Source organism: Thalassophryne amazonica, chromosome 5, assembly GCF_902500255.1.
Source record: "Thalassophryne amazonica chromosome 5, fThaAma1.1, whole genome shotgun sequence".
Taxonomy (NCBI): domain Eukaryota; kingdom Metazoa; phylum Chordata; class Actinopteri; order Batrachoidiformes; family Batrachoididae; genus Thalassophryne; species Thalassophryne amazonica.
The window spans coordinates 60105441-60249619 of record NC_047107.1 but is presented as its reverse complement, the minus strand read 5'-3'; the positions used below and the strand labels follow the sequence as shown (position 1 = coordinate 60249619).

Sequence of the window (144179 nt, the reverse complement as noted above, 5' to 3'; positions counted from 1 at the left end):
GTTTGTTTCTACATTTACAAACACGCAAAAGTGGGATGTGTCAGGCAGCAAGGGTGACGTGGCACAAAAAGGAGGTGGCCACAAATGCAGACTCACAAAAATAGGTGTTGGATTGTTCAAAAGGTTTTATTCAGGAAACACGGTCAGTGGTACGGTACACAGGTAGGCAGTCAGCAAGGCAGAGGTACAGAGGATCAGCAGGCAGAGACGAGGTCATACAATTCAATTCAATTTATTTCATTTATATAGTGCCAAATTGCAACAAAGATGCTTCAAGGCACCACACACAAGTAAGATCTAACTTTACCAACCCCCAGAGCAAACACACAGGCGACAGTGGTAAGAAAAAACTCCCTCTGAGGAAGAAACCTCAAGCAGACCAGACTCAAAGGGGTGACCCTCTGCTTGGGCCATGCTACTGACACAAATTACAAAACAATTTCAATTCAATTTAATCATCTTATAATGCGCCAAATCACAACAAAAGCTGTCTCAAGGTGCCGCACACAGTAAATAAATAATTAAAAATGAATAAAAAATTCGAATACATATTTAAAAACAGAAGTAAAAGAATAAAACAGATAAAAAAAACTATTCATAACAAAGAGAATAAAAATGGGTTTTAAGTCTTGACTTGAAAATGTCCACGGACTCCGATTGCCTCACGCCCACAGTACGACTGTTCCACAGGGTGGGTGCACAATGATAAAAAGCTCTTTGACCCACTGACAATTCTTGTTCACCCTGGGAACCTGACAAGAAGATAAACCTAAAACTCAGTGATCAAAATAAAATAGCAAAACCAAAGACAAACAAAACCCAAGGCCTAAGAAATAAGACATAAAATAAAGAAGACCCAACATGAAAGAACAAAGAATTAACCAGAAAACAAATGTAAGAACTGAAAAGGGATCAACAAGAAAATAAATGCTAACACTAAACAAGAATTGAACTCACATGTGGCAGAAGTATGATAAACATAATTCAACATATGACGAAAGTAAAATAAACAGATGATCAAAGATAAACAAGGGACAAAACCATGACATAAACCAGGCACGGGGCAGAGCATGACAGGATGTTTGAGGGCAACCCAAACATATTTAACTGTTAAAAGCAGATAATAGTAGATTTGGCACCATGTTACCCCTTTGCATTCAAACTGTATAAAGTCACACACATGACAGAGATAACTAGAATTGCAGTCAGAGAGCGTAGACCTCTCTCTGCAAAGGTCCAACTATCTTATGGTCACAGCTGACATTTTCTTTTATGTCTCTTTTTTGCCATTGTGACAGGATTATGACCTTGAACTGTAATACTGTTTGACCCTGACTGCCCCCAATTTATTTCTGAACTGATGCTCATCTGTGATCCTGATCTCTGTCCTTGAAAACTATATTTTGATCGCTGATATTTGATGACAATCTTTGATCTCTATCACTGAATTTGATCCTGGTTACCAAACTTTGATACTGAATGCTGACCTTTGTTCCTGAACTTTGATTGCAGGTATCCTGAACATGAAGCTTTTATAGTGATTGCTGACCAGTGGCAGTTCGTACTGTATACTGAATAACTCCCAGGGTGAGACCACCTTCAAGCACCACTCTCCCAACCAAAAAAATATTTGCACAAAGAGCCATTTTTTAATTGTTAGTATAACAATAAGGTGCACAATCTAGAGTGCCTTAATTGAGAGTGGCGTCAACTCAGAATATGGCACCATTTTGGTTCCAACTGTACTGAACTACTGAATGAACCATTTATGTTTTCAGCATTTTTTTAAAATCATTTAACCACATACAGCAACACATCCAGGTACAGGTACTATCAAAACAAATATAAAAACAGTTAAATTATCAAATTTACATAAATTTACAATTTATGATGATTTATTTAATTAATTCAAAGCTTGATTTATGCTTCTGCAGCTCTGTAACTCCGTGTCATGCAATGACATGCGTGACAGTTTTAAAGATCTCATCATCACCTCCAAAATCAAAGGTAAGCTGTACAATTCCATCTTTTTCAGACTAGTAAAAGCAGCAAAGTGTCCAATCACAGCCTTTTGCTGTGTCTGATTTAACAGGTGCACGTCAGGCTGCAGGTCTGAGTCTGTGCATGGTATGAAAAAATAAACGGTCTGGCTTTTTATCATGGAAATGACTCCGGTCCCACATGCGAGGTGTTTTTAATGGAAATCCATTGCAATCAGATGGGACATTTTATCCAATTTGAGCAAAAAATCCATTGTACAAAATCCGTTATATAAGGTGATTATTACATGGAAAACAATACAAAAACATTGGGACTTTTTTGTCCGGTGACTGCGAATATCTGGTTTATATGATGACGGTTTAGGTGAGTTTTACTGTACATGGAACTGAACAATAAATTTACCCCTCAAAGCTTTGACGATGATGTTGCTTCCATCCCACACAGCTGACTTTATTTTCCCAAGTGTTTCTTCTGTTCGGATCTGAAGGGAATCTGTACATCTTGAAGCCCTTGTTGTGTGTATTTGTGCATCCAAATGCACAGCAACCTGTCATTTTCAGCAAATAAATAAATAAAATAGCTGAATTTCCAGGGAGACAGATTAACAGCAAACGCTATTTTGAACCCAAGATGGCACCATGAGTCACGTGACTAGTTTTTTTCAACTCGTCATGTCACCACTCTGTCAATTAAAGCACACTCTAGCACAATCTCCTCCCACCTCCAAAACTGCCAAAAGACAATGAGACAATTTTGCATAAAACAATATACGAGTAAGTTAAAGATATGTATTCTCAATAAAAATTATGTTGAGGCAGGTTTAACACACACACAGAGAGAGAGAGAGAGACAGAAATGAAATAGTAAAAAAACAAAACAAAAGGAAAACTGTTCAGTGTTAACCTCCATGAGTTCAAAAATGATGTGAAAAAGGAACAAAAAAAGTTTTGTGTCTTCCGTAGTGCCATCAAGCAAAGGGTGTTTTCTGCAGCGGACTTTAACACAGGTTGAGCAGTACATGCTGTGGTCATTGACACATTATTCAGATGTGAAAAAAGATATGTATTTTCAATAAAAAATTATGTTGAGGCATAATGCCTTTTGGCATGTGTGTCTGTTTAACGCTCAAAAACTGTAAGAATTAGCACATTACTTTAAAAGATATGTGCGATATTATATTTTCACTTTGTAAAAATGAAAGAGTTGCCATTAATATGGATAAACTGTCCGGAATTAGTTGATTTTTAACAAAACCATGAATGAAAAATGCTTTGCACTTCATGTCTTCTGCCCACTGTCTGAGTGGAAGCATGTTGAAAGTAAATGATGCTTTTGTTTTGTTTTTCTTGTTTTTTGTTTTGTTTTTTTGTAGCAGTGGGCCAGGTGCATCAAGACAGAAGCCTTATTTGTTCTTGGTTTGTGATTGTCTTGAATTTACCCAGCAACACTTGTGGTGCTTAAACTCGAAACTGGTTTAGCCGACTGCATACTGAGTCAATATTAAAAGTTAGCTGGTAATGTCTGCTAAATTTTGCAATGGTTTAGTTTTATAAAAGTTAACTTTTCAATTAGCAGATTAACGGTTATTGGAGCTAACTTTTTGGTGAGCTGTGCCCACCACTGTGCCCAGCGTTTTTTGTTTTGTATGTTTTTTGTTTTGTATGTATTGGGTTGTTGGTCAATTCTTTAAGGATTATTATTTTGTGTATGTGTTCATTCAGTCTTATTTTCTACGTAGGTTCTGTGTGTCATGGTGGGTTGGTCCCTCATGTTCCACCCCTGCACCCTCACCTGAGAAGTGTTGTTTCTCCATGTCTAAGTACAACCTGGTCTCACGGCAAGTCGGGATTCAGCAGCACGAAATATCTATTGCTTTGTGATATTGTGACGAAAAGCACCTCATTTTTGTCACGGCAGCATGAATTCATTCTAATTCCTTCAGTGATGGATGCTCAAAATTAAGGGGGGGGTGGTTATGGTTAGGGTGGGGGGAAGGAGTAGGATTAGTAATAGTGAGTTTAAAAAAAAACACCACGAAAATTAGACTCATTTCGTGACGGGAGCCCGAAAAAAAAAAAAAAACACTTGAGATTGGGCTGCTAAGTACCTGCTCCCTGTGTTAACCCCTCAGAGTCCTCAGTACTTTTGGCTCTACTTTTTTTTTTTTTCATTTTCTCTGCAGCCTTCTTGCTCTGTGAGCTTCACTTTGTTTTTTGGGATTGTGTTTGCTGTTGCCCTGTGGATTTTTTGGTGTAACTTGGTCATGTTCATATTAGAGACTGTTTTGGAGTGTTGTGTGGATTTTTGGGCGAACTTGGCCATTTTCACATTAGAGACTGGTTTGGAATTTTGTGGGGATTTTGGAGGAACTAAAAAAAAATCACCTTGTTTTTGGACCCTACTATCTTGTGTTTTTTCTGCCTTCAAGCGGGGTTTCAACTGGAACTCTGCTAACAAACCATAACTGATTGCTTGTAAAGGGATATTGGTTTGTTTGAAAAATTGAGCAGTAAATAAGAAGTGAGAAGATTGATGATCGTGAATACATGTAATTATCCTGCTATATTTTTTTTTTCAAGATGGCGCTGCCAATGCAGCTGCCTGTTATTTCAGCTCTGCCCCCTCTTTTCCAACTTTCACTATTTTTAACACTTTTTAATAGTGCTTTATTGTTTTTATTTGCAGTGGGTAGTACCCTGTGCATGTGTGCACATGGGAAACCCACTTTTTCAATCAATCAATCAATTTTATTTATATAGCGCCAAATCACAACAAACAGTTGCCCCAAGGCGCTTTATATTGTAAGGCAAGGCCATACAATAATTACGTAAAAACCCCAATGGTCAAAACGACCCCCTGTGAGCAAGCACTTGGCGACAGTGGGAAGTCTTCCCACTGTCGGTTTTCCAATCTTGTGATTAGTTTTCTGCTTCTTTTGGCACTTTTTGAGACTGCGCGTGGAAATCCCTTTGTTTCCAGCTCCGGAAGTCCCATTGTTTACAGCCGGGATCAGCTGCTTGGACTAAGAGACTCTGTACAGTGCGCCGGGTCCCCACTATGCTGAGCACCTGAACATACCTGCAGACATACGAAGGAGATTTTGGAGAGGCTGCAGGGGTGGCCGGATGAAGCGGAGAAGGACTTATATTCCGTCTGTAGTCATGGGGAATGTAAGGTCTCTCCGCAACAAGACTGAGGAGCTCTCAGCGCTAACCCGTTTCCAGAGGCTGTATAAAGGCTGCATTCTCATGTGCTTCACGGAGACGTGGTTGGATGAACTTGTACCGGACTCTGTTATTAACATGGATGGCTTCACACTTATCCATGCGGACAGGACGCTGGCGGAGAGCGGGAAGAAAAGAGGAGGGGGGCTCGCTGTTTATGTGAGTGAGAGATGGTGCAGCGTAGCTCATGTTCACGTGAAAGATCAGATCTGCTCCTCGGACGTGGAGCTACTTGCGGTGAGCATGACGCCGTACTATCTCCCACGGGAGTTTGGAAGTGTAATTACGCTCTGCGTGTATATTCCTCCCTCTGCAGAAGCCACCGCTGCCTGATCCACAGTACAGTCACGCGGCTGCAGACACGACACCCCCGCGCCCTCCTCCTCATCACCGGGGACTTTAACCACGCCTCCCTCTCCGCCACCCTCCTCACGTTCACCCAGTACGTCACATGTAAAACCAGGGACAATAGAATACTGGACCTCTTTTATACCAATGTGGAGGATGCTTACACCTCCGCCCCCTCCCCCCACTCGGATCACAATCTCGTCTACCTGCTCCCCCAATACACACCCAGGGTGAGAAGAGAGCCAGTGCAGAGAAGGTCAGTGAAACTCTGGACTGAAGAGGCCACTGAGAGGCTGAGAGACTGTTTCAGAACCACAGACTGGAGCATGTTTCAAAACTCTCACAGTGAAGACATCAACGGCCTGACCCAGTGTGTCACTGACTACATGAACTTCTGTGTGGAGAGCACTGTGCCCACCCAGAGGGTACGGTGGCTTTCCCACCATCCACCCCTGGGTGACCCCCGAGCTGAAGGTCCTGATGACCCAGAAGAAGAGGGCTTTCAACTCGGGAGACAGAGTGGAGCAGCGTAGAGTCCAACAGGAGCTCCAGTGGAGGATCCGGGCAGCCAAGGAGTATGGAAGGAAGATAGAGGAGCAGCTGGCCCGGAACAACGTCAGGGAAGTGTGGAGAGGCCTCAAGGCCGCCTCCAGATTTGGGCAGGGTGCCAACAGGACTGCAGATGGAGATTCTCGGTTTGCAGAGGAGCTAAACAGCTACTTTAACCGTTTTGGCTCCTCCATACCTACCCCCCCCCGCCCCCCCCCCCCAAGGAGCCAAGGAACTGGGCCACTACAGACTAGTTGCCCTGACCGCCCACCTCATGAAGACCACAGAGCGGCTCGTCCTGTGTCACCTCCACACCGTGGAGAGCGACATCCTGGACACACTGCAGTTTGCCTACAGGCCCAACATCGGGGTAGATGATGCTGTCATCTACCTGCTGCAGCGCGCGCTCACCCACCTGGAGACCGGCGGGACCGCTGTGAGAGTCATGTTCTTTGATTTCTCCAGCGCTTTCAACACCATCAGACCGGTGCTGCTGTGGGGGAACCTGGAGGACGCAGGTGTGGATGGACATCTCGCCACCTGGAGCACTGACTACCTCACTGACCGCCCGCAGTACATGCGGCTGCGCAGCTGTCAGTCTGAGGTGGTAAGGTGCAGCACTGGCCCCCCCAGGGCACCGTCCTCTCGCCTTTCTTCTTCACCCTCTACACCTCGGACTTCACCTACAACACAGACAGCTGCCACCTCCAGAAGTTCTCTGATGACTCCGCTATTGTGGGTCATGTGTCTGAGGGGAATGAGCTGGAGTACTGCTCGGTCATCACAGACTTCGTGGACTGGTGTGAGCGCAACCACTTGTGTCTCAGCACCAGTAAGATGAAGGAGATGGTGATCGACTTCAGGAGGAAACCACCACCTCACCCACTGGTGAACATCCAGGGGGAGGACATAGAGACTGTGGACAGTTTCAAATACCTGGGTGTTCACCTCAACAACAAACTGGACTGGACTTACAACACTGACGCCCTGTACAAAAAAGGCCAGAGTCGCCTCCACCTCCTGAGGAGACTGAGATCCTTTGGAGTGAGCAGGCCTCTGCTTAAGACTTTCTATGTCTCTGTTGTAGCCTCTGCTCTCCTCTATGCTGTCTTCTGTTGGGCCCCAGGCAGCACAGAGCGGGAGAGAAAGAGACTGAATAAGCTGGTCAGGAAGTCCAGCTCTGTCCTGGGCTGTCCTCTGGACTCTCTGGAGGAGGTGGCTGAGAGGAGGGTGTTAGCCAAGTTCAAATCCATCATGGATAACTCCTCTCATCCTCTGCACCGGACTGTAGTGGAGCTGAACCGCTTCTTCAGCGACAGACTGAGGCACCCTCAGTGCAAGAAGGAACGATACCGCAGGTCGTTCCTCCCTGCTGTTGTCAGACTGTACAATAACACTGTGAAATAACCACATGCAATAATATGTCCACAAATCATGTGCAATAACAACTTGTTTACAATTCTCATAGTGTCACCTTATCACATCTTAACTCCACTTCACATATTGTAAATAAGATGCTCCTATTTTTAAATTCCAATCATGTTTATATATATATATATATATATATATATATATATATATATATATATATATATATGTGTGTGTGTGTGTGTGTGTGTGTGTGTGTGTGTGTGTGTGTGTGTGTGTGTGTGTGTGTGTGTTCTCCACTCAGATTGCAACAGCCAATCACAGATTAGCCTTTCTGTCCATCATTTACCTGTATTTTGGCATGCTTGGTGCCAGAAAGTTATGTTGGCTCCAAAAGGATCCAAAAGGCTAGGACCAAAAGTTATATTGGATCGGTTCCCACTGACCAGTAGCGTTAGAGCTTACTGTCAACAGCTAGCCAATCAAAGCGCGGCATACGAAGTTCAGGAACTAGCTGACAGACGCTGGTTGAAAAAATGCCAACAAACATGTCAACAACAGCAGAAAATCGTCTGCCAGCGAGGTTTGCTGAGTTCACAGAGGAGGAACTGGTGGAAATATTGAACTCCAAGGATGCCAAAAACACTAAGAAGGTAGACAAGCACGCTACTGACGTTTTAGAAGCATTCATCGCATCAGAATCAATCATATGCTGTTCACAACAAAATAAATTGATCTAATTTACTTGACTCTTTGTTGTTTGCTTAATTTGGGAAGGGGTGGAGAACATAGCATATAACTTTTCTTCATCCAATATTTCTCTATGTTGGACTCCTTAAAATCCATTATTTGTATAATATATATATATATTCTATTTCTGCCTCATTTTCTTATTTAATTATATTGTTACAAGTATTATTATTATTATTGTTTATCCTTGTACACACTGTGTGATGCAAAACTTCCTCCGCTCCCACTCATCTTGTGTTTCTTTTTAAGAGCTGACATAACATGTGAATTTCTCCACTGTGAGATCAATAAAGTCTTATCTTGTCTTATCCATGATAGTAGCGATAATAATTTGGTTTATATCATGATGCCTGGAGACAATTTGAACATACTACATGTAACAAAGTAGGGCTTGGAACTTAAAATGATTTAATTGCTTTGATTAACTGGATAAGAGGGGCTTTAAAAAAGTTTTCAGAGAGGCAATAAACTCATACATATGAACATAACACATGAACACACACACACACACACACAGGCTCTTGGTTGATGCATACAGTAAATTAACCTTTTCAATATATACTTTTTTTAATCAGTTAACCACAACAAGAAACATCCATGTACAGGTACCATCACACACACACACACACACACACACACACACACACACACACACACACACACACACACACACACACACACACACACACACACACACACACACACCACACACACACACACACACACACACTCTCTTACATGAAAATAATGAAAAAAACTGTTGCTGACCTGATCTTTAATCCTCACCAAAGCAGTCATGTTTTTTTGCTGTTCTTCTGCCTGCCTGTCAAGGCCAGATTCTCACCCTTTACCCTGATAACTAATTAAAAATACTGATTGCAGGATCACAGGAATTGGGATCATGGAACAGAGATCAAAAGTACGGTCCACCCCTGAACCAAATCCATGCCAAAGTCCCTTTGACTCAAAACGTACCTGTCCACCAAATTTAACTGAAATCCATTCATGTACTTTTTGAGATTATAATTACAAACAAATAAAGAAGCAAACAGATAATGGCAACAAAAACTAACCTCCTCAACAGGTAATAAGACATAAGAGATGTTCTGTCTTTCTCCTTTTTATCTTCTGTATCTTATTTCCTTCTCATAATTGTACTTATTTCCCGATTAGGCATTTTTAATATCCGTCCCTATGAGGGAACATAATCACAGATGGAGTCTTGGATGAGGTTCTGTAAAAGAAACTGGAGCCACAACAAGAGGCCTCAGATTATCTCCACAGAACAATGTAGCAGGATATACAGAAAGACAGACAGTAAGGGGAAATGTAATGATAATAGTCTAATTCAGTCAAATATAGCATGGCTGGGACAAACCTTTGCATTGCAATTATAAAATATTTTATCAAAAGCTAAATGAAATTACTATAAGTGTTTGCTGCATAAACAAGTTAGAATTTAAATTTTAACAAATATAAATTTTCTGAACGTCTTTACCTTGTAATTGGACTTGTTTCCAAATGCAATTTCTGTCTATTTATTTATTGGTGCAGAACATACAATTACAATTAGAGCATGGTGCCGACGGGCAGGTGTACATGAACCTGGTGCGAGAGTTTGTGCACGCACCGATGTCTTTCGGGCAGGAACACACAATGCCAGGTGCAGCACATCATGCTGCTAATGTGGAGGAAATATAAAAAAAACAGCCAGTACCTGTGTGACCATATCGCGCCACTTATGTGGTATATAAAAAAATATATAAAACCAGCCGGTACCTGTAGGACCGCATAGCGCCGCAGCGCCGCTTACGTGGGAAAAAAAAATACGACCCACTGAACGCAAACTCGCGCCATCCAAAAGCTGTGATTACCAGTCAGAGAGTTTACCACTGAGCTACGGAGCTGTTCTTTGAAAGTTGCGGGAATCTGCCTTATATCAGGAAGGACATGGAGATTGCATGGACATGGACATTACAAAAAAAATTTAAATCACACCATATAAAAACACCGTATTTATCAAGCGAGCAATACAAATATGATCCGTCTATTCCTCTGTAAATGACCCATGGTCACAGACATACAGTCATGAAATGGCATGAATGAGAAGCAGTTCACTCGTCTCATTCATGTCCACATCCGCTGGTGCGTCTCCAACCGGCTGCACGCGTGTCTTGCGGACGACCTGCCGCAGGACACCGCGTCATGTGGAACAGTGCTCATGTGGGTGACGTGACAGTGAGATCGCCTGCTGTGTGTTCTGATCTGGGAGCAGCCTGTCCATGTGCGTGCCGTGCGCACGCTCACTCACTGCAGCACATTGCTACAGTGATATATGTTTTTATTGTCCACTTGATAACAGCAAACAGACACACATGCATCACAGTGGGCAGTTGTTTGTCCATGTCCATCCAAACACAGTACGTGGTGTCCACCTGGACTGTCCAGATCCACAGATTTCCACAGCCTCTTCAGTGGAAGGACACACCTCCTGTCATCTCAGCGCACACACCAAAGCCACACTCGTGTGGGACATAGAGAAATTTCTCTGTGAGGATGAAGGTGATTGTCTGCGAGGATGAAGGTGATTGTCTGCAGTCTGTTATCGTGCCAAGAGTGCGACTGAGCACACACATTTTCTAAGTGCCATGTGAGCAGTGTTAGATGTTCGTGTGTGTCACCTGGAATTTGGCCGGCACCTGCCGCAAGATGGTGCGATGGGTTTGCACAGCGCACACTTTGTCTTTTAGGCACTTGTGTGTGCAAATCATTGTAGCAACAGGTGTACGAGGCGTTGGAGGCAGGGACGACATTACATGGTTTGCACATGATTCCTGCATCATGCGCACTAAGTGTGCACTTTGTCCAAACTTCGCACTATGTGTGAAGAGGCCCTTACTGACTAACAAAGTTTGATCCAGATCTGATCGAGTTTATAGATTTTGTGACCATTTAAATTTAACATTGACCCCATTTCATGTATATTTGACATTATTATCACTTACTGGGCCGGTAGCATACATTTACATTTACGCTACCTGTCGATACCTGCCCGCAGTAATGGGCGGGTATCCCAATACCCGCCTGCTGTGCATAAAGTGATGACGTCATAGCATGCGTAACCCAAGAACTGTCTGCAGACAATAACATGAAAAGGCGAGAAGTGTGTGTTGGTCCCAATATAGATATTCCGGATGATTTTATCATGGATAGTCCGACAATGGACAGCAGCCAAAGCAGCCAACTAAAGTGAGCCAACTTTTTATGTATGTGTTTGCTGGGTGTCATGTGTTTTGAAATGACATTAGATATTGTTAATGTGATTCCACGTGTTGTATATCTCAGTAAGTGATAATAATGCAAATAACATGCAGTTGTCTTGCGGTATGCATTTTCAGAGGCCCGACGTCCATGCCCAGTCCCCCGCAATGACCAATATTCGCCGGAGTTAAAATATCGGTCATTTTGGATGACTGGGAATGGACGTCAGGCCTCTGAAAATGCATATCGCCCTCCAAAAGCATGTTATTGTATTAGTATATCTTAATCGAACATGCCCCAATTACTCTCATATTTGAAAGTGAGGTGCAGACTGGCACTCACTATCGCCTGACAAAGTTTGATCTGGATCTGATCCAGATTGTGGATTTTGTGGACATTTGAAGTTAATATTGAAATTTGGTGTAATTTTGTATTATATTGGAGGAACCACCAAAATTGGAGATTTCAATTTTATGCCTGTTTGTCTATCTTCCAGTGTCAAAAAGCAATGACAAATTATGCAAAGCAGAGATAACCAATTTTCTGTGAAAATGATCTGAAAAATAATTCAGAAACAGAAAAAGTTGAAAAAAGTTGGGCCACAGAGGGCAACCAGTCATGCAGACAACAGGTTCATCCCTACTTGTTGGAAATAACCATCTATTTACCACAGGCAGGTGAAATGCGGGCATCCCCTTGGCCTTTTCAATCCACTGGTGTCCTTGACACAAAGGCACCTGCATGCTGGATCATACAAAAAAGGCACCACATGTCCAAAATGTTGCAGCTCCCTCACAATGCAAGTGATACTTCTCATCTGAGTTTCTCTAAGTAACTGCTCATTTGACACAAAGTCATTCCAGTGGCACCTAAGGATCCTCCAAAGAGACCTAGTACCAAAGACATCCAGTTGTCACTTTAGGACAATGGTTAGTGTCCACGTCTCACAACTATACAGCAAGGCAGGAAGCACCAGAACAGTATTAGCATGAACCTTTGTTCTTCTGACATCACCAAACACCTCTGTCCAGTGTCTTTTGAAAGCTCATCCCAAGCGTCGTCTACTGAATGGTAAGATATGAATATCGCTGTCAAGATAAGAGAATGTCTACAAGTTCAATACGTTTGCTGCATAGAGATACACCTCTGATGGCCAAGTCCAGGGAGTCACTGAAAGCCTAGATCTTGGCCTTCATCCAGAACTACTGCAAACCCAGACACTCCAACTCCTCATTCAGCCTCTGAAGTACTGAGTTGATGAGAGCCCATGAGAAAATGCTTATACAGGTGCTGGTCATGTAATTAGAATATCATGAAAAAGTTGATTTATTTCAGTAATTCCATTCAAAAAGTGAAACTTGTATAATGTATACACTCATTCCACACAGACTGATATATTTCAAGTGTTTATTTCCTTTAATTTTGATGATTATAACCAGGGTTGGGTAGGATTACTTTGAAATGTAATCCAAAGTAATCAGATTACAAGTAATCCAAATGTATTTACATACATACATGTAATCCACATGTATTCTTTCAACATAATCCTACCCAATCTTGATTATAACTGACAACTATTGAAAATCCCAAATTCAGTATCTCAGAAAATTTGAATATTGTGAAAAGGTTCAATACTGAAGACACCTGGTGTCACACTCTAATCAGCTAATTAACTCAAAACACCTGCAGAGGCCTTTAACTGGTCTCTCAGTCTAGTTCTGAAGGCTACACAATCATGGGGAAGACTGCTGACTTGATGTCTTGCCTGGGCTAAAGACAAAAAGGACTGGACTGCTGCTGAGTGGTCCAAAGTTATGTTCTCGGATGAAAGTAAATTTTGCATTTCCTTTGGAAATCAAGGTCCCAGAGTCTGGAGGAAGAGAGGAGAGGCACAGAATCCACGTTGTTTGTCAGTGATGGTTTGGGGTGCCATGTCATCTGCTGGTGTTGGTCCACTGTGTTTTCTGAGGTCCAAGGTCAACACAGCCGTCTACCATGCTTCCTGCTGCTGACCAACATTTCTAAAAAATCCTTTTTTTGTATTGGTCTTAAGTAATATTCTAATTTTCTGAGATACTGAATTTGGGATTTTCATTAGTTGTCAGTTACAATCATCAAAATTAAAAGAAATAAACATTTGAAATATATCAGTCTGTCTGTAATGAATGAATATAGTTTCACTTTTTGAATGGAATTACTGAAATAAATCAACTTTTGCATGATATTACAATTATATGACCAGCACCTGTATTGTGAATCCTACTCATGAAGATGTGTGTTAGCATAAGCAAACCTAAATATCTGAATTTTCAAAAATAATTTTAAACTTCCTACATATGTGTATTTTAATCATGTGCTATCCTAAATGTAATGAAATCGACTGCAGTTTAGATCAAAACCTTTCACCAAGTTTCTATATTCCAAACCCTAGCTTGCAATTGTTTTTCAAAAGGATTGACACTTCTTGGCTACACCCATTTTTTCACATTGCAGCCCAAGGTCTCAGTTAGGTTTTCATTGATGAGCAGACCATAGCTCAGTGGGTTGAGCAGCTTGCACATTAAGCCAAATGCATCAATTCTCTAGTTTGTCCTGTCTGTGTCAAAAAGGTCCTTGAGCAAGAAACTCAACTCAACACTGCACCATTCTGGATACGACGTACAGTCTAACACAGACCCAGTGTCTTGGGCGTGCCTTAGGGTGCCTTGCCTGCCCTCTGAGTCAGTTGGGACCACCCTGGACGGGCGAACCTGTCAGTCACCCTAATTAACACTGCAGTGAGTGCACATCAAAATTGCGTTAAATCACCCCAGAGTGTTAAATAAAGTTTACCAACACTAACAGAGATCATTTACATTATGAAAGAGTTGATTTAAAAAATACAACACGATTTGATGTAGACTATAACCATCACTACTAAAGTTACTCTGTAATAAACGATTTGGAAAACTATTCAGGATGTGAGGAAATTTGTTATTTTGGCAGTGCATATATCCTGCAAAATGACTGTGGCACAACGTAAATGTTTTCTGACCCTTTTTGATTAGCATTAAATTAACACTTTTAAATGAACACTTTTTTAAATCATATTCTTCAATGCTGAGCTCAGTTCTGCAAACCTTTTACACAATATTCAGATAACACTTCTAACCTTTGGGGTTAATTAGCATAAACACAGGCTTATGCACAAAGGGGTATTTCAAAATACAAATGAAAGATACACTCAACAAAAATATAAACGCAACAGTTTTGGTTTTGCTCCCATGTTGTATGAGATGAACTCAAAGATCTAAAACTTTTTCCACATACACAATATCACCATTTTCCTCAAATATTGTTCACAAACCAGTCTAAATCTGTGATAGTGAGCACTTCTCCTTTGCTGAGATAATCCATCCCACCTCACAGGTGTGCCATATCAAGATGCTGATTAGACACCATGATTAGTGCACAGGTGTGCCTTAGACTGCCCACAATAAAAGGCCACTCTGAAAGGTGCAGTTTTATCACACAGCACAATGCCACAGATGTTGCAAGATTTGAGGGAGCGTGCAATTGGCATGCTGACAGCAGGAATGTCAACCAGAGCTGTTGCTCGTGTATTGAATGTTCATTTCTCTACCATAAGCTGTCTCCAAAGGCGTTTCAGAGAATTTGGCAGTACATCCAACCAGCCTCACAACCGCAGACCACGTGTAACCACACCAGCCCAGGACCTCCACATCCAGCATATTCACCTCCAAGATCGTCTGAGACCAGCCACTCGGACAGCTGCTGAAACAATCGGTTTGCATAACCAAAGAATTTCTGCACAAACTGTCAGAAACCGTCTCAGGGAAGCTCATCTGCATGCTCGTCATCCTCATCGGGGTCTCAACCTGACTCCAGTTCGTCGTCGTAACCGACTTGAGTGGGCAAATGCTCACATTCGCTGGCGTTTGGCACGTTGGAGAGGTGTTCTCTTCACGGATGAATCCCGGTTCACACTGTTCAGGCCAGATGGCAGACAGCGTGTGTGGCGTCGTGTGGGTGAGCGGTTTTCTGATGTCAATGTTGTGGATCGAGTGGCCCATGGTGGCGGTGGGGTTATGGCATGGGCAGGCGTCTGTTATGGACGAAGAACACAGGTGCATTTTATTGATGGCATTTTGAATGCACAGAGATACCGTGACGAGATCCTGAGGCCCATTGTTGTGCCATACATCCAAGAACATCACCTCATGTTGCAGCAGGATAATGCACGGCTCCATGTTGCAAAGATCTGTACACAATTCTTGGAAGCTGAAAATGTCCCAGTTCTTGCATGGCCGGCATACTCACCTGACATGTCACCCATTGAGCATGTTTGGGATGCTCTGGACTGGCGTATACGACAGCGTGTACCAGTTCCTGCCAATATCCAGCAACTTCGCACAGCCATTGAAGAGGAGTGGACCAACATTCCACAGGCCACAATTGACAACCTGATCAACTCTATGCAAAGGAGATGTGTTGCACTGCATGAGGCAAATGGTGGTCACACCAGATACTGACTGGTATCCCCCCCCAATAAAACAAAACTGCACCTTTCAGAGTGGCCTTTTATTGTGGACAGTCTAAGGCACACCTGTGCACTAATCATGGTGTCTAATCAGCATCTTGATATGGCACACCTGTGAGGTGGGATGGATTATCTCAGCAAAGGAGAAGTGCTCACTATCACAGATTTAGACTGGTTTGTGAACAATATTTGAGGGAAATGGTGATATTGTGTGTGGAAAAAGTTTTAGATCTTTGAGTTCATCTCGTATAAAATGGGAGCAAAACCAAAAGTGTTGCGTTTATATTTTTGTTGAGTGTATTATGAATTTAAATAATGTGCTATACACATAAGAAGGCAATTTACATAATTTTCTCCTTGAACATAGAGCTGTCTGCGAAGAAAAAGAATCTGCTTATCTGTTAGTTCATTATTAGATTATTTATATGCATGTAAACATCATCCTCTCTCTGATAAAGGGCAAAGAACTTTCATATCTACGATGCAAACAAAGCAGTGTTTTCAAAAGAAGCATTGATATTAATTGTTGCTTATTTTGTGGCAATTACTTGCAGTACTGCACACAGAGGTGCCAACATGCTGCATATCACTATATTGTTTTAGTATAACAGTTTTAAGAGCTATTAGAGCTATTTCCAATAAATTAAAACTTAAAAAGGCAACAAGAAAGCACACAGGACTAGAAATACTTAAGTAACGGGTTTCACTTTAACATGACACAGTGGGACAAACATTATCTGGCATTTGAAGACTTTATAGCATTTCCAGCAGGGCTTGTGACTGCAGTCATTTCACAGGACGCAGTTTGGATCTCTCTCTCGCTCTCTCTCTCTCTTGCTCAAAGCAGCATTTGATTCTTTGATGTTGGTAAAGGTTTGAAAATGTTAAAGATAGTTATACCGCCATAATTCTGTACTTGTCTTTGAAGATGTGCCACTATCAACACATTCATAAATGTCATTGATATTCAAGTCGCAACTAAGTTGCCCTGAAGGAGTCAGTCGTCTAAAATGACACAACCCACTGAAACCTGTTTGGATTCAAAGCTTAAATAAATTTGTGTAAGGATTGCTCATGTGCTGTCAGGCCCATTGGCTGAGGTCATACTTCAATTTAAACATCACAGCAGTAACAGTAATGGTATGATAGTGCTTTTATAGTTTTTCTCAGTCGCTTTGGTGCATTTCTCACCACACAATTTACATTTGCACCACTGCTAAGGTGTTTCTCAAATAATTAGTGCAAGCTGCAAAACATAGTAGACAACCTGCAAAAGTGAGTCACTTGATCAAAATAGGTTGTCTATGCCTCAAAAGTAAGTCACTTGCTCAAAATAGGTAGTTCATTCTTCAAAAGCAAGTATTTATTTCAATAAAAGGGTCAGTGATGTCAAAATGTCAAGTCCTGACACCAGCATCTTTAAACAATCAAGTCAAATGGCTTGAACATGTTTTCATTGTGACAGTTCACTCTGGAAGTGTTTCCTAATGCAAAATAAAAAGTTACATTTTGGTATTTTTACTTGAAAATGCTCAAGGCTGCATTATATACCATTTATGGCATTTTGAAAACTAAAGTAAAATTATACAAGACACTGAATATGCATTTTTCACATTTTACTTTACAGTATACGAGGGCTGTCAATAAAGTATAGGTCCTTTTTATTTTTTCAAAAACTATATGGATTTCATTCATATGTTTTTACGTCAGACATGCTTGAACCCTCGTGCGCATGCGTGAGTTTTTCCACGCCTGTCGGTGACGTCATTCGCCTGTGAGCACTCCTTGTGGGAGGAGTCGTCCAGCCCCTCGTCGGAATTCCTTTGTCTGAGAAGTTGCTGAGAGACTGGCGCTTTGTTTGATCAAAATTTTTTCTAAACCTGTGAGACACATCGAAGTGGACACGGTTCGAAAAATTAAGCTGGTTTTCAGTGAAAATTTTAACGGCTGATGAGAGATTTTGAGGTGATACTGTCGCTTTAAGGACTTCCCACGGTGCGAGACGTCGCGCAGCGGTCCCAGGCGCCGTCGTCAGCCTGTTTCAAGCTGAAAACCTCCACATTTCAGGCTCTATTGATCCAGGACGTCATGAGAGAACAGAGAAGTTTCAGAAGAAGTCGGTTTCAGCATTTTATCAGGATATTCCACTGTTAAAGGAGCGTCCACGCGTCTGGAAAAACACCTCCGTGTTGATAACCATTTGTAAAATCCAGCGGCTTTTGATGGCTTTCAGTGGCGTGAGTATATGAGAAATTGTTTAACAGCTGGACATGTTCCAACTTGTCCTTAAGGCTTCCAACAGAGGTGTTTTTCCTGTGGCGGAGCATCGCGGCGGCTGCGAGCCGACGCTGCAATCCGTCCGCACGTCTTTCATTAAAAAAAAATCTCCTTTAACAGTGGAATATCCGGATAAAATGCTGAAACCGACTTCTTCTGAAACTTCTCTGTTCTCTCACGACGTCCTGGATCAATAGAGCCTGAAATGTGGAGGTTTTCAGCTTGAAACAGGCTGACGACAGCGCCTGAGAGCGCTGCGCGACGTCTCGCACCGTGGGAAGTCCTTAAAGCGACAGTATCACCTCAAAATCTCTCATCAGCCATTAAAATTTTCACCGAAAACCAGCTTAATTTTTCGAACCATGTCCACTTCGATGTGTCTCACAGGTTTAGAAAAAAATTTGATCAAACAAAGCGCCAGTCTCTCAGCAACTTCTCAGACAAAGGAATTCCGACAAGGGGCTGGACGACTCCTCCCACAAGGAGTGCTCACAGGTGAATGACGTCACCGACAGGCGTGGAAAAACTCACGCATGCGCACGAGGGTTCAAGCATGTCTGACGTAAAAACATATGAATGAAATCCATATAGTTTTTGAAAAAAATAAAAAGGACCTATACTTTATTGACAGACCTCGTATGCCCTTTGCAATTGTACTGTAATGTGTTCACAGCATTGTGCAAAAGAAAAAGAAAAAATAAAATAATAAAACATTTACAACAAACATAAATTCCCTTCGGGAATTTACTTAGCTGACCTAATTAACCTTACGTACCGGCCCGGGTTTTGCGTTCTCAGGGCGCAGGACTATTTTGTGTCCTTAGGGTGAACAAGAAGTCTGCGGGTCATAGAGCGTGCCCCTGTTCTGTGGAATGGTCTCCCTGCGTCAATAAAACAGTCAGATTTTGTGGAGGCTTTGAAGTCCAGACTTAAGATCCACTTATTTTCCCTTTCGTATGGCTAGCATACTGGCATAGCATAGTTCTACGCTTTTTACTCTTTTAATTCATTTTATTAGGAAACGGAGCATGCCACGGTCTCAACTTTACCTAAATTCTTAGTCTTTTAGTGAAGCTTAGGGCTAATGGCCGGTGATCATCTTACTAATTCCTGTTTTTCTTGTTGTTTAATGCTGACAAATTATATTGTATTTCTTGTCTTTATGATGCCTGATTCTGTTTTTTTTTTCTCTCTCTCTCTGTTTAAGGTGCAACTCCATCCAGAGATGGGTGTGGTATTTGTGCTGGAGACCCTCCTGTCCTGTGCACGAGAGCATTTCCTGTATATTCGCTTTATGAATTGTTGTGTAGGGCCCATGCCACCGAAAGACTACAAATAATGTAAATCTGTCAGCATTAAGCAACAGGAAAAACAGAAGAAATACTAAAGTGAAACAGAGATGTAATTGCTCATTTATGAAAAGCCAAAGAAAAAGAAATAGGTTTTTAAAGAGGGCTTAAAAGTCTCTAGGGACAGGGATGATCTAATATTAAAGGGGAGACTATTCCAGAGCCTGGGGGCAGCTGCTGCAAAGGCTCTGTCACCTCTCGTCTTTAATCAGGTTTTAGGCACCTCCAGCAACAGTTGGTCAGAAGACCTTAAGGCTCTGGTTGGGGTGTAAGGAAAAGAAGCTCCGAAAGATACATTGGGGCCAGGCCATTGAGGGCTTTAAACACAATTAAAAGAAGTTTAAAGTCAACCCAGTAATGGACCAGAAGCCAGTGAAGAGTAGCCAAGACCGGTGTAATGTGGTCAAACTTTTTCTTTCCTGAAAGAAGATGAGCAGCATAGTTCTGAATAAGCTGGAGGTGGTTTAGAGCAGACTGATCCAAGCCAATGTACAGAGAGTTACAATAATCTATAAGCAGGCTGTGGACGTGCTCCCCCCAAACAGGATAACCTGTTGTGTGGGCCGCTGAAGAGGAGGTACTGCTGGCCCACCACCACCAGAGGGCGCCCTGCCTGGAGTGCGGGCTCCAGGCACCAGAGGGCGCTGCCGCCTTATGGGAGCAGCCTGGGTGACAGCTGTCACCCATCACTGGACACAGCTGTTCCACTCAGCACAGAGGTATATCAGGAGGACGGCGTCTCCACCTCAGTGCCGAGATATCGCCTTTAGACTGAGGTAACGTTCTCTGCATTTATATTCTGACTAACTAGCTAAAAGACTTGTCAAACCTTTTCAGGACAGCTGATTACTGAAAGCTAAATTGCTTGGATAAGTATTCACCTGCCTGCCATATTGTGACTAGAGGTGGAGGCGGCTTCTCCCCTCTCCGTTACTGGGTGCTGTCGCATCCACGCCTGTGTTGTTGCTCTCTCCCGCCAGCAGTACCGGATCTGACGAGCGGAGGCAGTGGCCACCTGGGAATTCGGGACTTGGCGGTTCCAGTATTTCCAGGGTTCGGTGGCAGAGGAGATCTGGGTGGTTTCGGTTCGACTGAGACGGACGTCTCCTACCTTCGAGCCTGCCCACACGACACCAGCGGATTCGACCCCAAATTGTGATTGTTGTATTCATTGTGCTCGTTTCACAATAGTAAACCTTGTTATTCACCTTCCTCCATTGTCCGTTCATTGCGCCCCCTGTTGTGGGTCCGTGTTCCTACACTTTCACAACAGGATATCTCGGCCAGCGTCATGGATCCCGAGGGGCGTCAACCGGCTGTTGAACGGCCAATGGAAGACCAAGGCGCGTCGGCGGCTTCGGGAGGGGTAATCGGTGAGTTGCAGCGGATCCTCACCGCTTTCACCTCTCGGATCGATTTAATGACCGAGCAGCACGTTCTCCTAAACCGCAGGGTGGAGGCTCTCGCCGCACAAGTGGAGGCGCGCCCTTCGGGCGCCGCTGCGGCTCTCCCTCCCGAGGACCCTGCGCGTGAAAGTGACGTTCCACTGGTCGTTCAACGGTCCCTTCCTCCGTCCCCAGAAGCATACATAAGCCCTCCAGAACCGTACGGAGGCTGTGTGGAGACGTGCGCGGATTTTCTGATGCAGTGTTCGCTCGTCTTCGCACAGCGTCCCGTGATGTACGCGACTGATGCTAGCAAAGTAGCTTATGTCATAAATCTGCTTCGCGGGGAGGCACGCGCTTGGGCTACAGCGCTCTGGGAGCAGAACTCACGGCTCCTTCATACACACGTTGGGTTTGTACGGGAGTTCAGAACGGTGTTCGACCATCCCAACAGAGGAGAGTCCGCTTCAACCACGCTACTGTCAATGAGACAGGGGCGTCGGAGCGCAGCTGCCTATGCAGTCGCATTCCGCATCGCGGCGGCGAGATCCGGCTGGAATAGCACTGCCCTCCGCGCCGCCTTTGTAAACGGACTGTCATTGGTCCTAAAAGAGCACCTGGTGGCGAAGGACGAACCGCGGGACTTAGACGGGCTCATCGATCTGGTCATACGACTCGACAACCGGTTAGAAGAATGCCGTCGGGAACGAGGCGAAGGGCGTGGCCAGGCACGCGTCGTCCCTCTCCCTTCCGGTTCCGATCGAGCGCCGCCTTCCCCACGCTCCACAGCCCCTGCGCTCCGTGGGGTCACAGCTCCCCCTACTGACGAAGCTAGGGACACGAGTAGGGCAACATTTAGGGCACCAGATGCACAGAGGAGATGGACCCACGGAGCATGTCTTGTTTGTGGTTCAATAGAGCACCATGTGAGAGACTGCCCCGAGCGGTCAAACGCCAAACGCCCGCCCCTAGAGACTGGGCCAGGGGTGGGCCAAAACATTCACGTGGGACACACCCACATTGCTACACGACTCCCAGTCACGATCCTGTTTGAGGATTCAACCCTGAAGGCCCCTGCACTGGTGGACACGGGCTCTGAGGGGAATCTGCTTGACAGTAGATGGGCCAGGGAGATAGGGCTCCCTCTGGTGGCTCTTACCTCGCCTGTGCAGGTTCGGGCGCTAGATGGCTCCCTACTCCCACCAATCACGCATAAGACACCTCCAGTAACTCTGGTGGTGTCAGGTAACCACCGGGAGGTGATCGAGTTCTTTGTGACTCAGGCCACCTCCCGTGTGGTTTTGGGTTTTCCCTGGATGCTAAAACAAAATCCCCGGATCGATTGGCCGTCCAGGGTAGTGGTTCAGTGGAGCGAAACCTGCCATCGGGAGTGTCTAGGTTCCTCGGTTCCTCCCGGCTCCCAAGCTAAGGAGGAGGTCCAAGTCCCGCCCAATCTGAAGGCGGTGCCGGCGGAGTACCATGACCTCGCTGACGTGTTCAGCAAGGATCTGGCTCTCACGCTTCCTCCCCACCGTCCTTATGATTGTGCCATTGATTTGGTTCCAGGCTGTGAGTACCCGTCCAGTAGGCTGTACAACCTCTCACGGCCGGAGCGTGAATCAATGGAGACCTACATCCGGGACTCATTAGCTGCCGGGTTGATCTGGAATTCCACCTCTCCGATGGGTGCTGGTTTCTTTTTTGTGGGTAAAAAAGATGGCGGGCTTCGTCCATGCATTGATTACAGGGGGTTGAACGAAATCACGGTTCGCAACCGATACCCGTTGCCCTTGTTGGATTCAGTGTTCACCCCCTTGCATGGAGCCAAAATTTTCACCAAGCTGGATCTTAGGAATGCGTATCATTTGGTTCGGATCCGGAAGGGAGACGAATGGAAGACGGCATTCAACACCCCCTTAGGTCATTTTGAGTACCTGGTCATGCCGTTCGGTCTCACTAATGCTCCCGCGACTTTCCAAGCGTTGGTAAACGATGTCTTGCGGGACTTCCTGCACCGGTTCGTCTTCGTATATCTAGACGATATACTCATCTTTTCCCCGGATCCTGAGACACATGTCCGGCATGTCCGTCAGGTCCTGCAGCGGTTGTTGGAGAACCGCCTGTTTGTGAAGGGCGAGAAGTGTGAATTCCACCGCACTTCTTTGTCCTTCCTGGGGTTCATCATCTCCTCCAACTCCGTCGCCCCTGATCCGGCCAAGGTTGCGGCGGTGAGAGACTGGCCCCAACCAACAAGCCGTAGGAAGCTGCAACAGTTCCTCGGCTTTGCTAATTTCTACAGGAGGTTTATTAAGGGCTACAGTCAGGTAGTTAGCCCCCTGACAGCCCTGACCTCCCCAAAAGTCCCCTTCACCTGGTCGGATCGGTGCGAAGCCGCGTTCAAGGAGTTGAAACGGCGCTTCTCGTCTGCACCAGTTCTGGTGCAGCCTGATCCTAGCCGCCAGTTAGTGGTTGAAGTGGATGCCTCGGACTCAGGGATAGGAGCGGTGCTCTCCCAGAGCGGGAAGACCGATAAGGTCCTTCACCCGTGTGCCTATTTTTCCCGCAGGTTGACCCCCGCTGAACGGAACTATGACGTCGGCAATCGGGAACTCCTTGCTGTGAAAGAGGCCCTCGAAGAGTGGAGACATCTGTTGGAGGGAACAGCCGTGCCATTCACGGTTTTCACTGACCATCGGAACCTGGAGTACATCAGGACCGCCAAGCGGCTGAACCCCAGGCAAGCCCGCTGGTCACTGTTCTTGGCCGTTTTGACTTCCGGATCACCTACCGTCCCGGGACCAAGAATCAAAGATCGGATGCATTGTCCCGGGTGCACGAAGACGAAGTCAAAGCGGAACCGTCGGATCCCCCGGATCCCATTATCCCGGAGTCCGCTATCGTGGCCGCCCTCACCTGGGACGTGGAGAAGACCGTCCGGGAGGCCCTGACCCGTGACCCGGACCCCGGAAACGGACCAAAGGACAGACTATACGTCCCACCAGAGGCTAGGGCTGCAGTCCTGGACTTCTGTCACGGTTCTAAACTCTCCTGTCACCCTGGGGTGCGAAGGACCGTGACAGTCGTCCGGCAACGCTTCTGGTGGGCATCCCTGGAGGCCGACGTCCGGGACTACGTCCAGGCCTGTACCACCTGCGCCAGGGGCAAGGCCGACCACAGAAAGACCTCAGGGCAGCTACAGCCACTGCCCGTGCCTCATCGCCCCTGGTCCCACATCGGCCTGGACTTCGTCACGGGTCTCCCGCCGTCCCAGGGACACACCGTCGTCTTCACGATAGTGGACCGTTTCTCCAAGGCGGCCCACTTCGTGGCCCTCCCGAAGCTCCCAACGGCCCAGGAGACAGCGGACCTCCTGGTCCACCACGTCGTCCGTCTGCATGGCATACCATCAGACATCGTCTCCGATCGCGGTCCCCAGTTCACCTCGCACGTCTGGAGGAGCTTCTGCCGGGAACTGGGGGCCACGGTCAGCCTCTCGTCTGGGTACCACCCCCAGACCAACGGGCAGGCAGAGCGGGCGAATCAGGAACTGGAACAGACACTTCGCTGTGTGACAGCCGCGCACCCGACGGCCTGGAGTACCCACCTGGCCTGGATCGAGTACGCCCACAACAGCCAAGTGTCATCAGCCACCGGCCTCTCCCCGTTTGAGGTGTGCTTGGGGTATCAGCCCCCTTGTTTCCGGTGGTTGAGGGAGAGGTCGGTGTGCCCTCGGTCCAGGCCCACCTACGGAAGTGCCGTCGGGTGTGGCGTGCCGCCCGCTCTGCTTTGTTGAAGGCCCGGACGAGGGCGAAGAAACATGCAGACCGGCGGCGGGCCCCGGCCCCCAAGTATCGTCCTGGGCAGGAGGTCTGGTTGTCCACCAAGGACATTCCTCTGCAGGTAGACTCGCCGAAACTTCAAGAACGGTACATCGGACCTTACAAGATCCTCAAGGTCATCAACCCCGCCGCAGTGAGGCTCCAGCTTCCGGCCTCACTGCGGATCCATCCAGTTTTTCATGTTTCCCGGATCAAGCCCCTTCACACCTCACCCCTCTGCACCCCGGGTCCGGCGCCGCCTCCTGCCCGGATCATCGACGGGGAACCGGCTTGGACTGTACGCCGGCTCCTTGATGTCCATCGGATGGGCCGGGGTTTTCAATATCTGGTGGACTGGGAGGGGTACGGTCCCGAGGAGCGCTCCTGGGTGAAGAAGGGCTTCATCCTGGACCCAGCCCTCCTGGCCGACTTCTACCGTCGCCATCCGGACAAGCCCGGCCGTGCGCCAGGAGGCGCCCGTTGAGGGGGGGGTCCTGTTGTGTGGGCCGCTGAAGAGGAGGTACTGCTGGCCCACCACCACCAGAGGGCGCCCTGCCTGGAGTGCGGGCTCCAGGCACCAGAGGGCGCTGCCGCCTTATGGGAGCAGCCTGGGTGACAGCTGTCACCCATCACTGGACACAGCTGTTCCACTCAGCACAGAGGTATATCAGGAGGACGGCGTCTCCACCTCAGTGCCGAGATATCGCCTTTAGACTGAGGTAACGTTCTCTGCATTTATATTCTGACTAACTAGCTAAAAGACTTGTTAAACCTTTTCAGGACAGCTGATTACTGAAAGCTAAATTGCTTGGATAAGTACTCACCTGCCTGCCATATTGTGACTAGAGGTGGAGGCGGCTTCTCCCCTCTCCGTTACTGGGTGCTGTCGCATCCACGCCTGTGTTGTTGCTCTCTCCCGCCAGCAGTACCGGATCCGACGAGCGGAGGCAGTGGCCACCTGGGAATTCGGGACTTGGCGGTTCCAGTATTTCCAGGGTTCGGTGGCAGAGGAGATCTGGGTGGTTTCGGTTCGACTGAGACGGACGTCTCCTACCTTCGAGCCTGCCCACACGACACCAGCGGATTCGACCCCAAATTGTGATTGTTGTATTCATTGTGCTCGTTTCACAATAGTAAACCTTGTTATTCACCTTCCTCCATTGTCCGTTCATTGCGCCCCCTGTTGTGGGTCCGTGTTCCTACACTTTCACAACATAACCTCCCCCAAACAGGATAACCTCCGTCTTGGATTCATTAAGGTTTACTAGGTTAGCACTCACCCAATATCTGACCTCACTCAAACAATCCAATAATGGCTGCATGTGGGTGGGCAATGTTATTTTGCCAGGCTCCACAAGCTACCCACCCACCCAATGGCGTAAATGGGCTTTATTTATTTATTTATTTTTTGTGAGGGGTATTCCACTTTTCATCCAATGATGGATATTTATAGACATTTCTGTATAAAGTGAGGACAGAAAATATCTAACTGGAAATGGTGAGTGATTTTATTTTTACATTTATTTACATTGATATAACTCTTAATTGGAGTAAGTGGGTGTAGAAAATGGCTGGAAAGATAAATGGATAAACAATTTTCTTCATATATTACACTAGTATTGTGACCCCAAGACTTGGTGAAACCATTTCTAGCACCAAAACAGTTAGTCCACATGAATAAAAGTGCATTTGCTAAAATTATTTGAAAGATTTTATAAAATGCATTTAATTTTTCAGATTAAAAGCCAAATATTCCTACATACAAATATATGACATTATGAAAGCTAAGATCATTGTGAAAAATTTGATATGAAGCACATAGACATTATACCAAAAAAAAAGTTTCAATTTGAATTTATTTTCATTTATATAGCGCCAAATCACAACAGAGTTGCCTCAAGGTTCTTCAAACAAGTAAGGTCTAACCTTACCACCCCCAGAGCAGCAGTGGTAAGGAAAATTCCCTCTGAGGAAGAAACCTCAAGCAGACCAGATTCAATGGGGTGACCCTCTGCTTGAGCCATGCTACAGACATAAATTACACAACAATTCATAAAGCGAATATACAGGAAATGCTCTTGTGCACAGGACAGGAGGGTCTCCAGCACAAATACCACACCCATCTCTGGATGGAGCTGCACCTTAAACAGAGAGAAAAACAGAATCAGGCATCATAAAGACAAGAAATACAATATAATTTGTCAGCATTAAACAACAAGAAAAACAGGAAATAGTAAGATGATCACCGGCCATTAGCCCTAAGCTTCACTAAAAAACTAAGAATTTAGGTAAAGTTGAGACCGTGGCATGCTCCGTTTCCTAATAAAATTAATTAAAAGAGTAAAAAGTGTAGAACTATACTATGCCAGTATGCTAGCCATACGAAAGGGAAAATAAGTGGATCTTAAGTCTGGACTTCAAAGCCTCCACACAATCTGACTGTTTTACTGACGCAGGGAGATCATTCCACAGAACAGGGGCACGCTAAGAGAAAGCGCTATGACCCGCAGACTTCTTGTTCACCCTAGGGACACAAAATAGTCCTGCACCCTGAGAACACAAAACCCGGGCCGGTACGTAAGGTTTAATTAGGGAGGGTAGGGAGGTGTCAGTCTGTGAACAACTTTATAGACTAGTAGCAGAACCTTAAAATCTGATCTCACTGGGAGAGAAAGCCAATGAAGAGTTGCCAAAATGGGTGTAATGTGGTCGAACTTTTTGCTTCGTGTCAAAAGTCTGGCTGCAGCATTTTGAACCAATTGGAGACCCCTAATGCTGGACTGCGGTAAACCACAAAATACAACATTGCAGTAGTCCAATCTAGAAGAGATAAATGCATGAATCAGGGTCTCAGCATCAGCCATAGACAGGATGGGACGAAACAAACAAAACAAAAAAATACTTTAAAGTGGGAACCAAAATCTAGAAAATACCTCTGGAATCCAGAGAGTTAAGGATCAAATTAATACTGGGCCGATTAAAATATTTACAGTCCAAATTGACAAGTTGAACCTAGAGCAATCTAGAAAAAGGTTCAAAAAAGTCAGAACTCCCCTTTAAGAGACCAAAAATTGATACAGACAGTGAAGGCCAACAAAATCTCAGGAATACTGACATAAACACAGTACAAAGTAGGTGGGGGAGGACAAAGGACAAAGACAGCAGATTACTAGGAATATCGATCAGGACAACAAGGAATGTCAACTCTCACACTGAGGTACAGAAGCATAGCTTCAAACATCGCACAAGACAGGTGTGTGAATTACAAGAAACAAACAAGAACCACGTGCACATATACAAACATGAGACAGTACGCACAAAAGCGAAACTGGGAGTGAGGAAAGAAAAGTGAAGAAAGACAGGAAGAAAAGGTGCGGTCTGGTTGTCCCTTCAGAAAATCACCAACAAAAGACACAAAACACAAAGTGACACAAACAGAGGATGAGATGTGACACAAACTTCAATATCTGACCTATATTACTTCAATGTAAGGTGTGAAAATAAAAACCATCAAACTGTATTAGCATCGCTTTGAGAAGAATGGAGTTCGCAAAATGCAGAGGCAGAAGGGGGAAAGAAAGAGGAAAATAATTAAAAATTGTGACCTGCTTTCTTCAACATGAAAGAACATCAGGATGAAGAGGAAGGAAATAGTCAAAGAAATGAGGTGGTAGAATAACTTGGCATCATATTGTGTTTTACTTCCTTTTCAAATGTTCTTTTCAGTAGGTTTCTAAAGCTGCACAACACAGTGTGTGGTTAGTAAGAAGAAAAACAAACCTGTGGCATGAAAAAGGACAGCAATCGGACAGAGAAAACAAAGACAGAGACTTACTTTAGCCAGCAGTGATGATGCCAGACGTTCTGTGGTTGATTTGAATGCAGCTGTTTGCTGCTTTTTATAATGTTCCTCTGTCTTCTTTTCTGTCTGAAGGGAAAAAAATACAACACGTACATCAGCAAGGAGATGAAAATTTCCTGCAGGGCTCCAAGTAATAACACAGCTATATATGCCAGTTTATATAATTCCAAGACACAGTAATATGTGCAGTATTCAGATAAAATGAATTTAATAGACAGAAAGCAAAGATCTTCTGCCTCATACTGTCCTGGACATGGAGCCTGTATTGATTCCTTGTGTGGAAGATGAATGTGCGATGAGCAGAGGAGCCGAAGCCTCCCTTCAAGGTTCTTTCTAAAATGCCTTCTTAAAACTGTCATGGGCTAAGCCATGGTCAAACACGTTATAGGAGCCCGGACCTAGCCAGGGACAGACAGATGATGTTTACTTCCAGAGCTCTCCAAACAGGCTACAGACGTACAGTGTGGACTCAGGCATTAACCACATGCTGTGAAAATGTAACTCTGGCTCACTCCCTTTAACTATGCCTGCTTTCATATGATTGTTTAGCTATCCCTGTCAGTGTGTACTGCACTTATTTCCATAGCTGTGTCGTCAACAATGTGGCTTCATATCTTCATTTATATTTTTAAGAGACTCACAGGAATTTCATACAGGAAAACAAATCAAACCTGGGTTTGAGAGTCTCTTGTGCCTTCTGGCAAGCTGGAGCTGAAGTTGAAGTTTTCTAGGAATGCAGGCTTGTACACCAATCGGTACGCATTATTCCCATCACAGCTATGTACTGTGGCATTTATTATCGGACTGGGGTCTTCGTTACTTCTTTTTGGTCTCTGCAATCTGCGGATGTGATCCTTATTATCATGTCCCGTGCTCATGGCTTTTAATAATAATCCCAATTCAAAAAAGAAAAGTAGCATAACAAGGACTGTCCGTGGGGTCCAGAAACCCTCGTTCTTTTTATTTTTTTCTTTCGCCATTTCTGCACACTACAGCACACCTATGTTCAGAACAGTGGCTTCTTAATGTCTTCTGCTAGCTTTCGTGTCTAACCTGGATCTTAACACCAAGCTCACACACTATTACTAGTCTTGTCCTACTGTTCTTACTGTTTGTCTGTGTCTGCAGAAATGACTTTCTTACAGTGAGTTAAATGAATCCATGTACTTCTTTCCCCAATTTTCAAAGCTGTGGGTGTTGCGAGTAGTACTTGATAGGGCCCTTCCCATTTAGGTGAATGCCAGTGTTTTCTCTTGATGCTTCTTATCAACACCCAGTCTCCAGGTACCACTTTAGGGTCCTCCTGTGGAGAAATGGGATCATCAGTGTTTGGAACTCTCCCTCGTTGTCCTTCTAACATTTTTCTCATGTAATCCGCCAAATTGGCTTCCTCAGGTACATCCCAAATTTGTCCATAATATGGCAATCGATATTTTCTGCCAAACAATGTTTCATACGGTGTCAACCCCATGGTACTAGTTATGTTTATATACATTTTTACCAAATCTACACAATGCGTCCATGGTCTGCCTGTTTCCTCCATTGTCTTTCTAAGTCTGTTTTTTACTGTTCCATTCATCCTTTCCACTAATCCGGCGCTTTGTGGATGATAAGCACAATGATTTTGAGATTAACCTGTAGTGCTTCTCCTACGTATTGCACTATTGTATTAACAAAATGCGCTCCATTATCTGAATAGACTGTTTCTGGTATTCCAATCGTGGGATGATGTCTTTGCATAATGCTTTAGCCACTGTAAGTGAATCTGCATGTTTTGTAGGGAACAATTCTACCCATTTTGAGAAGGCATCAATTATGACTAAACAAAATTCCTTCCCTTCATGTTTACTCAGCTGTATATAATCCATATGAATCACTGAAAGGGATATTGTGGTGTTGGAAATTTACCTCTTTGGGGTCTCAAATTGCCTTGTGAGTTGTGTTTTTGCACATATCATGCATGCTCTACAATGCTGTTTTGCATATGCATCGAACCCATAAAGACAAAAAATAGATTGCAATTGCGATATCATACCCCCTGATGAGACATGCGTCACGCCATGGCTCATAATAGCTGCCCATTTAAACATTTTTTTTGGCAATATGGGTTTCTTTTGTGGTCATACGTACAAGTCATTTGCATACGTAGCTCCTTTAGCTATCCACATTTGTTTTTCTCTGTCAGTTGCCTGCTGTTGCATGTCAGCAAGCAGTGTATGACCTAAATGCAAATCTGGAGTAGTTTCCTGTACAACAAAAATAGAAGAAGCTGCTGCTGCCTCTTTTGCTGCTCTGTCAGCAAAATAATTTCCTTTTGAAACACTGTCAGAGCCATTGGTGTGAGCCGCACATTTGCATATAGCAATTTGTTGAGGCAACTTCACAGCTTGCAGTAGGGCAGTTAGGAGAGTGGCATGAGTCACTGGCTTTCCAGATGATGTCACCATTCCACGCTCCTCCCACAGTTTTGCAAACACATGCACTGTGCTGAAAGCGTACTGGCGTCTGTATAACTTGATACGGCCGTACCTTGAAACAGATAGCAAGCTGCAGTTAAAGCAACTAATTCAGCTGCTTGTGCTGAAAATGACGAAGGCAATGAAGCAGAATCTAATACTTCTGAATTTGTGACGACAGCATATCCAGATTGCGTTTGTCCATAAGCATTTTTAGTGGAAGAACCATCCACATACACGATTGTACTGTTTGGGATGGGTGTGTCCCGGAGGTCTGGGCGTGCTTTCGTACAGACTGTTGCTACATCAAGACAATTGTGCGGCTCACCATCCTTAGGTAAAGGTATCAATGTGGAGGGATTCAATGTTGTACATCGCTCTATCGTAAGGTGTGGCTGTGATAATAGCAAGGACATGCACGAAAGATGTCTTGCTGGGGACAAAAGGCCTCATGTTTGTCTGCAACAGAAGTGCAGAGACTGCATGTGGAACTTTCAATGTCAGCTGATGGAATAGAACAACATTACTGCTACTTTGAACAGCCATAGAGGCTGCAACAACAGCCTGTACGCATGGTGGTAAAGCACTGCTACTGCATCCAATTTAGATGAGTAGTAGGCAACTGGCCTCAATTTTGAGCCATACACTTGAACCAAAACACTAGTCATGAACTTATTCTTACAATCAACTGTTTGAATGAATGGTTTACTATAATCTGGTAGTGCCAAAACTGTGGATGACACTAATGTTTGTTTTACTTTTACAAAGGCTTCCTCAGCATCTTTGTTCCATTCCAACACGGTTGACATTGAAATATCATCTTTGTACATCAAATCAGAAAGTGGACTAGTCAACTCTGCATAGCAAGGAATCCATGCCCTGCAGTAATTTGTCAATCCAAGAAATGACATCATCTGCTTTTTGGTTTGTGGTTTTGGAGCGTGCAAAATTGCTTCCTTCCTGTCAGACAGGATCGTGCGCCCTGTGGCTAACTCATGTCCTAAATATTTTACTTTATCCCTACACAACTGAACTTTGTTTCTACTCACTCTGTGGCCATTGTCAAATAAGAAATATAATAATGCTACTGTGTCAGTTATGCAGTTTTCTCGTGTGTCAGAGGCAATCAAAATGTCATCAACATACACTAATAGTTGGCTATCTGCCGGTGGAACGAAATTGGCTAAACATGCTGACATGACTTGAGAATAAATAGTTGGGCTCTTTGCGTAACCCTGCGGTAATCTGGTGAATGTATATCGTTGTCCTTTAAAGGTAAAAGCAAACCAGAATTGACTATCTGGATGTACTGGCACAGAGAAAAATGCATTACTTATGTCAATTACTAAGAAACTATTAGAATTTGGTCTCAGCGAATTTAACAAGGTGTGTGGATCTGGGACGCATGGTGCTCTTTAATCACAGCAGCATTTACTGCCTGCAGATCTTGAATCATTCTCCACCCCACTGAGGGCGGAGCCTTTTTTACAGGAAATATGGGTGTGTTACATGGTGAATCTGGACATGGCACTATTACTCCTGCTGTTAATAAATCCTCTATTACTGGCCTGATTCCGTCAATTGCATCAGGTTTCAATGGATACTGTCTTACACATGGTCTGTATTCTGTTTTTGGCCTTATAACTACAGGTTGTGCATTTTTAATCAGTCCTACGTCTGAAGGACCTGTTGTCCACAATCCTGACGGTACTGAAGAGAGAAGAGCATCTTCTTCAGGACTCAACTGAAACACTCAGGATTGTGAAGTGGACACATCAATGTGTGTTCCAGCTGTCAGCACCAATGAGACATTAACTGGCACTTTATACAACTTGGTTGATGGACTGAACTCCGTTCGTGGTCCAACTCTGCTCCAATCAGAGGCTGACAAAGCTGTTATGACTGTCAGTCCCAATTCTTGCCATTCTGTCAAATATGGCTTACAAAGTGACATATGTAATGGCATACCTGTGAATCTCAATTTTGATACATCTTCAGTGGCGCCTGTTACTGTTATGACAGCTGTTGAGTTGCCATCATGAATCAAATCGGTCATTGTCAGCTTCACAGGTGAAACATTTTTCAATTTAGTTTCATAGTCACCATCCGGACCTGGAGGATCTTTATGCCACATTGTGACATGCAGGTCAGGTGGTGACATCTGTTGTTCAGGATTTTTTAGTAGGGCTGTCGCTTGCAAGACGACATCTTTACCCCATCCTGCAGCATCTTCTTCTGAAATGTCAAATGTATAGTAATAGTGGAATGTGGGGTCATCGCTTTCTTCTCTTACCATGTTAACGCCTCCTGTGCGTTCAACAACTAATTTCCCTTGTTCCACAATTATGGACAAGCCCAATGCAGTCAATCCGTCTCGTCCTAGGAGGTTAACTGGACATTGTGGCATGCTCAACACTGACATAGTACACGTCAGGCCAAATGGATCTGTCAACGTTATGGGTTTGGTGATAGGGACGTCTGATGTTTGTCCATTTGCAGAGCGAACCCTAAAGATTTCATTGCTTAATTGATGGACAGGTATGTTGTCATTACATGTGGTTCTACATGCTCCTGTATCACAAAGGAATGTCACTAGTCGTCCATTTACCAACAAAGTCACTTCTGGTTTTGGTACCGGATTTCCCAGCAAGGCACACAGATCCATATCACAATCAGACTGCCTATCTGATGTGGAATCAGGATTATGGATTCTAGTCATTGTGGATACTGTGGCTGCGGAGGACTTATTCGTTGTGGAATTCTCCCTGCTGCTCCCTCAGTAGGTGGATTCGGACAATTTCTATACATATGTCCCTCTCTTCCACAGTTTCCAACAAATCAGGGGACCACGTGGTGGCCCTCCCTGTCTGTGCTGTGTTGTGGTTGCCAGGGTCCTTGATGTTGTGGCTGTCCACCTTGTCTATTTTGCCATGGCTTTTGGGGCGTTTGCACTGCTTCTGCTGTCTTAAGTTACCCTGCTGGTAATATATTTCATCATCTCCATGTGCTACATACACTCCTTTGTCGCTGTTTCTGTCTTTTCTGCTTTAAGACTTCTTCTGCATGACAGCAGTGTGTATGTGTTTCTTCCAATGTGCCTGTAGGCAATCCAATCAATGTTTCTGTATCCAAGCTTTTATATCCTTATTGGAATGTTGGATCAGAGCGTTTTTTCCATTGTTGTTCATACACAGGTGTTCCTGGCAATATGCCACTATGGACCCTAAACACATTCTCAAATCTGCATCTAAACTCCGTCCATGGCTCTCCTTCTTTCTGAGTTGTCCTGGTAATTTCAGTATAGTTTATCTTTGGTCCTAACACTCCTTTTGCATGTGTAATCATAGCTTCCACTCTTGTTTCTAAGACTAGATCATCATGTGTCAGTGGTACGCCTTGTTGATCTGCAGGATTCCAGTCTCCGCGTACCTGACTCCATTTAGGGCCACATGCTTTCATCCACACCTGTTGGACTTCAGGTCCATTAAGGTGGTAAGATGTTCTAATGTTTTCTATATCCTGCAGAAAGCCCTCGATATCGACATGTGGCGATGGTATCATGTCAACTGCTGCTTTGATATCATCAGCATTCCATGTCCGATAAACGAGCATGGTTGATAGCTGTCCTGCTGTGCCTGCACGAGGATTTGGTACTTCTATCATAGGATAGGCACCTCCCTGATCACTATGTTCCACCATGGGAGGGGCTGTAGGCACTTTCGCTTGACTGCGTGTTTGTGGTTTTTCTGGTTTTTCTCTTTTTACCTTAGGTTTTACTGCCAAATCATACTGTGGTGGCGGTACATCGTCATCCTCTGGTAGAGGAGATAAAGGTCTCTTTGTCACCGACGATCCAGCCAGCGGTGATTGTTGAGGCTGTTCTGGCTCTCTGTGCTGAATTATCACATCTTCTTCTGCCTTACCTACAGCTTTCTTTTTCCTTGCTTTCTCTAATCGTCGCTTCTCTGCTCCTTTCTGTCTGTTCTCTGCTTCTTCCTCCCAAAATGCCACTAAATCTGCCCCTACTTTCTGCATCTTTTTCTCATCACCTTTATGTTCCCGTTCTAACTCCTTCTTCAGCTTTTGTATGCTGATCAGGTTCAGTCGTCCGTCAAAGTCATGTTTATTTATCCAGGTCTCCAATTTCTTTGTTGCTTTTGGATTTTTTGCCTCCATAAATTTCCAGTCGTCAGTTGATAAATTTTCCTTATTTTTAGATGTCTTACCCCCCATTTTATTATATTTTTTATCCCTTGTTATAATTTGGACTTCAGACGGGGGCACACCTAGGGTGTTCTAAATCTGAAGTTTTCACACTTTCTTTGGACGTGACAATTAATTTGCCGTCGTGTGGTTGATTCCTTTCACCTCCCCGTAGGAAGCGGAATCACTTGCCTGCTGCTTCCACACGCACGGTTGTCACTAACGTTGTCCAAAGTATTACACTTTCACACAGTTATTTACACTTACACAATACACTATGTACACATAGAAACACTTTTAATAATCGTACGCGTATTCTTATGCCAGGGGAGCTCGCCCTCCCGTGAAATTTAACTAATGTCCTGCATTAGGGGACTCCGCCGTCCCTGCCAAATTTAACTGCTTTTTTACAGTGCACGTATTTCTACCCGGGATTTCCTTTACGTATTAAAACAGAGGAGTCCGTATCCTCCTTCCGGAATTTAACTATGTGCGTCCCTCGCAACCGTAGAGGAGTCCGCCCTCCTTACAGAGTTTAACTGTGTTTCATTAACAGACGATTCTGTATCATCGCTTACGGAGTTTAACTGTTTTATGTGATCACTTTTATCCCTACCGGTACGCGTATATAAACAGAGGAGTCCGCACCCTCCTTACAGAGTTTAACTGCTTTGCATTAACAGACGATTCTGTATCATCGCTTGCGGAATTTAACTGTTTTATGCGATCTGATCACCACTCACTCAGTACTGTTTACAAAGAAACTTTACTCACTGACTCGACTTCCTGTCTGTCTTCTTCGGGAAAATCTCGTCAACCAGACGATGCCAACGGTGGTCGACAATTGCAGACACGATCAATCGATCGATCGGACCTTGGCCAAGGATTTACGTCTGGACTTGACGACCTCCGCCGGACACCTCCGGTGTTGTTGAGATCCCGGACGAGCCCCCAGTCAATGTTGGGTATTTTCTCCTCCAAACATTTTTAAAACCTTTAACAAGACAAACAGAGTCAAGAAACACCAGTGAGACAGAAAGTCAAATTTTACGCGCGGAGTGCAGTCAGGCTGTACACCAAGGCTACACTAAAGTCTGGCCTGCTTTTCCGCTCTTTTTATTAAGAGACGCCCTCATCACATAAACAAAAAACTTGTCCTAAGGGTGGGGGTGATGACGCAAGGACAAGTTTCTTCCCGTAACATAAACGCATACGTCAATAAGTGCAGCTGTAAGGAAGAACACTTTCTTTTACACAGGTCAGCACATCTCATTCGTCTGTTGCAGTTATCAGCTGTTCTGCATCTGCCTGAAGTGTCCTGTCCTTCACACTCCTTCACACTAAGCACCACATCACAACAGTCAAAACGTTCTCTTACTCCCAGTCGTTAGAGGCTGCGAAAACAAAGTTATATTATAATAATAAGTACATCCAGCCCTTCATTCCCAGCTCAGATTGACCCCAGAGTGCTAAAACAAAATTGAATTCTCAGGCTTGGTTAAGACAGGTGCAAAACAGCACAACACCGTTCTCATGAGAAAGAAGACAAAGCTAAAACAAGGTTGAATAACACGTACATTCTCAGGGTGAAGTGCAAAACAGCACAACACCGTTCTCATGAGAAAGAAGACAAATGTACAAATGTTTAACAGTGATAACATATATACAAAATCTTTAACATTCTTTTAGAAAATCTTTCTCTAAGCTACTCAAACATGAAGCTGTGAAATTAGTGATGCAACAGTCAAATATTTCACTGTGCATAGTTTCTCCAATTACAGCAACAGAAACCTACAACTCCTTAGCGCATGTGGGTGTCTTGGTGGCTTCCCTCACAATTCTACTTCTTGCACACCACTCTGTGAGAACGGCCTACTCCAGATAGATTTAGCATATAGAAACATACTGCTTGTACTTCTTAATGGTTGATGTAAATTTATTAGAATACATCATCACTGACTTGGAAATGTTCATGTGTCCATCCCCTGAGGTCTGAAAAAAAATGCAGACTATAACTGTGGTTGTTTGCATTAATAATTTAATTTTACCTTTATTTAACCACACGGGAAATTTTGCTGAGTAAAATTCACTCTGTTGGGATAACATTTCATCCCAGTCTAAATAGAGTTAAATATGCTCTACCACAGGGCTAAATCAATTCAACAGAGTGTAAAATCAACTCTTATTGGAGTAAAACCATTTGCATTGACTACACGGTGTAACAGACTGAACGGTCCCCCCTAAAAATCGGTCCGCCCTGCCTTCACTGCGTATGCATCATTAGTCGTGGTTAACGGATTATCCACCTCGTTTCTGCTTCAAACTGCACTCCAGTCATCATCTATCTCAGCGACAGATATCAGAAGCTTTTGTACAACAATCATTTCCACATAAATTCAGCATTATTTCATCAGAAAAGGCAGAGGAAGTGATCAGAGCGGCGCAACTACAGGGACTGCTAGCTGTTGCGTTCACTGACTGTCCATCACGGATTAACGCCTTGTACCTGCTTAAAATGGCCTCGTTTCTGCTTAAAACTGATTTTAGAATGTTTTAAGAGGTTTTACCTTGTCATCTGATGGTTAATAATCCCATTAATCCATTTGATCGCTTTGGGTGAAGACAGTCTGTCCACCGAGCATGCGCAGTGGAGGCAGGGCATGGGGGGGGGGGGGGGGGGGTACTTGGTCAGCAACACCGGTGGTGCTGATTTCACTCTACAATCAAGTGTTTTTTACACTATTTAGACTGGGATCAAATGTTATCCCAGCACAGTAATTTTGCACTCAGCAAAATTTATACCCCTGTCACACATAGCCGGAATCACGCACAGTGGCGTCAGATTTATGAATTAGTTGCACAGTGCACTGGTGTGCTTCAGCCATCTGCAGACGTCCCACACACTTGGTCAAAATCGTTCCAGCGGCCACGAGTGTAATGCACATGTTCATAATTCCTCGCACACGGTGAGATGGGAACACTGTCGACACTGGTCCATGTGTTATCTGAGGACCATCTACCGCACTTTACATATTCCAATGGCGGCCAAACTGGGATCCGAAATGATTTGAGCACAATGAGGAACCTCGAGTGGATCTGGCACGGTATGCCTGGTGGTATGATCTGCAGTGCCACATTAATAATGTCGTCCAATCCACCCCCCCCGCCCGCCGGAGCGCAAACGAACTGTTGATCGTTGATATGTGGCTCGCAACCATCCATGTGTAGGCAATGTGAAACACAGCTCGAACAAATTCGGGCAGTCTGCAGTGGCTTTTATGGGCATCTGACAGCAATCTGTGTCATCGACATATGTTTTGGATGCAATCTGACAGGTGTGGACGAAACAGTCTGTCTGCCTTCTGACACGGCTGACCACACCCCTTGTTTTCCCGACTACATCAGGTTATGCCAATATTTGCCGTGTCAGGCATGACTCTGGGAAACTCTTGCTATGTGTGATGGGGGCTTTACTGTGCAGGATCATCCCTTTGAGATGGAGACCTCTTTTGCAAGGGAGACCTGGACAATTCCAGTTCACCTAACCTGCATGTCTTTAAATGTAGGCGGAAACCAGAGCACCCGGAGGAAACCCACGCAAACACAGAGAGAACATGCAAACTCCACACAGAAAGGCCACAGGTGGGAATCAAACCCATGACCGTCTTGCTGTGAGGCAACAGTTCTCACCACTAAGACACCGTGCTGCCCAATAATAATCTTTATATTTAGTTTTAATTTAGTTTTAATTACTTATTGGCTTTGAAAATTGAGCGACTATGTATACAAAGAACTGTAATTTATAAATGTGATATTTTTGCTAAACCCCTTGAATGAAAGCTGAACATCTCCACTGCAATCACATCTTGATTGTTTCATTGAAGCCCCTGTAGTGCATGGCCTCGATTTGCCCTAATTAAATAAATACATTAATGCTGTCTCAATAAAAACCTGAGTTTTGAAATGCAGACGGAGATGGTGTCTTCACTCCCAGTTGAGAAATTCCTGTGCCATCTGCCATCTGGAGATAAGATGGAGACATCCCCCATGGGCCAACACTGTGCTTCACAGCAAAACAGAATTGTAACTCAAAGTTCTTCAAAGGAGCCCTTGCCTGGTTTAACAGTTGACTTTTCGGTCACTATGAATTACATGTCATTATAATGGCTTCACGTCATATGGCCTCACACCAATGCCAGACCCTCTCAAGACTGTAAGACAATATCCCTTCCACGATAAGAGTGGCCATAAACTCTGAGTCTTGACAATCAGCTTTTATCGTTTGGTCTAAGCAAAGGAAAAGACCTTCTGTTTAAAATAAAAAATTGCATCAGTATTATTTTATTCATATATAAAAACGTCTAATGTTGTTTGTATTGATTAATCAAACAAATGCTTTGCATATAATCATTCCATTTTATTGACATGTGTTCCTTGTAACTGATGTGTGTTTAAGTGTGATCTTTCTGCATTATCAATATGTTGATGGTGAAGTATTCTGTTTATCCAAAGGATCTGTTTAAGTGACCATCAATGATGTGTATCCATTTGAGTGTCTTAGAACAATAGTCTATCAAAATAGTTAATGTGTTTAAATAACTGAATAATTTTTGGTCTGCTCTCTGAGCAGAAGTTTTCTGTGAAGTTACACATTTTAACCTGATGCTTTACGGTGCGTCAAGTCAAAGTTTTAAGAGAACTTCCGATCTGAACTTTTCAAAATAATAGCGAATTTACAGAAAAGCAACTTTCCTTTTCTGTTGGCTAACTTTCCAACGCTCTTAAAGTTTTATCTTTTGTTCTAAATTCACGAAGACTTTTAATTTGGCTTCAACAAATTTTTAAAAGCTACCAGAAACCATTTCCAACAAACGCCTTCCACCTCTGGGGTCCAGCAAGCTGACGACCTGACTGCAAGCAGCCATTCTGTCGGTAAACTCAGCCGACACAAGCCTTTGGGATCACCAGGGGAGACCAATGAGTTAACCCCTGACCCAAGTGAGCACGCTGCAAAGAGCCTCCATCAACGACGGACGGACGGATCGTCTGAACCACCTTTTCAACGGACCAGCTACATGACCCAATTAAAGGTTCCAGAAAAATGTTTTTCTGTCAATGGATACAAAGTGGCTTCTTCTTCTTCTTCTTATTATTATTATTATTATTATTATTGGTTTTAAACCTATTCATAGGTTTGTTTAATAATTTTCTTAAAATTAATTGGCTTCAAATTTCATCACTAAATTCTAATCAGATTTATTTACTTAAAGTCTTTAAGCTTCATCTCTCTTTCTTTCACATCTCATGAGTTAAGGATATTGTGTCCATAAATGAACTTATTTAATCACTGTCCACAAAAATGCCAGTAAACTATTCATTTATTGTATAATTGTAAATAAATTGTAAATATTTCTGCTGTGGTTCATTTTGTGTTCAGAGGGAAACCTTTGGTCAAACGTATCGTAGAATTCAGACTTTCAGACCCGAGACTGATTAATTCAATTGAGACTGATTGATTAATATGAGAGTGATAAATTAATGAATGTTTAAATTAAAGTACCTATGCTTCAAATAGTGGTTCACCGAGTAAATTAAATATTAAATAATAATTATTAAACCCTAAAATTGTTAATTATTTTGGTGACCCATTACATGAGGTCCAGACCAATCTAATTCAATTTGGGAGTTTAACAATACCTAATTACATTTTATTTTGGTTGCTCCCATGCGAGCCAATCTAGAATTGACCAATTTGTTACATCTTTATGGACCCCGTTGCGAGGCATGTAAATTTCACTACGTTTATGGTGCCTCCGTGTGAGGCATGTAATATTCGCTATACCCCAGATGCAAAATTGTGTACAGATGCAAAATTATTAGAAAAAGAAATGGTCTTTGTCAAATGGTCTAATGTATCTGAATATACACTATATACAGAATATAAAGTTAAAGTTATAATAACTGTTTCAACATGGTAAGTCAACAGGAAGTTGCTAAATCTCCATTACAAAATGTCTGTGTTAAAAGAATTTCAAATGTCAATTTTAAAATTATTATTTAAACAATGTAAACTACAAAAGTGGACATTTTTTTTTTTTTTACTTATTTTCCTTTCTTGTCAGTGTATGTAAAATATGATGAAAAATGTATAAAATAATGCAGTATATAAAAGCATGCTCAGCAGGTGGGGAGAGACAGAGTTCTCTGCTGAGAATCAAACAAGGGCTGCTGCAGTATGCGCTTGTGTCCTCAATCTCATCTCTACCTGGACATTCCATTTTTAAAGTTTTTTTTTTTTTTTTTTTTTTTTTTCAAAATCACTTTCTACAGAAATTTGAAAATGTCCAAGGACAGTGCAGCTGTGCTTTGCCACTGAAGCTGAAAAGTTCAAGTCCCTGACAGTGTCATTTTAATCTTCAGTAATTCATAGCTGAGTGTGGGTGTCAGAAACTCATATGAGAATGATCAGAAAACAAATCAACATTTTTCCATACAAAAATGCTAAAAACAAAACACAAATAAAACTGCTGTACCTGTAAAATATACATTTGTATGTGAAAGTGCAATACAACACAGCCGACCTGGTGTGGAGCAGATACGGTCATTAGGAGAGAAGCGCACTGCAGTGACACCAAATGGGCTTTTCTTCACCTCTGGAGTCTTCTTCAGCAGCTCCATAGCACAGCGTGGGTCACTGTATGAACCAACAGGGGGCGACACTTCTTTCACCTCACTAAACCTCTAATGGAGGAAGATGAAAAAGAAAAGCATAGATGCACACAGGTTAGAGTGAGAAGAGGAAACGAGAGGGGAAAGACAGAGGAGACAGAAAAGCAGAACAGAAGAGTAAATAATAATTAAAAAAAAGGCTGGAATACTGAAATTATAACAACACATTTCTTTTTGGGTTCTGTCACCACAGCAGATCTGATATGGATCTACAGTACAGGTTTATTTGGCAGGTTTTTTGCCATATATAACAATAAATGCATGAATATTCAGAAACAAAACACCAAACAACAAAAAGCAGAGGTTTGTGGAGCCACTGAATCTATGTCAATTTTTCATTGCATTAATGACGAGCAGATATTGTAAATAATCTGTCTCTCTCTATTTGTGATATTGGGGTTGTTATACAGTCCAACTTGAAATTTTCAAACCACTGTAGCTCTGTTGTTAGAAAGCACATTTTGTGATCAGAAATATTTTCAACACTTTCAAGGGACATGATTACAAGTTTTATGTGTCTTTGTACAAAAGTTATGTTCATCCTATATTGGAATCCTCTAATTGTGTATGATCACCTAGATTGAAGACCAGTGTAGATAATATTGAATCTGTCCAATGGTATTTCACCAGAAAATTGAATGTGTGTAAAGGGTTGTCATACTCTGATAGACTTTCACTTCTTAACCTTGAAGCATTAAATGTAGACACATTAAAGCTGACTTATTGTTATACTATAAGGTGCTAAACGGTCTTATTACATTAACTACTAGGAATTGTATAAAACCTTACACAAATAGCTGAGGCCACAATCACAATTTCTATCATTTTTATTGTAGAACGGATACACGTAAACATTTCTGGTCAAATAGAACTGTAAATATTTGGAACAAACTAGATACAACCATTGTTAATTCTAGGAGTCTCACTTTATTCAAGAATGCTGTAAAAAAAAGTTAAAAAAATTTTTAAGTTATAGTTTTAAGGTGGGGGGTTAAATTTTTATACACCCCTCGTTTTTATGTTCTGTTTTATGCTTTTGAAGAATAAAATATTATCTATCTCTCTCTCTCTCTGTGTCTCTCTCTCTCTCTCTCAAAAAAAAAAAAACATCATTCATGGTTTCTGACCAGCGCCAATTTTGGGAGAGGCACCATCTTGACGTAAGGTGCATGGTCTAAAGCGCCTAGCATATTTAGAGTGTGCAAAGTGCAAAGGGGCTGTATTTCATCTTTGAATTATTCATGGGCAGTTTTGGGGCATGAGATAAAGGTTGTCATCAATCATCATGTTTTAGAGCTGGAGTGTGTCAGAATCTGGTGCTTTGTTATTCAGTCTGCAAACTCAAGTGAGTGTTTTTTGGGGGGGAGTTAACAGATTTGTGTGCAGTTTGTAACAGTGCAACATCAACTATTAATTCATGTAATTGAGTTTTGTTGTGTGTACATGCAGAGTGTATGGACGTCAGGAGCCCACCTAAATATAAAGACCAGAAATACACTGCGCTCACCTGTAGACCAGATTTTTGTTAGTCTATAATGCTAAGGAAAGGAAAGGGTAATTACATGGCTTGTAACAACTTTATAGCGGTATTACGCTGCTCTCTGTATTAGGGAAGGCTTATTAAGGATTATTCTTAATAGGATTCCATTCCAGCTACTCGCTGATTATTAACCAGAACCGTCTGTCTTCACACCCAAGAAGTCAAGAATCAACTCCATTGTAGCTGTGCAAAGTACTGTAGAATGCAACCATGAATATCTGCAGTGCTTCTTTGAAGCCTTTGCTGATTTTCTCAAAAGCATTTGGTTCAGTTGATTGAACTGCTCTCTGGGACATTCTGAGAAATTGTGAAGTGATGGACATCATGGGCAGTCTGCTTCCACTCCATACAGCACTCATTGTATCTGTATGGAGTGGAAGCAGTTTCCCAGTGAAAAGTGGCATTTGTCAGGGGGCGTTCTGGCTCATACACTGTTCAGTGCCTGCATGGACTGGGTGTTGGGTAGGATTGTGGAAACCAGTGACTTGGGTGTTTTGTTGGCAAGTAAAGTTTTACTGACCTTGACTTCGGGATGATGCTTTGATCTTTGCAAAATCCAATGGATACTCTGATTTCAGCACTTTAGAACCTGAGGAGGAATCAAAACTTTCTGGGTTTGCAAATTGTCCTGGATCACGACTAAGAGCCAGGCCTTAAATGACTTCCTGGACTCAACCATCAGAAGTGTATCTGTGTGTGAAAGTGTACTTGAAAAGACATTCACTTGTCTCAGCAGTGAAATTCATGTCTTTGGGTCCTCGGCCTTTGAGATTCAAGAGACACCTGGAATGAGCTTAAAGAGTCATGAGGTTGCTCAACACAGATGTTTGATGGAGGCAGATACTCTTTGCACGGAGAATAAAGTCCATGTTTTTAGGGTCCTGGTGCTACCTGTTCATTGTATAGTTGTGCCACTTGGATACTGACCAGTGACATAAGGCGAGATGTCTTCTGAGGATCACTGGGAGCTGCTGGAATGACTTTGTATCAAGTGAGTGGTTACTTAGGAAGACTAAGTCTGTGGCGTATCACTCACATTGTGAGGGAGTGTTAGCTTCAACATTTGTCCATGTGGAACATGTCTCTATGCATGATCCAGCACATAGGTGCCTGAATGTTAATGACCATGAATGTAAGTTACAATTTGTAAAAAACAAACACACACAAAATACAAAATAAAATACAAAGAGCTTGCTGGACTCCCAACCGCAAGACAGGAGTCACTGACATATTGGATGCATAGCACCTATTATCTCATCACCTGTCAGAAATCTGTGCATCGTGTACATGCTTTTCATTATGAATTAAAGTCTTGACTGCCTTATTAGATTTGCTGACCAATCGTAAAACACACATTGGGTTCTCTTAGTGAAGCTTAGGCTAGTGGCGGCGATCATCTTAGTCTTTCTCCTTTTCTGTTTTGATTGTCTGTAATGCTGACAAATTGTACTGTATTTGTTGTCTTTCTGATGCCTGATTCTGCTTTTTCTCTCTGAGGTGCAGCTCCATCCAGAGATGGGAGTGGTGTCTACTTCTGTAACCCTCCCGTCCTGCTGCACCGGCAAAATTTCCTGTATATTCGTTTTGTAAATTGTAATTTGTGTCGGTAACATGGCCCAAGCAGAGGGTCGCCCCTTTGAGTCTGGTCTGCTTGAGGTTTCTTCCTCAAATCATCAGAGGGAGTTTTTTTTTTCTTACCATTGTTGCCTGTGTGCTTGCTCTGGGGGGTTGGTAAGGTTATACCTTATTTGAGCACCTTTGAGGCAACTTTGTTGTGATTTGGTGCTATATAAATGAAATGAATTGAACTGAAATTATCTTTAGAACACACTGGAAAAAAAATGCTACTTTGGATCAACTTTAAAAATTGATGTAATTTGTTACAGCTATTTTTTTTAGTGTCTCACAATGTATATTTATGATTTTGTAAAGTCATTCCAGCATATTTAAACTGGAAACCACAATTTTTCCATTAGACCAATGTAAATAAGTATTTTGAATGAAGTGCACTGTTTCACTTTTTTCAGTGCACACATTATTTTATTACATTTTGTTCCTTCATTATACACTGATTAGCCATAACATTGTGACCACTGACAGGTGAAGTTAATAATACTGATTATGCTGTTATAATGGTGCATGTCAATATATCAGTGGAATATATGGGCAGCAAGTTAACATTCTGTCTACGAAGTTGATGTGTTGGAAGCAGGAAAAATGTGAGTGCATCAATATTTGAGTGACAAGGGTGAAGCAGCTCTTGTGGGATGATCCAAGCCTGTAGTGGTTAGTACCCACCAAAAGTGGTTCACAGGAAGAAAAACCAACAATCAGAACCAACCACCAGTGTCATGTGGTCACCAGTGTTATGGCTAACTGGTACACAGTCATATTCATATAAATGAAAACAGCATGCAAAGTTGATGTCCAAAGTGTGTCTAAATTTCTCTGTAGATAGAGATGGGTAGATAGGCAGATAGATGAAGAATAAAAGGCCATATCCTTTCAGTTTGCTTATGTGAACCTAAATCATAAAATTCAACTCCACAAAGAAACTTGAAAAAGCTGCTGTGTTATATTAAACAAGCTGAGTCAAAATTTTGAGAGACAGAACACAGTGGTGGGATGAAACACAGTGAAAATGAGATGAGGTGAACAGCATCTCCAGCTCCAAGATAATGATGCACACAATCATTTATGTAATCTCCTTTGACTGTTTTGCTGATATCAGAGCTGATTCAGCAGCGTGGGTGCTTGGCAGCGGCATGTTTATCTAATATCCCATGAGGACAACATGAGCAATCAAAGGACCACAGTAGTTTTCAGTCAAAATTTGTGACGACAAACGGTTTCTGTGAATGCAATTCCACATCTTTCTCAGCCTCACAAACCTCATGCATGCGGCTGTTCGGCACATCACGTCCGAACTACAAGAAGGCTCTTTAATATACCTCTTTTCCTGGAAACACACAACCATTGATTTGTACTTTCCATTTAAACAAGATGCAGCCGATGGAAAATTAGCTGATGGACTCATGAAAATTGTGTTAGTAATGCCCAGCCTGAATTATTGAGCTTTTAGACAAAGGACAGAAAATGAGATGAAAATGTGAGTGAAGAGGGCAAGGGAGGACTGAGAGAGGGGAAATGTTTGGATTAGGATGGAATGAAGTGGAGTCGTGTCATGCTGTGTCACAGTCAAACAAAACATGTTCATCAAGCCAGCGGCAAATGTGCAGTTGTGACCCCTCTGTCAGTCCGGCGCTGACGTGCTGACTGTATAAAGTCTAATCACAGGCACATTTTTGAAGTTTGACTGAGCGCCTGTGGGTGCTCATGCTATTGTGAAGGTGATTTTGTTGTTTGCTTCCTGTCATCACTCATGGGTAATTGTTAAAAATCATGCTCAGTATTCCATGCAATGTAAGCCCATCAGTGGCAGAATATCTGCTGATGTGGAATGATGCTATGACAAATAAATTGAAATGTTACCATGGTAAAAATCTGCACTACTTGCATAATAGTTGTTGTAGGGTTTGCTGCTGGCACCAAATGAAAGCATCAGCTTTCCACATTAGGTCAGGTTTTTGTCAGGTTTATTTAAATACAACACAACTAAATCTAAAATACCTCACTGTGTGATGATGTATCAGTGAAACTGTGTAGAAACAATGTGACCTTTGACTTCTTAGAATAGGTCAAGGTTAGCCATCTTTGATCTGTCCAAGGTCTGTGTCCCAAGAATGTTCCCTGTGAATTTGAGACCCTGGCAGTAATAAGAATTGACTCCGACCACAGACAGACGAACAGACAGACAGACACAAAGTCTTCACAATACCCGATGGTCATATTTTGGCCTCTGTTGTGTGGGTCCGCCCGAGAGGAGGTACTGTTAGCCAACACCAGAGGGCGCCCTGCCTGTTGTCGGGTTTCAGGCACCAAGGGGCGCAGTCGCCACAGGAGTCACCAGGCGCCAGGAGCTGACAGCTGACAGCTGTCAGTAAATCATCATCATTCATCACCACCATCCATAAGAGCCTGGGAGAGACATCAGAACTCTGCGAGTTATCAGCTTACCACGCAGGTAACCTACTCAGCCGTTTTGTGCCGTTCGCACAATTATTGCTACTGATTTTTGCTGTCATAACCTTTGGTATACTCGCAGCTTGGAGCTGGGTTTGTGGAAGTTGGAAAGGAGTTGGCGTTCCCACTCCTCACTTTTCCTTATCGCTAAGTATACTGTTGGTACGGCACGTTCTCAGTGTTTCTGTTTTCTGGGAGTGGTGGATTTTTTTCCCTCAGGAAGGAACTGTATTTTTGGCTGACTGTTTGCTGGGTGTTCACACACCCACCTTTAAACGTCTGTTTTCCCTGCCAGCAGTACCGGATCTGACAGCTGGAAGCAGAGGCCACCTGGGGACTCAGGACTTGGAGGCTTCGACTACTGCAGGTCTCCGTTGGCGGTGAAACCTTGTGGGTCCCGACTCTTCTCTGGATAGGCGTCTCCTACCCTTGGGCCTGCCCACACGTCACCTTTGTGTAACTGTGATTGACTGACTAGAATCAGTATTTGACCTGTTTGGCACATTTGCTGCAATAAATTGTATTTATTGGCGTATCTATTGACCGTTCATTTACGCCCCATGTGTGGGTCGTGCATTACACTTTCCCCAACAGCCTCGGGTAAAAAAAAACAAACAGCATTTCTGTTGCATTATTACATCTGTAACAATTCAATTTGCTCATGATATGATGATACTCTATACAGGGCTCACAATATGTACAGAATGTACATATGAGGTCTGTTAGAAAAGTATCCAACCTTTTTTTTTGTCAAAAACCTGATGGATTTGAATCACATGCGCTTGCATGGAGCCAACTTTGAACCTTCGTGCGCATGCTAGATTTTTTCAGGCCTGACGATTGCGTCATTTGCCAGAAACTTGGCGACAGCCAGGTGGAAAACATTCGGAAGATTCAGAAGCTTTCGGTGACGATGCTATGGCATCACACAGATTAAGGAGCGGTACAACCGTTTTAAAGACGGCCGCACAATGGTGGAGAGCGAGCCACGCTCCGGTCAACCATCAACACGCAGAAATGACCATATCATTGCCAAAGTGAAGGCTGTGGTGATGCGGGGACCGTCGTGTGACTATCTGAGAAATTGCAGAAGAGGTGGACATCAGCACTTTTTCAGCACATTCCACTGTGACAGAAGATTTGGCCATGAAAAGAGTGGCGGTGAAAATCATGTTGAAGCTGCTAACGGCGGAGCAAAAGCACCTCTGTGTTGAAGTCTCACAGGACATGCTGGACTCTGAAAAATGACGCCCACCTCTTCCGCAATTTCTCGGATAGTCACACGACTGAAAAGCCACCGAAAGCACCCTAAGGAGGATCCCTAGTTACAAACAGAACAATGTAGTGTATTCTATCAGATGTCAGGAAAACTGTAACACTACATAGGTGAGACTAAGCAGCCGTTACACAAAAGGCTATACCAGCACCGCAGAGAAGGCGCCGGTGGACCTCAGTCTGCAGTTCATCTTCACCTTAAAGACACTAACCACATGTTTGAGGACAAGGAAGTTAAAATCTTAGCCAGAGAAAGGAAATGGTTTGAGAGAGAAGTGAAGGAGGCATTTTATGTTAAACAGTTGAAACCCAGCCTTAACTGGGGAGGGGGTCTGAGACACGCTTTGTCCCCTGTTTACAATGAGGTACTCAGGGTCAAAGCAGTTTCAGTCTTTTGTTCATGGTAATGAGTCATTTACATCATCAGGAGAGTCGTCAGGGGAGCCGTCAGGAGAGGCGTCTGTCCCATCATTAGGAGGGACAGCTGCCCTGTCATTAGGAGGGTGCTAACTACAGCACAATAGGGGCTAATTAGAGCTTGTTTAGTCACTAGCCTGTAGCAGTCTGCCTCTCGGTAGGAGGGGTCTGGTTAGGTTTAAAACTCCAGCTTTTGTGGCTTCTGTTATTCTTCTCTACAAGAGTCAAGACAGAAGTCAGACTACCAGAGCAAGAATTTTAGCTGAGGAAGCTTCTGTGATTTGAAGCGAAATGTCCTCGCGTCAAGCAACCCAGTCCAGTCGAAGATTCAACCTTCTCTACTATCCTTGTGAGGGTAAAGAGCTGGCCAACCATTCCATGACCAGGACATAACTTGCATTGCTCCTCCTGAATCTGAGGTTCAACTAACAGTCTCCTCAGTCGAAGATTCAAGCTTCTCTACTATCCTTGCGAGGGTAAAGAGCCGGCCAACCATTCCATAACCAGGACATAACCTGCATTGCTCCTCCTGAATCTGAGTCTGTCAGTCTGCTCCTCTGTACTACCTTGGCATAGCTTTCCCAGGGAGGCTGAAAAGTGTGATTCCTCTGTAATTGAAACACACTTCCAGATCTTTTTTTAAGAGGGGGGGAACACCACCCTAGTTTGCTAGTCCTAAGGTACTATCCCTGACTTCCGGCAACACCGTACAAGCACATACACACGTACACGTACACACACCAAGACAGCCTAACAACATCCAGAGACTTTCAGCATCTCAGGATGATCTTCTCTATCACTAACGAATTCCCACCAAGGAGTTTTTTGATGACTTCAGTGGCTTCTGCTAGGGTGATGGTACCAGGGCAAAGACCGCATTTATTGGTTTGGAAATATTCATGTACGAGGTCTGTCAATAAAGTAACGGTCCTTTTTATTTTTTTCAAAAACTATATGGATTTCATTCATATGTTTTTACGTCAGACATGCTTGAACCCTCGTGCGCATGCGTGAGTTTTTCCACGCCTGTCGGTGACGTCATTCGCCTGTGAGCACTCCTTGTGGGAGGATCGTCCAGCCCCTCGTCGGAATTCCTTTGTCTGAGAAGTTGCTGAGAGACTGGCGCGTTGTTTGATCAAAATTTTTTCTAAACCTGTGAGACACATCGAAGTGGACACGGTTCGAAAAATTAAGCTGATTTCAGTGAAAATTTTAATGGCTGATGAGAGATTTTGAGGTGATTCTGTCGCTTTAAGGACTTCCCAACGGTGCGAGACGTCGCTCAGCGCTCTCAGCCGCCGTCGTCAGCCTGTTCAAGCTGAAAACCTCCACATTTCAGGTTCTATTGATCCAGGACGTCGTGAGAGAACAGAGAAGTTTCAGAAGAAGTCGGTTTCAGCATTTTATCCGGATATTCCACTGTTAAAGGAGATTTTTTAATGAAAGACGTGCGGACGGGTCCGCGCGTCGGGACGCAGCCGCCGTGGACGCTCCGCCACAGGAAAAAACACCTCTGTTGAAAGCCTTAAGGACAAGTTGGAACATGTCCTGCCTGTTAAACAATTTCTCATATACTCACTCCACTGAAAGCCATCAAAAGCCGCCTGGATTTTACAAATGGTTATCAACACGGAGGTGTTTTCCTGTGCCGCCGCACCAGCGTCGGCTGCGTCCCGACGCGCGGACCCGTCCGCACGTCTTTCATTAAAAAAATCTCCTTTAACAGTGGAATATTCCGGATAAAATGCTGAAACCGACTTCTTCTGAAACTTCTCTGTTCTCTCACGACGTCCTGGATCAATAGAGCCTGAAATGTGGAGGTTTTTCAGCTTGAACATGCTGACGACGGCAGCTGAGAGCGCTGAGCGACGTCTCGCACCGTGGGAAGTCCTTAAAGCGACAGAATCACCTCAAAAATCGCTCATCAGCTGTTAAAATTTTCACTGAAAACCAGCTTAATTTTCGAACCGTGTCCACTTCGATGTGTCTCACAGGTTTAGAAAAAAATTTTGAGTCAAACAACGCGCCAGTCCTCTCAGCAACTTCTCAGAAAAGAAAGGAATTCCGACGAGGGGCTGGGACGACTCCTCCCACAAGGAGTGCTCACAGGCGAATGACGTCCACCGACAGGCGTGGAAAAACTCACGCATGCCACGAGGGTTCAGCATGTCTGACGTAAAAACTATGAATGAAATCCATATAGTTTTTGAAAAAAATAAAGGACCTTACTTTATTGACATCCCTCGTATCCATCTCCTGCTTGTTTGAAGAAAACTACCTGTAAAAGTGATGGTTTGTATTTTAAAAATTCCTTGTATTTAGTTTGTCCACTTACTCATGAGCTGTGAAATGGATGCACTACCTATAGCAAATAGCCATCAATCTGAAAACTTTTGTAAACCCCTTGAATTACAGATGACAGTCGAAACTACAATGACATCCTGATTGTTTCATTTCAAACTCATTATGTCACTGTCAGTGGTGGGCACAGTTCCGCTAATCGCTAATTATCAAAGCTAATGTTTTCAGTAGCAGATTACTTGTTCAGATACCTTTAGAAAACCATCATCAAACTAATTATCTTCCGATAAATTGTGGTCTGACCAATTTTAGATCCTTAACATGTTTTTGTCGGTGAAGTGAATAAATCTTATCAGTTTAAAAACATTTGTTAAGTCTGATACTAAAGATTTTGCACTTACCTGTTTAAACATTTTGTAGCAGATAAACAGCCCATTCTCTGTAAACGAAAGAGAACTGGTTTCAGGAGAAACTGCTCTATCTTCAAACGGTCAGAAAGAGCTGGTCACAAATAATTTCGGCTGACACCATACTAACTCACCAGCAAATCACCCAAGTCATCCAAGAGGCATACAGTTTTTCTAACTTATGGTTAAAATTTTAACAAAACTATTTCGGACAAGTTTATTTAAATTAACGTCACTTCTGAAGTTTTATGAAGTGAAAACATCAGCTATATGTTTTAGTTTTAAAGTATTGCACTAATTTTGAAGGTTTTAGTGTGGACATGCTGTGTCCCAGTGCATTATAGGTAATCGCAGTACAGTCATGACAAGAGAAATGCATTTGAGACGCTCTGATCAGGCTCCACACGGACAACAGCATTAAACTCTTTGTATATTGTGCCTAAAACTCTCATGAATATGTTCTCTGGGTTTATAGACATTGTTATGTGTTTGTTTTATGTAAAATGCCAGAAGAAGCTCATGTTGCTTCTCTGCGCAGATTACACGTAGCACATGGATATATTGGAATATTTGTTCTGGCAAGTTTTCACGATCTCCACTGCCATCTACTGGCCAGTAGTGTTCAGGCAGTATTCACCCTAAGTATTGAGATATCCCATAATCCTTTGCGTGACTGAGAGATGTGCAGCCTCTTGCCAGCAGCTAAAGAAATAAAACTGCACATTTTGGTTGTATAATGTTCATTTGCAATTGTCGTGGATTCTGTTGTTTAACAAGCAGCAACTCTCTGGCACACACACAAAAAAACTGGTATGCAAATGATTATGGGTAGGGTCTGAGCATCTGGGCATGTATGGAGTAGATGGCATGCATTTTGTCCCCGGGTTATATCAGACAGTTGAAAAAATCACAACTCTGCTTGCAATGGCTTTTTTTTTTTTACATATTGATTAAAAAGGCATATTTACAAAAGCACATTTATATGTAAATGTAACTCATGATTACCAATTAACACAATTATTGAACCCAAACTGAGTAGAGATAAAATATTTTGGAGCTGCTTGAAACCAAGATTGTTGGATACTTAAAGATTTTCCTGACTACTCAGTCAAAAGGGGTGACATAAATACCACACACGTGTCACATTAACATGTTGGTTTTACATAGAATGAATGAGTCAACCAATCAGTATTAGTGGAGGCTCATTTACCCATAATCCCTTTGGCATCTGTCTGTGTTTGTTACAAAACTTCAGAATTAGTGCATTATTTAAAATTAAAAGATAGGTGTTATATTTTAACTTTGTACAAATTGACAGAATTGACATTCATGGAGTTATTTTTTGTTTTAATCAAACCATAAGTCAAAACTGCTTTATTTTCCAAGACCTCTGCCTCACGGTGACACATCCGTATCCTGTTACGGAATTATGGCTTGTTTTGTGTGTGTAGAGTTGAGGTTACCACCTCTCAACTGCTTCACTGCTGCAAAACATGTAGTAAACATGAGCTTCCAGCAGTGGGCAGGATGCACGAAGACAAAAGTTGTTGCAAAGCGTACTGGAGACAATACTGAAAGTCATTGGTTAGCTGTAGCGTCCAATAAATTTTTGGGTGGTTTATTGGTTTAGCTTTATAAAAGATAACTTTTCACTTAGCTGATTAGCTGTTATTGAAGCTAACGTTTTAGTTAGCTGTGCCCACCACTGGTCACTGTCCAATTACTCATGGAGCTGACTGTAGGCTTTGCAAATAAATTAAAATGACAACCTCTTTCAAGCTAAACAGAACTTCAAAACCTCCAAATTTTGTGTTCAGAGGGTGTGATAACAGCCTACCACTTTGATTTAGTACATTTCAGTACTGACCTGTCTCTGACTGATGAGCACAACTGCAACTAATCCTTCATCAATCCAACATCCATCCATCAGGTGGCAGATATGAGATACAACACAGGTTCAACAAAGTTATTTAGTTATTCATATTTTTTAATCTGGTGTATCAATGTTTCACCGGATGTGAAGAGTTTGTCATCATGTGTTATTTACTATGGTCACTGACAAGATTATGCCATTTATTGTTTTTGAGCTGTTTTTGAGTTGTCTATTTTTTGAGATATGTACATGGAACCGATTATGTTCAATCTCAATTATCTGGCAATGCCAGATAACTGATATTTCCTAATGTGATTTGTCATGCAGTATTACCATGTTTTGGGTACTGTATTGAAATTGTGTGTATGCTACATGTTCCTGCCATGTGTGGAGTGAAGAGGGCACTCTATGTGTCCATAACATTGCACAGGCATGCAACCTGAAAACTGCCATGAATGAACAGATATGTAGATTTAATCCTCCAGGTTAAATCAAAACAATACTATCATCTTGTAACTTGTCAAATTAAAAGGACATATAATGAGGGAAAATTTAATCAAATCTGGGGCAATTTGATGCAGCAGATCAAGTCAAAAAGCACCTTTTGTTTTGCTTATGTAATATCCCTTTGATGCAACCTGCCACCTTCGTATGGGTAATGGCAGTGGTGGAGCACTAACCAAAATAAGTTATGCTTCGATAACTACTAATCCACTAACTGAAAAAGTTAACTTTAGAAACACTAAACCGATAAAACCACAAAAAAAAATTAGCTGACACTACAGCTAACAGGGTAGATGGCAGTGGTTCTATGCATTTGACCCATCTACTTGATGGCAGTGTGAATAGTGGCCCACCCAAATATCACAGCAATCATTGCGCCGAAGAATCATACTTTAAAACAGAATTTTCAGCTTTGCAGATGCCAATGCTTTTTTTTACAAATGAAAAAACATGACATGTTTTACAAATACACATTTATTTGTAAAAACCAATACACACATTACAGTAACTTGTTGTGTTGGATTTTACATATAATAATTCAAAACTAATCTGTGATGAGCAGAGGCCCATTTTCCCATAATGCCTTCTGGCATCCTGTGTGTGTTAATGTTCAAACCTTCAGAATTAGTGCACTTATTTTAAAATTAAAAGATATGTGTTATATTTTCAGTTTGTAAAAATGACAGAGTTGACATTAATCTAGATAAACTATCCGGATAAATTTGTTTATAAATCAAAACCCAAGTCAGACCTGCTTTCCTTCTCATAACTTCTGCCTCATGTCTGGACCATTGTATGTTGACTGTAATTTGCTTTTGTTTTGTTTTATTTATTTTTTTTTTTCTAGCCGCCTGGCAGCTAGGTCTCTTCTGCTGGAGTACAGTTGAGCTCAGCTCCTCAGAACTGCCTGACTGCTGCAAAATACGTAGCAGACAGGAGCCAACATGTATGATTTTAGGGTTTACAAATGTTTTTGACCATTACAACTATGCCAGAAAAAAACATTAGCAGACTAAGATAGCAGAATAAGATAAGATAGCGAATTGGTCCACTGATGGTTTTCTGAAGTCAGCTGAAAGCTAATCTGCTAACAAAAAGTTAGCTTTGCTAATTATCAATTAGCGGAACTGTACCCACCACTGGTTAATGGATGAAGAATTAATTTTGAGCAAGTGTGGCCTGTCAGTGAGATAGACTGTTTCTGCACAGAAATGTACTAAATCAGAGAGGTAAACTGCCTTTTTCTGATTGTTTAAAGACAAATGTATTTTAAAACACCAACAACTACACACAATCCTGATCAAAAAAAGATCAAAAACAAATGCTCATACAGACATTATTTCCCGTCTTACAATATTGCTTCAATCTCTTCTTAAAAACAAATGCTTCTTTCAAATATATTCCACTGTTTACACAATTTCCCATCTTAGCAGTGTAGTGTCACTTGAGTACAAGTTCTTAGAAAGTCGGACATGTTGTTTTCGCTCCCAGATTAATTTGTTAGAATGATCTTGCATTTCATACAAGGTCAAGAGTCAGAAGAAATGTGGAGCAGCTTTTGCATGTCAGCAACTCTTCTTTTATTGCCACATAATTTCAGGATGGAATATTACAGGAGGATATGAGCTTTCAGTAGAATTGGGAAGAGTCTTAAACAGTATACCATTATACCGTAAACCTTACCCAACCCTCAAAAAGGGTGCTCTGTGTGTAGCATGTGTATCTGATTGCACTCGTATACAGTGAGTCAACCAGCTACTGTTGTATGGACCTGACCCAAAAAGGTTGGACAAAAAATACAGGACTCTCTCTGGAGCGTTGTAAATAAAAAAAGTTTTACTGGTATTCAAGCCAAAGTTGGTACATGGGAAGGCAAGCCAAGATCGGCAGTTTCAAAAACATGAGACAAAAGCAAGGTCAAAAAACAGGCAAAGGTTCAAAAACAGGCAAGGGTTTCAAAAACACGGCTGACAGCCGGAGCCGTCACAGCGGCTCATACTGCAGCAAAGGAATGTGGCCGGCGCTGGCCGCCCTCGACAGGTGGGAGTCCCGCGAGGGGATCCCCTGGCCCACCAAGTTGAATCCCCCGGGCGGACTGCGTGGACCCCAACCATTTACCTCTCAATGATTTCACGCCCTCTTGAACTCTCTCTTCAAAGTTCTTTTCAACGTTCCCTTAAGGTACTTGCGACTATCGGTCTCGTGCACCCCTGGCAACAGCTGGACACCACTCTGCTACCATTAATTTTATACAGTCACTCCAATCAAGGGTCACGGGGGGCTGGAGCCTATCCCAGCAATCGTAAGGTGGGTAAACCTTGGATAGGACGCCAGTCTATCACATGGCCACATATAGACAGACAAACTCTGTCTCACACACACAGACACACACACACACACACACCTACACTCAATTTAGAGTCACCAATTCACCTAGCCGACATGTCTTTGAAAGTAGGAGGACTCCATAGCACCCGAGGGGAACCCATAAAAACATGGGGACAACAATGCAAACTCCATACAGAGAGGCCCATGTGGGAAATGGGCCTATGACCTTCTTGCTGTGAGGCAACAGTGCTAACCACTAAACCACCATACCACCCTGCACCTCTTTATCCAGGTCTAATATACATGGAAGACAACTCAGTATTCAAGTAGCAGTATATTTTAGTGGTTTATCTAATGCTGTCTACATTATATTTATTGTCATCTCTCCAATCTTTGTCTTATCTACTTTAAAAACCAATTACACTCACAGCTGTTACTACTCCGTCCTCTGGCAGGCTGTTCCACATATCCACTCCCCTCATTGTAAAAGACAATTTCCTGAACTCCACTGTGCACACAGTTCTTTGTGTATTCCACTGGCAGAATGCAGCATAATTATTCACCAGTTTGAAAAAATAACATGGATGGAACATTAATGGATGAAATAGGAGATTGTTTAGATGTTTGCTTGTTTGTTGTAATAGCCAGTGAATGAGCATGTTCCTGCACTGTGTGTCTGGTTTGCACGGCCATGATGTCTCACACAGACTCTCATATGTGCATTGTGTGCAGGCCATCTGTTACATAAAAAGACATTTCCCGGTAGAAACAAGCACAAAATAAAGTTAAAAATGCCTGACATTTACAATCAATGATTTTTTGTTTACTCTTTTTTGTACAGTCTCTGTGGTGGAACAGCATTCTGGAACAACAGTCTGTCAAGTGCATTAAGGTAATCCCAAGAATTCATTCTCGCAAAACACAGACACAGTCACCACCCACTAAATTTCCTTTTGACCTTGAGAAATCATGTCGCATGTGCAAACCTCACCTAATTACATGTTTTCTCTCACAATTTTGTGTACATGGGTGGACAAGCCCTTAATTGCATAATGCAAACATGCTAACTTGACAACACATGCTATTTTGCACATTTGACAGATGCTATCATCACTGCACGCAGTCAGAAACTCAGCATGTAGGTATACATATTTGCAAGTACAATGTGTTTGTGCACAGTTTACCACACACAAACCTTTAGTAAATGTCTATTGTTGCTGACAAACATACAAGGATGTTTCAACTTTTGTTGAACATTAATTTGCAATACAAAAGGAACCACTTTTGTTATTTCTGCATCTATCTTCCATCACTGTGTCGACCAAAGCTTGCAACATTATTCACCAGCCATTTGGTGGGCAGAAACGTGTTTCCATATTTATAATTGGTCGTTCAAGGTGTAGAACTAATCAGTACATATTACCAAAATCTGGAACTGCACTTGCTTGTCACCATTTTATTTGATAAATGATCTCATTCACTCTACATGACATGTAAACCCGTGTTACCCAACTGTCCAAATAAAGTGGGGCAGATGGGTGTCTGTTGTCTTTTCTGCTTTTCCTCTGTTCATTTAAGATCAGAGGTCATAGAACAAAGATGTAACTCCAACAAACCAAGGCACATAGAGCCACTTTTCAAAGCATCTTAGGATAAATTAGAATGCTGTTAAAATCATCACTTTTCCAGCCAGTTTTCTTTGTGCAAATTGGTCGATTTGCACATAAGGCACATGAAGAAGGAATGGTATGCAAACCGTGTAGAATCGTAGCGCTGCTTCTAACACCTCGTACACCTGTTGCTACAACTATTTGCCCACACCAGCGGCTGAAAGACAGAGTGTACCCTATGCAAACCCATCAAACCCTCTTGCAGCAGGTGTCGGCCAAATTCCAGGTGGCATACACAAACATCTAACACCGCTCGCATTGCACTTAGAAAATGTGTGGCCATTACGCATTGTTAACATGACAACAGTCAGCAGACAATCATTGTCGTGCTGGCAGTGAAATATGTCTAAGTGCCCCACTAGTGTGGCTTTGGTGTGTGCGCTAAACTGACACGACGCGTGGAGATCTGTCCGATCTGGACATCCCAGCTGGACAACACCTACTGTGTTTGGACGGACATGCACTAACAACTGCCCCACTGTGCCGTGCGTATTGTCCTGCTTGCTGTCATCATGTGGACATAAATAAAAACATATATCACTGTGGCGATGGGCTGCAGCAAGCGGGCGCGTGCACGCTGCAGCCCTTGACAGCTGCCCCAGGTTGAAACGGACCCGTCAGATCATGACACACAGTGGGTAGTCTGACTGTCACGTGAGCTCTGTTCCACCATGACGCGCTGTAGAGTGCTGCAGCATGCCCATCCACAAGACACGCACGTGGGGCCGACTGGACACGTGCCAGCAGATGTGGACATGATCAGAACACACTGCTTGTCATTTCATGACTGTACGTCAGTGACCATGGGTCATCTACAGAGTTCCACATCGTGCAGCTGCTGGCACTGTGTTCCCATGTGCATGAATCGTCGCACCAGCATCGTGTATGGCTGCCTGTCGGCGCTATGTTTCGTGGTGTCCCCCTGGAGTTGTACATATTTGCACTGTGTGAAGGTGCCCTTTAGAAACATCAAAGGAGTGTTACCTAAACATGCAAGTCACTGAAAATATAACACACACACACACACACACACACACTCATCTTCAACCTCTTAGTCCAATTAGGGTCGCGGGGTGCTGAAGCCCTATCCCAGCAGTCACAGAGCACAAGGCGAGGTACACCCTGGACAGGATCCTAGTCTGTCGCAGGGCCACATATTAGACAAACAAACACATTTCCACACCCACACGCACACCTACGGACAAATTTAAAGATCCCAGTCACGCCTAACCTTGATGTCTTTGGATGTGGGAGGAGAGCCGGAGCACCCGGAGAGAACCCACGCAAACACGGGGAGAAATGCAAACTCCACACTGAAAGGCCACAGTGGGAATCGAACCCATAACCTTCTTGCTGTGAGGCAACAGTGCTAACCACTAAATCACCGTGCTGTAAAAAATAAATACATATAATACATAATAATATAATAACAGGGGTGGTGGCCAGTGGGTTAGTGCGCTTGGTTTCAGTGCAGAAAGTTCTGGGTTCAAATCCCACCCCTGCCACATTTCTCCATGTAATGTGGAGTTTGCGTCAGGAAGGGCATCCGGCGTAAAACCTGTGCCAATTCAACATACAGATCCACCTTGGATTTGCCTGTGGCAACCTCGAGTGCAAACAAGGGAGCAGCCAAAGGGCTTACTTACATAATAAAATAATATAAATGCATACAGTATTTTGCTGTATGGTAAATCTGTCTGGAGTAGGCAGTCCTTAAAAACTGAGTGACAAGAAGGAGACAACAAGAAGCCATCAAGAACACCAGACAACTCTGAACGAGTCATAGGCTTCTGTTGCTGTGATCAGGGAAACAAGGAAAGCGAAAATTTTGCATATTGCATCACCAGTCACTGCTTCATGGTGAAGTGGCACTGAGAAGGATTTTCATCAAAGAAAGCAGGTCACATCTTGGCTTCAGTTTGCCATGTGCTTTCTGCTAAACTGTGCTGAAATTTCTGTCTTCTTTTGAAGAAATCCTTCATCAGCAAAAGCTCATCCTGTCAGTTCTTAGGGTCCTGATTGGTACTTTGGTGGGACACTGCATGGGAACACCATGACCTGGGAGCATGTTTCTCAATGTACAACTGATGTTGCATCAGGAAAGCCATCATGTGTAAAACAAATTCTGGGGTGATCAAGGACAGCCAAAAGTGAAAATATACAGTATGACAGTATTTTAATACAGTTAGAATAAAGCAGATTTACTGTAGGCTGTGATCTTGCAATATTTTTTATTGCAACATCTGTTGCAAAAATAGTTCTTTAAACAATTAATTATCTGTCAGCACCAGTTTACAGTATATCACATCCATAAAAACCTGCAAAAAAACTCTCCCAAGGGTGAGTGGGAAGTGCTGGTGCACTGTATTAGAGTGCAGTCGTCATCATCTGCATGACCTAAAAGTCCTGCTTTGAATTTATTTGCAGCACAATCAGACGTGAAGTAGCTGTAAACTAGTAATAAAACAAAAGTGCGAAAACACAACGACAAATGAGGGGAAGAAGAAAAAGAAGTGGAAACGGAACTCAGGGGGAAGACTAAGAAACAGAATGTCACATGAGAGAAAGAGTGGAAATTAAAAACACTGGGAAGAAAATGAGTTTTTAAAAACATGTAACATTGTGGGGAAATAAAAGCAACTGAATAAACTGGAAAGGGGATAAGCAGAGGGGATAGGGCGATGGGAATGAAGAAAAGTGTTGACTGATCCTTTGATACTGTGAATTTGGAATTCAAGAAGAGGAAGAGAACAGAAGAGAACAGACAACTGGAAGATTCCAGCTGTTCCTCTTATCTTCTTCCTTCCCTTCTTCCCCCTTTCATCCCCGCTGCAGGAGAAGAGTGTGTCAGATGGAACTGGACTCACAGAGAGGTGAAGATCTGAGAAAACTGTCGCTCGTAGTTTTGTAACGGAAATGGCTTGTGGCATGCATGTGTATATACACACGTTTCTCTGCAAGTGTCACGGACGATATCACAGGGTCGGCAGGAGCGCAGCGTGCGGCCAGTAAAATTAGGTCAGCCAAACTACAAACTCACACCAATGAAAAGTGTGGTGCTTTGATTTATGTATGTGTGAGCAGTGCACAGGCTGTTTGTGTGCATGTACAGTGCCTACATGCCAAAATAATAATGAAAATATCAGAGCGTTAAAGGCGATGATATGTGAGGCTTTGCCACAAAGGAGTTCAGCTTTGCCTGAGACCTAAAACTAAACATTTCACATCCTTCGTCTTCTCTCCTCCGCCTTTTAATAAACTCATCTTCACACCCATCTAAAGAAATCCTCCACTCCCAGTGCATCAATTAAGAATAAAAGCCCAGCTCAGTGTTTGGGATATGAAACCTAATCTTAAATATTCCATGTTGAAACTGTCTCCAGTGGGAACCTTTAAACTGACTTTTTTTTTTCTTAATTCTATCACTGAAATAACTTTTCAACACTGTGTAATTGTTTTCTCTAATTGTAAGCATTAGGCAGAGGAGTGACATTTGAGTTGTGAATCCAAAATTGGTTACATGAGATGGACAAATTGATGCTTGTGCATTTCAATCCCTAACCCATTGGCAGAATGACTAAATATACTGCAAGTGGGCCATGAGAAGTTAGGAAAAATAAGCATGTCTTAGATTTACAATTTTATAATAAAGTTCCAAATTACCAAAATTATTTTAAAACTATATTTGTCAGGATTTGGAGTTTTGCTTTATGTTCTGCCTGTCTTGCTGTATTTAGTTATTTGGTTTTGTAGTATATTAGTTTTTTGCTGGTCTTTTTTTGCTTGGGTTTTCTCTGTCCCCATTTCTCTTGTCTTTCCTCTTGTTGCTTGGTGGGGGCATTTCTCTCTGTCTGGTCACACCCTTGTTCTGGTGTTTTCCACACACACCTGCAGCTCATCACCAGGGTGTATTTAAGGTTCTCTGTTTGCTCTAGTCCCTCGCCAGATTGATGCACCTTGTGCCTTCTCTCCAGCGCTGTACTTTGTGTTTTCTCCGTCCTGCTAACCTCCTTGTCTGTATGACCACCTGCCTGTTAACTTGACCAAGCCTATGCCTGATGTTCGTTGTACTTTTGTTGGACTGCCTTTTTGTGTATCAGACCCAGTTTACTGTTTCAGTAAACCGTTTTTACATACAGAGCTACATGTCAGAGTCCTGCATTTGTGTCCAGCCATTTCTGATCACCAAGCTAGATAAAATTAGAATAAACAAAGCCATGGGGATGGGTATTTAAATTATTATATATATATATATATATATATATATATATATATATATATATATATATATATATATATATATATATATATATATATATGCACCCAGAAAGTGTTCACTTTTTGTTATGTTACAGCCTTATCCAAAATGGAGTAAATGCATTAATCCCCTCAAATTCTACTCATAACACCCCATAATGGCAACATTAATTTTTTTTTCATTTTTGCAAATTTATTAAAAATTAAAAAATAAGAAGAAGAAGAAATCACATGTACATAAGTATTCACACCCTTTGCTCAATACTTTGTTGATGCACCTTTGGCAGCAAATACAGCCTCAGGTCTTGAATATGATGCCACAAACTTGGTGCACCTATCTTTGGGAAGTTTCGCCCATTCCTCTTTGCAGCGCTTCTCAAGCTCCATCAGGTTGGATCGGGAGCGTCAGTGCACAGCCATTTTCAGATCTCTCCAGAGATGTTGAATCAGATTCAGGTCTGGGCTCTGGCTGGGCCACTCAAGGACATTCACATGCACTGTAATATAAAATCTAAGACTTATGTTAATTAAAACTGTGATTAAAGGTTGGGGTCAGCCCAGAAGATTTTCAGATTTCAAAGTGGGCCCCAGCATTCGTAAAGGTGTAGTCACGCTGTGATGGATTGTGTAAACTGATTAGAATTAATTGAATAATTTGTCTTTTGGCAAAAATCACCCAATCTGTCAGTCTCCGGTATATTTGGGGCTCTGATGAATGAGTGGACAAACACTGGAAGTAGATGGACAGATGAACCGATAGGACATGGATAAACTAACGTCTATTGGACATCCACTAGCAAGCTAACAAACAAGTACAAGACAAAACGGTTAACAAAACATTCCAAGCACATGGTAAAATCTCCATGTGATGTCTGCTCAAAGGTTTGAGCATGCCACAAAACTTTCCAACATGTTGGACATCAGCTGGCAAGAAGCGCATTTAACAAATGAGGAAAAAATATTGGCCAGGACAAAAATGGGACACAAACGGATATGCTTTCTTCAATCCATCACAGTGTGACAGCTGCTTAAGTTTGAGAATGCTGAGGCAGAACACTGACATTACAGTTTACAGTATGTGGCATGATCTGCATCAGTTACCTCATTTGTGTTTTACAAATATCACTGGGGGCAATTTTATCTCAGTCAGTGGAGTGGATTGTTCACTCACCAAAGCGTTACTGAGTGCATGAGCATGGGAGTGAAGTGCTCAACCTTGCAGCACATCGCCCCCCATTGAACCCAGATAAATATGGCATAAAGTATAGAGTGAAGAGAATATGCATTATTTTTCTGCTCAGTCAAATCATAAAGTTCGTGAACATTTTATACTTTGAGGTTTTTTTATATTAGCTAATGTATCATAACCATCATCATAAACTAGCATGGAATACACTGTAGTGAAAAAGTAATGATCAATAGATAGCATTAGGCCCATAAGTATTTGTACAGACTCTCTGTTACCTGATTCAGACAGTAAGACATTTAAAAGCTACAATATAGGATTTAGGGATGTTTATGAGCAGAAATGGAATACAGCATTCATCACCATCTGTTCATTAGTGTATAATTAGCTGCAATAATAAATTAATGTGTTTTGATAAGCTTAGAATGAGCCATTCATATTTGCAAGAGAGCTCCCCATGTTGCACCACTATGTTGATACAACCCTAAAGGAAAATACTTACTCTGCCTTTTGCATATTGGTGTGCTGCCAAAAGACTAATACCCCTGTCATACATAGACGGAATCACGCAGAGTGACATCGAACTTATGAATTGGCGCACAATCTGAAAAGTATCGGATTTCAGTTCCAAAACGTTCTGACACCCATCTGTGGAAGTCGACACAGTTGGTGAAAATCAGCCGGGCGGCCCCAAGTGTGACGCACATGTTCAAAACTCTCCGGGCACCGTCGAGATGAGACACCTATCCGACGGCGGTCCATGTGTAATCTGATGACCATGTGACCCACAAATTACATATTCTGATGGGATTATTTGATCGCAGTTGATTGAGCTCTGAGAATGATCAGTCAGAGCAAAGCCCGCCGACATGTTGTGCCACGTTTGTCCACCTCCACTGGACCCTGACCAGGGAGGGCGAAGGAAATGTTATGTAATAACATGTATGTGGCACTGTTTGCTCGTCAAAGTCTCTGTGCAGTGCTGCAACGCAGCTAATAAATAAACATGTAACTCACCTCCAGTACCTCGCGTTCCACAGTGCAACGCAGACAGCTGGTCAAGTCCCTGTCACCCAACTGCGCTGCGTGCTGGCAACTTCAATTAGCTGACAAATACATAATCCACCTTTGGTTTAAATAAATCCCATGTGAAGTGCCGTCCCACACGATAATCCAACTACAGTTGTGCTAAGATGCGTATCAAGTAAAATGGCAACAAAAAAGAGTTTAAAAAAGAGAAAAGAGAAATTCTACTGACTGCATCTGAAAGTACGCACATGTGGGAAGTTGGCACACTGCCAGCACAAACCAGCAGCAGTTACGGAGTCCAGCTGGAAGAATAAAATCTAGCAATGCAAGTATATACTGATCAAACACCTAAAGGGATTTTTCACCGTCAGGCAATCACTGACAGCTGTCAATCTGTTTGTGAGCTCTCTGAATGGACTGCTCCTGTGCTCGCGTGCACATGTGCACCCCACGTGCGCACACGGAGTGGCTGGTACAGTGTTTATGAACACACATACACGCAGCTGAGTGACATCTCGGCCACACACTTGCACACTGCTTTGATCAGCTGTTCTACACACGCAGGCACACGTGGCTCATTCAGCCATTGTGAACACACGCTCACAGCCGAGTGGACACACACTCATCACTCGGATCACCTGTTCTATGCATGTACGTACACGTGAGCGCTCCGTCATGTGAGACACACACCACACTGATTAGAAGTCAGTTTAGCGCTGGGAATGTGAGGAATTTGATTGCGTGGGTGAGTGAGTGGGTGACTGACAGCTCCAATGTCGGTGACATCTGATAGCACTCTGTGTCATCTGACTGTTGTCTGAAATATGTTGGGCTGCATCCTGCAGGTGTGCACGAGGCAGTCCAGATGCATTTGGGCCATGGCTGGACACGCCTCTTTTCCTCCCAACTGTGTTGGATTACGGCAATATTTGCCGTGTCAGAATGGTTCCTCCACATTCTTGCCATGTGTGATGGGGGGCAGCTCTCCTTTGCAATATCTATTGTTTGGTAGTGTGGGCTAACAAGTTTGAGGATTCTCATTTTTGCGAAATGGAGGATCACATATATTGAAATCCCCATCGACAAAGAAGCAAAACATGAAGAGCAACAAAATAGTGACTGATTAGAATGATATAATTTGCAACCTCACCGCCAGATGACACTAAATGCCACACACTGTAGCTTTAAAGTCCACTCACTTGTCTATAGCTCCATCTACTTTAGCAGTTTGTTACTCAGAAGTAACTCAAAAGTAGTGAATATCTTATACATCTAGCAACATCACAAATAAAAGACAATTTAATTTCAACCTCCTGGAATGTTGGCACTTGATAGAAAACCACAAATCCAACATAGTGGCACAACTTGCACTTCTCATCTCATTTTCAACCGCTTATCTGGGACCAGGCCACTGGGGCAACAGTTCTAGCAGGGGACCACTAACTTACCTTTCCTGGGCCACAATGACCACCTCTGACTGGGGGATCCCGAGGTGTTTCCAGGCCAGTGTGGAGATTATAATCTCTCCACCTAGTCCTGGGTCTTCCCCGGGGTCTCCTCCTAGCTGGATATGCCTGGAACCACCACCCTAGGGAGGAACCATCCTTAACACATGCCTGAACCACCTCAGTTGGCTCCTTTCAACACAAAGGAGCAGCGGCTCTACTCAGAGCTCCTCACGGATGACCGAGCTTCTCATCTTATCTCAAAGAGAGATAGCAGCCATCCTCCTGAGGAAACCCATTTCGGCCACTTGTACCCACAATCTAATTCTTTCGGTTATGACCCAATCCTCATGACCATAGGTGAGAGTAGGAACGAAGACTGACCAGTAGATCAAGAGCTTCACCTTTTGACTCAGCTCCCTTTCATCACAACAGTACAGTAGAGCAAATGTAAAAACATCCCTGCTGCACTGATTCTCCAGCCAATCTCACGCTCCACTGTCCCCTCACTCGTGAACAAGACCCCGGGGTACTTGAACTCCTTCACTTGCACGTCTTTTCTTCATCATATCACAACAAGCATGCATGTTTAACAGAAATTCAATCATGTTAACCAAATAAAGAGGCAATGTTATGGCATCCTGAAAATACAAAACATCTTGTTTTCATCAGGGTAGCTGTAGCGTTGGAATTGATGACATGAGACTTACGCTGGTTGGTTTGCAGAAGGAAAGGAGTTTAAGTGATGCACTGAGCTAAATCCCACAACACAAACATGACAAATTTGGAACAATATAAAAAATGCTCTCAGAATTTATACTGACACCACATTTTGGGAAAGAGCCCAAATAAAAGAGGTAAGTACATTCTTTACAAGATAAGATTTGACAGTTTATGAACATACATAATGCAGTCTACAGCAAACATTTCTAACAGCCATTGTATGTACAGCCATTGTTGTAATTACTAAAAGAAAAATAATAGAACAATGCCATTTTATGAGGTACAAGACCAACAATAAGATACAAGTCTGCTTGACATACGTTAAACAAGATATACTTTATTCCATTGCCAGCATCATTAAAAGGTCAGCAAGAAGGCACATAATGAGACTGCAAACAGACTCAAAGTTAATAATATAATGACAAAGCAAAATCAAAAAGAGGAGAACTTCAAGGTGAATAAAATAACTAAATCTCTCTAAAGAGTTGAGGACAGACAGAGAAGCAAATACTCAGACCTCAGCCTAATTCTGCATTGGTATTGTACCTCAGTCTGAGACAGGAAGGGGCACGTGTTCTTTGCCATGTTGCCACTGGAGTTCACAGGCTTCTCAAACTGACCTCTGATGTGGTAGTGCCCTGGACCAGGAACTGCCTGGTGGGAAACACAGAGAGGTCAGTGGATGATACATATAGCTGTGTGTTTGTACTGGATGCAGTTACACAGCAGTGAAATTGAAGAAAACAGCAAAGAAACATCAAGAAGAAAGATGAAGAAAATTCCAAAAATCTATGAAGGTTCTCAGTTATTCAGGTAGAAGGTACAGTGAAATTAGGTGGCTTCCTCACCCTAATATTCCCTTCAGGGTGTCTCAAATAATAACAGACTGTTTCTGTTGCTACAGAGCATTGCTAAGATCACCTTGACCCACTTGGAACCAATAACCACCTTGGAGGGGAAGTTGAACTTCATGACTTTTAAGGAGAGGTCACCGCATCAGTTTACCTTAGAGTGAAGAAGCCACTTTAAAAAGTGATGACATGAAGACTAAACAAGAAACCAGCTGCTTTTGCTTCTTAAACAGAGGGAAGGAGAGAGACAGAGACTAACAGAGAAATGTTTTAAGAATAAAAACAGATTCAATGTGAATAATATTAAAAGTGAGACACATAGTGGGGAAAAATAGACCAATTTAGAAATAGGATATAATCTGGAAACACGCCTATCACAGGCCAACCCCATGCTATTCTTCAATATCAGGAGAGTTTTGTATTACTATAATTATTTTCAACTCTTTGAAAAAAATTACAGTAGTTTCTAGTTTTGAAACAGGCTGCGATGTTTTTTTATCATGACCATCTGTAGATGAATGTCTAGAATTATTCCATTTTTTAATGGTTCATAAATATAGACATTTTTGGGTTAACATTATCTAGACAGGAATAAAAAACTGAGTTCCCTTCAAGATAGTCAGGGGGCCAAAACTGACATTGTAACTGATGCGGACATCTCAGGGTACAAGCTGACAACCTATAAATATTATTATTTGAACCCTAGTGATGTAATCTAGACTGGTTGTCAGCTTGGAAAATTAGATTTTGTCCATTTTATGACTATATCTTTAAAAGTGGCAAAATCGGAATTTATCCCTAAATGTTTCCTTCTCTTCTTAACCCCTACTGTACTCTTGAACATACTTCCAATATAATCCATCTTATGTGCAAATATAACCTTTGATAAAATTAATAATAAGCATACCAAAGGAGTATTGTACCACAGGGGCACTGTTTTGTTACCACATCTGTGCTATGAGGCCTGAAGAAAGAGATTCAATAGAGATCATCGCAGAAGGTGTTTTCACAAGAATTCATTGATTAGTTTCACTCATTTCTAATTGTCTACAAGAACAACATCTGACTCATTTCCAGTTGTGTACAACAACAAACCAGATCCCACCATGAAATGTCAGAAAAGGTAGAAACAAATGTTAAAGAGTGGGAAACAAATTGTTAAAGAGTTGGTGACAAAATGGTTGAGCGCAATGAGTGCTGACTTTCACAGTAGCCTGACCAAGAGAAACCCCAAAACATTCTCAGATTTGTACTACAGCAAAGATAAGAAACATGAAAAGTCCAAGTGTGTGAAGCCTGACAGGGATATTTTTCATCGCATAATTGTATCCATGGACAGCGGTAGAGAGGTCAACATTGATGAGTTCCTTCAAAAAGAGTACCCCTCTCACTTGCCACAGCAGATCTGTTGCTCAGACCAACCAGCAAAGCTGACCTTGCCACCATACTACAAGCTGGTGCAATGGCGACAGACCTCACTCCATCTCCTGTGAGCACGTATACTATAATTGATGGGATGGCCCTGGTGAGAGCATTAGGAAAACTTCCTGATGCATCAACATTTGGAGAGTACGCTGACATTTTCATGCATAAAGTCACTGGTCATCTACATGGTGGCATCACAAGAGTTGACCTAGTGTTTGATCAATACAAACAAAACTCAATAAAGAATGGAGCTAGAGCAAAACGCAGCACGACACAACGAAAGATTCGGACCATTGTCAGAAGGGATGTGAAGGTACCCGCTGACTGGAATACCTTTATTGACCTGGACGAAAACAAAGCCAGCCTGACCCATTTCCTGTCAGAGGAGCTCGAAAGGCAAATTCATCAGTATGGTTGGGAAATTGTGATCAGTGGGGGATTTCCTGACCCTGAAAAAGTGGCATCTACAGCTGACTGTGATGTTTCCCAACTGCAGGCTGTTCATGAAGAAGCGGATACACGCATTCTGCTACATGCAGTTGATGCAACAGTCAAGGGGTTTCAGCGGCTCATCATTCAGTGCAGAGACACAGATGTTCTGGTGTTGCTGCTTGTCTTTGCACAACATTTGAGTCCTGAGGTTTGGATGAAGGCAGGAACAGCCAAGAAATCCCGCTTCATCAAAGTGCATGACATCAAATTACCACATAATATCAGTAATGGTTTACTGGCATTTCATGCCATCACCGGATGTGATACAACTAGCCAGTTCACTGGTAATGGAAAAAGGACTGCATGGAAAGTGTTCCAGCAGTATCCTCATCTTCTTCAAAACTTTGGTGAGGAAGAAATGCCAAGTCCAGACACTCTACGCATGGCTGAACAATTTGTTGCAAATGCAATTTGTTGCAAATGCAAATTGTACTTGTATGACCCAAAATCAAGCAGTGAATCAATCCATGAGGTTCGATGTGCCCTGTTTCGGAAGGTGAAAGCCAATGTGGATACTTTACCTCCAACAAAGGATGCCTTGTCTCTGCACCTCATGAGGTCACACTATCAAACAAAGATTTGGAAACAGTCACTAGTGTCTCATCCACAGCTTCCCTCACCAATTAGTTGTGGTTGGCATATGAAGGATGGTGTGCTGGTACCCAAGCTTTTAACCAAAGAACCATTACAGGCAAGATCTTTGGAGCTGATGACCTGTGGATGCAAGGAGAGTGGAACGCAGTGCAGCACTAGGCAGTGCCGATGTTGAAGAGGTGGGATGTTTTGCTGTGGGGCATGTGGTTGTGCTTCAGCAGCTTGGTGCAAGAATACTCAGGTAACCACATCACATTATCATATGTTTATCATATTATGTTCAAAATAATAATTTTCTTGTTCATGTGATGCATCTTTTAACAAAATTAAACTGCAAACTCTTCTGTTAAATCCCTGTTCAGGACTCTGACTGAAAATGTGGACATGGATCGTAGGTGTCCTCTGATGGCAACATACAATTTCTACTTTCGGAGTACAACAAACCAATCTAATTCTACCAGCAGGCTTTGATGGACATTACCATGCTGCTAATGAAAGTTCTGAAGTCCTAAAGAAGTCCCAGTTCCTTTAAGTTTGTAAAGTGTGTTTATTTTTTATTAAATAATGTTTTTGGTCAAAACATGAATACATTGACTTAATGTTTTCTATTGCATATAGGCCTATATAGGCACAAACACACACACACACACATATATACATATATACATACATATACATACATACATACATATATACATATACACATATATATATATATATATATATATATATATATATATATATACACACACACACACACACACACACACACACACATATATATATATATATATATATATATATATATATATATATATATATATATATATATATATATATATTCCTTTGATACAGTTGTTTGCATACTGAGTTACAGTCAGGTATATAAAATTAAGGCCAAATAGGACCAAATGGTATGGGGCTTAATTAGAATTCTAGATTTCCGCCTAGTCATTAAATGTTAAAAACCTATGCAGTGGTTGTCCCATTTCACAATACATGCCTTACACTTGGCACACCTCTTTCCCCTAGAGGGGGTACTGATCTGTAGCGGTTTTTAGTTTGTATCGTGTGTTTTCAAGCTGATATTAACTTTATAAAGTGGTACACTTTAGGCGGAGATGGATTTTTACATGTTCAAGCGCCATTTTCCTCCTAGAGTGTAATAGGTATGTACATGCTAACACTTCTACTGACATCCAGAAGTGTCAGCTTTCATTTTATACCAAGTTTTTGTCTGTGGCCCCTTGCGGTTCCTGAGATAATCACCATTTTCTGTAGTTATGTCGTGTTACACAAAATAACAATTTTTCTCCTAAAATAGCTCCTAAAAGTCACAAAAAAAATTTTTCAGCCTGACAACCACTCTAGAATTTCACCTGTGTGGTCCCTTCTGACTAAAAAATAGGTTGTCATCTTGTACCCTGACATGTCCGCAAAAGTCTTAACGGAAGCACTTTTCAGAATTGGCCCCCTGACTAAGAAGGTGTTCTGAGCACAAGAATGACTTTATCAGTAAACCCAGCTGACAAAACAAAGCCTCAGTCTGGATGCCATACAAATAAACATTCCGTAATGCAGATCAAACCAAGACTTTTTTTTGTGGTCACCTCACAACGTTGTGCCAAAAGTGGTTAAACTCCTGTAGGCCTGCACTAAAACTGCAGCAGTAAACTGGATGAATTCTTGTTACGATTGTTAACAGCAAGGTCCCAGGTTCTCATCCAACCTGGTCCTTTCTGTGTGGAGTTTGCTGCTCTCCCCATGTTTGTGTGGGTTCCCCCCTGGGTGCTCCAGCTTCCTCCTACTTTCAAAGACAAACTGGTTATTCTAAAGTGATCGTAGGTGTGATTGAGAATGTAAATGAGTTTGTCTGTCTGTGTCAGCAATGTAATAGACTACTGGTCTGTCCAGGGTGCACCCCGCCTCTTGCCGCGGAGTAGGACTCCAACCCCCAACCCCATTCTCATGACAATTAATTACAATAAGGATGTTTAGAAATTTGATGGATTGTTAGCAACTCCACAGAAAAACCTTAAGAAGAACCAGCATAGAATCTTAGCACATCTTGATCATCCATCATCTCACTCAATATTTATTCACTGACATTGACTACATGGTTCTTGTTAATCATAAGATAACATAAAAATTAGTATTGCATATATACTGATATATTCATGTGAACACTATAAACGTCTTTGTTGTGCCAGGATGCCAAGCACACGCAGAGAATTGTGATAGAAAATAACACCCTGGGTAGGAGAAGTTTTGACTGGATGTTTATGTGGATAATAATACATTTATTGTGCTCAGAAGATGTTTTGTTTGCAGAGAGACATATGTGTATGCAGATGTAGGAATGATTGCCGAAAACATTGAACACTTAATCAAACTAAACGGTGGGAACAAATTGTCTTGCACACGCAAGAGCATTTCAGATGCTATATATTTTTGTTTTTTATTTTTGTCCCCTCTCCATGGCCACTCCAAGGATCTATTGAGTGTGAACACTTTCATATGTGCACCTTAGAAGTTGGAACCTTTCAAGGTGCACAAATTTTTTTCTTCACCTCACACAAATCTGTATGGATGTGCGGTGAACTTCGGCTATGGCTGTGTGTGTCATTGGTGTTTGTTTCTTCTGTTTTTGTGACTCCCACTTAGCTTGGGTGTAAACTTGTGAGTGTGTGTGCACTATAACATGTATGTAACACCATGCAATGCACGTTATAAGAATGTTATGATGTTGTTGTTGTTGTTGTCTGCTGTTCCCATTTGTTCGCGGTCGCCACAGCAGATAAAGCCAGATCCCCATTGGTATTTGGTACAGTTTTACAACCGGATGCCCCTTCCTGACGCAAGTCCAGTTTTACCTGGAGAAACACACACAGGTGTTCCGAAGAGGTCTCCCATCCAAGTACTGTCCAGGCTCAGGGTCACACAGAGCAGACTGGCTGCTTAATCCATGCATGTTATAATGTAAGTTGGGAAATCCTACACTGGTCACATCACACAAGTTTGGCCTCATCTCACCAGGATGCAGGCTCAACACAGTTGTTCTGTACACTTTGCAATACAGCGTGCATTTCTCTAAATTCTTGTATAGCACATTTATTTTTATATCAATTGTCATGTGTACAGCCAGCTTAAGTGTCTGGCAGTGTTAAATTAAATATTAAAGGAGAGACTAAAACATGACAGTGTATCTGCTCTAATGCAGGCCAAAAACTAGCCCTAAAACTCATTAAGACTCCTGCAGCCCCAAGCTAGAGCCAGACTCTGTGATCTCTCGAAGTAAATTGTTTGTCCTGAGTGTCCCCACTGTGTTAATCACCCATGATGTCAGTAGGTGTGTGTCTATGTGTGCATGTGAGCCAAGGTGCCAGCGACTAATGATGATGGATGGGTGTGTTCCCTTCATCGTAGGCGTTCTACATAATCTATGGTGTGAACTCAGAAGCACAGACCATGTGGCTGGTTCAAAGTCACAGGATTGTTAGGTGCCCCAAATGACAACATGCTTTTGCTGGCATGCGCAATCACTGACTCAAATTTATTATTTTCAAATAATAACTGATAATAATACTAAACATACAAACTTACATGTCCACCTTAGAATAAAAACTCCTAAATGTCTCATTTAAGTGCTAGATGTACAGTTGTAGATACATTAAAAAAAATCATCATAAGAAACAGCAAAAAGTAATCAAAATGAATTATATTCCTAAAATAATGTCATGTTAATTGAGAGGGGAGAATGTAGTATGAAAACTGGAAGGAAATAGGAGAGAGATGGGGGATATGATCACTTCTCACCTTCGTCTTATGAATTCCAGTCACACATTTTTCAGATTCGGCTTCACCAGCCGGAAATAAGTCATCACAGAGTGTTATTCTCACACCACACTCAAGTTCATACGCAGCTGAGTAACTTCCCTGCACTCAAACCTTCATCTGTGCATGTCAGTGTGTGAGTAAAGCTTGTCTTCTACCGCCCTCTATGGGTGAAATGTAAAAACTGATGCATTCTCATCAAAAATAATTTTTTCCCCTTCTACTTTAATCTTTCTTTTGCACTTTACTTATATTTAGATCGCTCTTAAACAAAAAAAAAACATATATAGCATCCAACAAGGGAAAAATATGTTTAATTCCTGAATGTTAATGAAAGAACACATAAAAGCACAACGTGAATAGTTTTTTTATTGCCACTGTAATGAGTGCCCATCTATTTTCGTGCATTCTAAAGCTAATCATTGTTAAAAAACCTATCATTTAGTTTATTATGAGAATTAGATAACACCTAAATAGGTCCTTGTCATCTGACTGATGTATGTACATGGCAGGGATTATTTGTCCCATTGTACAGAAAAATAGTCCATTGTCTAGTTTGCATCATTGTTTTGTGCATTTCCGTTCCATATTTTTCACACCACTGACGGACCTCCAATACCTTTCTGCAAACATGCCTCCATGATATGAGTAAGCTATCTATAGCACATGGACTTGTGCCTCAACTATGATTTATTTAAGTGTCATATAAAACAAATATATATACATATGTACAATACTTCCTCCCCCAGCATTCGTTGGTTATGTTGTATCAGTTTTTGCTTGTTTCATATATACTTACTCCATTGAGGTATGGGGAGATATATATAAAACAAATATAAATCCAATATTTCTGTTACAAAAGAAAGCTATAACAGTTATAAGTAAAAAAAAAAAAAAACATATTGTGAGCCAACAAATCCACCGTTTGCTTGTTTGCACATCTTGAAATTTGGGAGTTGATTGATTATTTTATGATACAGTTCATGCTAAAGTTAAAAATGAACTCTTACCTCAACATGTCCAGGAATGTTTAAATTGAGGGATTCCTGTTATCATCTGAGAGAAAATTCAGTATTTGACTGCTTAAAGTATCGTACTACTGTAAAAACTCATTGTGTATCTGTAAAGGGGTTAAAATCTGGAATAACTGCCCTGATAGTATTAGTCTATCTGGTACTTGACTGGCCTGAAGGATCTTATAAAATAACTAAATTGCATATATAGTACGATAAATTAGGTAAAGTGTTTTGTTTCTGTTCTTCTGTTAATCTGTGCATCATACTGTTAATTGTTCTGCTATGTTCGGATGTTTGGTGTATTGATTAATCTACAAAACCTTTTTGCTCATCTTCTTGTCCTTTCTTTTTGTAGTTGCTGTTATGAGGGCATATATATGTGTATATGGCAACTCGTGATAGGGGTGGGTGTTTATAAGCCTTTGCTTCAGCCTACACCCTTTTGGGCCGCACACAACTGGTAAATTGTCCTTTTTTTTTAATTGTTTGAGGTTTTGTTTGCTTTTGTTTTTCTTTGTTGGTCTTGTGAGAGGTTCTTTTAGTTTTTGTGTGTGTGTGTGTGCCAAATGAAAATTAAAAATTTATATATATATATACGAGGTCTATTAGAAAAGTATCCGACCTTATTATTTTTTTCAAAACCATATGGATTTGATTCATATGTTTTACTTCAGCCAAGCTTGAACCTTCGTGCGCATGCGGGAGTTTTTCCACGCCTGTCGGTTTGCGTCATTCACCTGTGAACACGCCTTGTGGGAGGAGTGGTCCACCCCTCTCGTCGTCGTTTCATTGCGAGGAAATGGCGTAATGATTTCGGCTTTTTTTCCATCAGAATGTTTCAGAAACTGTTAGAGACAGCAGCTGGAAACCATTCGAAACATTTATCTGGCTTTTCGGTGAAAATTTTACAGGCTTCACAGAGAATAAGGACTGTTACGTCGTGAGCAATTTCTCTGGTTATCACAAGAGCTGGACATCAGCCATTTTCCGGCAGATTTCACTTTAACAAGAGATTTTGTCATGGAAAGCCGCGCGGAGGCTTCGCGCGTCAGGACCGATTCGCTGATCGAGCGAGACAAAGGAACACCTCCGTTTCCATGTCCCAACTTGTCCCCTGGCACTCCGAAAACAGAGGGTTCCTTTGTCTCGCTCGATCAGCGAATCGGTCCTGACGTGCAAAGCCTCCGTGCGGCTTTCCATGACAAAATCTCTTGTTAAAAGTGAAATCTGCCGGAAAAATGGCTGATGTCCAGCTCTTGTGTATAACCAGAGAAATTGCTCACGACGGTCCCAGCTCCACACAGCCATCCGTTTAGAAATGATGTGTGGTTTTTCTGCTTCTCGATGGCGGCTCGGAGCGCGGTGCGCCGTGCGCCATTGTGGGGCGTCCTTAAAGCTGTAGTAACAGTCCTTATTCTCTGTGAAGCCCGTAAAATTTCACCGAAAGCCAGATAAAGTTTTTCGAGTGGTTTCCAGCTGCTTGTCTCTAACAGTTTCTGAAAAAATTCTGATGGAAAAAAAGCCCAAATTCAATTCAATTCAATTTTATTTATTAGCGCCAAATCACAACAAACAGTTGCTCCAAGGCGCTTTATATTGTAAGGCAAGCCATACAATTAATACGTAAAAACCCCAAAGGTCAAAACGACCCCCTGTGAGCAAGCACTTGGCGACAGTGGGAAGGAAAAACTCCCTTTTAACAGGAAGAAACCTCCAGCAGAACCAGGCTCAGGGAGGGGCAGTCTTCTGCTGGGACTGGTTGGGGCTGAGGGAGAGAACCAGGAAAAAGACATGCTGTGGAGGGGAGCAGAGATCAATCACTAATGATTAAATGCAGAGTGGTGCATACAGAGCAAAAGAGAAGAAACACTCAGTGCATTATGGGAACCCCCCAGCAGTCTAAGTCTATAGCAGCATAACTAAGGGATGGTTCAGGGGTCACCTGATCCAGCCCTAACTATAAGCTTTAGCAAAAAGGAAAGTTTTAAGCCTAATCTTAAAAGTAGAGAGGGTGTCTGTCTCCCTGATCCGAATTGGGAGCTGGTTCCACAGGAGAGGAGCCTGAAAGCTGAAGGCTCTGCCTCCCATTCTACTCTTACAAACCCTAGGAACTACAAGTAAGCCTGCAGTCTGAGAGCGAAGCGCTCTATTGGGTGATATGGTACTATGAGGTCCCTAAGATAAGAAGGGACCTGATTATTCAAAACCTTATAAGTAAGAAGAATAATTTTAAATTCTATTCTAGAATTAACAGAAGCCAATGAAGAGAGGCCAATATGGGTGAGATATGCGCTCTCCTTCTAGTCCCCGTCAGTACTCTAGCTGCAGCATTTGAATTAACTGAAGCTTTTCAGGGAACTTTAGGACAACCTATAATAATGATTACAATAGTCCAGCCTAGAGGAAATAAATGCAGGAATTAGTTTTTCAGCATCACTCTGAGACAAGACCTTTCTAATTTTAGAGATATTGCGTAAATGCAAAAAAGCAGTCCTACATATTTGTTAATATGTGCTTTGAATGACATATCCTGATCAAAAATTACTCCAAGATTTCTCACAGTATTACTAGAGGTCAGGGTATGCCATCCAGAGTAAGGATCTGTTAGGCACCATGTTTCTAAGATTTGTGGGCCAAGTACAATAACTTCAGTTTATCTGAGTTTAAAAGCAGGAAATTAGAGGTCATCCAGGTCCTTATGTCTGTAAGACAATCCTGCAGTTTAGCTAATTGGTTGTGTGTCCTCTGGCTTCATGGATAGATAAGCTGGGTATCATCTGCGTAACAATGAAAATTTAAGCAATGCCGTCTAATAATACTGCCCAAGGGAAAGCATGTATAAAGTGAATAAAATTGGTCCTAGCACAGAACCTTGTGGGAACTCCATAACTAGCCTTAGTCTGTGAAGAAGATTCCCCATTTACATGAACAAATTGTAATCTATTAGATAAATATGATTCAAACCACCGCAGCGCAGTGCCTTTAATACCTATTACCTATTACCTATATTATTATACCTACAAATCATTCCGTCATTTCCTCGCAATGAAACACGACAAGAGGGGTGGACCACTCCTCCCCAAGACATGCTCACCAGGCGAATGACGCAACCGACAGGCGTGGAAAAACTCACGCATAGCGCATGAAGGTTCAAGCTTGGCTGACGTAAAAACATATGAATCAAATCCATATGGTTTTGAAAGAAATAATAAGGTCGGATACTTTTCTAATAGACCTCGTATATATATATATATATATATATATATATATATATATATATATATTATATATATATATATATATATATATATATATATATATACACCACACACACACACACACACACACACACACCACACACACACACACATTTGTGTAAAAAGAATATTTTCATTCATTGAAAGATGGAATGTTCTATTCACCAAGCCTGGTTGAATGGAACATTCCATCTTCAGCCCATGCAATTATTCTTTGCAATGAAAGCAAATGTCATTGCTAGTTTTCATGCTATGCAGGTGTCATTTTTTATGTCCTCAAATAATAATGTTGCTTGCACTCATGTGGCTGTGTAGGTCAAAAAATGAGGTGTGCGTATATGCTGGTCTAGTGCACTGATATAATCAGTCACCAGAAAGTGTTTGTGCCTTATGGCTTCTGCAGATCAAGATTTCAGCAATCTTACAAATTAACTGCAAGCCACACTGTGCAACATGGATTTATTTAACTGAGGTAGGACTCCAGATTTCATGTATGTAGATTGTACAGTATAATACCTACTGAATTGTGGGCAAGATGGAAGTCAGACTCCAAGAAAAAAAATCATCACCAGTGTATTAACGCCAAAGAAAAGGAGGAGAAGTAGATCAGAACTTTACCTCTACTGTGTTGTGTTTATCACCGGTGTCCTTTTTTATGGAGCCACTCTGAGCGTTACGTTTAAAATCTCTGGGACTTTTCAGAAAGGCGCTGCTATTATTTCTGCAGTGCCTTTCATGCGACCAATCAGATACAGCAAAATCAGTCACCCTGACAACCAAGAAAACCGAAGAAACAGAGTGTGTATGCCATGCTGTCAGCTGACGTCACGAAAGCTATCACAACAGAGAACAAAAAAAAGTTATTTATGATAGCAGATGTGGTAGAGTATGCTTCTAATGAAGGTGAATGCATTCATCACCTGCTTAAGCTTGTCATCAAAGCAAATCCCATGTACAGTTTTATTTTAATGAAAATGTTACAAAGAAGTGTTCCCCCTTCAACACCTTGCCACCACTTTTTTGTCATTAAAAAATCCTACATGGAAACCTTCTCTATTGCATTACTTCATACTGCATTTGTACTGGCTATTGAGTAAATGTAAATATCAAATATTGTCATTTTCTTTCCCATGCTATCTTTGGTTGCATGTGTGACAATAGACATCCTTGAACCTCTCACACAGTGATTGATGTGGGACCACTGTTTAAGGGCAACAACCACAGATATCGCCACGAATAACAAAACAGAGTTGCGTTCTCAGGGTGCAGGACTACTTGGTGTCCCTACGTTAAATAAAAAAGTCTGCGGGTCACAGAGCTTTCTCTTATCGTGCCCTGTTCTGTGGAATGATCTCCCTGCATCAATAAAACAGTAAGATTCTGTAGAGACTTTCAAGTCCAGACTTAAAACGCACTTATTTTCCCTTTCATATGGCTAGCATACTGGCATAGTATGGTACTATGCTTTTACTCTTTAAATTCATTTTAATTAGGAAACGGAGCATGCCACGGCCTCAACTTTACCTAAATTCTGTGTCTTTTAGTGAAGCTTAAGCCCCTTTCACACTGGCACATGCGTAGAGCTGCGTATTGCAGCGTTGTGTTTCATTTAAGTACGCCCGAATGCGCGCGTACTCAGCCTTTTTCCGTGTTCGTAGACTTGCAGCTGCGTGTTCGCTTTTCAATGTGTGCACACAGTTGCGTGTAACCCTTGCCGCTATTTAAAACCAGTTCACTCCTGCCGGCTGTGCAGAACACATCGTTGTGCTTTGAAAACGGTGAACTGTATCATGAGGGTTTTACGAGGTCTGTCCATAAGTAACGGCCCTTTTTATTTTTTTTCAAAAACTATATGGATTTGATTCATATGTTTTTACGTCAGCCAAGCTTGAACCTTCTTGCGCATGCGTGAGTTTTTTCCACGCCTGTCAGTTGCGTCATTCACCTGTGAGCACGCCTTGTGGGAGGAGTGGTCCCACCCCCTCGTCGGATTTCCATTGTCAGGAAATGGCGGAATGATTTTGGCTTTTTTCCATCAGAATTTTTTCAGAAACTGTTAGAGACATGCAGCTGGAAACCATTCGAAAAATTTATCTGGCTTTCGGTGAAAATTTATGGGCTTCACAGAGAATAAGGAGTGTTACTACAGCTTTAAGGACGGCCCACAATGGCGCTCGGCGTGCCGCGCTCCGAGCCACGGCGACGAGGCAGAAACCACCAGATCATTTCTAAACGGATCGCTCTGTGGAGCCAGGACCATCGTGTGCAATTTCTCTGGTTATCACAAGAGCTGGACATCAGCCATTTTCCGGTAGATTTCACTTTTAACAAGAGATTTTGTCATAGAAAGCCGCACGGAGGCTTCGCGCGTCACGACGGAGCCGCTGATGGAGCGAGACAAAGGATCACCTCCGTTTCGGAGTGCCAGACGACAAGTTGGGACATGCCTATCTCGGCTTTCAGTGCTTACCAGTCGAGTGAGTATAAGAGAAATTGTGGAGAGCTGGACGGCCCAAGCAGCGGGTCGCCCCTTTGAGTCTAGTCTGCTTGAGGTTCTTCCTCAAATCATCAGAAGGAGTTTTTCCTTACCACTGTTGCCTGTGTGCTTGCTCTGGGGTTGGTAAAGTCAGACCTTACTTGTGTGAAGCGCCTTGGGGAAACTTTGTTGTGATTTGGCACTGTATAAATGAAAATAAACTGAAATTGAATTGAGAGTGGAAGAAAGGAGAAAAAATTATCTTTATGAGAAAGTGGTGTCTCATTCCCTACCTCCCTCTCCTTTTATGTAGATGTTGTGCCTGTAGTATCTGTCTGTTGAGTCGTCTATGCTTTTTGTTTGTTTGTTTGTTTGCTTTTTGTCAAACTAAACAAGTGTAATCACCCTTGGAAAAATACAAAACCTACCTTGCTGTTTCACTGCTTTACCTCAGAGAGCTTTGGTGTCCACTGTGCGCTCTAACAGGTTGCTCCGACACATAGCTCTGCACCTACCAGAGTCTACTTTCAAGGAAAGAACAGGTGGGCACCACTCAGACTAATGTGGAAATTGCAATGGAGGAAAGAAGGAGCATCAATTTCTCATGTTGACAACGCAATGGTGTGTCATTTATTTCTCTTTTGGTTCACACAACACACAGACTTTATAGAACAGCTTGGCCCCACCCAATAATCACAAAGTGGTCCTGACAGTGATTGGTGGTGTCAGGAATTAAATCTCCTGGGCTCCGCAGTCATTGGCCATAAACCAACTCCGCTGATGAGGACTGGAGGTCTCCTTTAGGTGCAGTTTGTAGGCCCAGCATGACCCACAGGAGTCTGTCTACCTAACCGCCGTCTGTTAAGATGGCCTGCAGAGGGGCCTTCATAGAGTGATGGTCTTGTGAGGAACCTGCTAAACCTCAGTCTACCTCATTCCACATCTTTGTACTGAGGACTTTCTTTCAGATTGCTCACAAAGAGTCAGAACTGCCCGCCACAAATCCACAGCCCTCACACCCAGCACCAGTTTCCCTCAAGGCTGTGTGCTGAGCCCACTGCTTTTCACCTTCTACACCTCTGACTGCACCCCTGTCCACACCAGTAACACCTTCATTAACTATGTGGATGACACCACAGTGGTAGGCTGTATCACTGGAAGAGATGAATTCACCTCCCGGGATGAGGTGGAACACCTGATGGTGTGGTGTAGAGGAAATAACATACGAGGTCTGTGAGAAAAGTATCCGACCTTATTATTTTTTTTAAAAACCATATGGATTTCAATCACGTGTGGTTACATCAGCCAAGCTTGAACCCTCGTGGGTATGCAAGAGTTTTTTTCACGTCTGTCGGTGACGTCATTCGCCTGTGAGCACGCCTGTAGAAGGAGTGGTCCAGCCCCCCTCGTCGGATTTTCATTGTCTGAGAAGTTGCTGAGAGACTGGCGCTGTGCTTGATCAAAATTTTTTCAAAAACTGTGAGGCACATCCGAGTGGACACCATTCGATAAATTCGGCTGGTTTTCGGTGAAAATTTTAACGGCTGATGAGAGATTTTGGATTGTTTCTATCGCTGTAAGGATTTCCCACAGAGCGGGACGTCGTGCAGCGCTCCGAGGTGACGTTGTCATCCTGTTTCAAGCTGAAAAACCTCCAAATTTAAGCGTCTGTTGACCCAGGACGTCGTGAGAGAACAGAGAACTTTCAGAAGAGGTCGGAATCAGCAGTTTATCCGGACATTCCACTGTAAAAGGAGATTTTTTTAATGAAAGACGTGCGGACGGATTGGCGCGTTGGCTCGCAGCCGGCGCGGCGCGCCCGCCACAGGAAAAACACCTCCATTGGAAGCCGTAAGGACAAGTTGGAACATGCCCTGCTGTTAAACAATTTCTCAGATACTCACTCAACTGAAAGCCACCAAAAGCCGCCTGGATTTACAAATGGTTATCAACATGGAGGTGTTTTTCCTGTGGTGGGCACGCCGCGCTGGCTGCGAGCCGACACGCCAATCCGTCCGCACATCTTTCATTAAAAAATCTCCTTTAACAGTGGAATGTCCGGATAAACTGCTGATTCCGACCTCTTCTGAAAGTTCTCTGTTCTCTCACGACGTCCTGGGTCAACAGACGCTTAAATTTGGAGGTTTTCAGCTTGAAACAGGATGACGACGTCGCCTCGGAGCGCTGGCGCGACGTCCCGCTCCATGGGAAAGTCCTTACAGCGATAGAAACAATCCAAAATCTCTCATTAGCCGTTAAAATTTTCACAGAAAACCAGCCGAATTTATCGAATGGTGTCCACTCGGATGTGCCTCACAGTTTTGAAAAAATTTTGATCAAGCACAGCACCAGTCCTCTCAGCAACTTCTCAGACAATGAAAATCCGATGAGGGGGCTGGACCACTCCTTCCACAAGGCGTGCTCACAGGCGAATGATGTCACCAACAGGTGTGAAAAAACTCACGCATGCGCACGAGGGTTCAAGCTTGGCTGATGTAATCACACGTGATTCAAATCCATATAGTTTTTTAAAAAATAAAACTGTCGGTTTCTTTCTAATAGACCTCGTATTCATGAACAAATCCAAAACCAAGGAACTAATCATAGACTTCAGGAGAAACAAAAACAGACATTCAGTCCTTTATCACTGGGGGGACCTGTGTGGAAAGGGTCAGGGATGGCCTTTTCCTGGGAGTCTACATAGATGAGAAACTGACCTGGGATAGGAACACCACACACTTGGTAAGAAGGCACAGCCAATGCTCTACTTTCTGAAAATCACCAGAAAAAATAACATAATCTAGAGATTGCTCGTGTCTTTTTACCACTCTAACCATAGACAGCATCCTTATACTGTCTCTGTACGTGGTTTGCCAGCTGCATGGGGGCAAACAGGAAAGAGCTTCAGAGGGTTACCAAAATGGTAGAGAAGATCGCTGAGTGCCCTCTAACCACACTGGGGACCTTTCATGGGTCTTACTGTCTCAGGAGAGCCAACACCATCCTAAAGAATCATCCCACCCTTGACACTCTATTTGAGCTACTGCCATCATGCAGATGGTACAGGTCCATTAAAGCAAGAACAAATAGATTAAAAAACAGTTTCTACCCAACTGCTGTTGGAGCTATGAATGTCACTGGAACCAAATAGCCATGTCACATACCACACTTGAAATGAGTGCAATATTTGTTTATGTGCACTATCCATTGCCACTGAAATATCCATAGTTTTGTACAAACATTTCTATTTTTTATATGCAATCTCTTTTTTTGATACTATGTTCTTTTTTCTTTTTAATTTGTGTTTTGGACATGCCTCTTTCATTCGATTAAATTCTATGTTATTTTTTCTTTTTTCTCCAGACCTTTCAAGTCTGCGTGTGGTTGACTCAAGTTTATATTTGCACTGAAAGGTTTGCACCTTACCTTTCCTTGTACTGGTTACAATGACAATAAAGAATCTGTATCTGTCCAGGTATACATACAGGAACGGCAAGCTCACATAAGCAAAACAGGGAACACACTCTAACCACAGGTGACAACACTTGGTACGATGAACTATGTCCACAATGTCCATTACATGTTGAATGTCCCACAGTGGGCAATATCATGTTGGATTACAATATATCCATGCCTACTGAGCAGCCAGTCTGCTCTGTGTAAGCCAGAGAGTCAGCTCTCCATAGCTAAGCAGGGTAGGTCCTGGTTGGATGGGATACCTCTAAGACTAGGGGCTGTGTGTGTTTCTCCAAGTAAAGCTGGAGTTGAGTCAAGAAGGGCATCTCATATAAAACTTGTGCTAAATCCCAAATCTGTGCTGGATTCACTGTGGCAACCCTGACCAAAAAATGTGGTAGCTGAAAGACAAACTACATCTATGCCTATTGAATACTAGTAAAAGCAAAGCCTTTTGGGCCCTGATTTACACCATTATTCCCTATTGCTTAAAGAGCAGTGTTCTCTTGCGCATGCCCCAAGGGAGCTTGCACCATCTGTTCAACTTTTTTGCCTGTTTTTAAAATAAATTTAAAATAAATTTGCCTCTCTGAAATATGTTGTGATTTTGAGTGGGCTACTGAAATGAATTAAATAACATCATGTTTAATTTTGCTGGCACAGTTTTTGACACATGAATTTTCTGTCCTCCATCAGAAAACCAATTTTTTACTACAAGGCAGTGGTGACACAGTAACTGTGATATACTCCCACACAAACCTCTACACAATGTATAGTCCTGCACAACTACAATAACAACAATAATAACAATAATCATATAAAACCACATCATAATAAATCACAGACTTGCCTTCTTTTCTTCTTGCTGGTTCACCAGTTGATGGTAGCGAGGCACGATAAGCTCAACTTTACTTTTCTGTTCCTTCTGGAGGTTCAGATTCACATAGTGTGTTTCTACCTCTCTGAGAAAGACAAAGGAAACAATAAGTGTTTGAGATAACACAAATAAATACGAAAATTACAAGAGTGCGCGACCTATTCAAAAACACTGGTTGTCACTGCGTGTCAGTGCGTGTCACTGATGCGCAGGGCATCTAAACAATTATGATGAGGTGGTTACATCTATAATAAACAGAATAACTACAGATATATTATCTAACTCATAAAAAGGAATGACAATGCAACTGTTTTTTCCCATCCATTACAATATATATTATAAATAATTACCATTGACACAAGTCCAAATGCGTTCTCCACCACACGACACGCACGAGAGAACCTGCAGCTGTACATAATTTCTCTGTGGTGAGAGAATGGCTTCATCAGCCAAGGTCTGAGAGCAATGCGTCATTGGCTACAAAATTATTATTTATATAACATGGCATCAAGCGGGACAAAGTGTGGCAACAAGGGGGACAAAGCAAGATGCACTGGCATGAGAAATTGCGCGGCAGTGTGGGAATCAAATTCGTGCCACACTCACGCCTTAAGACTAGTTTCACTTGTTACTATGAGAAAAAGTCATCCACTTGTCACTGTTGTTGTTATATACAGAATTACAAAATACGGAACTGAAACTTTGTTGCTCAGTGTAAAAAGTGAATATATACAGAATCTTTGAGGGGTGAGAGGTTGCATTTGTTATTATTAAAGTAAACACTGAATATCCATTAATCTGAGTGTGATTTAAAATGCAGTCTGACTGTTTTATAGCAAGAGATTAATTTTATTGGCCAATCATCAAAGCTGACTATGCCTGGGGGGAGACAACTTTGTTTTATGACAAACTTAAAATGACCAATAATCTCACATGTTTTACAGAAAATAGTGTGAATGTCTGTCTTTTCATTCTATTTAGCACTTAATGTCTTCATAAACAACTCCACTGGACTGATTCTGACGTCAAAATGTGACACTTTGCCAGAGCCCGCTGGAGTCAGTAATGACAAAATTGTTTCTTTAGCCAGTAATGGCTTTTTAAACAATATATTTATTTAAAGAATGAGTTCACTTTTTACAGTGCTGGTCATAATAAAGCATTGTTAGTAAACAGGCCTCTGAGTCTTATATTCAGCTTTGACAAATGCCATGCTCAGTGGCAGTTCTACATTGAATTACTCCCCGTGCGAGACCCCCTCTGGGCAGCCCCCCGCCCCAACAAAACTACAATTTTGCACAAAGTGCCATTTTTTTAATGATAACAATAAGGTACACATTCTCCTCCCACCTCCAACATTGCCAAAAGGCAATGAGGCAATTCTGCACAAAACAGTAGAAGTTATCAGAACGTAAATAAATTATACAGTATACACATATAAGTGGCAAATATATACAATCTGACGCATCATTCAGATGGGAAAAAAGATATGTATTTTCAATAAAAACTACGTTGAGGCAGGTTTAACACACACAGAGAGAGAAAGAGAGAGAAAGAGAGAATGGGGGAGTGATATAGTAAAAAAAAAAAGAGGAAAACTGTTCAGTGTTATTCTCCATGAGCTCAAAAATGACATGAAAAAGAAAAAAAAATGGGAGATTTTTCATTGCGTCTGCTGTATAATGCCCTCAAGCAAAGCAGTGTGTTTTCTGCAGCAGAGTTTAAGACAGACTGAAGAGTGAAGAGTATCAGCTCGCCGCTTGTGACCCTGATTATGTTCTTTCTGGATTTCGGTTTGTGTCCTGTTGTCCCTGGTCTGACCGCGCTCGGTAGTCTAGGAAACGCTCACAGAGGTCAATATAAGAACTCGATTCCGCAGTTTCAGTGCGATCATTTTGTGTGTCACCTGTATTTTGGAATCTTGGGTATCTTTGGGTTCAGTCACCTTTGTATTGTTGTTGCCACATTTGAAGAAATAAACCCGTTTTTGGACTTAACCCTTTGTTGTCTAGCTACCTGCATCCTGGGGTCCAACCTCATCTTTTAAGTGGTTCTAACCACAACACAGATAGCTTAACAGCGAATGCGAATTTGGCCCCAAGATGACACCACAAGTCGCATGACCATTTTCTTCCAACTCGTCATATCGCTACTCTCTGTAATAAAGGAACTCTACCCCCTGCGCACCCCTTTCCACTTCTCACTGCTTCTGTGTACCTTCTCAGCTGCAGCGTGCTCCAATTTGCCAATTCCCCACTCAGTGATATGACACATAATAGAAAACTGTTTTTTTTAAGTACATGTGCCATCCACCATGTGTCATGAAAAAATGCCGCCCCAGACCGCTGCCCGGTTCACCCGAGTCAAAAGTGCTACTGGCTATGCTATGTCTTTGAAAAATCCTTTTTTGAAAAGTCACCTTTAGCTTAGATGAGAAAGATAAATTCCACAAGACGTTCAAAATTGCAACAACATAACACTAGCCACATTCTTTTTAACCCTCAGTACACTACTGGTCCATCAACGTTGAAGGAAATATGGTCTTTTCATACACTTTAAAGGTTTGTTTTTTGAGATTCATTATCACAAAAACTATATCTTACTTGGCATAATCATACTGATACAAAAAACAGTGGTGGGCACAGTTCTGCTAATCTGCTAACTGCTAATTATTGAAGCTAATGTTTTCATTAGCAGATTAGCTTTCCAGATAACTATGAAAACCATTAGCAGACCAATTAGCTTCTGATAAATTTAGTTCCGATAACTTTTAGACCACTAATATATTTTTGCGGGCATAATGAATTAAGCTTAACAGTTAAAAACATTTCTAAAGTGTGAAATCAAAGCTTTTAGTGCCTACCTGTTACATGTTTTGTAGCAGACAGACGACCATGAATGGTAGAGCTCTATCCTCTGCAGGCAGAAGAGAGCTGACTACCAGAGAGAACAGAAGGGGGGGGGTAATTTATCTTCACATCATACAGACCTGTATTTACATACAGATCTGTATTTGTAAATGTGTGTTCATGGCAAAAATAGACAAGAAGAGCATTTGCCACATTCGCTAAAAGTGATGAATCACTTAGCAAACATAATTTTCAGTTTTCAAATTGCCTTTTTTTTACAAATGAAAAAAATGACACATTTACAAATACAGATTTATTCGTAAAACCCACCACACGTTTCCGTATATGGTTTATACCGACCAACCAACCACTGCTGACGTCAGGAAACTAATGTTCCTATAATGCATTGCGGGATGTGTGTCTAAATGCTAAAACCTTCATAGTTAGTGCATTACTTTAAAACTAAAACATATAGCTGATATTTTCACTTTGTAAAACAACAGATGTGATGTTAATTTCAATAACTTGTCTGGAATTAGTTTGTTTAAAATTATAACCATAAGTCAAAACTGTCTGCCTGTGCAGGACTCCAATGACATGCCAGCAGGTCTGTATGGTGAGAAGATAAATTACCCCCCCCCCCCCCCCCCCTCACCAGGTCTCTTTTGCTGGGAAAAGGCTGATCTGAGACAGAAGTACTGGACTCCTGCTGGGTCAGTAGCTGCCAGTGTACTGAAGTCAATACTGAAAGTTATCGGTTTAGCTTTTATCTGTAACTTCCGCTAAATTTTTTTTAGGGATTCATCTGTTTAGTTTTATAAAATTTAGCTTTTCAGTTAGCGGATTAACAGTTATCGAAGCCAGCCTTTTGGTTAGCTGTGCCCACCACTGACAAAAACTGACATTCTGTATTGCTATAGATATGCGGAAAAAAGTAACTAATGTAACATTGCACTTCCTGTTTTATGACTGTTTTGGTTATAGTTAAGATTAAGGTGTGGGTTAATGTCAAGGTTTCACTTTCATTTGACAAGTTATTCTGCTAATGCAGAAATCACATTTCATTGTGTATACCATGTAGAGGTGGAACAATGCTGTACCTTCAGACAGTCACAGCCAGTGACAGCCAGGCCTCTGACAAAACATCATTATTTGATCAAGAAAAGCTCATTTGTCCCATCTGCTGTGCTCATTATTAGAAAAGCACTATAGAAAATGTCAAACATAATGTCATGGATGTGGAAGCAGAGTAACAGCTCTTCTGGAAGGATTTGATGGCAGTGATTTTCTAAGATTTGATGTCTGTGAACGTCTATTCCAACAGACCCTTGGGCTCTACAGGTTATTTTAAAATGCATTAATTTTTGAAGTGGTTAATTGATATACATTATGTGTACTGAAACTCAGTCAGTACATCAAAAAAGAGAGAAATGGTGTACCTTTATAAACATGCCTATTTAATAGGTTAGACCCTGTCAATTCAATGCCCACAATTCATGCAAAGGAGTTTTAATTGCTTTTAAGTAATATTGAAATGGGCATGAAATATCACTTCTTGGAATTTAAACTGATCATGTCACTGTCTATGCATCTGCAGTTATTCTATTTCTGAAGTGCTCACTGTGTGATATCAATGGTTGAAGTAAATGGCAAAGACAGGTGGATGCATTTAATCAGTCATAATGGAACAGGGACTTCTATGTGCTCTTCTCATTTTTTTTCCCATTTCAAACATCCGACTTGCTACAAATCCTGGCCAGATCGTTCTGTTATTGTTGGACTCAGGAATTGATAGATAGGACCCAAAATGCAGATGACCTGGAGAAAGAGAATGGTTTTTACAGTATATTTTGGTGAGATGTAGGCAGGCTTGGCTGCAGTGGTCTGACAGCAAAGGACTGGAACAGCTGAACAGGGCAGGAGAAGGAGTTGAATATGAGTGGACCGAAACAGGCGGCTGAAGAATGAAGCAAGGCAAATGGCAATAGAATTGTGGTGGATCAGGCATGGAAGATCTGAGGCACAGAGAAAACAGGTAAACAGACGTCCAGGAAAACACCACCAAAAATACAAACCATGAAAAATCCTCTCAGAAATAAGGCCTAGATGACTGTACCACAATGGAGACTGAAAGATCTACCAGCGTCTGGATGTCTGAGCCGCAGTTAAATACTGTACTGGCTTGATTTACAATAGGTTGTAGGTGAGCAGACTCAGCAGCTGCAGAGAATCAGATGGGCAGGCCGGAGGAGGGAACCCAGAGTCCACGCCCAGCAACACAGAGACAGACTGAAACAACCATTACACACCAGGGAGAGAACACAACAAGAAACACAAGGAAAGGGAAAGGCAAAGCCTAAACTCTAACACCAAACCACAATTTCCCAAGATACAGACAACAATACAATGTACAAGCTGTGTTTTCATTTTGAAATACACCGCAAGCCAAACCCATTTAAAAACTGCTATTCTACCAAAGTAATACAGGGAATTTTCATTCATTCATTTTCCTATATCCGCTTACTCCAAACAAGGATCAAGGGGAGCTGGAGCCTATCCCAGTAGGAATAAGGCAAGAGGCAGACACGATGCCAGCCTATCGCAGGGCTACTGACAAACACATTCACACCTGTGATCAATTTACAGTCAGCAATTCACCTAACCAGCATGTCTTTGGAAGTACGAGGGCTGTCCATAAAGTATAGGTCCTTTTAATTTTTTTCAAAAACTATATGGATTTCATTCATATGTTTTACGTCAGACATGCTTGAACCCTCGTGCGCATGCTTGAGTTTTTCCACGCCTGTCGGTGACGTCATTCGCCTGTGAGCACTCCTTGTGGGAGGAGTCGTCCAGCCCCTCGTCGGAATTCCTTTGTCTGAGAAGTTGCTGAGAGACTGGCGCTTTGTTTGATCAAAATTTTTTCTAAACCTGTGAGACACATCGAAGTGGACATGGTTCGAAAAATTAAGCTGGTTTTCAGTGAAAATTTAACGGCTGATGAGAGATTTTGAGGTGACACTGTCGCTTTAAGGACTTCCCACAGTGCGAGATGTCGCGCAGCGCTCTCAGGCGGCGTCATCAGCCTGTTTCAAGCTTAAAACCTCCACATTTCAGGCTCTATTGATCCAGGACGTCGTGAGAGAACAGAGAAGTTTCAGAAGAAGTCGGTTTCAGCATTTTATCCGGATATTCCACTGTTAAAGGAGATTTTTTTAATGAAAGACGTGCGGACGGGTCCGCGCGTCGGGACGCAGCCGACGCGGTGCGGCGGCACAGGAAAAACACCTCCGTGTTGATAACCATTTGTAAAATCCAGGCGGCTTTTGATGGCTTTCAGTGGAGTGAGTATATGAGAAATTGTTTAACAGGCAGGACATGTTCCAACTTGTCCTTAAGGCTTCCAACAGAGGTGTTTTTCCTGTGGCGGAGCATCGCGGCGGCTGCGAGCCGACGCGCGGACCCGTCCGCACGGTCTTTCATTAAAAAAAAATCTCCTTTAACAGTGGAATATCCGATAAAATGCTGAAACCGACTTCTTCTGAAACTTCTCTGTTCTCTCACGACGTCCTGGATCAATAGAGCCTGAAATGTGGAGGTTTTAAGCTTGAAACAGGCTGATGACGCCGCCTGATAGCGCTGCGCGACATCTCGCACTGTGGGGAAGTCCTTAAAGCGACAGTGTCACCTCAAAATCTCTCATCAGCCGTTAAAATTTCACTGAAAACCAGCTTAATTTTTCGAACCATGTCCACTTCGATGTGTCTCACAGGTTTAGAAAAAATTTTGATCAAACAAAGTGCCAGTCTCTCAGCAACTTCTCAGACAAAGGAATTCCGATGAGGGGCTGGACGACTCCTCCCACAAGGAGTGCTCACAGGCGAATGACGTCACCGACAGGCGTGGAAAAACTCCACGCATGTGCACGAGGGTTCAAGCATGTCTGACATAAAAACATATGAATGAAATCCATATAGTTTTTGAAAAAAATAAAAAGGACCTATACTTTATGGAGTCCTTTCTTTAGGGAGTAAAGAAAGGACCAGGCAGGAAGCCACCATGCTGTTGAGCTTAACAGTGCAAAAAGTATTCATTCATTCATTCTCTGTACCTGCTTACTCCAATTAGGGTCACAGAGGGGCTGGAGCCTATCCCAGCAGTCCAGGGCATGAGGCAGGGTACACCCTGGACAGGATGCCAGTCTATCGCAGATTGTAGTATTATCCTGATACATCTCACTGATCATCTGATCTCACTAAATTTAAAGCTAATAACTAATTACTCCTTTTTTGTTTTAATAATAATAATAATAGTAATGTTATGCCTTTTGGGTTGCATTTGTTCTTTGTTTTGTTTTTATGATGGACGCAGTCCACCCCGTTTAAAATCTTCTTATCTCCATAGTGATATCTGTATTTAGTTGACTTTATATCAGCATTAATAAATATCAAATCACAGGTTAAACTAGTTGTTACAACTCTGTTTTATTGTCTGTGGTCAGAAATGTGATACTCACATTTCCGGGTAATACTGTCCTGGTCCCGGCCCCTCGTGCACTGTCAGCTCACCTCTCTTCTCTGTCATGCTACCAAAGTGGATCCCTTTGTAATTCTGTGTAGAACTCACCTCTGACTAGAGAGAAACAGACAGACATCACAGAGTGAGATTAGAGGTAAGGACTGGATGAAAAAAAAAAACTTTTTTAAAGTCAGTGAGAACAGACGGTCAAAGGAGATGAGAGAGAGGACATGTTAAAAAAAAGAATATGTTGAAGAACAAGAAAGAATTGACTCAGTCACACTCATTTGGTGTCTCCTCTAGCTGGAGCAGATGAAGCTGAAACTGAATGAAAGGTACAGTTCAGCCAAATACAATTCGGTCCTTCTTTAGCACCAAGGGTTTTACAGGCTGCTTTATTCTGCCTCTGACAATTCGTACTGGACCATTCCATCCTGGACTGTAGCTAAAGATGCACAGAGAAATGAGCTGTTCAGCTGGAGCAAAATACATTTTCATAAAGCTACATGTGAGAGAAAACAACAATTATAACCAGCAATAATAACAATAACAATAACAAGAGCAATCAGAGATTTCTGATGTCTGACAATCCAGATCCGGATTACCCTCCGAAATTCAGTGGAGTCTTCCATGCCCTAATACCGACCAATTTGGTGAGAATCCGTGAAGTAGTTTTGATGTAATCTTCAAAGACTACATAAAGCTAATCTTGATCCAGAATCTGGATCCCGATCCAGAGTCTTCCATGGCTTAATATGTATCTGTGTTGAAAATTTCGGCAAAATCCGTGCAGTAGTTTTGACATAATCCTTCAAGCCTATATAAAGTGAAACTTGATCCAGAATCCGAATCCGGATCACTTCTAAAATGGGTTCTTCCATGGCCTAATATCTGTCTGCTGTGAAAATTTATCAAAATCTGTGCAATATTTTTGACAGAATCCTGCTAACAGACAGACAGACAAATATAACCAGTGATTTTATTACGTCCTTGGAGGACGTAATAAAGATAATGATGAGGAAGGGTGACAAAGAAAGTGAATTTTTTAAAAATGAATTGTTGTTGCTCTTTGGCTACAGTTCTTCAGGGTCACCACAGTAAATCCAGTACAGATCCGCACTGGGATTTGGCAAAATTTTGCAAAATAGCATCTGTATGTGGCCAGGTTTAGGTTGGGGTTTCTCCCCTGATATGTATGATGACTTCAAGCTACAACCCCTGGCAAAAATTATGGAATCACCGGCCTCGGAGGATGTTCATTTAGTTGTTTAATTTTGTAGAAAAAAAGCACATCACAGACATGACAGAAAACTAAAGTCATTTCAAATGGCAACTTTCTGGCTTTAAGAAACACCATAAGAAATCAGGAAAAAAAATTGTGGCAGTCAGTAACGGTTACTTTTTTAGACCATGCAGAGGGGAAAATATATGGAATCACTCAGTTTTGAGGAAAAAATTATGGAATCATGAAAAACAAAAGAACGTTCCAACACATCACTAGTATTTGTTGCACCACCTCTGGCTTTTATAACAGCTTGCAGTCTCTGAGGCATGGACTTAATGAGTGACAAACAGTACTCTTCATCAGTCTGGCTCCAACTTTCTCTGATTGCTGTTGCCAGATCAGCTTTGCAGGTTGGAGCCTTGTCATGGCCCATTTTCTTCAACTTCCACCAAAGATTTTCAATTGGATTAAGATCCGGACTATTTGCAGGCCATGACATTGACCCCATGTGTCTTTTTGCAAGGAATGTTTTCACAGTTTTCGCTCTATGGCAAGATGCATTATCATCTTGAAAAATGATTTCATCATCCCCAAACATCCTTTCAATTGATGGGATAAGAAAAGTGTCCAAAATATCAACGTAAACTTGTGCATTTATTGATGATGTAATGACAGCCATCTCCCCAGTGCCTTTACCTGACATGCAGTCCCATATCATCAATGACTGTGGAAATTTACATGTTCTCTTCAGGCAGTCATCTTTATAAATCTCAATGGAATGGCACCAAACAAAAGTTCCAGCATCATCACCTTGCCCAATGCAGATTCGAGATTCATCACTGAATATGACTTTTGTCCAGTCATCCACAGCCCACGATTGCTTTTCCTTAGCCCATTGTAACCTTGTTTTTTCTGTTTAGGTGTTAATGATGGCTTTCTTTTAGCTTTTCTGTATGTAAATCCCATTTCCTTTAGGCGGTGTCTTACAGTTCGGTCGCAGACGTTGACTCCAGTTTCCTCCCATTCGTTCCTCATTTGTTTTGTTGTGAATTTTTTATTTTTGAGACATATTGCTTTAAGTTTTCTGTCTTGACGCTTTGATGTCTTCCTTGGTCTACCAGTATGTTTGCCTTTAACAACCTTCCCATGTTGTTTGTATTTGGTCCAGAGTTTAGACACAGCTGACTGTGAACAACCAACATCTTTTGCAACATTACGCAATGATTTACCCTCTTTTAAGAGTTTGATAATCCTCTCCTTTATTTCAACTGACATCTCTCGTGTTGGAGCCATGATTCATGTCAGTCCACTGGTGCAACGGCTCTCCAAGGTGTGATCACTCCTTTTTAGATGCAGACTAACGAGCAGATCTGATTTGATGCAGGTGTTAGTTTTGGGGATGAAAATTTACAGGGTGATTGTTCTGTGTGCCGACGCGGCCCGGAGGACCCGAACCAGCGTCTGACCGGACCCAGAGTTAAAACAACAGAGAGCGGTTCTCAGCGTCTATTGTAATGAAGCTGATCTCTCCAAGTCAGCCTCACACGGATGGCACAAAGGTAATCCTCTGGCAAGAAGCCCTGTATCTTCAGGGCTTAAATCCAGCAGGCCTCATCAGGGAATGCACTCCAGCTGTTCTCCTGTTGATCTGCACGTGTAGACAGGCAGCAGGTGCAGGCAATGAGTAATGTTCTCTGATCCTCTGCACACTTCACCTCTTCTCAACTCAGGACCAAATGCAAACCACCTGGGGAGACACAGAGAAAGCAGGCCCAGCCAAACACCCCCCACTCCATGACAATAACCCCCCCCAGAACCACCTGGGGAGACAGAGAAAAACAGGGCCAGCCAAACACCCCCCAATCCATAACAATGATTCCATAATTTATTCCTCAGAATTGAGTCCATATTTTTTTCCGTTACTGACTGCCACAATTTTTTTTCTTGATTTCTTATAGTGTTTCTTAAAGCCAGAAAGTTGCCATTTGAAATGACTTTAGTTTTGTGTCATGTCTGTGATCTGCTTTTTTTCTACAAAATTAAACAACTGAATGAACATCCTCCGAGGCCGGTAATTCCATAATTATTGCCAGGGGTTGTATAACCCAAGTGGTACGATATAGGACTTCCAAGCCAGGGCTCAAATCCCAATCATGTTAAAGAGTTTCTATTTTCTATTTCAAGTATAAACTGCATATATGACAGTCATCATAACCACAGATAATTAGAAATATTTTGGAACCAGAGAAAGTGTTTAAGATCATAACTTCAGTGGGTAATGCTAGCCCTACATACTGATAGAAAACAAAAGTAAAGTTATATAGCTTCATAATCACATGATGTAGATTAGCCAACTAAGTGGAAGTGTGTATTTTTTATGGCTATGCACAGACAGCCATTGGCAAAGTTTTAAACCGGATGCCCTTCCAGACACAACTCCTGTTCTGCTTGCCGAAACACACACAGCCCCTGGTCTTCCCAAGTGGTCTCCCAACTCGATGGGACTGAAATCTGATGGAATCAAATGCACACAATGCAGAATATTTGCAATAAAATGTTTTACATCCCTGCCCCATGTCAGGATTCAATAGGAAACATGGAAGCAGGAGACCCCATTGCAGAAACGCACACTCGGCACACTTTCTTAGTGGTGAGCACTGATGCCTCACAGGAAGAAGGTCATGGGATCGCTTTCTCGCTCTGTGTGGAGTTTCCATGTTCTCCCTGCGTCTGTGTGGGTTTCCTCTGGGCAATCCAGTTTACTCTCACAATCCAAAACATGCTTATTTCTATGCCCCGGACCAAGGCAGTGCCTCTCCATCTAGAGTTGGTTGATGGGTACCAGACTGTGGCTGCCCACCGCTGCTTGTGGTTGGATTGTGTCTAACTGTAATTAGGATGGCTTAAATGCAGAGGACACATTTCATTGTATGTATGTACAATGACAAAATAAATTATTATTATTAATTATTACACTGTGGATAATGTAAAACAGTTTATTGAACAAAATGAGACCTGTACACAACAGAGGAGCTGGGTAAGAAAAAAGACACAACACAGAGTCCTCAGTTTTCAATGTCACCTCAGGAAGGAGGACTTCATGGAAATTGTCTGTGCCGAGATTGAAAACTATAAAACAGTCTGTCAGAAGTAACGAAAGTGGAGACTACCTTTAGTCACAAACAGAGAATCAAAAAACAAGACCTGAGCAATCTCACCAGAGTAATGAGTCCAAAATGTTCAGTAGGCTTCTGTGAGAGATACAACCCCAATTCCAATGAAGTTGGGACGTTGTGTAAATGTAAATAAAACAGAATACAATGATTTGCAAATCCTCTGCAACCTATATTCAATTGAATACACCACAAAGACAGATATTTAATGTTCAAACTGATTAACTTTATTGTTTTTGTGCAAATATTTTCTCATTTTGAAAAGGATGACTGCAACACATTTCAAAAAAGCTGGGACAGTGGTATGTTTACCACTGTGTTACATCACCTTTCTTCTAACAACATTCAATAAGTGTTTGGGAACTGAGGACACTAACTGTTGAAGCTTTGTAGGTGGAATTCTTTCCCATTCTTACTGATGTACGACTTCAGTTGTTCAACAGTTTTGGGGTCTCCATTGTTGTATTTGCACTTCATAATGTGCCACACATTTTCAATGAGCGACAGGTCTGGACTGCAGGCAGGCCAGTCTAGTACCCGCACTCTTTTACTACGAAGAATTTTCTGTTGTAACACGTGCAGAATGTGGCTTGACATTGTCTTGCTGAAATAAGTAGGGACGTCCCTGAATAAGATTTGGATGGCAGCATGTGTTGCTCCAAAACCTGGATGTACATTTCAGCATTGATGGTGCCATCACAGATGTGTAAGTTGCCCATACCATGGGCACTAATGCACCCCCATACCATCACAGATGCTGCTTTTGAACTTTGTGCTGGTAAAATCTGGATGGTCTTTTTCCTCTTTTGTCTGGAGGACACGACGTCCATGATTTCCAAAAACAATTTGAAATGTGGACTCAACAGACCACAGAACACTTTCCCACTGCGTCTGTTCATTTCAAACAAGCGGGCCACTCACACCGCGACCCTTGTCTGCTGTGCGGAGCTGCGGACAACTCTGGCAACAGGTCCAGAGACTACGCTAGCTGTTTTGATGCGGAGCGCTCCGGCCGCAAGGATAGACTTCTTGCGGAAAAATCCACAGCGCCCGCTGCATGGTCTCGTAACCGCAGCCGCAGAGCTCCGTGGCCATGACTTGGATTCTTTGCGGGTCTTGCATCCATACCCCCGGAGGCAGTGAGTGAAGGAGAGCACACGCATTGTGTTCTCTGTGTGTCTGTTTATAATCTTCTCGCCCAGAAGAAAAAAGAGTGTGTTTACACAGGAGAGAAAAGTAAGAAAATGTTAATGCCTGTTTGAGAAACGTGTATAAAGTGTGTAGTGAGGGGTTTTACAGCCTTAAAACATGTATAATAATTGTAAAAACTAACGCTAACTACTTCGCGGATTTCGCCTATCGCGGGTTATTTTTAGAACGTTTTAAGTGGTTACTGGGATGATCAGCTGTAATTACATGTGTTTCCCACACGAGGGTGAAGCTAGTGAATACTGTGTTAGTAATATGAGTAGAAGAAGAAACAGCAAGATTTGTAACGCTGGCAGCTGCAGGTTTGGAGATTAAAACGGCGGCCGTTTTTCTCTTTTCTGCAAATATATGTACTTATGTCTCCATATACTTTTCTACACGCTTTACTTTTTCTTGTTCCCCCTTTTTAATATTATTATATTTAAGTAAATATTGGAGGAGTGGGGTACAATTAGTTATACCTAACAGCTAACGTTAGCTTATCTAGCCGGCCTTAGCAACATTCATCATAGCTTCTAAAATAGTTGGTTCTTTTGTGTTTGATAACCCACATTAATTCATACTTTTGCCCACATTTATTTTACCTGTATTTGTTAATACTGTTACTGTTGTGAAAGTGTAGGTACACGGACCCACAACAGGGGGCGTAATGAACGGACAATGGAGAAAGGTGAATAACAAGTTTTACTGTTGTGAAACGAGCACAACGAATACAACAATTAACAATTTGGGGTCGAATCCGCTGGTGTCGTGTGGGCAGGCTCGAAGGTAGGAGACGTCCGTCTCAGTCGAACCGGAACCACCCAGATCTCCTCTGCCACCGAACCCTGGAAATACTGGAACCGCCAAGTCCCGAATTCCCAGGTGGCCACTGCCTCCGCTCGTCGGATCCGGTACTGCTGGCGGGAGAGAGCAACAACACACAGGTGTGGATGCGACAGCACCCAGTAACGGAGAGGGGAAGAGCCGCCTCCACCTCTTGTCAATATATAACAGGAAGGTGAGTACTTATCCAAGCAATTTAGCTATCAGTAGTCAGCAGTCCTGAAAAGGTTTAACAAGTTTTAGCTGGTTATTCAGACTATGAATGCAGAGAACGTTACCTCAGTCTTAAGGCGATATCTCGGCACTGAGGTGGAGACGCCGTCCTGATGATATACCCCCGGGCTGAGTGGAGTCAGCTGTGTCCAGTAATGGGTGACAGCTGTCACCCATTACTGCTCTCGTACGGCGGCGGCGCCCTCTGGTGCCTGGAGCCCGCACTCCAGGCAGGGCGCCCTCTGGTGGTGGTGGGCCAGCAGTACCTCCTCTTCAGCGGCCCACACAACAGTTACTGTAGGTTTAACTACGCTATTATACTTTATACACTACTTACCATTTTTGTTTATCGTGTTAGCTTGCTGGGTACGGTTCGCTTATTCACGGCTAATTTAGCTCTTCTACTATAACTAGTTTATTTTCACCATTTACAATTCTATTTTACATGGTGTAAATTTTTAATGATTCATCAGTTTATGTGTTCCTTTAACGATATCAACATATACGAGGTCTATTAGAAAAGTATCAGACCTTATTATTTTTTTCAAAAACCATATGGATTTGAATCACGTGTGATTGCGTCAGACAAGCTTGAACCCTCGTGCGCATGCGTGAGTTTTTCCATGCCTGTCGGTTGTGTCATTCACTTGTGAGCAGGCTTTGAGTGAGGAGTGGTCCACCCCCTCGGCGGATTTTCATTGTCAGGAAATGGCGGAATGATTTGGGCTTTTTTCCATCAGAATTTTTTCAGAAACTGTTAGAGACTGGCAGCTGGAAACCATTAGAAAAATTTATCTGGCTTTCAGTGAAAATTTTACAGGCTTCACAGAGAATAAAGACTGTTATTACAGCTTTAATTCCTCCGCACGGCTGTCTCAATGTGCCGAAAAAGTGCTGATGTCCACGTCTTTTCACAATTCCTGTGCTAGTCAGACGACGTCCCGGATAAAACACAGCGTCCAGTTTGGAAATGAACAGCACATTCCACTGTTACAGGAGTTTTTGTCATGGAAAGAGGAGTGGAGGCTTCGCGCGTCGCGGCGCTGCCGCATGGCGCACAGCAACGCCGTGATGAAGCCTCATGGGACATGTTCTGGCATGTCCAGGCACATCCACAATTTCTTGGATAATCACTCGATGGAAAAACCACCGACAGCTGTCTGAACGCCATCTCAAACCCGTCGTGTGAGACCAAAACGGAGGTGGTTTTGTCTCGTTCCAGTAGCGAATCCATCGTGACGCACAAAGCCTCCGCTCGGCTTTCCATGACAAAATCTCTTGTTAAAGGTGAAATCTGCCGGAAAATGGTTGATGTCCAGCTCTTGTGATAACCAGAGAAATGACACACTATGGTCCCGGCTCCACAGAGCCATCCGTTTAGAAATGATCCGGTGGTTTGTGGCTCTCGATGGCGGCACGGAGTGCGGCGCGCCGAGCGTCCTTAAAGCCATCCTTAAAGCTGTAGTAACAGTCCTTATTCTCTGTGAAGCCCGTAAAATTTTCCAGCTGCCAGTCTCTAACAGTTTCTGAAAAAATTCTGATGGAAAAAAAGCCCAAATCATTCCACCATTTCCTGACAATGAAAATCCGCAGAGGGGGTGGACCACTCCTCACTCAAAGCCTACTCACAGGCGAATGACACAACCGACAGGTGTGGAAAAACACACGCATGCGCACGAGGGTTCAAGCTTGTCTGACGCAATCACACGTGATTCAAATCCATATGGTTTTTGAAAAAAATAATAAGGTCAGATACTTTTCTAATAGACCTCGTAGTACCTAAGTTCTTAGGTTTCCATTTGATAGCATAATGATTATACTTTTTATTTTCCTATAGTATGCTAACAGAGTTACTTTAGATAGATACCAGTACACTCACACACTCATAGCTTCTGCTTCTATAGCTTAGCCTACTAACTATATTTGATTTTACTACTAGTCTACATAACAAATTACCTATACTACAATCTTCTCCTGTGATGTCTTATCCTTCTTATATCTTATTATTTATTATATTATATATACCTTTTTCTTGAGCTGCTTGGGTGGGTAGGGAGAGTTCCCATGGGATAAAAAAGCTTTTTAACCTACCACCCCTGGTTCTCAAGACCAGGCACCTAAGTGGCTCTACTCTATTCTTTTCTACTCTCCTATTTTACTCTTCCTTTTTAGAAATTTAGATATACCTTTGTATACTGGCATAGTTCCACCTTAGAATTGGAATACAATATACAGTAGTGTTCAGAATAATAGTAGTGCTATGTGACTAAAAAGATTAATCCAGGTGTGGAGTATATTTCTTATTGCTACATGGGAACAAGGTACCAGTAGATTCAGTAGATTCTCACAAATCTAACAAGACCAAGCATTCATGATATGCCACACTCTTAAGGCTATGAAATTGGGCTATTAGTAAAAAAAAAAGTAGAAAAAGGGGTGTTCACAGTAATAGTAGCATCTGCTGTTGACGCTACAAACTCAAAATTATTATGTTCAAACTGATTTTTTAGCAATCCTGTGAATCACTAAACTAGTATTTAGTTGTATAACCACAGTTTTTCATGATTTCTTCACATCTGCGAGGCATTAATTTTGTTTGTTTGGAACCAAGATTTTGCTCGTTTACTAGTGTGCTTGGGGTCATTGTCTTGTTGAAACACCCATTTCAAGGGCATGTCCTCTTCAGCATAAGGCAACATGACCTCTTCAAGTATTCTGACATATCCAAACTGATCCATGATACCTGGTATGCGATATATAGGCCCAACACCATAGTAGGAGAAACATGCCCATATCATGATGCTTGCACCACCATGCATCACTGTCTTCACTGTGAACTGTGGCTTGAATTCAGAGTTTGGGGGTCGTCTCACAAACTGTCTGCGGCCCTTGGACCCAAAAAGAACAATTTTACTCTCATCAGTCCACAAAATATTCCTCCATTTCTCTTTAGGCCAGTTGATTGTTATGTGTCGACGCAGATTGAGGAGCGAACCTGCGTCAGACAGGACCCAGCACTAAAAATAACCAAGAAGCGGTTCCATCAACAAAAAACAATTTATTTTTCACCTGTGCCTAAATAAATCATACAAAAAAAAACCCAACCCAATGTCCTTCAGGAGGAGTGACTGCTGGCACGCTCTCCAGTGTTCACGGGGAGAGAAGTCCGATGCTCCTGGACTCACTACCAACAAACAGACACCCCCCAGGTGGACACGACAAACTGATTCTCTGTTGAAGCACAGAAGATGTGAGGCACGTTAGCTATTATAGCAATTTCTTTCACAGAACACATGCTATCAGCAACACATCAAGGTTTATACTTTTTATCTTTATGCACATGAGCAGCTTCTCACAATAAGTGGAGGATCACTTGTCCTGCATGCCACAACAGTGAGAAGCAAGCCACACCATTCTCATCACAATTTCACGTATACTATGTAGCAAAACCTCAAGTTATTATCTACAATTAATCCAACAGTTAATTACCTTTACTGTGTGCTGACAGCATGTGTCCTCACCCTTCCTTGCTTCACAGGCTTATTGTGTCAAACCCAGGTGCGGTCCTCAGCGTCTCACAAACGAACATCACAAGGTCGAGTTCCCGGCAGTTCTGCTTGGCTCACACCTGCCTTAAAAGCAGAACGCCATCCAATTATCTGCTACAGCTGAAAGTCTTTAGGGCTGCACGTGAGCACCAGTCCCAGGTGCCTCACATATTGACGAGGGTGAGGATTCTTCAGCCAGCACCTTCTTTTCCACAGACAAATCAGCTTCCATGCCACCTGAGGAGCAAAGAAAAGAAAACAACACCAAAACCTCCAGCCACACCCCCCGACACACAACAGTACCCCCCCATCAACGGGAAGCCCCCCAGCGACCGACCAGACCAGGACCGAGAACAGCACCTCCCTCCGGGGTCCATCACAGACAGCAGGACAGGCACCGCAGCTGGAAGGCCGGCTGGAGACAACAAAGGCCCCAAAACAAACCCCAACAATCCAATACACAATGAAAAACACAAAACCCACCCAACAACCTCCCCAGGGGACCGTCCCATCAAACCCCGGGAAGAAAAAGAAAAACATCCCCAAACACCAAAACCCAACATAGTCCCTCAAACACAATATAAACAAAAAAACACGAAAGAAAAATAACAAACAACCCTCCCAGAATGACCTGCAAAGACCAACCCCCCCCAGAAGGCCTTCATCGCCTGTTCCAGGAGGAACAGCCAGAACCAAGATCCCACACAGGTCCCCAGGTGTACACAGAGAAAAATGGCGCCCCCCAGGGGACCGTACCATCAACCCCAGGAGGCGCCCCACAACCCCGGAACCCCAGACCCAGGCACACTCGGCCAGTTAGCCCCAAGCCAAATCCTCCCCAGAGGACCGTCCCATCAACCCTGGAGGCGGAACCCGGAAGGAAACATAACAAACAAAAATCAACCCCCGGAGGACTACTAAAAACAACCCCGGGGGATGGTAAAACGACCCTAAACCCCGTCTCCCTCCCCGGCACCCCGAAAGACCCTAGGCCCCACCCAGAGCCCGTCGGTAGCTCAACAGCAGTGAACCGCTCACAATACTAAGCCGGAGAAGGGAACAGGAAAAAACTAGCCCGGCTCCAACCCCAAGGCGCAGCGGAGAACCGGAAAAACGTCCGGTGCCTCAACTCGACCATACCCCAGCCCCTCGGGAGGGGTGGAACCACCGAAATGGCAAACGGCAACAGATCGGGCCACCCCTCCGACTGAGGTAAGTCCCCGCAGCACCATACCCCGGCAACACCAATGACAGACGGTACAAAGGCACGCCGAGGCTGGAGTGGAACCGGGCCCTAACCAAAACAAAAAAACGCCTCTAACACCCCCCCCCCCCCCAGGTGCAGAGGTCTTCTGAGAATACTCAGTGACCAACCTGCACCACCCCACCACCCACAAGACAAACGGTCTTGGGGCAAGTGAGGCTGGGGTTAGGAATGTAGAGAAATAAAAAACAACAAAAGAAAACGACCCAACAAACCCAAACAGAAAATACCTAAAAACACATAAAAAAGCAATAAGGACAAGAGTCCAGGCGGACATCCAACCGCCCAACAGCCACTCCTCCCCCTCCAGACAAAACTACAAACCACCAACCAAAAATAAAAAAGAGAAAGAAAAAAAAAACCAATTACCCGTGGTAGGTTTTTTTTTTTTATATGTGTATTATATCGCCGGTCCCAGAACACTTGGAGTCACATCACCGTTATTCTTTTCGACGTCTAAATCATCGGGGCAATACAGAAATCTCTGCTCGACCGAGCTGCATGGACTCGTCGACAGGAGGAGCCAGAGGTCCCGTCGGAGGAGCCTCAGTGGGGCGAAGAAGAGGCGGCCCAGACCTGTGTCGGGGAAAGCCCCGAGACGAAAAACCCCACTCTGATGGGCGTCCTCTCTCGCGTCCACGCTCCCTCATCCGATCATCTAGACGAATTACCAACGATATTAGCTCATCTAAATCGCCGGGTTCGTCACGGACCGCCAGCTCGTCCTTTAATGACTCATTTAACCCGTCCACAAACACGCCCCGCAAAGCTGCGGCATTCCAACCTGACCGAGCAGAAAAAATCCGAAAGTCCACGGAATACTCCGCCGCATTCCACCTCCCCTGCCTAAAATTCAATGACCGTGGAGCAACGGTATTCGTTTTCATCGGATAACCAAAAACCAGTCGGAACATCGCTGATGCCACAGCTGACGCAGCAGGAAGCGAAACAACTTGCGCCGCAAGCTCCGTAACACGGGCGTCTGTTTGTTTAAATTGATTCGCGAGATGCTGTAATTGCTCCCATATTTTCTCCAAGTGTTCTTGGACTTTCTTGGCAAAAGGAACCGCCTCTGCCGCTGGGTCCATTATGAAATGGCCGGGAACTACTGTTATGTGTCGACGCAGATTGAGGAGCGAACCTGCGTCAGACAGGACCCAGCACTAAAAATAACCAAGAAGCGGTTCCATCAACAAAAAACAATTTATTTTTCACCTGTGCCTAAATAAATCATACAAAAAAAACCCCAACCCAATGTCCTTCAGGAGGAGTGACTGCTGGCACGCTCTCCAGTGTTCACGGGGAGAGAAGTCCGATGCTCCTGGACTCACTACCAACAAACAGACACCCCCCAGGTGGACACGACAAACTGATTCTCTGTTGAAGCACAGAAGATGTGAGGCACGTTAGCTATTATAGCAATTTCTTTCACAGAACACATGCTATCAGCAACACATCAAGGTTTATACTTTTATCTTTATGCACATGAGCAGCTTCTCACAATAAGTGGAGGATCACTTATCCTGCACGCCACAACAGTGAGAAGCAAGCCACACCATTCTCATCACAATTTCACGTATACTATGTAGCAAAACCTCAAGTTATTATCTACAATTAATCCAACAGTTAATTACCTTTACTGTGTGCTGACAGCATGTGTCCTCACCCTTCCTTGCTTCACAGGCTTATTGTGTCAAACCCAGGTGCGGTCCTCAGCGTCTCACAAACGAACATCACAAGGTCGAGTTCCCGGCAGTTCTGCTTGGCTCACACCTGCCTTAAAAGCAGAACGCCATCCAATTATCTGCTACAGCTGAAAGTCTTTAGGGCTGCACGTGAGCACCAGTCCCAGGTGCCTCACATGATATTGACGAGGGTGAGGATTCTTCAGCCAGCACCTTCTTTTCCATAGACAAATCAGCTTCCATGCCACCTGAGGAGCAAAGAAAAGAAAACAACACCAAAACCTCCAGCCACACCCCCGACACACAACATTGATGTGTTCATTGACAAATTGTAACCTCTACTGCATGTCTTTTATTTAACAGAGGGACTTTGTGGGGGATTCTTGCAAATAAATTAGCTTCACACAGGCGTCTTCTAACTGTCACAGCACTTACAGGTAATTCCAGACTGTCTTTGATCATCCTGGAGCTGATCAATGGGTGAGCCTTTGCCATTCTGTTTATTCTTCTATCCATTTTGATGGTTGTGTTCCGTTTTCTTCCATGCGTCTCTGTTTTTTTTTGTCCATTTTAAAGCATTGGAGATCATTGTAGATGAACAGCCTATAATTTTTGCACCTGCGTATACGTTTTCCCCTCTCCAATCAACTTTTTAAACAAACTACACTGTTCTTCTGAACAATATCTTGAACGTCCCATTTTCCTCAGGCTTTCAAAGAGAAAAGCATGTTCAACAGGTGCTGGCTTCATCCTTAAATAGGGGACACCTGATTCACACCTGTTTGTTCCACAAAATTGACGAACTCACTGACTGAATGCCACACTACTATTATTGTGAACACCCCCTTTTCTACTTTTTGTACTAATAGCCCAATTTCATAGCCTTAAGAGTGTGCATATCATGAATGCTTTGTTGTGTGGGCCGCCAGAAGAGGAGGTACTGCTGGCCCACCACCAGAGGGCGCCCTGCCTGAAGTGCGGGCTTCAGGCACGAGAGGGCGCTGCCGCCACGGACACAGCCGGGAGTGACAGCTGTCACTCATTAATTCCTGACAGCTGTCACTCATTCTTCATCATCTCACTCCATAAAACCCAGACGTCATCTCCACCTCATCGCCGAGATATCGTACTTCTATGGAGGTAATATTCTCTGCCAGCATTCAGTGATTTCCAGAGCTATTGTGTTGCAGCTGTCAACCAGAGGACCGGCGTGGGTCACGACTGTTTCGTCCTTCGTCTCGTCAGATAAGTGGTTAAACAGACGCTGCACGAGTGTTTGTTAAAGGTGGAGGTGGCATTCCCACCGTTGTTGTTACGGGGTGTACACACACCCACACTTGACTGTCTTTGTTCTTCGCCAGCAGTACCAGATCCGACAGTCGGGGACGGTGATCACCTGGGAATTCGGGACTTGGCGGCTCCAGTATTCACCAGGTTCGGTGGCGGCGGAAATCGTGTGGTTCCGGCTCTTCTCAGGACAGACGTCTTCTATCCTCGAGCCTGCCCACACGTCACCTTTGTGGATTGACTGTTATCAGATTCTGAGATTGTCTGTGTATTCGTTGTGCACCTTCACAACATTAAATTGTTACTTTTTGGCTCATCTATTGACCGTTCATTTGCGCCCCCTGTTGTGGGTTTGTGTCACTACACTTTCACAACAGGATATCTCGGCCAGCGTCATGGATCCCAAGGGGCGTCACCCATCTGTTGGACAGCCAATGGAAGAGCAGGGTGCACAGGCGTCTGCAGGAGGCGTGCTCGGTGAGTTGCAGCAAATCCTCACCGCCTTTACCACTCGGCTGGAATTGATGTCCGAGCAAAACGTCATCCTTAATCGCAGGATGGAGGCTCTCACCGCACAGGTGGAAGCGCGCGATCAGAGCGCTGCTGCGGCTCCTCCTCCTGCCGACCCGGTGCCGGGTATTAACATTCCACTGGTCGTTCAACAAACCCCCCCACCATCCCCTGAAGCATACATAAGTCCCCCTGAGCGATACGGGGGTTGTGTGGAGACGTGCGCGGACTTTCTGATGCAGTGTTCGCTCGTCTTTGCACAACGACCCATGATGTACGCGTATGACGCCAGCAAGGTGGCTTATGTAATTAATTTGCTTCGGGGTAAGGCACGCGCCTGGGCTACGGCGCTCTGGGAACAGAACTCACGGTTGTTATCAGCATACACTGGGTTTGTGGGGGAGTTCAGAACAGTGTTTGATCACCCTAACAGAGGAGAGACCGCTTCAACAATGCTGCTGTCAATGCGACAGGGGCGCCGGGGCGCCGGTGCGCAGCCGAATATGCAGTCGACTTCCGCATCGCGGCTGCGAGGTCCGGCTGGAATAACGTTGCGCTCCGCGCCGCCTTCATAAACGGACTGTCATCGGTCCTGAAGGAGCATCTGGTAGCTAAGGAAGAACCGCGGGATTTAGATGGGCTTATCGATCTCGTTATACAATCGGTTGGAGGAGCGCCATCGGGAGCGAGGCGAAGGACGTGGCTGGATATGCGCCGTCCCTCTCCCTTCCGGGTTCGAAAAGGGGCCGCCCTCCCCACGCTCCACAGCCGCAGCGCTCCGTGGGGCAACAGCTCCCCCTGCTGACGTTGTTAGGGAAATGCACAGGGCCAAAATGAGGAGGCTGGTCCGCGGGGAGTGTTTTCTCTGCAGCTCAAAGGAGCACATACAGAAAAACTGCCCCAAACGGCCAGAACGACAACAACCGCCCTTAGAGACTGGGATAAGGGGGGGTCATAACATTCACGTGGGACACACACAGATTGCCACACGACTCCCAGTTACAATCCAGAGCGGGGATTTAACCCTTCAAGCCCCAGCACTGGTGGACACGGGGTCAGAAGGGAATCTGCTAGACAGCAGATGGGTAAGGGAGGTAGGGCTCCCTCTGGTGGCGCTTCCTTCGCCATTGCAGGTGCGGGCACTAGATGGCACCCTCCTCCCTTTAATCACACACAAGACACAACCAGTAACTCTGGTGGTGTCTGGAAACCATCGGGAGGAGATTGAGTTTTTTGTAACTCCTTCTACCTCCCGCGTGATTTTGGGCTTCCCCTAGATGTTGAAACACAATCCCCGGATTGATTGGCCGTCTGGGGTAGTGGTTCAGTGGAGCGAAACCTGCCATCGGGTGTGTTTAGGATCCTCGGTTCCTCCCGGTTTGCATGCTAAGGAGGAGGTCAAAGCCCCTCCCAATCTGACGGCGGTGCCGGTTGAGTACCACGATCTTGCTGACGTCTTCAGCAAGGATCTGGCACTCACCCTTCCCCCGCACCATCCGTACGATTGTGCCATTGATTTGGTTCCAGGTGTTGAGTTCCCATCCAGCAGGCTGTACAACCTCTCACAACCTGAGCGCGAATCAATGGAGACCTACATCCGGGACTCATTAGCTGCCGGGCTGATCCGGAACTCCACCTCCCCGATGGGTGCAGGTTTCTTTTTTGTGGGCAAGAAAGATGGCGGACTCCGTCCATGCATTGATTACAGGGGGCTGAATGAGATTACGGTTCGCAACCGATACCCGTTGCCATTGTTAGATTCCGTGTTCACCCCCCTGCATGGAGCCAAAATCTTTACTAAGCTGGATCTTAGAAATGCGTATCACCTGGTTCGGATCCGGAAGGGAGACGAATGGAAGACGGCATTTAACACCCCGTTAGGTCACTTTGAGTACCTGGTCATGCCGTTCGGCCTCACCAACACCCCCGCGACGTTCCAAGCCTTGGTTAACGACGTCTTGCGGGACGTCCTGCACCGATTCGTCTTCGTATATCTGGACGATATTCTCATCTTTTCTCCGGATCCTGAGACCCATGTCCAGCATGTACGTCAGGTCCTGCAGCGGTTGTTAGAGAACCAACTGTTTGTGAAGGGCGAGAAGTGCGAGTTTCACCGCACGCCTTTGTCCTTCCTGGGGTTTATCATCTCCTCTAACTCCGTTGCCCCTGATCCGGCCAAGGTTGCGGCGGTGAGAGATTGGCCCCAACCAACAAGCCGTAGGAAGCTGCAACAGTTCCTCGGCTTCGCTAATTTCTATAGGAGGTTCATTAAGGGCTACAGTCAGGTAGTTAGCCCCCTGACAGCCCTGACCTCTCCAAAAGTCCCCTTCACCTGGTCGGATCGGTGCGAAGCCGCGTTCAAGGAGTTGAAACGACGGTTCTCTACTGCGCCAGTTTTGGTGCAGCCCGACCCTAGCCGCCAGTTCGTGGTTGAAGTGGACGCCTCTGACTCAGGGATAGGAGCCGTGCTATCCCAGAGCGGAGAGACCGATAAGGTTCTTCACCCGTGTGCCTACTTTTCTCGCAGGTTGACCCCAGCTGAACGGAACTATGACGTTGGCAATCGAGAACTCCTTGCGGTGAAAGAGGCTCTTGAGGAGTGGAGACACCTGTTGGAGGGAGCGTCTGTGCCGTTCACGGTTTTCACTGACCATCGGAACCTGGAGTATATCAGGACCGCCAAGCGGCTGAACCCCAGGCAAGCCCGCTGGTCACTGTTCTTCGGACGTTTTGACTTCCGGATCACCTATCGCCCCGGGACCAAGAACCAGGGTACACGAAGACGAAGTCAAAACGGTGCTGTCGGATCCACCGGAGCCCATCATTCCGGAGTCCACTATCTTGGCCACCCTCACCTGGGACATGGAGAAGACCGTCCGGGAGGCCCTGGCACGGAGCCCGGACCCCGGAACTGGTCCGAAGAATCGTCTATACGTCCCACCAGAGGCCAGAGCCGCAGTCTTGGACTTCTGTCACGGTTCCAAGCTCTCCTGTCATCCAGGGGTGCGAAGGACCGTGGCAGTTGTCCGGCAGCGCTTCTGGTGTGCGTCTATGGAGGCCGACGTCCGGGAGTACATCCAGGCCTGCACCACCTGTGCCAGGGGCAAGGCAGACCACAAGAGGTCCCAAGGGCTTCTCCAGCCACTTCCTGTGCCTCATCGCCCCTGGTCCCATATCGGCCTGGATTTCGTCACGGGCCTCCCGCCGTCCCAGGGCAACACCACCATCTTCACGATAGTGGACCGATTCTCCAAGGCGGCCCACTTCGTGGCCCTCCCGAAGCTCCCAACAGCCCAGGAGACAGCAGACCTCCTGGTCCACCACGTCGTCCGTCTGCATGGGATACCTACCGATATCGTCTCTGATCGTGGTCCCCAGTTCTCCTCACACGTCTGGAGGAGCTTCTGCCGGGAACTGGGGGCCACTGTGAGCCTCTCGTCCGGGTATTACCCGCAGACCAATGGACAGGCAGAACGGGCCAATCAGGAATTGGAGCAAGCCCTGCGCTGTGTAACGTCCGCACACCCGACGGCCTGGAGTGAACATCTGGCCTGGATCGAGTATGCACATAACAGCCAGGTGTCCTCTGCCACCGGCCTCTCCCCGTTTGAGGTGTGTTTGGGGTATCAGCCCCCATTGTTTCCCGTGGTGGAGGGAGAGGTCGGTGTGCCCTCGGTCCAGGCCCACCTGCGGAAGTGCCGTCGGGTGTGGCGCTCCGCCCGTTCTGCCTTGTTGAAGGCCCGGATGAGGGCGAAGACCCATGCGGACCGCCGGCGATCCCCGGCCCCTGCTTACCAGCCCGGGCAGGAGGTGTGGCTGTCCACGAAGGACATCCCCCTCCAGGCAGACTCCCCGAAACTCAAGGACAGGTATACTGGACCTTACAGAATCCTCAAAATCCTCAGTCCTGCCGCAGTGAAGCTCCAACTCCCGGCTTCACTGCGGATCCAGCCAGTCTTTCATGTGTCCAGAATCAAGCCTCACCACACCTCACCCCTCTGTGCTCCCGGTCCGGCGCCGCCTCCTGCCCGGATCATTGACGGGGAGCCGGCTTGGACAGTGCGCCGGCTCCTGGACGTCCGTCGAATGGGCCGGGGGTTCCAGTATTTGGTGGACTGGGAGGGGTATGGACCCGAAGAACGCTCCTGGGTGAAGAGAAGCTTCATCCTGGATCCGGCCCTCCTAGCCGATTTCTACCGTCGACACCCCGATAAGCCAGGAGGCGCCCGTTGAGGGGGGGGGGTCCTGTTGTGTGGGCCGCCAGAAGAGGAGGTACTGCTGGCCCACCACCAGAAGGCGCCCTGCCTGAAGTGCGGGCTTCAGGCACTAGAGGGCGCTGCCGCCACGGACACAGCCGGGAGTGACAGCTGTCACTCATTAATTCCTGACAGCTGTCACTCATTCTTCATCATCTCACTCCATAAAACCCAGACGTCATCTCCACCTCATCGCTGAGATATCGTACTTCTATGGAGGTAATATTCTCTGCCAGCATTCAGTGATTTCCAGAGCTATTGTGTTGCAGCTGTCAACCAGAGGACCGGCGTGGGTCACGACTGTTTTCGTCCTTCGTCTCGTCAGATAAGTGGTTAAACAGACGCTGCACGAGTGTGTGTTAAAGGTGGAGGTGGCATTCCCACCGTTGTTGTTACTGGGTGTACACACACCCACACTTGACTGTCTTTGTTCTTCGCCAGCAGTACCAGATCCGACAGTCGGGGACGGTGATCACCTGGGAATTCGGGACTTGGCGGCTCCAGTATTCACCAGGTTCGGTGGCGGCGGAAATCGTGTGGTTCCGGCTCTTCTCAGGACAGACGTCTTCTATCCTCGAGCCTGCCCACACGTCACCTTTGTGGACTGACTGTCATCAGATTCTGAGATTGTCTGTGTATTCGTTGTGCACCTTCACAACATTAAATTGTTACTTTTTGGCTCATCTATTGACCGTTCATTTGCGCCCCCTGTTGTGGGTCCGTGTCACTACACTTTCACAACATTCTTGATCTTGTTGGATTTGTAAGAATCTACTGAATCTACTGGTACCTTGTTTCCCATGTAACAATAAGAAATATACTCAAAACCTGATTAATCTTTATTCACATAGCACTACTATTATTCTGAACACTACTGTATAAGATATACCTCACTGAATTTTCATGACACTCACCTGTTTCCAATTAACCTGTTCACCTGTGGAATGTTCCAAACAGGTGTTGTTGGTCAAGTTGGTTACATAATTTCTCCACTGTGGGACCAATAAAGTATATCTCATCTCGACTCTTTGAGCATTCATCAACTTTCCAGTCTTTTGTTGCCCCTGTCCCAGCTTTTTTGAAATGTATTGCAGGCATCCATTTCAAAATGAGCAATATTTGCACAAAAACAAAAGTCTATCAGTTTTAACATTAAATATCTTGTCTTTGTGGGGTATTCAATTGAATATAGGTTGAAGAGGATTTGCAAATCATTGTATTCGGTTTTAATTTACATTTCACACAACGTCCCAACTTCATTGGAATTGGGGTTGTATCTTGGATAAAGAATCAAACATTCAAGAAAAAACAACACGTCACTGAACTTAATATCCAAATCATGAAACAAAAATCAACTGTCAAGAAACAGGCAGTTATGTCATGCACAGAATCCTAACCCTCATTTTTACTCAGCATCGCCATAGCAGATCTACATGTTGATTTGGCACAACTTTTACACCAGATGCCCTTCCTGACACAACTCCACATTAATTGGAGAAATGTGGTAGGGGTTGGGGTTTGAACCCGGAACCTTCCGCACTGAAGCAAGCACACTAGCCACTTAGTCACCACCACTTCTACATGCATAGGGAAAAGCAGAAAGCACAGGGAATAAGTAAACATGGGAATGGTGAGGTAGCAGGCTTCTGAAGAGATGTCCACCAGCAGGATCTGATACACAAACCTTGGCATTGTGGCCTCGTATATCTATGAGAGAGCCCTTTTAAAGCTATCGGAAACAAGTTGTTCTCTAATGAGACACACGGGAGCAGGTGAGACCAATGAAGAAACGTAAACAAACCAACACGGAATAAAAGTGAAAGGCAGAATGAAAAGTGATCAAAGAAAGTAACAACGAAGGGTGAACAGCAGAAAACTCACAGAACTAACAAAGTGCACCAGTGACAAGACAACATCAAATTAAATAATGAAACAGCTATGCTCGCAAGCTGCCACACTGAGAAACAGCAACTGGCTCCTCTGAGCATGAGAATCAAAACCCAAACACAGAAAAGAGATCACAGATGAAGTAAGACAGGAGCAAGACGCAGACGAAGGAGATCATGAAACACCACAAGTAACCTACATAACAGAAGGGAACACACCAAAGTGAAACTAAAGGAAGACTCGGATTGGATGGCAAAAGCTAAAGAAGAACTCGGGACAGTCCACAGAAACGGGGCCATATGAGTGGACACACAAGGGAAACCACAGGAATAAGAGTAAAGACACTAGCAGCCATTTGAGCAGGCAGTCCATGCAGTGCATGGGCACAGCACATGGACACAGATCAATTACTGTCAAAGTTACACATGCTAATGGGGAATGTCACACTTCAGCCAACCTGCAGGATGTAATGTCTGCTATCATATGAATGATGATATATTAAGAAAACCCATATTGCAAATGTCATAATGGGTGTATTTAGTTCAGGGCAGTTGACAGTATCAGGCTGAGGGTCAAGACTGATTTATACTTGTGACAAATCTCTGTAAAACAGTGCATACACTGAGGCAGCGGAAGCAAAGGATATCATATTCTCTCAAAAGCTTTTCAGTCAGGTCTGGGAGTATGCGCTAATGTCACATCCACTACACCCAAAACCGCCTTGAGTCCTGGACAGCAATCACCCAGACAGAGAGCTGATCCAACTCCACCTCCCAAACAGCACAACAGCAGAGTAATGTGTGGGCATCCTCTTGGACTTTTCCACCTGCCTGGGTCCTCAACACTGAGCCAGCAATATTCTGTATCAGGCACAGAGAAATGCGCTACACGGCCAAAATGTCTTAGCTGACCTACCTTCACAATGCAAGTGATACTTCTCATCTGAGTCTCCCTAAGTAACCTCTCATTTGACATAAAGTCATTCCAGCAGTACCCAAAGATCCTCTGAAGAGATCTGGGACCAAAGACGTGTCCTCCATAAGCGCTTTCCAAGTGTCTCTCAATCTAAAAGATAAGTCCGTCCACCTCAGCACAAAACCTTCTTGACTTAGTAGTTAGCGCTGATCCTGCACAACAAGAAGCTCATGGGATTGTTTCCCACCCTTTATGTGTGGAGTTTGCATGTTCTCCCGTGTCTGTGTGGGTTTCCTCCCACAATGAAAAACATGCTTATTTAGGGTCTGCTCCTTTATCTATGCCTGGTCAAGGCAGCATCTCTACATCTGGAGTTGGACCCTGGCTACCGGACTGTGGCTGCCCACTGCTCCTAGTGGATGGATTGTGGGTAACTGCTGTATTGAATATAGCAACAGACATATCTTTACAGAATCAAAAGTTGCCTGACGTTCCACTTTAAACAGAGAACTGGACCTCCCAGACAACACTAAGGTTGGAATGTGTCACACTGGACTGACAATGTGTTATTACCCTGCATCAAAATCCTCCTTTTTTGCAAAGTGATCAGTCTTCCATACATTTCCTGGCTGAATTTACAACGCCTCCGGAAAGCTTCAATGAACAGTCCCTATGGACCAAAAACACTTGCGCCACACTGTTGAAGTCAATCCCACTTCAACCTGAAGTTATTAGACAGCTTAATGAAATCTGTCCAATTCAGAGAACCTCCAGACACCAACAGGACACTCCTACAATAACATCCCAATTTGACATGGGCTGATAACTGGTTTCAAGGTATACTGTGGTATGAAAAAGCCACGGTATCAAAACCACTAAAATTTTCCATTATACCATCCCTACAGTATGAGCGATTATGAGAATTCTCGACAGGCAGAGCAGAGGCGGCTGCTGCCACCCTTCCCCCTGGCATGCACCTTTGTCTCTGGCTGGCTGAAGGAGGCGAAGGCCTGCGCTGAATTTTTTCCCTCCGTCTAAAAGGACCAAGTCGGCTTTTTCATTTATTTTCTGCAGAATAGCCCTTCAAACCAAAAATGGTGGCAACAAAGCTATGGCCTGTGTCGGACTCGGAGTGATTCAAGATACCCGCAAAGGATTACATGGAAGGAGTAAACTTTATCCCATCTTTGAAACCACTGAGAAGTACCAGTGGGACTCGAGTCGTGCTTGTGGTCAACCCAAATTTCTCACACAAACATGTCAAGGACAAATACATCATTCCAAGCACTTTGTTGGTGAAGCTGGGCCAAGTATTGAGTATCCAGAGTTCCGGACGTTATTCAGCCCTAAGCAAGTAAGTCATGTTTCCCATGGGACAGATGCTACATGTCTAAAAGAGAGATGATCATTTTGGTATTTTCTCTAAATTTATCAGTGTATAGTGCTCGTAGCGGTAGACATCGCGTCATTTAGTGAGCCTGAATCACACACGCTTCATATGCAAATAGCCATAATGTTGTTAAAGCACATTTTAAAGCTATACATAATACCGTAATGCAGCTGAGTGTGAAGCGTCCGGGATGAAAATCAGCACCTCCAAATCCGAGGCCATGGTTCTCAACCGGAAAAAGGTGCCTTGCCCTCTTCAGGTCGGTGGAGTGTCCTTGTCTCAAGTGGAGGAGTTTAAGTATCTCGGGGTCTTGTTCACGAGCGAGGGACGGATGGAGCGTGAGATCGACAGACGGCTCGGTGCAGTGTCTGCAATGATGTGGCCGCTGTATCGGACCGTCGTGGTGAAGCTGAGCAGGGGGTCAAAGCTCTCGATTTACCGATCGATCTACGTTCCGCCCCTCACTTACGGTTATGAGATTTGGCTCATGACTGAAAGAACGAGATCGTGAGTACAAGCGGCCGAGATGAGTTTCCTCCGCAAGGGTGGCTGGGCGCTCCGTTAGAGATAAGATGAGGAGCTCGGTCACTCGGGAGGAGCTCGGAGTCGAGCCGCTGCTCCTCCACGTGAAAGGAGCCAGCTGAGGTGGCTCAGGCATTTTTTCCAGATGCTCCCTGGACACCTTGCTGGAGAGGTGTTCCGGGCACGTCCCATTGGGAGGAGGCCCCAGGGAAGACCCAAGACACGCTGGAGGGACTGTGTCTCTCAGCTGGCTTGGGAATGCCTCTGGGTTCCCCCGGAGGAGCTGGGGAAGGTGTGGTGGATCGGGAAGTCTGGGTGGGTTTGCTTGAGCTGCTGCCCCTGCAACCCGACTCCGGATAAAGCGGAAGAAAATGGATGGATGGATGGATGGACATAATACCATGAAACTGTGAAACCACTGTATTTTGCCCCTGGTTATCATACCATCCAAATCGCATACCGGCCCATGTATAATCCCAATAAACCTAGGATCTCAACCAGCCAGGTGGCAAAAGATCATAGGTTATAAAACAACCAACACTGGGATGGAATCACAGTGCCCCCTGCTGGGAAGAACACAGACCCCTCAGTACACGAATATACATTCTTATACTCATACTCAGCTTCAACTGCTTTTCCGGGTCGGGTCGCGGGGGCAACAGCTCCAGTAGGGGACCCCAACTTCTCTCCACCTAGTTGTGAGTCTTCCCCGGGGTCTCCTCCCAGATGGACGTGCCTGGAACACCTCCCTAGGGAGGAACCCAGCAGGCATCCTTACCAGATGCCCGAACCACCTCAGCTGGCTTCTTAAAGGGTGGCAACCCTCAAACACCGTGGTGGACACCGGTGGTCAGGGAAGCCGTCCGACTGAAGAAGGAGTCCTTCTGGAATATGTTATCTCGGAGGACTCCAGAGGCAGTTGCAAGGCACCGACAGTCCCGAAGGGCAGCAGCCTCTGCTGTGGGGAGGCAAAGCAGTGGGTGTTGAAGGACTTCGGAGCAACCATGGAGAAGGATTTTCAGTCGGCACCAAGGTGCTTCTGGCGGATCATGAGGCACCTCAGGAGGGGAAAACGGGGAACCATCCAAGCTGTCTACAGTAAGGATGGGACTCTGTTGACCTCAACTGAGGATGTAATTCAGTGCTGGAAGGAAAACTTTGAGGAATATACTTTCCTTTTAACAAAGAGAAACTGTAATTATTTTCCTGTTTTTATACTTAGCCAAAGATTAAATTTATACTCATATATAATCTAATCTAATTTATACTCATATATATCATATAATCTTATATACATTTCTTGGTGCACATTTAAATGTTATTTGTTGAATTATTAAGTCATAGAGCGTGAGGCGGGGTACACCCAGGACAGGACGCCAGTCCGTCACAGGGCCACATATAGACAAACAAACACACTCACACCCACTCGCACACCTACGGACAATTTAAAGATTCCAATCCACCTAACCCACATGTCTTTGGATGTGGGAGGAAACCGGAGCACCCGGAGGAAACCCATGCAAACACGGGGAGAACATGCAAACTCCACACAGAAAGGCCACAGGTGGGAACTGAGCCTATGACCTTCTTGCTGTGAGGCAACAGTGCTAACCACTAAGCCACCGTGCTGCCCCTGACTAGACCAATTGAACTATAAAAACACAATAAATCAGTAACACTAACAACACTGTTAAACTAATATGAACCACAAGAACAACATTCGAAACCCCAAAACCCTAAACTCTCATGGTGCATTGCAGCACAACATTCATTTTTCCACTACCGTTAGCTAATATCGCTAATTTCCCCTAAAATATTAGTTCTATCATCTTTCCAGTTTTGCAGTGTTCATCCTTGACCCAAAATACATAAGCAACACCAAACGGCAAATATCAGCTTTCCCCGCTACTCTGTGATCGAAGCCATACCCACCCACACATGCATACATGCACACTGAGGCCACTTAGCTGGCAACTACCCAGACAAACAACCGGCTAGAATAACTATCTGCCACAGCCAGGTGAAGCGTGAGCATCGCCTTGGCTTTCTCCAGCTGCTTAGGTCTAGGCTGAAACGATCAGTCGAGTAACTTGAATAATTCGATTACAAAAAATGTTTGAGGCAAATTCTGTGCCTTGAATCTTCATTTAACGTTGCAATACATATGCCAGGCCTGTCTGTGGTGCTATAACATCCCCAGAAAAACAAACAGAAGAAGCTGTGTAAGCGCTAATCAAATTAGCACAATAGCTAAAGCGAAGCAGTTCGTTTGTCTGTTTTTAAAAAATACAGTTTCGTCCGCTGCCTGCTCTCCGCTCTACGTGGGGGTGGCTATTCGCTCAGCGGCGGTGGCTGCCTCTCTCTGCCCAGTGTGAGCGGCCTAAACAATGCCCTCACAGCTCCATCCCCGCCACACTGACAGTCTCTGGAAGAAGTCCACTCTTCCTTCTGTGTTTTGCGCAGATTCCTACTTAGTGTTTCGCTTTTTAATTTGCGCTTTTTTGGGCAACACACAACACTTCACAAACACGGTAACTCAAATAAAATAATAATAATAAAAGAAACTGACTGTGAGGCTTGCATGTTCAACCTCCAGCTGAAATGCATCTGCTGAATCACAGAGAAAGAGGGATAAAAAAAAAAATGAACACAGGGACCCAGTTCACCAACCTTAAAAAAACTTAAAATGGTTCAATTTTACAAGTTGAGGAAAACAAAAACAGAAAGCCACATCCCATTGCCATTTCAGCAAAATGTCAAGACTTCGGCCGGACTGTGGCGGAGCTCCTGACACCAGGAAAGATCCAAAACTTGGAAAGATGTGAAAAAATAAATAATTACTGAGGAAAACAGAAAGGGATACACTAAATTTGACAATCTCTGTGATGATGCAGCGACATTGTGCCATTGCTTAGGGAGAGCCCTGGACTGTTGATGTTGTTAAAAATGCAAAAGTACTTTTTATCTGATTACTCGATTAATCATCAGAATAATCGATAGAATACTCGATGACTAAAAGAATTGATAGCTGCAGCCCTACTTAGGTCCTCAACATTGAGACACCAGTGTGCTGGTTCATACCTTATTGAATCACGTCCCAAGTGTGAGAGTCAATTTAAAACTTTGAAGCAGGCTGAACAGTAACCTTTCAAAGTTAAAGCAAGAGACGACACACATACACTGTTAAGTTCAACAGTCAATGGAGAAACAGAAATTCTGTTGTTTGACACAATTTATGTCAAACAAAGCTTCAAGAAAAAGTCTGTCAGTGCCATATTATTCATCTTGATAAAATGTAGTGGCAGCTTATCTGTTAATGAAATGTGAATTTAAAATACTCATAACCATAGGTTTTTCTTGGTATTATGTCCTGGAATTCAGAAAATGCCTTTCAAAAATATACATCTCATACTGTCCATGGCATGGGTTTGAATCTAGTCTGCTTCATTCAAACATCCACACATCAAATTCTCTAAAACTTAAAACGTGTGTTTTAATGTGTATATTATCATTTATATGTCATATTTACTAACAGCTGTTATTAAAAATATGCCCTCCGCAGCACAGTGGGGCATTCACAATATTCAAAACCAAGGTGGTTTCTACAGCAGCTATGTACGCTTGCTGTTGCTATGGATCAATTGTGAACAATCATGTTGTACATGCAGTGCACAGCAGAGAGCTGATGGTGCCACAAGCGCACTTCCTTGAAGCTGGTGGTGTGCCATAACTTGCATGATCATAAATAACACAGCAGGGTATACCCCACCCGCATTCACTGACACCAGGGATGGGCTCCAGCTACCCCACCCCCCCTTCCCCTCATGACCCTTAATTTAAGTAAGCAGGTTTTAAAAATGGACGGCTGATGGATGGCTTATTGCCTTGCTGATCACTGAATCAGCCGAGGTCACGAGGTGGCACCCCGCACGTCGCTTAACTTTTGACCAGAACAAAAAATTTGTGCGGCAGTCTTCTTCACAAAATCGTCAGGTGGCGCCTCGCACCCCTCACTACATAGGTGTGACTCAAAATGTGTGCACCATGAGACAACTTGTGAGGGGTTGACACACACTTTTCCTTTTCTATTTTGGGAGAGGAACAGCGCTACAGGAAGTGGCCAAAGCACTCCAGCAGCCTCCAGCCACCCGGCTTTGCAGCCAGTTGGCACCCACTTGCCAAGCACATGCTGCTCAAGGATATCTTAGTGATGTTCATGTCAGACGGGAAATCAAACAAGAGGAATGTAGGTTTGGTAAGGTTCAACATTACTTGTGTGAAGCGCCTTGAGCAGCTTTGTTTGTGATTTGCTGCTGTATAAATATAAATTGAATTGAAGTGAACTGAGGAACTGAAGACTGAGGAACTGATCAGCATAACAGTGAAAATGAATCCCATGGCTATGTGTAATCTAACAAAGCGGTGCCACATATATAAAACATAACCGTGGCCCTACAACAGAACTTTGTGGTACACCATACTTCATTAAGGAAAACTCATGTCATACCACTAAGATAAACACACTGCAATCAAACCAGTAGGACCTCAACTATTAAAGCATCAGAAGAGAAATGACAAAATAATTTTCCATTCCCTCAGTTCAAAAGTACGACCCAAACACATGAGGTGTCAAAACACCCTAATGAGCTATAGTAGGTGCCTCAGTGTTGAGGACCCTAGCACCTAGAAAAGGCTAAGTGGGTGCCCAAGCATCACCTGGCTGCAGCATATGACTACTGTCATGAGGTGGAGACTAGTTGTCTGCCAGCCCGGGTGGTTGCCAATCTCAAGTGAAGACAATTCCATAGAGGGGGGATGCAATGGCACTGCACAAGCGCAGGCTTGCCGACCTGCTGACCTGCCGACCTGCCCTTACCTCCACTGGTACAATGCTTATGGTATGTTCTAAGTTGCAACTATAGTCAATCCTTTAAAGTAAATGAGTTATACAGACAGGCTTGAACCCTCAATTCTGATCAGTGAATAAATTGATTAATGTGCTTTGTTTCTTCTCAACAACACAGAGGCATAAAACACTCAGGTTGCTTTGACTGCTGTCTCCTGCTGCATCTTTCAAAAGCTGTCTCAGCGACTTTCTAGTTCACTCCTCAGACAACCATTTAAATTCACCTCTATACTCCTTTGATCTCTGCTGGTGCACACAGCAGAAGGGCTGTTTGCGCTTTAAAAAATGTTTGTGTCAGAGAGACGGAGTGAAGAAAATGAACAGAAAGAGAGTTTGAACTTTCTAAGAGGAGTACCACAGAAGATGAAACAGGCGATGATAACGTCATGGACGTGATCTGCTGATCGACCTGAATCACAGCAAGTCTTTAAGGGCCATGCCAGCGTGTTGACACAACCTCGGCCAGAAATCAAGGACGCTGTTGACTTCCTGTGGTCATTACCATATGTAAAATTAATTAATTGACAAGCACAGCAGTATAACGGTGGTCATTAGTTTAATTGAATATTGTAATATAGGCTGAAGAATAATTATAATACCATCTTTGTTGGCATGTAAATGGATGTGCACTGGTGCATTATGGCTTTTTTAAACTTGAGCTGCAATCAGTTATGGAAATGTGTTTTGAGCCGACTGGATGGGTGGATCATTGAGGCTCAGTGGAGCATTACATATGCCTACCACTAATGGACCACGCAGGCAGAATAAGTACACTCAACAGAATAATAAAGCACACGTGCACATATGAACTCTCCACATTCTGTGAGAGATGTACAAGCTGTGTGTGTGTGTGTGTGTGTGTGTGTGTGTGTGGTGTGTGTGTGTGTGTGTGTGTGTGTGTGTGTGTGTGTGTGTGTGTGTGTGTGTCTGTACCAGCATTGGGTGGTAGTAGGCTGGCCCCAGGGTTGTGTCACTGGGTGGAGGCTGCAGCTTGCGGAGCACACCCAGGACATCCTTCTCATAGCCATAGGCTTGGCCTGGGGAGGGAATGGATGGAATATCTGACTCACAAGCCAGCTGGAGACTTTTAGCCTGTAGCCACTGCAGAAAGCAAAAGAGCAGAAACATTAGGAGAATGGGGGGAAATGAATCAGAAATGCAATGCTCTGGGTTACTATATATGAGCAATGCTTGGGGCTAATTCAGTGTGTAGGGAGGGAGGGACACAGAATAGGAGAAACAGACGTGGCAGCAAAGAACAAGATAAAGGGCTGGGGGGGGGGAGTATAAGAAGGAAAAGGACCAGGAGAGATTGTAGTGTAGATACATGTTATCCAGGCACTTCACAGAGAGTGGTGCTGGGAAATATTATGATCATAACCTCGATATGGAGTCCTTACGTGACTGGATAGGTTACACAACAGCGCCAGTGAAAATGGACCAATTGTTGGTATCAGAGATGAGATAAATCCCCTGAACTCAATAACTCCATAAGCAACTGCCAAGTAGCCCTAATGGGGCTATAGTCTCCAGGAATTTCTGTAGTCCCACATAATCCCACCAGAAAATTGATATTTGCTGTTCAAAATCATATATTTTCATGGAAAATGGATTGCATTCATATTGTGCTTTTCCATCTGAATTAGAAGCTCACAGCACTTTACAATGTTGCCTCACATTCTCTCAATCTCACTCTCTCTCTCACACATACACACACACACACACACACACACACACACACACACACACACACACACACACACAAACACACACCAGTGTCAGGGTGCTGCCATGCAAGACACTCAACTACACAATGGGAACAAATTGGGGATTAAGGACCTTGGCCAAGGGCCCTGAGTGGTTTTCTGGTCTGGTCGGGGTTTGAACCAAGGACCCTCTCAAGGACCACCACCATTATATGACTGATCCGACCCTTGAGTACCCCTCCTTTATCACCTACTGGATATTGTTTATTGACTGCACTTGGCTCAACTACCAGTCAATAAAACACCGTTCTCACTTTCATGCAAATGTATCCTGGCAGCTCATAGTTGAATGCTTGTCCTTATCTTAAAAACGTTTAAGAGGGCCCAAAGAGTGTCCATCCATGACAAAGTAGGACATGGTAACCATGGTTGAAATGTTCAAAAAAAATTATTTTTCAGTTGCATACTTTCACATACTTTGGCAATCCCTTAATTCTTTGGATCCCATAATGTTGTTGTGCATACCATCACTGGGACGTTTTCCTCAGGCTCTACAGATGTGATAGCCGTTCGTTTTTTTTTTGTAGAAATTGCATTGTACAAGCCTGTTACATTATTACAAAAGATAAGATCAACTTTATTTATCCCAAAGGAAATTCTTTTGCCAGAGTACTGAAACAGTAAACAATGAACATGGGGGGGGATTTTTGTTTTTTTTAAATAAGTACAACAAATTTATGTGAAATGACTGGAAGACATTTGCACAAGATGTTTGACAATATTGCACATAATTCTGAGTCAATGAATAGCTGAATAACTCTGTTCATTTTGTTTTCATCCTGCGGAAGGAGGAGGAATTATACAGTCTGAATGCCACAGGTAGAAAAGACCTCCTGTGACATTCTGTGGTGCACCTCAGTGGTCTCAGTCTCTGACAGGACATCTGTGTGGCATGCTGTGGGTAGGAGGTGTTGTCCAGGATGCTGAGCAGTTTCCTCCACATCCTCCTCTCTGACACCTCCACTACAGACTCCAGTTCAACCCCCAGAACAGAGCCAGCTCTCCTGATGAGCTTGTCGAGTCTGTTTATGTCAGCTGCCTTCATCATGTGCTAGATTGGCAAGTTACATCAACAAACCACAGGATGGATCCCATTCATGGGTAACTGTAAGCTTCACACTTGGTTCATCACATTTATAGACCGAGAGCTCATGGGATATGCATCCCAGAAAGTGAGAACAGCTTGACCCCATGCCACTTACATAAAACAAAAAGTATTTCATATTTTCTTTTCTTTTTTCATTGTTGAATTTGTTTTGGTTTGCATAATTTAAAGTGGTTGTTTGTTTGTTTTTTGACAAAGAACCATGTACAGTGACTAAATGTTGGTGAAATTGAGAAATGAGAGGTGACAGCCCACATTTAGATGGAGTGAAGGAGAATAGCACCACTACAGAACAACAACCTGTATCCTGACTAGTGTTTGTTGTCAGTGGTGCAACCAACACACACACACACACAAAAAACTTGATTTTGTTTTTGTGAAGAGTAGCTGTTATGTTTTATGAATAACAATTGCTATTGTTCGCTCTATCTGTTGTGCACTGTATGTGTGAATTAACAATGTGCATGTAATAGATACTAAAAATTAACTTTACAGTGGCAATTTACACATTTTCTACAAATCATGTTACCTAATCACTAACGCAATCCTTACCTAGTTCCCCACACCCTGCCCCCAGGCCCAAAAAATGTCTCTGGTGCTACCATTGACAACTGTGTGAGAGCCTCATCCTGTCAGATCTCAGAAGCTAAGCAGTGCGGGGCCTGGTTAGTACTGGCATAGGAGACCTTTTTGGAACACCAGCGGCTGTGTGTTTCTCCAGGCTACACTGGAGCGTTAGGAAGGGCATCTGGCATAAAACTTGTGCCAAATGCCAATGCGGACCTGGCTGTATCCGCTGTGACGACCCCGAACAAAATAGGAGCAGCCGAATGGACAACCACAATAAAAGTAATAAACTGAAATTGAATATTCTTGACTCTATACTTTCTGTTCTATACTCTCTGTTCACCCTCATTTGCACTTCTGTAACAGAATGCAATGAGGTGTCATTTCATCAGGATTAAATTTCAAAACTGCCCTTTTGGCTCATTTTCAAGAATATGTCGACTTTGAGCAAACGATTTAAAAAGTAATTCATGCCCAGACTCTGCGCTCTAGTCTCAGTGGTGTCAGAGACATGAGTAGTGTTTGTTGATTTTGGCAATTGCCATGGTAATGCTTAAATTTTTGACAAAGTGTTCCATTATACCCCCATCACACTAGAGGCTGAATCGAACGATTCGAGCAATATACTGCACTGGCCAGCCAAACACAGAACCTGCCAGAATGCCCAGGATTGTGGCACAAATGAGCGTAAATGCACCTGGGCAACACGACTGCAGTGGAACATAACGACTGTGGCAACGATTGTGGGCGGACCAAACTCGCAGTGCGACACAAAATGTTGTGTGTTGGGGGTTTGGCAGGACATTTTGGTGTTGTTTTCTTTCTTTGCTCTCCAGTGGTATGCAAAACTGGTTTTTGTCTGTGGAGAAGGTGCTGGCAGAAGAGTCCTTCCCCCTCATCAGCATTATTGGCTGCACTTGTGGGAGGATGTTCACGTGCAGGCCTAATGACTTGCAGCACCTGTGGATGATGCTCACGTGCAAACTTAAAGACTTTCAGCTGAAGCAGATAATGAGCTGGCGTTCTGCATTTAAGCCATGAGTGATTCGAGCAGAATTGCCGGGAACTCAACCTTGTGATGTTCGTTTGTGAGACGCTGAGGACCGCGCCAGGGTTTGACACATCGTGCCTGTGAAGGAGGACGGGTGAGGGACACATGCTGTCAGCACACATCAGAGGTGATGATTGTCTGAATAAGTGTTAACAGTAATTTGGTATTTTGTTACGCAGTATATTTGAACAGTGATGAGAGCGCCGAGCTTTGAGCCATTTGGGATGGAGAGCGCGCTGTCCTTCACCTCGCCAGACAACCGCACATTTATGTTGTACACCAATTATTGCACAGGAGGGAAATAAAATTGTTTTGTTTTTGGAACAGCTTTCTGGTTATTTAGCGCTGGGTTCGGTCAGACGTTGGTCCGCTCCTCAACCTGCGTCTGCACATAACACCAAAACAGAATAAGAAGGTGGCCAACTGGTACACGAACCAGTGTCCACATTGAGGATCACACAATCGATATTGCCCAACAAAGCAAAAAAGATATAACATTGAACACAGAAGACCACAAGTTGAATCCCACCACGCCTGCAGAAAAAGAGGGCCACCAAGATCAAGCACCTCATCCCCGCCCGCGGCCATGGATGGGGTTGATGAGCCACACCGCAGGAAGGCCCAGCAGAGCCAGCACCTGGGCTGCCACAGGTCACACCACCGCTGTCACAGCCAGAAGCTGTGTCCATATCATCCCCCTGGATCCCCGCCACGCACAGCCGCCCATGTCCTGGAGCAATGTGTCCAGTGAAGAGGAAGCAGGAGCTGGTCACTGCCAACTTCGCAAAGGAGCAGGAGCAGGAGATGGTTGACTAGCTCCAAGCCCCACAGCAGGAATGCCTCCTAAATATAAAACACCCGCACTATGTCCAGAAGGGGCTGAAGAATGCGCTGTGGGAAAACAAGGCCAGGAAGATGGGCAATGACATGGAGTACCTCAAGAAGTGGTACGCCAACATGAGAACAAGGTACGACAAGCTGAAGCAAGCCCCCTCTGGTGCAGGATCCAGTGAGCTGCCTGCGAGGGACACCTGGATCCTGCGCCACTTCAATTCCCTGAAGCCTCACCTCATTGTTCAGGCCAACAAGAGGGTCTCAGTCAGTGTACGTATACACTACATTAACCCCATGTGTGCATGTCTTGTGTATTTCCCCCTGCGCCTCGTGTGAAAGGCGCAGGAGGACTGAAAAGGCACCGGAGGCCTACATACCCCCTGAAATGCAAGATGGATGTCAATCATATAATCCTGTCAGGGTGAGTGAAGGCAAGGCACAGACAGAGGCTGGACACAAATGCAGGCTCTCAAACAGGGTCAGTACACGAGCAAACTGGGTTTTCAGAGCTGAGGCAAAAAAGCAGGATCCGGTACACTGAGCAGAGTCAAAAACACGGCTTGGCATAAACAGGACAAGACAGACTGCTGGTAAGTGACTGAAATCAACAAACGAGCAGGGAGGACATGAACAGAAGCAGTTTAAATAAGAACAGGTGGTAATAGGATAATGAGATGCACGTGGCCTGAAAGGACCTGGAAGGGGGTGTGGTCAGGTGAATCTAAGAGGGGAAAAAAGATGCAAGCAAAGGCAGTGACAAGTGGGCAAGGAAATGACAGACAAATGGGGCGTGGCCAACAGTGACAAGGAAGTGCAGGTGCAGGACAAGAGCGCAGTGATCAGAGGGAGACAGTGATACCAATGAAGCTGGGTGTGAATACATGACAACTGAGATGAGTGCAGACAAGGGGCAGACGAAGACAGGATGGTAAGCAGGTGTAAGTGAGCAGTGAAGAGAATTACTGACATGACAACTAATGATCAATACAAACTAGAACAGAACTGAAAGGCAAACCAGAAGATAAACACAGAAGAAAAACTACATAAAAACTGATCAGAGAATAATAGGAATTAAACACTAAGACAAAACTAAACTGAAACAGACTAAGAAATAAACGAAGTAAAACAGATACTAAGAGATAACCTGATATTAAGGTACTACAGATAACAGAAATGTGAACAGCAAAAATAAGCAGATGATAACTAAATGATAAACAATGAAAACACAGACTGAATGAACCAAACAAAACAGAACTGAACCATGGTTGAAGTATGAAAAGAAACAAAGTGACAAAGCAAAACAGATCAATGAATAAATACATGACAAAAAATAAAACTAAAACATCAAAGCAGGGGCAAAAAGTGGGCATAAGAAAGGGGAAGAACTAAAACAACCCAGATCTGGGCCAAACTGTGACAGTCCCCCCCCCCCCACACACACTTTTATTGGCATTCAGGGTACTGCACTTAAGTAGCTTAGATCGTATTTGGCCGAAAGGAGCTTTTGAGTGTTGTTAGATGGAAAGGTGATGTAACACAGTGGTAAACATAGCACTGTCCCAGCTTTTTTTAAATGTGTTGCAGGCATCCATTTCAAAATGAGCAAATATTTCCACAAAAACAATAAAGTTTATCAGTTTGAACATTAAATATCTTGTCTTTGTGGTGTATTCAATTGAATATAGGTTGAAGAGGATTTGCAAATCATTGTATTCTGTTTTTATTTACATTTTACACAACGTCCCAACTTCAATGGATTTGGAGTTGTACATTAAGGAACAGGAAGAGGATCATTCTTGTATTGCCCGCTCTTTATACCAGGAATTAAATATTAAACATTGCCTTAGTGTGTGTGTGTGTGTGTGTGTGTGTGTGTGTGTGTGTGTGTGTGTGTGCATTTTGTTTTTTTACAGTGAGAACAGAATCATTACCAGTAACATCATTGTATTGCATTTAGACAGTACATTCATTGTTCTTATGATGTTCTGTGCTCTCTCATTATTTTGTCCTCACACATTTTCGTTGATTTATGTACCTACACTCAACAAAAATATAAACGCAACACTTTTGGTTTTGCTCCCATATTGTATGAGATGAACTCAAAGATCTAAAACTTTTTCCACATACACAATATCACCATTTCCCTCAAATATTGTTCACAAACCAGTCTAAATCTGTGATAGTGAGCACTTCTCCTTTGCTGAGATAATCCATCCCACCTCACAGGTGTGCCATATCAAGATGCTGATTAGACACCATGATTGATGCAGAGGTGTGCCTTAGACTGTCCACAATAAAAGGCCACTCTGAAAGATGCAGTTTTGTTTTATTGGGGGGGGATACCAGTCAGTATCTGGTGTGACCACCATTTGCCTCATGCAGTGCAACACATCTCCTTCGCATAGAGTTGATCAGGTTGTCAATTGTGGCCTGTGGAATGTTGGTCCACTCCTCTTTAATGGCTGTGCGAAGTTGCTGGATATTGGCAGGAACTGGTACACGCTGTCGTATACGCCGGTCCAGAGCATCCCAAACATGCTCAATGGGTGACATGTCTGGTGAGTATGCCGGCCATGCAAGAACTGGGACATTTTCAGCTTCCAAGAATTGTGTACAGATCCTTGCAACATGGGGTCGTGCATTATCCTGCTGCAACATGAGGTGACGTTCTTGGATGTATGGCACAACAATGGGCCTCAGGATCTCGTCACGGTATCTCTGTGCATTCAAAATGCCATCAATAAAATGCACCTGTGTTCTTTGTCCATAACAGATGCCTGCCCATACCATAACCCCACCGCCACCATGGGCCACTCGATCCACAACATTGACATCAGAAAACCGCTCACCCACATGATGCCACACACGCTGTCTGCCATCTGCCCTGAACAGTGTGAACCGGCGAATGTGAGCATTTGCCCACTCAAGTCGGTTACGACGACGAACTGGAGTCAGGTCGAGACCCCGATGAGGACGACAAGCATGCAGATGAGCTTCCCTGAGAAGGTTTGTGACAGTTTGTGCAGAAATTCTTTGGTTATGCAAACCGATTGTTTCAGCAGCTGTCCGAGTGGCTGGTCTCAGATGATCTGGGAGGTGAACATGCTGGATGTGGAGGTCCTGGGCTGGTGTGGTTACACGTGGTCTGCGGTTGTGAGGCTGGTTGGATGTACTGCCAAATTCTCTGAAATGCCTTTGGAGACGGCTTATGGTAGAGAAATGAACATTCAATACACTAGCAACAGCTCTGGTTGACATTCCTACTATCAGCATGCCAACTGCACACTCCCTCAAATCTTGCGACATCTGTGGCATTGTGCTGTGTGATAAAACTGCACCTTTCAGAGTGGCCTTTTATTGTGGGCAGTCTAAGGCACACCTGTGCACTAATCATGGTGTCTAATCAGGATCTTGATATGGCACACCTGTGAGGTGGGATGGATTATCTCAGCAAAGGAGAAGTGCTCACTATCACAGATTTAGACTGGTTGTGAACAATATTTGAGGGAAATGGTGATATTGTGTATGTGGAAAAAGTTTTAGATCTTTGAGTTCATCTCATACAAAATGGGAGCAAAACCAAAAGTGTTGCGTTTATATTTTGTTGAGCATATGTCCAGCGTGATTGCTTCCACTGCTGTGTGAGAGTGATGTGATATCACACCTCTCACGTGCTCGCACTGTATTCATGCGCATGCACACAAGCGTGCACGAAACCATTGTCGCGGGATTGTGCACACAGATCAATATTCAGGTTCTGCAGTAGAAAGATACGACATAACGATGTAAAACCAAGATCAGGAAGACAGTATTTAGTTTCAGCTTGTGAATTAAATATCAGATTGCAACATCTTGATCAGTCGGATCATTCTGGATCAGTATGTTATTATTGTATTGTGTTGTGGAATCCGGATCAAGGTAAAGTCTAGGTCATGATGTGAATCACATATGTTTTATTTTTAGTCCTCGTCAACCCTTGGTGGAAATCAGAAATCTCCAGTTGCTCTTGTTTAAGTTGCCATCAGAGCCAGGGTTTCCTGTTAAAATATAACATTGTGCAAAATGCTACTTCAGTGAAACTTCAATGAAATAAATTACAGTCTGAGTCGTTATCATGCAATCTGCCACTGAAGATGACAGGAATTCTGCTATACCCACTGTGACGGCTGACACCGACATGTGAAAGCAGTTTGCTGTCCTTGCCGCTGTAGTGCCACCACAGCAGAGAGGACACTGTGGGCACATGGATGTGGCAAGGAAGTTTGATGTCATGATCCCTGAGCTAGGTGAGTTCTGGCAGCATTTGTGTTCAGTCCTTGGCGAATCCCACTCAGCCCAACAGAAAACAATCACATTCAGAAAAAAAAACTATCCAGCTTGATCCAGATTGGGCCCCAATCTCGCTCAAGGCAGATTACCAATTCCAGTCTGAATGGAGTCTAATTCTCTAACTGAGAAAGCAAATTTATTTGCAAAGACCTCACAGACAAGGAAAAGCACCCTCTGATCATTCCTTCTGGCAGCCACGTCGCCGCACTTCTCGTAAGACACTTCCATGAACATTCAGCCCATCAGGGAAGACACATTACGGAGGGAGCTGTCCGCGGTGCTGGTTTATGGATAATTGGAGGTAAACCACTCATATCTTCTATTATTATATTCTATTATTGTACATAACTGTGTCACCTGCCGCAAATTGCAAGGTAAAATGCAAGTGCAGAAAATGGCAGATCTGCCTGCAGAACGGATAAACCCTGAACCTCCCTTTACTACTGTGGGTTTGGATGTGTTTGGTCCATGGACTATTGTCACATGTCGTACTAGAGGGGGTACAGCTCAGAGCAAAAGATGGGCTGTTCTCTTTACATGCATGTCAACCAGGGCCATACACATTGAACTGATTGAAACCATGTCCACAGACAGTTTTATAAATGCTTTAAGGAGATTTTTCTCCATTCATGGCCCAGCAAAGCTCTTGCGCTCAGACAGAGGGACTAATTTTGTAGGAGCTTGCAATGAATTGGGTCTAGACAAGGACAACACAGCAGTAGGAAAGTACCTCCAGGAAAAGGGGTGCTCATGGACATTCAACCCCCCACATGCGTCACATATGGGAGGATCCTGGGAACGTCTCATAGGAGTAGCTAGATGTATCCTAGATGCAATGTTGTTGAAACACACTCAGATGTGCCTCACTCATGAGGTTCTAAGCACGTTTATGGCTGAAGTAATGGCTATCATTAACGCAAGGCCTTGTTCCAATATCAACCGATCCAGACTGCCCAGCAATATTAACTCCAGCAACGCTACTCACACAAAAATCAAGTGCTGTCTCCGCCCCATCTGGAAACTTTTCCTCAGCACAGCTCTTTCAAAAGCAATGGAAACAAGTACAACATCTTGCAGATACGTTTTGGAAAAGGTGGAAAGGAGAATATTTGTCTACCTTACAGAAACGCATAAAATGGACTGACAACAAACCAAATGTTAAAGAAGGAGACATTGTACTGCTGAAGGATGCTCAAATAAGCAGGAACGAATGGCCCATGGGACTTGTAAAAACTCTGCCCAGCAGTGACAGTTTAAGTCCGCAAGGTGGAAGTGCGGATCATAAAAGAAGGGACTGCAAAGGTGTTCCTTAGACCCATCGCCGAGGTTATCGTTCCCCTTTCAGACATGGAGTAATATGTCTGATGACATGTAACATTGAAATGTTTTATTGCGTTATTTGGTACTTGTGGTGATATAATTTTATTATATCAAGGGGGGAGTGTCATGTCTATATGTTTAAGACAGTAATAATTTCACGTGGTTTAAATTTATGTTTATATTAATTGGGATTTGTGGAAGAGTTAAAAACTGGTTATAAATACATTGTATAATTTATGGTGGAAAAGTTCTGAAAATATGTTTAAGGGAAAACAAGGTGAGACATCGTCTCTAGAGAGGATCGTTTTAGTAGCAGCAGAGTGAGCACTCCTGTCTATCATGGACAATCTTTGTTGTTTTTCCTCTCAGTGCATGCAAACGTGGTTGAACAGCCTCATGGACACGCTGACTTGTTCTAAACACTTGAACCTTGGGAAATTTTCGTCTTTGTGAGTATTTACGTGTACAAAGCATCAAACTACTTATGTAGTGTTAACTTTCGAAGTTTTGGTTTTATTTGTGATATGGCCAGTACTTAATTGCCTGTAGTTTGCGTGTTCAGGCTAGTAATTGCGGTTTTCTTTCTGTTTGTTACAGTTACCACACATCACATCATACGTTTTGTTACATTTGTATGTGAACAAGAAAGCTTCACTAAAGCAAGAAAAAGCAAGCCTTGTGTACGGAGTTTTCTTTATGGTTCGCTGGCTGTCCAGCAACATACAGACACGTGTTTGTGAGGACAGCACAGTATTTAATGTATTTGTAAATGTTTTCTGCATTTGCTCATGCTGTCTTAATTTAAAAGTGTTGTGGCCCCTATCAACGTCTGTAAGAACCTCTCCATGACATTTAGATAGTAAACTTCACTGATAGATGATACCAATATTTACAGGTATCAATTTTGCAAATTTTCTTTGACATAACAGTGAACAAGAAGGTCCATTTTTCATGTACAAACAGCCACTCATCTAAAAATTGTAAGTCTGATGCAAGTACAGTTGTATGTAAACGTTTGTGCACACCTGATGATTTCCATGATTTTCCTTTATAAATCATTTGTTGTTTGGATCAGCAATTTCAGTTAAATATATCATATAGCAGAACTGATATTTGAGAAGTGAAATGAAGTTTATAGGATTTACAAAAAATGTGCAATAACTCTTTAAACAAAATTAGGCAGGTGCATAAATTTGGGCACCCAAACAGAAAAAAATGCATCAATATTTAGTAGATCCTCCTTTTGCAGAAATAACAGCCTCTAAATGCTTCCTATAGCTTCCAATGAGAGTCTGGATTTTGGTTGAAAGTATTTTGCACCATTCTTCTTTACAAAACATCTCAGGTTTGTTGGTTTCCGAGCATGGACAGCCCGCTTAAAATCACACCACAGATTTTCAATAACATTCAGGTCTGGGAACTGAGATGGCATTCCAGAACGTTGTACTTGTTCCTCTGCATGAATGCCTTAGTAGAATTTGAGCAGTGTTTAGAGTTGTTGTCTTGTTGAAAGATCCAGCCCTGGTGCAACTTCAACTTTATCACTGATTCTTGAACATTGTTCTCAAGAATCTGCTGATATTGACTGGAATTCATGTGACCCTCAACGTTAACAAGGTTCCCAGTACCTGCACTGGCCACACAGCCACACAGCATGATGGAACCACCTCCAAATTTTACTGTTGGTAGCAAGTATTTTTCTTGGAATGCTGTGTTCTTTTTCAGCCATGCATGCCGCCCCTTGTTATGTCCAAATAACTCAATTTTAGTTTCATCAGTCCACAGCACCTTATTCCAAATGAAGCTGGCTTGTCCAAATGTGCTTTAGCATACCTCAAGCGACTCTGTTTGTGGTGTGTATGCAGAAAATGCTTCCTCTGCATACAGCATCATACAGCATCTGTTTGTGCAAGTGTGCTGTATAGTTGAACGATGCACAGAGACACTATCTGCAGCAAGATCATGTTGTAGGTCTTTGGAGCAGGTCTGTGGGTTGACTATGACTGTTCTCACCATCCTTCGCTTCAGCTTGTCTGAGATTTTTCTTAGCCTGCCACTTCAGGCCTTAACTAGTACTGTGCCTGTGGTCTTCCATTTCCTCACTATGTTCCTCAAAGTGGAAACTGACAGCTGAAATCTCTGAGATAGCTTTTTGTATCCTTCCCCTAAACATGATGTTGAACAATCTTTGTTTTCAGGTCATTCGAGAGATATTTAGAGGCTCCCATGTTGCCACTCATTAGAAGAGATGCAAAGAGGACAAATATTTGCAAATGGCCACCTTAAATACCCTTTCTCATGATTGAATTCACCTGTGTAAGGAGGTCAAAGGTCAGTGAGCTTACCAAACTAATTTTGTGTTCCAATAATTAGTACTAAATGTATTCAAATCAATAAAATGACAAGCGTGCCCAAATTTATGCACCTGCCTAATTTTGTTTAAATAATTATTGCACACTTTCTGTAAATACTAGAAACTTTATTTCACTTCTCAAATATCAGTGTGGTTTGTCTGCTATATGATATATTTAACTGAAATTTCTGATCCAGACAACCAATGATTTATAAAGGAAAATCATGAAAATTATCATGGGTGCCCAAACTTTTGCATACAACTGTAACATTTGAGCAAATTTATACCAACAACATAATGGACTGGAAAGGTTAATAACAGTGCACTGCCAGTCACTATTGACAGTAAAATTGCCTGTTTACTTTGCCCTCACTGCTTCCCCCTAAAGCCTACCATTTTCTTGCAGAGCCTTCCAGCCTGTCTTCCATCAGCCAGAGCGGCCTTAATGTTTCCTGAGGCAAGCAGCACGTTGTAGGCCCCGGGGCCTGGAACCTCTGACACTACCTCTTCAAAACGCCTGGAGCGGTTCTGAAGACTGTGTCCACCGTGAATGTTTAGCTGAAAGAGTGAAGTTTTGAGACAACAAGGAGAAAGAGGGAGAATGAGTCTATGATCAATATTTTTTTAGTTGTAAACATGTGGACAACATTTTTGGTACTCCAATATTTTAAGTACACATTTTAATATACGTACAGTCAGAAATAAATGCAAACAAAGCAATTTGTTTAATTGAAGCATTTTAAAAAATGTCCAAAGTATTTGGCAACAAGAACAAAACTAAAAGCTTTTTTATGGTGAAACCAAAAATGCTGACATGCACGCTTTCATGAATTGGGGAGCACAGTCTCGTTTGAGAGTGGGTGCTAAAGGGGTAAAATATGATGCATATGATGTAATTTCTCTACTCCAGGGGGGACCAACCACAGCATTTTCAATGGGTTTTTGGGCAAATTACAGGCAAACAAAAGTGAAAATGCAAAGAAAAAGTGATGATGCAGTGGGAAAGTGGACATGAATTGCGGTTTGCTTATGACCCAGAGCACAAACGTGTCAAGGCGGTTTTGCAGGCGACAGAACGTAGCTACTCTGGTTAGCTGTGTAGGCTAACACTTACGGACACGACATCTCCCATTTGCCTCATCTTCCCTTCTCCAGTGGGAACCGAAAAAAACACTTTTCACAACTGCTTCGGTGTTTGCAGCCAAAAACAAAACAGTACACCATTTTTCCCGTGTGAGGTTATGCTGTGTATACGAGGTCTGTCAATAAAGTATAGGTCCTTTTTATTTTTTCAAAAACTATATGGATTTCATTCATATGTTTTCACGTCAGACATGCTTGAACCCTCGTGCGCATGCGTGAGTTTTTCCACGCCTGTCGGTGACGTCATTCGCCTGTGAGCACTCCTTGTGGGAGGAGTCGTCCAGCCCGTCGTCGGAATTCCTTTGCTGAGAAGTTGCTGAGAGACTGGTGCTTTGTTTGATCAAAATTTTTTTCAAAACCTGTGAGACACATCGAAGTGGACACGGTTCGAAAAATTAAGCTGGTTTTCAGTGAAAATTTTAAACGGCTGATGAGAGATTTTGAGGTGATACTGTCGCTTTAAGGACTTCCCACGGTGCGAGATGTCACGCAGCGCTCTCAGGCGCCGTCGTCAGCCTGTTTCAAGCTGAAAACCTCCACATTTCAGGCTCTGTTGATCCAGGACGTCGTGAGTGAACAGAGAAGTTTCAGAAGAAATCAGTTTCAGCATTTTATCCGGATATTCAACCGTTAAAGGAGATTTTTTTTTAATGAAAGATGTGCGGAGGGATTGCAGCGTTGGCTCGCAGCCGCCGCGACGCTCCGCCACAGGAAAAACACCTCCGTTGGAAGCCTTAAGGACAAGTTGGAACATGTCCAGCTGTTAAACAATTTCTCATATACTCACTCCACTGAAAGCCATCAAAAGCCGCCTGGATTTTACAAATGGTTATCAACATGGAGGTGTTTTTCTTGTGCCGCCGCAACCACGCCAGCTGCGTCCCGATGCGCGGACCCGTCCGCACGTCTTTCATTAAAAAAATCTCCTTTAACAGTGGAATATCCGGATAAAATGCTGAAACCGACTTCTTCTGAAACTTCTCTGTTCTCTCACGATGTCCTGGATCAACAGAGCCTGAAATGTGGAGGTTTTCAGCTTGAAACAGGCTGACGACGGCGCCTGAGAGCGCTGCGCGATGTCTCGCACCGTGGGAAGTCCTTAAAGTGACAGTATCACCTCAAAATCTCTCATCAGCCGTTAAAATTTTCACTGAAAAACCAGCTTAATTTTTCGAACCGTGTCCACTTCGATGTGTCTCACAGGTTTAGAAAAAATTTTGATCAAACAAAGCGTCAGTCTCTCAGCAACTTCTCAGACAAAGGAATTCCGACGACGGGCTGGATGACTTCTCCCACAAGGAGTGCTCACAGGCGGATGACGTCACCGACAGGCGTGGAAAAACTCACGCATGCGCACGAGGGTTCAAGCATGTCTGACGTAAAAACATATGAATGAAATCCATATAGTTTTTGAAAAAAATAAAAAGGACCTATACTTTATTGACAGCCCTCGTATATTACACAATGGAGTGGCTGTCCCCATAAGTGGTCAAATCCCGCAATATCGTGCAGGGTTCAAACAAGACTGTGGTGCCTATTTACAGTAAACCATCACTTCTACAGCCAGTTTTCTTTAGACAAGGCAGGGGTGATACATGAACATTTCCAAGACACTGATATATCTTGGACATCATTTAAATCAATCTTTAAGAATACAAACAGTATGGTGCTGTATGGTAATCTGTCTGGAGGAGGCAGTTTTGAAAAACTGAGTGACCATACCATGTGTCTGTGATAGGAGAAATTGTTCATAGTAACTTCTGTCTGTCCACTCACAGTCTCATAGTGAAGTGGAGAAGGAGAGGATTTAATACAACCTTCTGGCAAACTGTAGGTTAACATTTTCTTTTTGAGAAAATCCTTCTCCATCCCACTCCACCATGAAGCTGTATAACTGGTGATGCAACAGTTAAAAGTTCGTACATGTCAACCCCTTTGAGGGTCCACCTGTATAACCAAGTGAGAAATAAAATTGACACAAAATCCTTATAACCTCCAAATCACACGAAAATCAGTTTTATTACAGTACACACAACTTTATAGCGGTATCACATACCTGGGTTTTTGTCCACATATTATGTGTTGCCACAATGACATTAAAGTCAGGATCATTAGTATTCCTCCACAGTTGAATTTCAAACAATAGAGATATAGTATTCATGCGTCAAGCTGCATTTTATAGAACTGAATGTGTCAAATTTAGTTATTTTTACACAAACAAGAACTGTGTGTCACTAGTGGAAATACATTAATAAAATGAAAAATAAATTGAATATAATGAACAAAATAAAACATACCTCAGAACTTCATCAAGTGTATCGAAAATCGCCTCGCCAGTGCCGATGTTGCAGACTGGCATGTCGATGATCCTTGACTTCACCCCTGTGTTTATTAGGGATGGGTATTGATAAGATTTGATCGATATCGATACCCATTATCGATTCCCTTATCGATACCTCTTGTGAATTTTTTGCGTGCTAAAAGTAGGCTTTACAGGTTTCTATGTCAGCAGGTCAAAGAGCTTTTTCTTATCGTGCACCTGCTCTGTGGAATGGTCTTCCTGTGACCATGAGACAGTCGGAATCCGTGGACATTTAAGTCAAGACTTAAAGGCTATTTTTATTCTCTTTCTATGAATAGTTTTTATTTTTTTAATCTGTTTTATTCTTTTACTTCTGTTTTTAATTCTGTATTTGAATTTTTTATTTTTTATTCATTTATTTAAATTTTTTATGTTGAACTGTTCTATGTGAGGCACCTTGAAACGGATTTTGTTGTGATTTGGCGCTTTATAAGCTGATTAAATTGAAATTGAACATTTTATTGAGTCTTAAAGTAAATAAATATGAAATTGGTCACTGGATCCTTAAACTCTGGACCTAAATAAACTCTACATGGTGGATCCTTGATCTCTGGACATAAATAGGAATAAACAAAATCTGTAGTTATTGTCAAAAGCATTTCCTTTTAGACATTATTGGCATAAATGTCTATCCATACATGACCTGAGCATGTCAGGATGTAATTTATAGAGAATACAGCATGTCTCATTTTGGGAGGAAAAACATTTTAGTGGATTGTAGTTTCTTATCTGTAATACAGCGTTTGTAAGTGGTTCATTTTATTTAAAGCAGCAATTCATTTGAAGTTATTAATTCCAACCGGACTCTGTCTCAGCAGTGTTTGGAGCTGTGCCAACGGAATGGAGGACGATTCTCATTTCTTGACTACAACAAGATAAGAGTCCCAGTTAGTGACTTTAATCCACACAAAAGTGACTCACTGTATTTTAATGGTGTTGAGAGGGGTTAAGAAGCAGACTTGCCGTTTCTGAAGAGCAGCGAATCAAAGAACCAACGAACTAGTGGATCGAAGCATTGCTTCAATGGCTCACGCTTCAAAGTGAGTCGCGCTGCAGAAACGGTTGATTACAGAGCTGCTGCAGACCAAACCTGAATATCCGTAAGACTTTATTTGTACGTCCGCATGACCAGGCTTGGGGAGTAACGGAATACATGTAACGGCATTACGTAATTAGATACCAAAAAAAAGGTAACTGTATTCCGCTACAGTTACATAAAAAAAGATGTATTCAGATTACAAGTATACGAGGTCTGTCCATAAGTATAGGTCCTTTTTATTTTTTTCAAATAGAGCCTGAAATGTGGAGGTTTTCAGCTTGAAACAGGCTGATGACGCCGCCTGAGAGCGCTGAGCGACGTCTCGCACCGTGGGAAGTCCTTAAAGCGACAGTATCACCTCAAAATCTCTCATCAGCCGTTAAAATTTTCACTGAAAACCAGCTTAATTTTTCGAATCATGTCCACTTCGATGTGTCTCACAGGTTTAGAAAAAAATTTGATCAAACAAAAGCGCCAGTCTCTCAGCAACTTCTCAGACAAAGGAATTCCGACGAGGGCTGGACGACTCCCCCACAAGGAGTGCTCACAGGCGAATGACGTCACCGACAGGCATGGAAAAACTCACGCATGCGCACGAGGGTTCAAGCATGACTGACGTAAAAACATATGAATGAAATCCATATAGTTTTTGAAAAAAATAAAAAGGACCTATACTTTATGGACAGCCCTCGTATTTAGTAAAAATGGGGATTAGTTCGCGGGATTACAATTTTAATACATTTTATGATATTATCTGTATTTTTTTTTTCTTTGAAGCAAAAACGTCCCTTCATGGACAGCGACATGACGTCTCCTAACCGGGCAAAATATTGATGAAGTACACGGATGTTAATGCATTTTCAATGGAGATTCGCAACTGAACACACTAGAAAAATGCTTGCAAAATACGTACTAAAATGCCATTTTGACCTGGATATCGAGCCAGTAAAATTAAATTACATTAAATTATGTCAGGAAAGTATTAAACTTACTCTGACACACACACATTCCCAATATTAGTGTTGAAAGTTACACGGATCTGCGTTGTTAAGCTACGCTGCTAGGCAGAGCTGCTGCTGTGTTCAACGCAGCGCGGCTCCTAAAACCATTAGAATACATTTATTATGTATATATATTTTTACACAATTATCCTTTATTGACCGAGTTTCATTCATGAAGTCAGTGGTGTGGGTACACATCTCTGTGTGGGTGTGACTATGAGCGGCACAGCGCGGGTCATTATAATCTCATTATTTTAAGGTGCAAATTAAAAAAAAATCTCCAGTCTTGTCGAACAATTTTAATCACTAACGACAAGTATTTTAACTAGACATTGGTCTAGCAGTGGAAAATATCAACTAGACATAAGTGAAGAGTTAATGGTCCGTGTCATCGGGCGACACAGGTACAGGAGACATACAGCTGTTTATCATCCAAATATTACGGACAAAGTGACAAGAAGAACCAAAACCACTTACTTATGAAAGGAATATTGTCTCCCTTGTTCCTCCGTTTGTGGCTTTGCCAACATGCGCAGCTTTCCGGCATATTCCACCTGTTTCTTGAACTTCTATGCACGCAAATCACTAACTTGCCTGGAATTAAAATGGCGATCACGCCTCCTTACTGACAGTATTTACTTAAGGGTTTTCATTTTGCTGTTGTTCTTATTTTGAAAGTTCAATAAGTGGACTGATATGTTAAACATGGTGCGAATGTTATGTGAAAGACTAAAGTAAGATAATTTTATGTTTACTGAACAAGTAGCACACTTTTTTTGTTTTGTATATTGTTCTGAAAGCCACTTATAATTACAAATTCATCCACACAACGCCTGAGTTTTCATTATTCTTCATTTGTTTGGCATTTTTTGTTGAAAATTTAGCAGGTGAACACTGAGTGTGTTTAAAACAATATTGTGGTGCTCTTAATTCATAATGTGAAGTAAAACAGCATGCCATGTAAAAGAAACAGTTTTATTTTTGCTTAATAAACTGTTCTATGTGGTCAAGACTATTTATATTTAGTTTTTTGTCTGTATTAGCATATTTGATATTGGAGTAATCCAGAACTAATTGAAAGTAATCAAATTACATTACTTTAATATTATGGTACTTGGATTACGTTACGGACTACATTTTTCAACAGGTAACTGTATCGGAATACATTTTTAAAGTAACCCTCCCAACCCTGCGTATGACTCTGAAACTCGGAAAAATCTGTATAATTTACGGACAGTCCTTATAGGTTGACATGTATGAAAGTTACACTGTGCTCAGTTTCTCCAGTAAAAACCACAGAGGCCTATAACATCTTCAAAGCTGTCATGGGTGTCCTTGTGGCTTTCCTCACTCATGTCCTCCTTGTGCGGTCACTCAGTTTTTCAGAACTACCTTGTCCAGCCAGATTTACCAGTACCATACTGTTTGTATTTCTTAACAGTCATGCAAATGATGTTCAAGACATAATCAGTGATTTGGAAATGTTCACATATCCACCCCTTGACTTGTCTAAAGAAAACTGGCAATAAAAGTGATTTACTGTGAATTCATCAAAGGGTGCCGATGTATATTTTTGCTTGTGTGTATTTGCCTCAACAGGTTGTTTTCCTTTTTACATGTTGTTATAATGTATTAGTTATTTTAAATGTGATATTACATATTTCTTTTCTAGAGCTCAAGCTCCCATATTGACAGTGACTCCACACAGATTTGTGGCTTGGTTTACAGCTCATTACTCAGAACAGGTCTGAGCACGGTACAATGAAAGTCAGCGATGACTTTATAGCTACTGAATCTGCTCAGGCCCAGAGATCTTTTTATGGCAGTGATTGATTGGAAAATGCAATACCTTGACAGGTGAGGAATCATAGTCTCCAGGTCCTGGCAGCTCCTCACCAGACTGACTGAAGACTAAATCTCTGCTGGACAAAGAAAGGAATGGAGCATAGCCACCTGGAAAAGAAGATTACATTTCTTATTTAATATTGCATTTTATGATTATAGCAGCAGTATAGACCAGGTCAAAAGAATCACTAAAAGCGTAATATTGCCATAACATTCTTATCATTAATGACGAGTGCATGTAAGCTGCTGATCTGAAGTGTAATTTTAAAAACTAATAATATAGTCATGATAATATAGGTGCGTCTCTAAATCTAACGAAAGAGCAACAGAAAACAATCGGACTCAAAAATGATAGACTTAAATGAGCACCTTTCACACAGTGCCAACTGAATTAAAAGTTAAAGACCCCACTATGCATAGCTGATATGTACTGAATTCAACAGAAAGTGTTTCTGTAGCCTGTGGCTGTTTAGTCTAAAGAGGTCTGTGAGATAGAGGTGGGCGGGTCGATCCTAATATCGATAATATCGATACCAACACTGGTATTGATATTAAACGATCCTCGTGTAAAAAGATTGATACTCAAGCTTTTTTTCCTTCCGCACGCAATGACTGCTGCGCACGCAGATTAATCAAAGTCTACTCTCTGTCTGTAAGAGCAGCGCTGCACTGTGTCACACAACACGGAGCAGCCACCCTTGTATTGTGGTTTGTCAGCCCTCTACCTCAGGAGATTTTGTTTTAAGTTGTGTTGAGTGATTTTTTAAACAAAAATGTTGATTGTGATAATAAAGTATTTTGTTGTCACGTACAATGTTTGGTGAATTCCTATCCTATGTCTTTTGGATCCTTTGAATCTATGAAGCTTAAACATGAAAAGGTATCGATATCGGTGACACTGGGCCTGTATTTACTTGGTATCGGATCAATACCAAAATTCCCAGTATCGCCCACCTCTACTGTGAGATTTCTGAGGGTAAAGTACTATTGTCTGCAGATAGCCTCAAATATAAACACAGTCATTTTAATAATGTATTCTCTGATAGGTCGTGTATTTCTCAAATTAGCTTAATGTTGATTTTTTTTTTTTTTTTTTCCTGCCCTCCTACCTGGCAGCTTGTTGTTGTACTGGATGACGTCATAGGACCCGGGGCCCACTTTAGCCGAGGTGCTGCTTTTTGTCGTGAAGATGACTCTTGGAGAACGTCCGTACATAACGGTATAACCAAGCTCTCCACAAACATCAGAGTACAATAAGAATAGACTTTAAAAAATTATGCTGTTGAAACTGAAATTAAAACTTCCGCGGTGTTCAGTGCTGCACCGTCACTTGCCTGCTGTGTTTTGTGAGTGCACCGTTGCCTGGATACCATATACATATACATTACACAGCACAATTAAACAAAGCGACTTAAATTTAAAACAAAAGACTGTCATCAGAAAAAAATTACGTTAAAAACTGATATTCCATCACAATGGTTATATATTACATAAACTTTATAATTGTGTGTTAGTGTCATACAGCTCTAGAATTTGTGTCGACAAAATGCAGCCCAATGCTGCCATCTAGTGGTAGAATAAAACGTCAGTCAGACTGTTCCTTGTGATTAAAATAATAAGTTTATATAATTGATTAAACGTTTCGGTGGCACAGCCACTGTTTGTCAGAAAAAATATCTCTTACCTCCTCTGATTGTGTTGTGCCACTCTTGTTGTCCCTTATTATTTGCAGTTTTGTCCTACTTTTAGCCCGAGTCATAGTTTAAAATGGAATGTTGTCACCCCCCAGTTACGTTAAAAGGCCGTTTAATAAACGTCTACGCCCACCGTTGAAAAGATGTTCATA

General features: G+C 43.2%; 2 protein-coding genes across 2 annotated transcripts; both read right to left on the bottom strand.

Moving 5' to 3' along the window:
* Nucleotides 1–28986: 28986 nt before the first annotated feature.
* On the bottom strand, nt 28987–68130 carry LOC117509962 (sperm-tail PG-rich repeat-containing protein 2-like). Its single transcript, XM_034169570.1, has 4 exons — nt 68080–68130; nt 67705–67812; nt 41973–42132; nt 28987–29130 (listed from the first exon to the last, which is right to left on the bottom strand). The coding sequence occupies exons 1-4, from the start codon at nt 68128–68130 to the stop codon at nt 29066–29068; spliced, it is 384 nt and encodes a 127-aa protein (XP_034025461.1). The 3' UTR covers nt 28987–29065.
* A 15583-nt stretch (nt 68131–83713) lies between these two features.
* LOC117509961 (sperm-tail PG-rich repeat-containing protein 2-like) lies at nt 83714–137838 on the bottom strand. Its single transcript, XM_034169569.1, has 7 exons — nt 137809–137838; nt 135337–135501; nt 122552–122719; nt 92802–92917; nt 85410–85521; nt 83938–83980; nt 83714–83820 (listed from the first exon to the last, which is right to left on the bottom strand). The coding sequence occupies exons 1-7, from the start codon at nt 137836–137838 to the stop codon at nt 83714–83716; spliced, it is 741 nt and encodes a 246-aa protein (XP_034025460.1).
* Between the last annotated feature and the right edge of the window lie 6341 nt (nt 137839–144179).

Bases quoted from the DNA above. Each gene is read 5' to 3' on its own strand.
- LOC117509961 (XM_034169569.1), bottom strand. From the start codon at position 137,838: ATGAACAATTTCTCCTATCACAGACACATG. The intron at 122,720-135,336 runs GTAGGCTTTAGG...TGCTTTCTGCAG, and splicing joins GAAGGCTCTGCAAGAAAATG to TGGCTACAGGCTAAAAGTCT. The intron at 92,918-122,551 runs GTACAGACACAC...GTTTCTCTCTAG, and splicing joins CCTACTACCACCCAATGCTG to TCAGAGGTGAGTTCTACACA.
- LOC117509962 (XM_034169570.1), bottom strand. From the start codon at position 68,130: ATGAAGTTCAACTTCCCCTCCAAGGTGGTTATTGGTTCCAAGTGGGTC. The intron at 67,813-68,079 runs GTGATCTTAGCA...GTTTCCCACCAG, and splicing joins TTGGTTCCAAGTGGGTCAAG to GCAGTTCCTGGTCCAGGGCA. The intron at 42,133-67,704 runs GTACAATACCAA...TTCCTCCATTAG, and splicing joins CCTTCCTGTCTCAGACTGAG to AGGTTTAGTGAGGTGAAAGA.